Raw genomic sequence first — 119238 nt, 5'->3', positions numbered from 1 at the left:
AGCCACTTCCCAGCTGTGTGACCCTGGGCAAGTCACTTGACCCCCATTGCCCACCCTTACCAATCTTCCACCTATGAGACAATACACCGAAGTACAAGGGTTTAAAAAAATGAATATTAATAAATGATTAAAAAAAAAACACCTACTATGTGCCAAGCATGGTGCTAACTACTTTTTTACAAATGTTATTTTATTCAATCTGGAGGTGGATGGGTATGGGTGGGAGACCATGTTGTAGGTGACTTGGGGAGAGAAGAGAAGGATTGGAATAGGTATAGAACAATACTTTGGATGTAGAAGAAACTTAATAAATATTTCTTGAAAGAAAAAAAAAAAAAAGACTGCCTGCCCTTTGATCCAGATATATCACTGCTGGGTTTATACCTCAAAGAGATCATAGTGAAAAAAGACATGTACAAAAATATTTATAGTTGCCCTCTTTGTGGCAGCAAAAAAATGGAAAATGAGGGAATGTCCTACAATTGTGGAATGGCTGAATAAATTATGGTATCTGTTAGTGATGGAATACTATTGTGCTCAAAGGAATAATGAACTGGAGGAATTCCATGTGAACTGGAATGACCTCCAGAAACTGATGCAGAGTGAAAGGAGCAGAACCAGGAGAACATTGTACACAGAGACTGATACACTGTGGCACAATTGAATGTGATGGACTTCTCTACTAGCAGCAATGCAATGACCCAGGACAATTCTGAGGGACTTATGAGAAAGAACACTATCTACATCCAGAGAAAGAACTGTGGGAGCAGAAACACAGAAGAAAAACAACTGCTTGATCACATGGTTCATTGGGGACATGATTGGGGATATAGACTTTAAATGTTCACTCTACTGCAAATATTAATAATATGGAAATAGGTCTTGATCAATGACACATGTAAAACCCAGTGGAATTCCGCCTCAGCTACGGGGGAGAGGGTGGGGCTTTGGGGAAGAGGGAAAGAACATAAATCATGTAACCATGGGAAAATGTTCTAAAAAAAAAAAAGACAAAAAAAAAGTTTCCCCCATTGTTTCCCAAGAAGACCATCACCTGTGCAGGAATCATCCTTTTAGCATCTGTGGTAAGTAGGCCACTCCCTGATGCCTTAGTCTCTGGCAATGGTTCTTTCCCAAATCTGTTTACATCCTGTCTGTGTTGGGACCTCGTGTAACCATGGTAATGTCACTCAATCATACTTCTCTGTCCTTAGTTCACCAAATAGTATATAAGTTCCCCAAATTCTATTGTTCTTCAGAATTCTAGCATGGAGTAGCATCCTCTCAGATTTTTTTTGTGCATTTGACTCTGGGTGGCGGCCAAATATTGAACACTTTCTCTTTCCTGATTAAAGACTTGGTTTTTCTGACTACTTTAGTAGTTCCGTATTTTTCAAGGTTAACAGGGTTAAGTGACTTGCCCAAAGTCACACAGTTTTTAAGTGTCTGAGGTAAGATTTGAACTTTTTAGGAGATGTCTTCCTGACTCCAGCCCCAACTCTATGCATCATGGTGCCCCCTAGCTATCCATTTAGTACCCAGAAAGCGCTTAATAAATTTACTTAACTGACTGCCAGAACAGAGTTGTTTGTGTAGAGATCTCAACCACTTCAAACAGACCTCCATTTTAATCTTTACACAACCCAGCCCTTTCCTCTTCAATTTAGTAAACCCTCAACTAATCCTGCCCAGAAGAAAGCCCACAGCCTCTCCAAAGTATCTAGTCCTCATTTGGGATAGAGTAAATATAAATATTTAAGTCCCCATACCTAGTCTCCTTCTAAGAGAAAGGGAGGATAAAGCCTTTGTATTCTCAGTTCCCATGCTTTGCTGAGGATGTAGCCCTGAGCTATCACTTAACAAATGTTAATTGATTGGTTGATTGAAGATTATCTTAAGCCTAGAGGACCTTTTTGTTAGTCAATCAAACTAACTAGTGGCCAAGTACCAGCCCAGCCCTAGGAAGCAACACATTTGTCTAAAGACTGACTCCCTTGGAGGTTGGAGCATTTGGAGCTCAGCACCCAGAAGCTTAGGAGCTTTCCTTCCTTTCCCCACTGAGAAAAATGCCCCGCTTTGTTAAGGTACTAGGGGGGAAGAAACCCGGCTTCCGCAGAGAAGAGAGGAGACGAGAAAGAATGGAGGTGGAAAACAGTGGCTCTCAGCCTGCTGATAGCACCTCATCTCCCTGCCCGAGAAGCGGGAACCACTGCTGTGAGCAAGCCTGCTGCTGCCATGACTCCGACACCCGTGATGATTCCTACTGCCCTGGTGATTCTCTGAGGTCTTCCTTTAAGAGGAAGAGACTCTGTGAGGATCCAGAGCCTGAGCCTGCGCCTGCTGATAGCACCTCACCTCCATGCCCGAGAAGCGGGAACCACTGCTGTGCGCAAGCCTGCTGCTGCCGTGACTCCGACACCCGTGATGATTCCTACTGCCCTGGTGATTCTCTGAGGTCTGCCTCTAAGAGAAGGAGACTCTGTGAGGACCCAGAGCCTGAGCCTGCGCCTGCTGATAACACCTCACCTCCATGCCTGAGAAACTGGAACCACTGCTGTGCGCAAGCCTGCTGCTGCCATTACTCCGACACCTGCATCCTTCAGTTCTGCTCTTGCGGTTCTCTGAGATCCGAATGTAGGAGGAGGAGACTCTGCGGAGGCCCTGACCCTGATCCTGACCATGAAGCCCTTCAGCCCTGCAGGGATCGACGCTGCTTCCATTGCTTTGGGCCTTACCACTACTCCAGTGGCAGTGAGGACGAAAGCTACTCTGAGGAGGAGAGCTACTCTGAGGAGGAGAGCTCTTCTGAAGACAGTGGTTTTGAAGAAGTGAACTAGGAGTCCTCCAGGATTTGGAAGGTGAAGGGGGTGGAGGGGCTCCCTGCCTGGTAGGATTCTAGCCCTGTCTCAGGAGGAGGAAGATGGATTTGCCAGCATCTAGGGATGACTCCATGACCCGATTCAAGAAGAAAAGTACCAAGAAAAACTGAAGGAGGAAAGTGAGCTTTGAAAAAGGTCCCTCGTCCTTCCTTGTTTTGGTGGACTTTGTATTTGGCATCTTGATGGACTTGTGTTTAATGAATTCATCTGGGGGAGTTTACCGGGAAACTAAAAGCAAGAGCACCAACCTACGGATGATTCAATAAAGTCTGTCTTGTAATTGAATCTATGGTGTTTCCGTGCTTGAATGAAAAAGGTGTCTGGCTCCCTGAAGGTGGGATGGGAGGGCTTGGGTCTACTGGGGTCATTGCTTTGAAAAAATGTTAGCTTGTAGGGGTTGGTTATAGAGGCCCAGGATTATACTTTTGGTAACTTTTGGCACCCCAAGTTTGTATTTCCCCTTTTTTCTCTTCTTTGGATATGCCAAAGTCTCTTTCCTTATTGTATTGTTGGGGGCTGGAGATTAACCCTCGGTCCAAGGAGGGCACTCTTTCAAGAATGACAGACTCAAGTGGAAACCTTTTTTTTTTTTTTTTTTTTTTTTAATTTTAAACCCTTAACTTCTGTGTATTGACTTATAGGTGGAAGATTGGTAAGGGTAGGCAATGGGGGTCAAGTGACTTGCCCAGGGTCACACAGCTGGGAAGTGTCTGAGGCCGGATTTGAACCTAGGACCTCCCGTCTCCTCAAGTGGAAACCTTTTAAAGATAGAGAGATTTATTTAGGTTGGATTGTTGGGAGGCAGTGTGAAGGACCAACTGCCTCCCTGAACAGAGAAAAGTTCAGGATTTTTATATCCTAAATGGATAGGGTCTAAGTGACTTGGAAAGGAAAGATGGGGAAGGGGATGAACAATGGGAACAAACAAGTGGGGCAATCAAGGGAGAATAGGTAACAGAATAGGTGCCTTTGGATCTGGGGGCTTAAACATAAACATACATCCATTATGACATCCTCATCATAAAGGTGGGCAAGTTATCCATCTTGAGAAACCTAGGGATGTTTGAGATATAGGTATCATAAATGTGGATGAGTTGTCTGGAGAAACCTAGTGTTTAGGATGTAAACAAGAGGTATCCCCTCATCCTCAGACCCTTATCTTGAAGCTAGGATAAATACATCCAAAGCTTGGAGGTAGAGGATCCTATGTTTGTTCAACTGCCAGCCCTTCGAGGTGAATTCCTCATGTGATCTTTGAGCCGTGGTCTCTCTAGGAATTTGGGGTGTACTGGGAGACCCTGTTGTCCACCACATTAACATTAGTTTAAATTTTTAGTTCTTAAAATTGTTCCAAAAATGAGTTTAGGAGTGAGCAGAGCCTCTACGTAGGTAAATTCGTGCTTCAGATGGACTTTGTCCAAGAGTTATTGTGAGGAGGTCCTTACCTCGCTGTTCTTGGCTAATCTTGGATAGAGCTACTATAGGAATGGATTAGGAAGGATGAAACAAAAGATGAGGGCTATCTAAGGAATTTGCTCTATTGAGAGGAATGGGATCTTTTGGAAGATGGATATCCACAGTGTGATCACTGTGGGTCTAGGACAGGAAGCCAAACTTGAAAGGCAAGTGAAAAAATGTAATTAAATGCTTTATTTTAGTTGTTTAAAACTAAAGAGGAGGAAAAGAAAGTAGAGAAGGCTGACAGGCAAAAGGTGACAGATAGGAACTCTGATTTTCTCATTGAATTTGTACATACTGAACATCAGGAGTAAAAATCTTGCAAACGATATTCTACTCAAACCATGATAACACATGGTTTAAGTTGCAAACAGGAACATCTGCAGGGGACAGAACCTTTATACTCAGCACTTTGGATGAAAGCCCAACTCCATTTTATTCAAGCTTAATCAAAGTTTTTTAACCTCTCTTATTCTCCATGTTCTTACCTGTACAATGGGCTAGATGACCTTAAGATCACTTCTAGCTTTAAATCTGATACATTTGACTTATCAATGGGCAAATAAATAGTTGAGCATGAAAGGGAGGCTACCAGGGATTTAAAAAGAGAATTCACTTATAAAAACAGGTAGCAAAGTTAACATGAGTAATGAGCCTTGCCAGAGGCAAGCAAGGATAATAATTATGATTGAGTTTAGTGGAACCTGTGCTGGTTACCAAGTGTTTGAGAGGAAACAACCTATTTCCTTTGAGTGGAAGGTGCCTTGGAACAAGTTCTAAAGGTGGCAACTAACTCCTGGGTATCTTGTGTTTGAGTCAGGGAAGACCTTTGGCAGTTTTTGCTTATGGACATTTTTTTTTTTAAACCCATACCTTCCATCTTGGAGTCAATACTGTGTATTTGTATCTCTAGGCCTGGCTCTCGATCCACTGAGCTACCCAGCTGCCCCAACTTATGGACATTTTTTAAACAAACTAATAAACTAATCCTAAGGCTTTTAACTAAACACTGTAAAACACTTTCAATTAGTCAGATTTTAAATACATAAGAAATATTTACATAAAGAAGCCACAATTTATGAGAGGAAGTTAAAATATTATTAGGTTTCCCAACTTCAGCCTGATGAGTTTTTTATTCATCAAAGCCTAAATCCTTTTGCAATTGAGTATTAGAGGTCTAAGGAGGTCTTTCCTCATTCCTCACCCACCTACCCAATTGTCAAGTCCTCTCTGCCTTTGAAATTATTTTGTATATATCCATACTACATGAAACATATGTAATTTATATCTATGTTATATCTTTTCAGTAAACTCTTTGAGGGCTGGGACCATTTTCTTTTTGTCTTTGTCCCTCTGGAATATAGTAGGCATTTAGTAAATGTGGGTGAAATTGAACCGATCTGAATACAATCTCTGGCTTCTCAAGACTTCCATTACTTTTCTTACTGTTCTGTTGGGGATTTTAAAGACTGTAACAGTTATCTGTGTTCAAATCTTGTAGCTCCTTAATGGCAGAGACCAAGATTTTTATATACAGTTTGTGTTGTCCTTTTACCGTTCCCCCCCACTCCCATCAGTGCATACTTTGAAAACGGGTAAGCACTAAGCAAATACTTGCTTTTGTTTTTAATGAAGTACCACCGGGAATATAACAAAGTAACCAGCATACCATCTTTGCCTCCTTAGGCTTCCAATAATGACTTATTCAGCAGCTAAACAAAAATGAGGACATTTCATTTAGTGCCTACTGTCTGTACAACATGGAGTGATCTCTGGAAGGAAGGGGAGGTGTATCAAAATACATGTATAACCCAGTGGAATTGGGTTAGAGTATAAGATAAGGTACTAATGTACATTACAGTGCAGATACAACAAACATAACAAAATTGCTTTACATGAAGAACATATAACATATTATAGATCACATATCACAAATAATGTAAATAGTTGTGTAAATAGTATGTGTATATTGTAAATTGTATTATAGCGTAAGTATTATATATGTAAAGGGTGTACATATGTATATTTGATGTGCATATATTATATGCACATACATGTGTGATATGTATATCACATGTGTGTGTTATGCATGTATTGTATGTGTGTGTATGTGTATAAATGTAAATTCTGTGAATATTTTATATAATTGAGTTGCAAACATTCAAATGTAATTTGCATAAAGGAGTTTGATGTTTTGTTTTAATTTGGATGTAAAGACTTATTCAATGCTGTGTTAAAATGTATTTTTCAAAATGGTTTGCATTTATTAGTTGGTAGGATATTTCTGTATTAGAATGGGAGTTATGTTTGATTTTTATGTTGATATTTCATATTTGCTATTGATTTTGTTGGAAATTTTGCATTGTTACTTCTTTTATGCTTTGTACTATGTAACTGTTCAATGTATTTATCCTTTTACCTTTCCTTGTTGAAATCCCTAGTGTAGGGTAGAGTAGGATACTGTTAGATAGAGTTAGTATAGGTTGTTTGTTATTTGGGGTTAGAATTTTAGTTTAGTTTGTAATGCACAAATACCAAAATTTTGTTAATTTTGACTTTGTGCAAAGGGGGGAACTGTTGTGAGGAAGATTAGGTAGTTATTAATTAAGAATTAAGGTGTACCTAGCAGGAAGGAGCTGGAGCTGGGAATTCCAAGATGGAATGAAAGAGCAGGAAGAAGTGACTCGTGCTCTGAGAGGGACTCCATTAGGGGTTAGCACAAACTGTGGTTAGCCCTGGGAGATCTCAGAGTAAAAGACACCCTGCATCCTGATTTCCCTGGGATCCTGTGTGGTGGTGGCATCTAGCAAAGAGGACAAGATTTACAGTGCAGTACCTAGGGAAGAGAAGTTTGGGATCTGGTGGACAGCGTCTCAAGCACATTCTCTCAACTTGGTACCTAAGACCACCTTAGCTCTCTGCATCCAGAGATCATGGGTGGATTACAGTGAGAACCCCAAAGCCACCTCACCCTTAGCTGTGCTGCTCAAGTCTGGCAGGACCAGATCTGAGGCAGTCACCCAGAGACTCCATTACAGCTCCTTGGGCCCTGTCTGTTTAGATCACTAAGTTAGTGTAGGGAAATCCTCCCCTTTCCCTGTGCTTTTTGTCATTAGGTTTTAAGGTTTTAGAGTAGAAATCCCTATCCCACCTTTTAGTTGAATATAATTAAAACCTGTTAATCCCTTTTACCTTGCCTGCTTGTTTCTAGACTCTGGCCTAGAGGAAGCTGTGTGACAGTTAAGACCAACTGCCATTCTTGTGTGAATCCAGTAAACTCTGGTCTTTCCATCCTGGTCCAGTCTCTCCTAAACCCCAGTGTGTGTACCCACAATCACTTAGTTTTATTATAATATCCTGGTGTCCTCCATTACCTTTACTTATCATTTCTACAGAGGGAAGGGAAGGGGGGGGGGGGAGAGAGAGACAACATGAATCATGTAACCATGGAAAAACTTGTGTGTAAATTTGTTACTGGAATAAAATAAAGATAAAATAAAATGAAGGAGACTCATTTTTAAAAAATGTATAAAAATATGGTTCCTGGGGTCAAGGTACTTCATGCAGTAAGAGTAAGACTCAAAGCAGATAGCAATGATGTTTTTACAAGATGAGTCCATTAGAGATGCACAAAACAGCATCATTTTGTGATATTGGAGGGGAAAAGTTAATTACCACCCTTTATCAGGGGAATCTCTAGGAAGACTTCACAGAAGAGGTTGACATGAGTTGCTTTCAAGGATGAGCAAGAAAACAATAGTTAGGAAAAAGGGAGGATATTCTAAGTACTCTCTAGGTAGTGTGAGCTAAGACAGGTGTGAAAATGCAATCCATATTCAGAGGCAAAGCTGGGACATGTAGTATTTAGGGTATAAAAGGAGATAAAAGAAATTTAGGTTCAGAACTGCCTCTTCATTGAGATTCAAGAAAGTTTCCCCATCATCACTACATGTAAAACAAACCACTATAAATACATGAATTAATTGTATTGTTCATTTATTCAATAAATATTGAGTTCCTGGAAGTTAAAGACTAGAGATATTTATTTTTTTTAAACATTTATTAATATTCATTTTTAACATGGTTACATGATTCATGCTCCTACTTTCCCCTTCACCCCCCTGCTCTCCCCCTACCCATGGCCGATGCACATTTCCACTGGTTTTAACATGTGTCCTTGTTCAAGACCCATTTCCAAACCGTTGATAGTTGCATTGGTGTGGTTAGACTAGAGATATTTATGTGTGAAACTTATAGAATAACATAAAACCAACTCTTAAGAGGGAAGAATCAGTTTTGTAGGAATTCAGAGTAGAAAGGTCAACTAGGCTGGAATCATCAGAAAAAAGGCTTCTAGGGAGAGAATGGACTTAAGTGGATGAAGTTTGGCAGAGAAGAGGTTAGACATTCCAGGTAAGGTTGTAATTGTAGAAAGAAAGGGTTCATAGGTGGGAAAAGAACATTTGGTTGTGGGAAGAGGAGAGAATACTGGTGAAATTGCTGTTGACAGCAGTGGGGGATAATTTAAAGGTTAAGAATATAAATGGTAGTGAGACTTTAGACTCAAGAGAGCACTGGATTGAATCCAGGTCTGAATGTCGGGTTTTGTTAATTATTTTATGACCATTCACTTCTAGAATTATAGATGCCTTTTCATCTATTAAATGGCAGCTTTGCATTGTGATCCCTAAGGTCTCTTCCTAGATCCTTCTCTAATTTTATGCTATTATACTACTATGTATTGAGTATATGTAATACTGTTAATAATCATTTTAAATGTATTTGGGTGAGGGGGCAGTTGAGAGGAATTGACAGTTACTTGATGGAGGTTGAAGTGAGCAGGCACCTTGCTTACTACTCCACACTTGGGGGTTCACTTGAGAGGCCATAGTAGCATAGCCAGTGTGGTTACTACTTAAGGATTGGCCTGTTTAATAGGGTTAGTCTTTATCAACTTCATTATAACAAATATTTAGTGATCAGAGAGTAAAGATACTCATTAATAGCAAGAGAGCCAGTTTTAGTTAAGTGCCTTCATCCCCTCCTGTGAGGAGGGGGGAAGGGCAGCTTCAACCTAACAGTTCATTATCCTTTCATTATCCTAAAACCCTCATTAACCTCTCTAATTTACCTTGTTATTTCCTAATATAACCTTTACCTTCAAAATCTGTGCCTGGTAATTATTTGGGGGAATACTCACAACTCAGTCTGGATATCTAGTTTGAATCCTGTCTGCCACCAGTTTTAAGAAGATCATTTCTGACCTCAACAGTTATATAGCTAGCTTCCATTTACTCATCTATTAGACCTGTGAGAAATATAAATTAAAGAAAGGGAACATCATTGGGGTTTCAGCCATAACAGAAACTTACCAGAAGAATCTTATTCAGTCTCTATCTTCCAACTGAAACCAGCAACTGTTTAGGGGGGAGGGGTTTGAGATCCAGGAGTGTTTTACCCCTCCTTCCTCACTTAAGCCTGTCAATCTGTGGCTCTTGACTTGAAGCTCTATTTGGCCTTGACGCATTTATCTGCTTCTCCAAATTATCTGTTATTATCATCATAACACCTGTTTCCATAACAGGAAGCATTGCTATGACTTATTTGTTGTTGTTTGTCTTTTCTTTTTTGAACAGGACCAGTTCATCATGGCATGTAATGTCTGGACTTGTTTGCATGGATTTAAGTGAGGCAGAGTTCCACAGTCACAGTTACATCCTCACTCCCTCTTCTGCAGTCATCAAACTCTAGTGGCAAGACAAAAATCAGGAAGACTAGCAATAACCTTGGATGCATGGGGTGACCTTGGCTTGTTCAATGTCCAACCAAACTCCCTCTTCTGAGGCTTTCATGGCCAATGGAACAAATTGTTCTCATTTGCCCATTAGACTAGAGGAAGTCATCACCTATTTGGGATAGACAGTTTCCTAACTCACCCACAGGTTTGTGTTGCATCTGTTACCCTTAGCTTGGTATAGCTCATCTGTCCAGATGATTTACCAGGGTGGGGACAATGCCCATGTTACAGATTCTTGGAGCCATAAGTGAGAGCTGGATGGCAGGTGGAAAGCAAAGGAGGAAAACAGCCCTATAAAGTGCTCAGCAAGCCCTCACATAAGAGGTGCTAGTCTTTGCTGAACACTCTGTATACCCTTTCACTTTAGTGACCTCTTCAGTTCTCATGGTTTTAAATCTCAACCCCTTCCAGAAATCTCTCACATTTTGAATCTAGTCTCAGGCTCTCTTGAGATTTGGCGTAGCATCAACAACTGTCTAGTGGAAATTACGACAACTGGATTTCCCACAGACATTTCAAACTCAGCCTGTCTTGAAAGAAAATTCCTCATTTTCCCCTTAGACCTCAGTTTTCATTTAGACCTCTTTTTTATTTTGAAGTTTTTATTTAATTAATTTAGAACATTCTTCCATGGTTACAGGGTTCATGTTCTATCCCTCCTCTCCCCCCAACCCCCTCCCATAACCAATGCACAATTCCACTGGGTTTTACATGTGTCATTGATCAAGACCTATTTCCATATTATTGATATTTGCTCTAGGGTATTTGTTTAGAGCCCATATCCCCATCAACCCATGTGATTAGGCAATTGTTTTTCTTCTGTTTCTACTCCCAGAGTTTTTCCTCTGAATGTGGACAGCATTCTTTCTCATAAGTCCCTCAGAATTGTCCTGGATCTTTGCATTGCTGCTAGTAGAGAAGTCCATTACATTCGATTGTGCCAAGTGTCTCTGTGTATAAGGTTCTCCTGGTTCTGCTCCTTTCACTCTGCATCAATTCCTGGAGGTCTTTCCAGTTCACATGGAATTCCTCCAGTTCATTATTCCTTTGAGCACAATAGTATTCCATCACCAACAAATATGACAATTTGTTCAGCCATTCCCTAATTGAGGGGCATACCCTCATTTTCCAGTTTTTTGCCACCACAAAGAGTGTGGCTATAAATATTTTTGTACAAGTCTTTTCCCCTAATGATCTCTTTGGGGTACAAACCCAACAATGGTATGGGTGGATCAAAGGGCAGGCAATCTTTTTAGCCCTCTTTGGGCATAGTTCCAAATCGCCATCCAGAATGGTTGGATCAATTTACAACTCCACAAGCAGTGCATTAATTGGACCTCTGTTGAGAACACCATCTTTGCTATCTCCCAGTTTGAAACTTTCCTCACCTCATATATCTAAGCCAGTTGCCCAAATCTGCTTAAATTGATAGAGGTGGCAAAATGGGCCTAGACTAGGGCACTGTTTCATATATCATTTTCACTTTTCAGCCTTGATGACATTATCACTTATTCTGAGACTCCACTACCTACTCCCAGAACCAAGGATGGGAAAACAAGTAGTTTTGGGTAGGCTAGTACCCACTTCATTGTCCCTTGTTCTTGCCTCCATGAGGATATCTTGCCTGAGCTTTTATCTCTTAAGTTCTTCTGCTCTTTCATATCTTAGTGGGGGCCTATAAGTTTTTGGTGCTTCCAAAGTGGGATGATCTGTTAAGAGGTGTCTTCACTGCTCTCCTATTCTGCTCTCTTATTTACCAGGTAGAGCCCCTGCTCCCTTATATGACCATTCCTCTCTCTGCCTTGGAACTGTGATCTAGAACTGAGTAATAAGCAACAGAACTGCTAGGTGGCACCCATTGCTAGTACACGGGTCCTCAGATCTATTTCTGGCCAGATACTCAGTTTTTAAAACATCCCTGGGAGAGGGCAACTGGGTGACTCATTGGACTGAGAGCCTGGCCTAGAGATGGGAGGTACTGGGTTCAAATGTGGCCTCAAGACACTTTCTAGCTGTGTGACCCTGGGCAAGTCACTTAACCTCCATTGCCTAGCCCCTACCACTCTTCTGCCTTGGAGCCAATACACAGTATTGACTCTAAGAAGCTAAGGGTTTTAAATTAATATAAGTTAAATTAAATTAAAAAAAAATTTTTTTTAATTCCTGGGCATTGGGACTGTTCCTCATGATTGCTGCTGCTGCTGCTCCTCCCACCAAGCCACAGCTCAGTGTTGCTATCACCATTATTGGCTTTCTTTGACTAGCACTCTCCTTGCCAGCTCCCACTCCAGTGTCTATCTGACTTACTAAACTGCCTTGAACGGGAAAAAGGACTCACTTGAACTTCTAATTGGCTTTCCTACCCAGAATTTGGTTGACATGTTTTTAGGTAGTTTTGGAGGGAGGCTGTTGAGAGAGGGCAGTGAAATGTTGGTTCCAGTCTGCCATCTTGTCTTCCTCACTTGGAGACTCCTAAATGTTAATTAAGCAGGAAGTTTACTTTGAGGAGGCATTCTCAGGATTTTCTTAAGGTAATTGAAGCATTAGAGGCCTCATTGTTTGAGGTCAGATTTGAACCCAGGACTTCCCATCTCTAGGTCTGGTTCTCTCTCAATCCACTGAGCTACCCAGCTGCCCCCTTAGATAAACTGGAAATAGGCATCTATACTTGGTGCCTCTACTTTCTTTCTTCTTATCTCCCTCTGCACTTCAATATGGTTTGAGACTTCATTACTCAGCTTAAATTAATCTTTTATTGCTATTGAGGAAAAAGATAGTCCAGTCTCCTTGAATTTCAGGTCTTGTTCTCCTGAAATAGTGTAATAAAGACTTGTCCTTGATCCCATTCTGGAGTGGTAGAATGGGTTTCTTTAGAGAGAACAGTAAGAGATAGAAAAAGAAATTCCATTTAAATTAACTATAGATAACAAGTTCTGTTCATAATGGCCTGAGCCTACTACTCCAATGTGAGTTTCATCTAATTTCTGCCTTTATCCCTGTTGTTTTGTTCTTTAGAAAGAAGTCTCTTGGGTTTGTACCCCAAAGAGATAAAAAAAATGTTTGTGCAAAAATATTTATAGCTGTGCTTTTTGTGGTGGAAAAAAATTGGAAAACAAGGGGGCTGTGCCTCTATTGGATGAACAAATTGTGGTATATGATGGTGATGGAATACTATTGTGCTTTAAGGAATGATGAATTGCTTGATTTCTATATGAATTGGAAAGACCTCCATGAACTGATTGGAGTGAAATGAGCAGAACCAGGAAAACATTGTATACAGAAAGTGAAACATTGTGGAACTATCAAATGCAATAGATTCTACTACTAATAGCAATGCAACTATCAAGAACAATGCCTGGAATTTATGAAAAAGAATGCTATCCACATCTAGAGAAAGAACTATGGGAATAGAAACACAGAAGAAAACCATATGATTTATCACTTGGTTATATGGGTATAGGATTTGGGGTTGTGGTTTTAAAAAGATTACTCTGAATAATATGAAAATAGGTTTTGAATAATATGACATGTATAAACCAGTGGAATTGCCTGTCAGCTGTGGGGAGGGGAAAAAAGGGGAGGGAGAGAACATGAATCATGTAACCATGGAAAAATGTTCTAAATTAATTAAATAGAAATTTTCTAATTAAAAAAATTCTAAAAAAATAAATTAAATAATGTGGGGAAAAAAGAAAGAAGTCTCTTTCTGCCAGAGAGGAAATCTTGGTTTCTTATTAGGAATGTTCAAACAATTTTGAGCTTTCTATAGATCCATTAATTTCCAAGTTGTCCTCTGGACTTTCTCTAATATGTACCAAGTTGATAAACCTTTTCATCTCACTCCTCCAATCCTTGCCCTTTTCACCTTCACTTTATGTATTATCGTCCCACATTAGAATCTAAGATGTAGGAGTCCAGGCTTATTAATCTTGATATTATTTTAGGAGTATTCAAAAAGCTGACTTGTAATTGGTTTCTGTAACCAATTACATTGAACCATAACCTTGTCAAATTCCTAACCTTTTCCTGAGGCTACATTGCAGAAGACTGGCCAGTTATCTCTGTCTACCTGTTTTGCCAATAACAACATATGTATCAAACAAGTTTATGCCTTGGGCCATATGTACTCTTGATTGTGGGCCTCAACCTCTACCCCTGTCTTAGGATCCAGCAGTTTGTGTCTTGTGATTACCTAACCTCTGAGTCTTTCTTCCTTTGTTGTGTTTCCTCTCTCTCTCTCTCTCTCTCTCTCTCTCTCTCTCTCTCTCTCTCTCTCTCTCTCTCTGTCTCTCTCTCTCCCTCCCTTCACCCATTTTCCCTTGGTTTCTAATTTTCCTTCTCAGGTGTCCACCCATGAATATATTCATTTGTGGCTATAAGATCCTTGAAAGTAAGCACTGTCTTTCTATTCTGATTTGTATTTCCAGTACTTATACTTAGTACACAATAAACACTTAATAAATATACTTCTCTTGACTTGACTGAACAGAATTATTAACGTATTATCTCACCTATAAACTGTGAAGTCCTTTAGAACCTTTTAACCTTTCTTTGTATGTCCCAACCCCCTTAGCACAATACCTGACACACAAGGAGGTATTTAATATTAACTGTCTCAATGACCCCTTCCCTCAAAGAAGGAAAACCAGGAGAGCCCAGTGTCATGAAAATCAAGAAAGGAGTGATCAATAGTGTCAAAGGATATAGGAAAGTGAAGGAGAAAGATTATGCAAAAGCCATTAGATTGGATGTTAAAAGAATTTTTATAACTTTGGAGGAAGCAGTTTCTGTCAGAAGCTAGATTGAAAGAGTTAAGAGGACAGTATATCTCTTGGTTTAGCTTAGTACAACCAAGCAAGTAGTAGGTGATTGGATATTTGCTAATTGATTTATTTTTTAATTGATTTAGGAATGGTTAAGAACTTAAGAGGCCAAGAAGAAAAAGGACATTCTAGGCATATGGAAAAGTATTTTTTAAAAAGGGTAAACAGAGGATATGGTGGCAAAAAGCCCACAAAGTCAGAGACAAATGAAAAAAACAAAAAAGATACAAAGTCAAATGGCATGGCTTCAGGATGGGGGAATGGGATGGTGAAGAAAGGGAATGTTTTGAGAAAGACAATGGAAAGAGGAAGAGGCAAAGAATATCACTTAGGTAACCATGGATTAGAGTTAGGAGGATAGATAAGATGGACCTTGTGCTCAGGAAGCAGGAGTTTGACTTCTAATTTTACAGGTTTTTTGGGAAACTAGAGCAACTCCTTTCTGTGCTCCCTTGGGATTAGTTCTCATCTCAGAAGTTATCCATAAAACTTCATTGTCACCATCTCAGAGTTGTAACACCTCTCTGATATTCTGCTCATCTAGAATTGTGGAGGCCTGGATTTTCTGTAGAATTTACATATCACAGGGCCAGAAACCTTGACCACAGAGCCTAAATGGCTTCTCCTGATTCAGCACAAATTGTGAATTTTGGTTAATATGTGATACAATTATAAATTATGCTTCTAGGAGGCAGCTGGGTAGCTCAGTGGATTAAGAGCCAGGCCTAGAGATGGGAGGTCCTAAGTTCAAATCTGGCCTCAGACACTTCCCAGCTATGAGATCCTGGCAAGTCACTTGACCCCCATTGCCTACCCTTACCACTCTTCTGCCTTGGAGCCAATACACAGTATTGACTCCAAGAGGGAAGACAAGGGTTTTAAAACAAACAAATAAATAAATAAAGTATGCTTCTGTGGAAAATGACAAATGCTGCAGGGTATGTGGGAAAATTGAGACACTAAAGCACTGTTGGATTGTGAACTGATCCAACCATTCTGGAGAACAATTTGGAACTACACCCAAAAGGCTTTTAAACTACATATCCTTTGATCAAGCTACTACTAGGACTATATCCCAAAGAGATGAAAGCAGGAGGAGGAGAATGACCCACATATACAGAAATATGTATAGCAGTTCCTTTTGTGATGGTAAAAAAAATGGATAAATGGCTAAATGAATTGGGGCATATGATTGGGATGGAATACTATGGTGCTCTAAGAAATGATGAGCAGGATATATATCTCCCAAAAGGTTACATTCCTCTCATAGACAAAAATCCTGACAGTCCTTATCTTTCATTCATTAGTGAATTGAGCCTCAACAAAGACCCAAGATCAAGTAAATTCACAATTTGGGTTGATTTTATCCAAGAATTGTTGGGAGAAGATCCTTCCCAGCTGTTCTTGGATATAGCTAGAACAGGGAGTGGAGGAGGAAAGAAAGAACTGTTAGAGTAGAAATACATATGAAAACATATAATTTATCATGTTTATTTGGGTATATGATTTGGGATTTTGGTTTTATAAGATTACTTTCTTACAAAAATGAATAATATGGAAATAGATTTTGATTGATAATACATGTATAACTCGGTGGAATTGCTTATCAACGCCAGGATGAGGGAAGGAAAAGGGAAGGAGACAACATGAATCATGCAACCTTGGGAAACATGTATAAATTTGTTACTAGAATAAAATAAAGACAAAATTTTTTACTCTTTTTTTTTAAACCCTTAACTTCTGTGTATTGTCTCATAGGTGGAAGAGTGGTAAGGGTGGGCAATGGGGTCAAGTGACTTGCCCAGGGTCACACAGCTGGGAAGTGGCTGAGGCCGGATTTTAACCTAGGACCTCCAGTCTCTAGGCCTGACTCTCAATCCACTGAGCTACCCAACTACCCCCTAAATTTTTTTTAAAAGGATCATGTAAAGAGAGAAAATGGTGATTAAATTATTTACCTTCAAGGGAAGAAAAGAAAGGAAACTAATAGAGAAAACTGACAAACAAAATGTGACAGGAGCTCATTTTCTGATTGCACTTGTATACACTGGATATCAGAAGTAAAATCTTGCAAATGATACTCTACTCAAACCATTATGATACATGGTTTAGTGTGTAAACAGGTAGGAACATCTACAGGGGAAAGAGCCTTTATACTCAGCACTTTGGATGAAAGCCCAACTCTCCCATCTCCATCTTGTTCAATCTGGGACAAAGTTCTTTAACCTCTCTCATTTTCCATTCCTTCACCTGTACTATGGGCTAGATGACCCTAAGATCACTGCTAGCCATAAATCTGTGATACATTTGAGTTATCAATGGGCAATAAATAGTTGAGTATGAAAGGAAGGCTGCCAGGGCATTAAAGAGAATTCACATATGAAAACAGGTAGTAAAGTTATCCCCTGAGGTAGCACCTCAACTGAGCCATGAGACTTGCCAGAGGCAAGCAAGGATCATAATTTAGGACAGAGTCTGTTGGGTCAGTGGCCTTTGCTAACTATCAAGTGCTGTTATATAGTATATATACTAAAGCCCAACTAAGGACCAGATACTTTGGGGAGGGAATGGCTAATAACTAGATGGAATTAGTTGAAGATTCGAGGTAAATTGAGTTGGAAGGTGCTGGGTTGTGAACAGATTAAAATGGAGTTTATGTTTTCTGTTAGAGGAGATTTGGAAACACTGAAGCATTATATTAGAAATCTTTGTTTTTGTGGTAGGGAGCAGTTGGAATTATGGTAATCATTATATATCATAGATTGTACAGTATATATTTCTCATCCTTTGATTAGCTGAGATTACTAGTGATAGAATATAGGATTCAAAGCCCCTATTCCCCCAGCACCTGTCCAAACCGTGAGACAAAGCCCTAGTAAAATCTGGCAGGATGCCAGGATTTTCCTGTCTGGCCTGGACAAATGACTTCCTGCATTATTGACCAACAGGCCTGACAACTTCCCACCCCCCTCAGAGACTGAGGTTCCACAAACCCTCAGGACCATCCAATGAACTGGACCCAAGTAGTTCAACCTGAAACAATAGAAACAACACATTACATCATCCTAGATAGCCACCCCACATAAGAGATTGCACCCATCTCCACTCCAGTAGACTGGGCAGCCATCTTTGCTGGTGCTGATCTCCCCCACCCTCCCTATCCTTTCTTCCCTCCCCCCTCCATTCCACTGCCACTTCTACTGCCACAGGCCTTCCATCCCCTTTGCTCCCTCTCCCTCTAAATAAAACTTTGCTGTATTACTTCACTCTGACTCATTTGTCTCAAGTAGGACCCCTTCTCAGTCAGATTGACAGCTAGGTCATTCTTTTTGAAGTGAAAGTGGATCTTCCTGATAGGAACCTATAAGTAACCTGTCGGTCAAAGTTTATTCCCCTAAATCTCTCCTCACTTGTGGAGATTGATCTTTTTTAGTCTTTCAGCTTCTAGCTTCAAGAGAAAAAAAGATGAGTTCAATGTAGTCCCATAAGTGAGAAAGAATCTGGGAAGAAGCTGACATGAAGAGGAGCCAGCATCTCCATCATGTCCCTATCCCCAGAGTTCTTGGAGAGTAATGGGTGATCTTCTCCTGGGTTCACCTCTCTGGATAGCTGTGATGATTTGCCCTCAGGAGTGGAAGCCTTGAGGGAGGGAGGAAGATATGTGTGTCCCTTTACCTGGGACCAGCTTTACAAGAGAACCAGTTCTGAGGAAATAAGGATCCCTCCCAAAGCATGTTCTTTCTCAATGAGATGACCTTACCATAATAGTCACCCTTACTAGGAACTGACTACAAATGTGTAGCTCAATCCAGTACTTAGATTCTTGGCATAGAATCCATAAAAGTAATAAGTAATAATACACCCTGACACATTGACCTCTCAGCTCTAACTTTTCCTAGAGGACTTTTCCAGATAGTTCAGAGGTTCCTACCTATCTAAAAAGAGTTCTAGTAATGACATGGACATTGTGCAGAGATAGCAGGGACCCTGTACCCCTTAACTCAGATAGGCTGTGAACAGGGAAATTCCCTTCCCCCTTCCTGCCCTGGTGACTCCCTAGGCAAAGACCAACCATTGTCCTTGGAATTCCTTTAAGTTGAGATAGAGAAAGAGATTCACCTCCAGAATGCACCCGGACAGTCTAAGCCCTGAGGGTCTAGGACAGACCCTGCACCCACTGATGCTTGAGTGCAAGGAGTCATGTGCACACTACGGAAAAGGATACAAAAGGGCGAGAACTGGGGTACTCAGGAGAGCCTCCCATGGCTGCTCCACTCATGCTGTCTTGCTGGCCATTAATCCTATCTTACTAATAAATCTTTCTTTTTACTTTTAAGCTAAGCTTGGAGTCCTCTCATTCTTGAGAATGGTTTCCTTCCCGAACCCAGGGGTTGACCAATTTGCACCCCTATAACAGTAATGCTTAGTTCTGTCTGCTTAATCCCTATTTTCGGACTTTCCTTTGAGCAAACAAGGCAGGGTAGACAAGACACATAGGTTATAACTGTCATAGAAAGTTTCCTGGGTCTGCCTTTCTAACCACTGAACCACCTTACTGCCCCCAAACTAGCATTTTTCCAAAACAATGACCCAAGAGACCCAAGCCCCACCCCACCCTAGCACACCCATTTTTCATTGAAGCACAGAAATATAAGAAATATAAGAAGTCAATGAGACAGACTTTATTGAATCATCAGCCAAGAGGGAGAAACCACAATCTGTGTTTCCTGGAACACTCCACCAGATGAGTCCATCAAGTCCATCAAGATGCCAAAAGCAAGTCTACCAAACAAAGGACAAGAGGCAGTTCCCAAAGCTCGCCTTCCCTTCCCATTTCTCTGGTGCCATTCTTCTGGAATTGGGTCATGGAGTCAACCCTGGGCATTGGCATTCAGAGACCCCTGCTCAGGAGGCTAGTGTCCTACCAGGGAACATCTTGCCTCATCACAATTATGATATTTTTCCTGGGCTACTTTGTAAAAAGCACTATCTTCTTCACAGAGGCCGTTTTCACTGACAGTGGAATAGTAGTAGAGTCCCAAACAATCTTTGGAACTTCGATCCCTGCAGGGCTGAAGGGCTTCTGTGTATCCATCACTATCAGGGCCTTCATAGAGTCACCTCCTTCCGTACAGTCAGCTCTAGAGAGACAGGACAGACTAACACAGTTGTCAGAGTCATGGCAGCAGCAGGCTTGCTCACAGCAGCAATGGTCCATGCAGAGAGATGAAGCAGCAGGCTGAGAGGCATTATTCTCCAACTCTGTCTTTTCTTCTTTCTTCTCTTTGTTGAGGTCCCCAGATTTCTTCTCCATTATTAGGCTGATGTAGAGGTGTTTCTCCTCACTGGCAAAAGGAAGGGGGAGTTCTGAGCTCCAAAAGCTCCAAAAGCTCCAAAAGCTCCAAAAGCTCCAAAAGCTCCAAAAGCTCCAACCGGCAAGGGAGTTAGTCTTTTGGCAAATATGCTGCTGCCTAGGGCTGGGCTCTATAAATACTTGGTCACAGATTAGTTTAACGGAGAAAAAGGTCCTCAAAGGTTGATATAATCTTCTATCAATCAATCAACAGCCAGGCATTTATTTGTTAAGTGATGGCTCAGGGCTATACCTGCAGCTAAGCAAGGAAATTGAGGGGAATTATTATTATTATATAATATATGCATACTGTATCCCAAATGAAGACCAGATACTTTGGAGAGTAAGTAGGCTACTATCTGGGTGACAGCTGAGTTAAATTTTTTTTTTGTTATATGTAGAAACAATTTTTGACAATTTTTTTGACATTTTAAAGTTCATATTTTCTCCCTCCCTCACCTCCCCCCAAGGGTGAATAGTCTGTTATAGATTGTACCCATACTTTCATATTTCCATGATATTCATGTCATGATAAAATACACTCAGTAAAAAGCTGAAGAAAATATGAAGGAAGATGTCATGTTTTGATCTGCACTCGGATTATGATAGTTCCTTCTTTGGCTATGGATAGCATTTTCTTTATGAGTCCATTGTGATTAATGGTTTAGTCCTTCACAGTCGATCATTGTATAATATTTCTGTTACTGTGGTCTACTTTGTTAATGGAATCCCCAAGTTTGCCCTAGTCCTTTGGGAACTTGCCTTAAGGGAAGTCCCAGATTGACCTTGTTTTCCACTGAACAAATAAACTTTAAAGTACCCAATGATCTCAGCAAAGATAGAATTAGTAGATATAATCCGATCTGAAGTACCCTTTTGTCTTAGAAGTTTTTTCCCATTGTATCAAAGGCCTCTCCCAGGTAGTCCAGCCTTTGGTTGGAATCATCCTTTCCTTGTTTCCAGGGTAAAGCATCAACCTCTCCCTGGCTGGACTCTTCCTTCCCTTGCATCCATTATAAAGCCAATCTATTAAACCAGTCCTTAATTCCCCAGAAGGTATATGAGACTCTACAACTCATTAGAAAATTTCCTTTTGAGGTGCTTTTTCCCTTAGACACAATGTTCTGAGAGTCCCAGAGCTTTGTCTCTGTGTAATATCTAGCACTTGGTTCTGTGTAGTGGCCAATCAGAGCATTGTCTTCCTTGTCCTTATTAAACTCTTCTTTTTAACTACTTTAGTGGTTCTGTATTTTCCAAGGTTGACACTGTATACATTGTTCTTCTATTTCTGGTCACTTCATGCTGTATCAGTTCATATAAATCTTTCCAGGTTTTTCTGATTTTACCCTGTTTATTGTTCATTATGGCACAATGGTATTCCATTACTATCACATACCACAATTTCTTCATCTAATCCCGAAGGGATGGATGACCTGAAAGTTTTGAGGTAAATTGAGGAGGAAGAGGCTAGGTTGTGAACAGAGTAAAATGGAATTTGTGTTTTCTGTTGGAGGAGATTGGGAAACACTGAAGCATATTGAATGAGTGAATGACAAAATTAGACTTGTACTTGAGGAAAATAACATTACTGGCTTGTGGAAGATGCACTGGAACGAATAGTTTTGAAGCCAAGATGAGGGAGGCTGGTAATTGGCTGTGTGAGACAGTAATAGAAACAAGATCCTCATACTCTGAAATCTTGCATTTCTCACCAGTTAGCACTAGTTAAACAACTGCAAAACCTGTAGTTTCTGCATTAGTGAAGCATGAATTGCAGATTGACGAGTTACCTATTCTATAACATCAATCACCTGTACTAGATCCCTAATGTTCTATACAGGTTAACAGCTTTGTCTAATTTGTTTTATTAATTACTCATATTGTTCTATATTTACTTCACTCTGAACTGTTTAGACATAATTAATTATCTATAGTGGTCTTCCAATGTACAGCATTGCCCCCACCCCCATTTTCTCATTCCAGAAGGGAATTGACAAATGATGTTACAAGAAACATGGGTCATATTCTAAGTACTAGGTCCTTAAGGACTCTGGCATTTCTCAAAGAATCCCCCAAACCTGTGCATGCTTATTCCCTATGACTTACATGTCGAACTCCAAAACATACTTCCACCTAAATTTGGCCATACCCATTTTCCAGAGTTTTTGGAAAGGTGGAGACTTCCCTGGAATGAGAGGACAAGCTCCCCAACTCTCAGTAGATATGCAAACCCTGATCCATACCTCAGGTTATGATTCCACCTGGGGCTGCTACTCTTCTACCTATTGGGCTATTCCATCACCTTGAGAGCTACTACTCCATCAGCCTAGAGCTATGAAGCTGCTATTCCATCAGCTACACAGTTGCTACTCTGCATAAGAGCTATTATTCCATCCTGGGTGCTGCTACTAGCTCCAGTGAGGCTACTTTACTAGCCCCCAGGCTAATTCATCAGTCATAAGACTATCTGATTAATCTCTACGTTATTCTACCAGCTATTAGGCTATTATACCACCTTAATCCTCTTCTTCAAATAAAATTCTTTTCTTACTTCTGGACTGAATGGAGTTTGAGTCTCCTTTCTTGAGGCAAAAGACCCTGCTACAAACTTGAGTGGGTTTCTCCCACAACAAGGGACTAATGAAAAGGTTATTGCAATAGTAGAAGTTAGAAATGATGAGGACCTATGAGGCAATGGCTGAGTGACTGAGGAGGAAGGGATATATACCAGGGATGAAAAGGATGTAAAAGATAATTTAGAAATAGAAATGACAAGACAAGGAAACTGGTGTAGTCCTGGCAATGAGTGAAAGTGAGGCCTTGAGGATGATACTGAGGTTTCTAACCTCTGAACCTGGAAGGTTAATAGTACTCTCAACAGAAAGAGATAAATTGGGGGTAGTTAGGTGGCTCAGTGGATTGAGAACCAGGTCCAGAGATGGGAAGTCCTGGGTTCAAATTTGACCTCAGCTGTGTGACCCTGGGCAAGTCACTTGACCCCCCATTCCCTAGCTCTTACAGCTCTTCTGTCTTGGAACCAATACACAGTATTGATTCCAAGGCCCAAGGTAAGGGTTTTAAAAAGAGAGAGAGAAAAATTCAAGAGATGTGAATTTTGAAGAGATTATGTTGAAACAGCCAACAGTCAGTTTGTATTCTGAGACCAGAGCTCAAGACATAAAATAGGACTGGATATATTTATAGCTGCACTTTTTGTGGTGGCAAAAAACTGGAAAAGGAAGGTATGTCCTTCAATTGGGGAATGGCTGAACAAATTGTGGTATATGCTGGTGATGGAATACTATTGTGCTCAAAGGAATAATAAACTGGAGGAATTCCATGTGAACTGGACAGACCTCCAGGAACTGATGCAGAGCGAAAGGAGCAGAGCCAGAAGAACACTGTACACAGAGACTGATATATTATAGTAAAATCGAATGCAATGGATTTTTGTACCAGCAGCAATGCAATGACCCAGGACAATTCTGAGGAACTTATGGTAAAGAACGCTACCCACATTCAGAGGAAGAACTACAGGAGAGGAAACATATAAGAAAAACAACTGCTTGAACACATGGATTGAGGTGGACATGATTGGGAATGTAGACTCGAAACTACCACACCAATGCAACTAACAACAATTTGGAAATAGGTCTTGATCAAAGACACATATTAAAACCAGTGGAAATGTGCATCGGCCATGGGTGGGGGGAGTGCGGGGGGGTGAAGGGAAAAGTAGGAGCATGAATCATGTAACCATGTTAACTTTTCTAAAAAATAAATATTAATAAATGTTTTTAAAAAATAGGACTGGATAGATAAATTAATTGTAGCTCAAAATTCATTCCCATAAGTCTCTCTCTTTGGTGGAGACTTACTACATAATGCTCTTTGTTTTCATGAAGGGCTGAGTTGCTAAGAATTTGAGATCTTTTGAGGCTTTTTGCTTCTAGCTTCAAGAGAGAAAAATGGAGTTTGATATATTCCCATAAGAGAGAGAAAAATTCTGGGAAGAAGCTGACATGGAGAAGAGACAGTATCTCCATCATGTCCCTATTCCCAGCTTACTGCACTACAGACTTTGTGTGTGTGTGTATGATTTTATATTGATGTGTATTTATATCAAGGATCCAATTATTATATGAAAATAGTCATTCAACCCATGGAAGCTGATGAGGTCACCAAAGGAAAATGTATCCAGCGAAAAGAGCCAGGACAAAATTCTGGGTCATAGTCATAGAGTAAACATGTCACAGTAGAAATCATGTTAGAGCTACAATCAGAGATGATCTGAGTTCAAAACCTGGTTCTAATATTTATTTTCTATGTATCCTTGAGCAATTTATTTAACCTCTCTGGGTCTCAGTTTCCTCATCTGTAAAAAGATGGGTTGGTTTCCAAGTTTCTTCTGGGCTCTATGACTTGGATGAGAAATCAGGAAAGGAGACTAAGAAAGAGCATTTGCAAAGGTAGGAAACCCAAGAGAGAACAGTATTGTGTTAAAATTGTAACTTGTTCTCTTCCCCCTGACCTTCCCATCTTTACCTTTCTAGTCAATATAATAAGTACATTTTATAGACAGCTGATATAAAGGGACTATAGCAAGAAATAAGATTCTATAAGGGAATATGGAATTCATCTACAAACTATCCCAAAGATCTAGGGAACACAATTTTTTTCATTAGATTTAGATTTATTTCATTAAATATTTCCCAATTACATGTACATTTTAAAATATTTGTCTTAAAAATTTGAGTTCCAAATTGCCTTCCTTCCTCTTGCCCCTCCTTCCCTAAGATGACAAGCAATTTGACATTGACTTCACATATGAAGTCATGCAAAACATTCCCATATTAGACATGTTGCAAAACAAAACAGACAAAATAAATGAAGAAAATTTTAAAAATATACTTCAGTCTCATTCAGAGTTCATTAGTTCTTTCTCTGCATGTGCGTCCTGGGAAATATAAATTCTAGACAAAAATCTAGACCTCCACAGTTCTAGATAAGTCAAACATCAAAAAAATGCTTCAGACTTTGAGGTGATAACTTTGAGATAATTTAGATATGTTAACGAACTAACCCCAAGTTGGTACAGATAGGAATTGCTCTATTTCCCCCTCCAAATTCTATAAAATGAGAAGTTAAGCTACCTAGTGCTTGCAACTCTAATCTATGGTTACCTAAGTGAGATTCTCTGCCTTTCCTTTTCTCCATTGTCTTCCTCACACTGCCTTCCTTTTCCATCCTTAAGTCATACCATTTGACTGCCCTTTTTTGTATCTTGTTTTTGTGGACTTTTTGCCCCCACATCTTCTGTGTTTCCCTGCTTCCCATTGCCACTCATGGTCTTTCCCAATGAGTACCAAAAGAACTAGGTATGCTTGCCCCCATTTCATAAATTTATTATCAATTCAAGGGTCAACAAAGCCCAGAGAAGAGTATTCAGGATGAAAAAGTGGTTTATTGTCTAATGTTGTTGAGAAGTCAAAGAGAATAGAGACTGAGAAGACATCATGTTATCAAATTTGGCAATTATGGGGACATTAATAAAAGATTAATTTAAGCTGAGTAATGAAGTCTCAAACCATATTGAAGGGTAAAGGGACATGAGGAAAGAAAGTAGAGGCACCAAGTATAGATGCCTATTTCCAGAAGTTTATCTAAGGGGGGCAGCTGGGTAGCTCATTGGTTTGAAAAACAGGTCTAGAGATGGGTGGTCCTGAGTTCAAATTTGGCCTCAGACACTTCCTAGCTGGGTGACCCTGGGCAAGTCACTTAATCCCCATTGCCTAGCCCTTACTGCTCCTCTGTCTCTGAACCAATCAGAGGCAGAAGGTAAGGGTTTTTTCTTTTTTTAAAGTTTATCTAAGAAGTCTTTTGTTCCCAGTTACTTCTCCTTGCTCATGGATATATTACCTCTGATGTCCATCATCATTCTATGCCTAGTTAAATGCAATAAGTCCCAGATCTTCTGTCTATATCCTTTAGGGTTTCCATTCTAGCTCATTGGAATGTCATAAACAATTCACATTAGAATAGCATTTTATGCATATGTTTCATCTATACTGGGCTGTTCTTTGCCTGTGTCAACCTAAAATTAAGGGTACTATCAAAGTAGCAACAACAAGGGTCTTTAAGGGGTAGAGGAATTGCAGTCAAGGTTATCACACAGAAATGGGGTTAAAGAGTGCTCTCCCTGAGGGAAAAGAATGGGTTAGGTGGGGCATAAATACCTTTCAGTTGGGAAGAGTGATTTAGATGCAACCAAAAGCTCTAGATGCAATTAATGACTGATCAAGTCAAAGATTCTTGGAATGATAAGTTTCCACAGATAACTAGAGACCAGCTCCAATCTTGAGGTCAATGAGGTCAAGACAGCCTCTTCTAATAAATGCATTTAACAATTGTAAAAGACTTCTTTCTAAATGTACTGATCAACTGGGATGAAGGGAGAAATTGGGTGAAATATCACAGTGGAGTCTTAAGAATTGGGCATGAATAAGAACAGAGAGTGTTGATATTCTTATAGATGAATTAATTTTTTTTTTTGGTAAGACTAAATTACAAAATGGCCTTTCCAGTCCAGGTCTGCCCCTTAAAAGCCCTAAGTAAATGTCTTATTCTCAAAACTGATTCTATCACTCCAGAATGATATCCAGGACAAGTTTTATTACAATATTTCAGGAGAACAAGACCTGAAATTCAACTGAGACTGGACTATCTTCTCCCTCAAGCAAGGTTCTCAGCATTTTTAATACCCAACAAGAGAAAGGAGACTTGCACTTAATGAAGCCAACAGCTTCTAGAGAAAAACTAGCTATAGAATGTGAGGAAAGAAAGGGACAAGAGAGAAAAGTGCCTTAACTTCATTGAGTTACTTGTACTCTAAATAAGGTCCACTATAAGGCATTAAAACAGTGAGGCTTCTAATGCTTCAAATAACATGAGAAAATCTTGAGAATGCCTCCTCAAAGTAAACTTCCTGCTTAATTAACAATTAGGAGTCTCCAAGTGAGGAAGACAAGATGGCAGACTGGAACCAACATTTCGCTGCTCTCTCTCAATAACCTCCCTCCAAAACAACCTAAAAACATGTCAACCAAATTCTGGGTAGGAAAGCCAATTAGAAGTTCAAGTGAGTCCTTTTTCCTGCTCAAGGCAGTTTAGTAAGTCAGACAGACACTGGAGTGGGAGCTGGCAAGGAGAGTGCTAGTCAAAGAAAGCCAACAATGGTGATAGCAACACTGAGCTGTGGCTTGGTGGGAGGAGCAGCAGCAGCAATCATGAGGAACAGTCCCAATGCCCAGGGATTTTTTTTTTTTTAAATTTTAAAACCCTTAGCTTCTTGGAGTCAATACTGTGTATTGGCTCCAAGGCAGAAGAGTGGTAAGGGTAGGCTATGGGGGGTTAAGTGACTTGCCCAGGGTCACACAGCTAGGATATGTCTGAGAAAGACATAAGGGGTCTAATCATTATCCCCCAATGTCACCCTCACTCCCCCACTACAACCTGTATCCAGAGAGATTGCAAGAACTGATAACCACATAAATGGCAGTGTGGAGGCCCTATCTTGAACCAAACCCAGCTGAGATTATCCATCCCTTCCCAGTCTTCTATATTAAGGGTAAGGAAGGCTACCAGAAGAAGCTCTTCTTGCCCCTGCAGTCAGAAAGATCTGCCCTCTATATTTCAAAGTCTGTGCTGATTCTCCCCTCACTGAAGGTTCTAGGTTCTTGTTTACTCTCTCCTATTCTGTCTCTTTCTCCCTTTCTCTCTTTGTTTCTCACTCCCTCTCTCTCTGTCTCTCCCTCTCTCTCTTCAGATAGATATACTTATCTACGCATGTATATAGATATAATATATTAAATATAGATATATGTACGTACATACATGGGGCAAGTAGGTGGTTAGGTGGATAAAGCACTGACTTGGAGTTAGAAAAACCTGATTTTAGGGGGCAGCTGGGTAGCTCAGTGGATTGAGAGTCAGCCCTGGAGACGGGATGTCCTGGGTTCAAAGCAGGCCTCAGACACTTCCCAGCTGTGTGACCCTGGACAAGTCACTTGACCCCCATTGCCCACCCTTACCAGTCTTCCACCTATGAGCCAATACACAGAAGTTAAGGGTTTAAAAAAAAAAAACTGATTTTAATCTACCTTAGACACTTACTAGTTGTAAGACCCTGGGTGAGTTATTTAACTCCTCCTATTTGTCTCAGTTCCTCATCCATAAAATAAGCTGGAGAAAGGAATGGCATACATTCTAGTATCCTTGCCAAAAAAGCCCCATGGACATGTCTAAAGGTGGGGTATGACTGAACAACAAGGGTATACACATAGATGTACAGACAGACCTGTATCTTTTTGTGTGTGTATTTGCAGACAGATACACAATTTAGCAGTCACTTGCCTTCTTATATGTGACTATTGCTGGCATGGGCATTGTACCCCCAGAAACTCAGGCAAACTATTATCAGGGAAATTCCTTTGCTCCCTTACTCCAACTCAAAACATCTGACTTGGAGGATTACCTTCCTTTGATTGTCCCATTGATTTGAGATGGACAAAGAGACCCACCTAATCCATCTGTCCTCAAAATCATGATGCCTTCTGCCAAACCTTCCCCTCACCCCAGCCCCATGCTCCAGAGTCACATCCTCACAGTTGTAAAGAGTATAAAGACCCCAGAATTGATGGCATCTGGGGGACAGCTTTTCCATCCATGATGTCCCCACAAGGAACAGCTTTCCATTTATGCTATTCCCCCTAGGAGGCAGGCTTCCACCTCTGGTCCTCCTGGCCAGATTTAACATTACCTTCTAAATCAGGGGTCGGCAATGTATGGCTCTCTTGAGGGCCAGATATGGCTCTTTCTGCAGGAGCCATAAAGTTATTTTTTTTTTCAGGCGCTGTTACAGGAGCGCGCACTGTGAGTACTCTACGGCTCTCACGAAATTACATTTTAAAAAATGTGGCGTTTATGGCTCTCACGGCCAAAAAGGTTGCCGAGCCCTGTTCTAAATTAATAAATCTTTCTTTTTATTTTTAAGCTAATTTTCAGAGTCTTGCATTCTGGCCAAAGGTACCCTTCCCGAACCCCAGGGACTCGGCTTAGAACCCCACAACATTGTGACAAGTAGCTGGGGTAAATTTGTTAAAAAATTTTAAATCTATAACTCATGCCATAAATATCATCCAGAGGATTCATTGATAGATATCATCCCATCACATTCAGCTCACATCCTTGTATATATTCCTTCTAACTGCCCTAAAAAAGAAGTTCTTAGAAGCTGCAAATGGACTCACTAGGAGTACGGCTGCCAATCATACTTATCACCACACACAGACTTTTTAGTAAATTGTTTATTATATGCCAAATATAGATTATGAAATACACACAAAAAAACAATGGACCCGAAGTTCAGCAACCTAATAAAGGTTTTAGTTACATAAGCTTATTAGATCCAATGGAATTTTATAGCCAGAAGGGGAAGGTAAAGACTTATACATTAAAGATGTCAACGTGGAATCTAGAAACCCCCAAACTTGTATCCTAGAGAGATCTGATGACCCCCAGTTTAGTTAACTGGAAGGTGAAAGCCTTAAATTTGACTTTGTCACCGGAGTTTCTCCCTGAGGGAAAGTCCAGCTTCACTAGTCTCAGACTAACAATAGACCTTAAAGGAGTTTAGGTGGGTGTAAGGGAAAGGGCTACTTAGAATGGATACTAAAAGGATGGTCCCCGCCCAGCCCTTCTGTGGGTCTTCTTGGGAAAGGATCTCAGATAGGTGGGGAAGGCAAGACAAAAAGAGTATTTAGCATTTGCTTAGCCCCACCTAACTGGGATTATCATTTACTTTAAGTCTATTATTCAATCTGAAACTGCTGGCCTGAGATTCCCTTCAGGGTGGATTCTCAGAGGAACTGGGAACTAGGACAAACTTCGGGGTCTCCAATTTATTTGTTTGTTTGTTTATTTAGGTATGATTGTCATTGGGGTCTCCAATTTGGGGTTCAGTAGATCTTACTAGGCTACAAGTTTGGGAGTTTCTAGATTCCACATGGACAAAAGTATGTTCTTCCTGATGTAATCCTTGATATACACTTTGGGGTATTTATATATATATATATATATATATATATATATATATATATATTCTAGAACTGTGTCCAGTCTTCTTACTATGTGGAAAGCAAAGCAGCTAGTCAGAAATGGACATACAAAAGACTCCATTAAAGAAAACAATCTCTGTTGCTCCCTGGTTGTATTTAAATAAGGAAAACAAGTATTGTGGGTCTCTGGTGCTGCCAAGATGCCATAAGTGAATGGTGGAAGCGACTCTGTCCCTAGTCTTTCTGCTCTTAGTCTAGTCTTTCTTTCTAGTCTAGTCTTTCCTACTCTTAGACTTGAAGGAGCACCAGAGCCAGCTTACTCATGGGAGCTTCTTTGAATAAGTGAGGCACCAGAGGACTAGGAATTGAGTCCTTTTTATTTTATGATGGTAGCCCTGAAGAGCAATTTGCTAAATCCAAAGATTATACCTCCACTTAACTCAATGTCAAATAGCTTTTACAAAAGGATATTTTACTGATAAGATTTAGTAAGAACTAAAGTTACAAAGCATTTTCCTCCCAGTGAGGTATGTGTGCACTTTTCTCAGCTCCTGAAGGTAATGGGATCTAGGTGAATACAAAGCATTCACCCTTACACTCTTTTTAAAAGTGTTTTTATTAATGACTTATTTTTTACATGATCACAAATAACTTCAATATCTATCCCCTTACCCTTCCTAAAGACTTCCTAGAGAGTTGTCTCCTAACAAATAACGCTTTTTAAAGCGGAAAAAATGGGGCAGTTCTGTGGCTTAGTAGAGCCAGGTCTGGAGATGAGAGAGGTTCCGGGTTCAAATGTAACCTCAGATATTTCCTAGCTGTGTGACCCTGGACAAGTCACTTGACCTCCATTGCCTAGCCTTTACCGCTCTTCTGCCTTGGAACCAATACTTAGTATCAATTCTATGATAGAACATAAAGGTTAACACACACACACACACACACACACACACACACACACACACACACACGGAAAAATAATCACCACAATTGATCAATATGATCAAAAAGTCCAAAAAGAAATGTGGATCCACCACCTCCAAGAAGAAGTGGTTTCAGGGTGTCCTTTCACCTCCTCATTTGAATCATGCTTGATCTATATAATTCTGTAATATCCATTTATTTTTATAGTTTGCCACTTTCTTCAGCTCATTTTACAGATGAGGAAAAGGAGGCAAACAGGGTTACATGTTGTAGAATATTTTCCAACCACAGGTACAAAAATTATATGCAAAATATCCAAGCTATAAAGAGGCTTATTATGGGAGGGTCGATCCCACAACAAAGCTGAACCCCTGGTCATGATCAGAGGACCCTGAGCATTATGAGAGACCTTCCTTTATATCCCAAAGAATTAAGACAACTTTTATATCAGTACAAAATAGTCATACCCCTCAAAGAATAGACACCCAGAAGCAATATTCATTGGTTAAGTCAGCTAGGAAGTACCCCTTATTTGGTATGTTAACTTAGAAAAAAATCACAGAAAAATCACAGAACTATTAAATAGTCATAAAGCCACTCCTTAATCAAGGGAAAGGGGGAAGAGGGCTGATTAGGCCTCTTATGCAGAGCTGAGCCTTATGCAGAGTGGGAGGATTTAACACAACTTCGCTCTGCTTCCTGAGTGCTAGATGATGACTCCGAGGAACAAAAGAAATTGGGGAATTTATATACCATTTTGGAAAATCCAGGGGCTGGGAGAGATGATTGATTTTTTAGGGACTGGATACAATCAAGCTTGGGAAAGGAATCCTAGCCAAAGGCTAGGGTGTGAGGGAAAGGGCTGCAGACTGGATGGATACTAAAGGACTGTCCCTGCCTGGGTGTGTCTTCCCGGGAAAGGGTCTCTGATATATTGGGGAAGACTACCTAAGACAAAAGGGTATTTAGCATTTACCCAGGGATCCATTATTCAGTCTGCAACTGCTAGTCTGAGATTCCCTTCGGGGTGGATTCTCACCAGAACTGGGAAGCACAAGCTTTGGGGTTCTCCAACCTACAAGCTATTTCTAAACTTGGGGTTCATCAGATCTCACTAAGCCACAAGCTTGGGGTCTGCAGATTCTACATCGACAGGTAAAAGAAATCTTTTGACCATGACTTAAAAATCACTTGATGTAAAGGGGGATAGGGGGATTTTTCTCTCACACAGTGCAAGAGACCTTGCACAGGGTCATACTGCTAGTTAGTATTTGAGACTGGATTCGAACTCATGAAGGTGATTCTTTCCAATTCCAAATCCAGTGGTCTATCTACTGTGCTACCTAGTGGTACGGAAATATTCTAGCATGATTTGTTTAGCCATTCCCCAAATGATAAGTATTTACTTTGTTCACAATTCTCTATTATTCAGACAAAAAAAAAATGTACTGCTATAAATATTTTGATGTGTATGGGGAGGGTGGTTTTCTTTATCAAAAGATTCCTTGGGATACAAACCCAGTAAGGGAGTCTGGTTCAAAGAGCAAAGAAGGTTTAGTCACTTTATTTGCATAATTCCAAATGACTTCCCAAAATGGTTATCTCTTTTCACCACTCCATCAACAATATATGAATATGTCTGCCATTGAACATTGAACAGAAAACCCTCTGATAATGCCATTTTTTATCATCTTTACCAATTTGCGGGGCATGGGGTGCAATCTCAGGGTTATTCTTTTATGTGGTTGTAAATATTTTGCAATTTTTCTTCCAAGGGCTTTGTTCTCTTTGACACTATATCTTATGATCACTTTATCAATTGGAGAATAACTATTAGTCAAATAAATACTATCAGATGAAATTTTTAAAATTCCATCTTGACCACTTTTCTTATCTTAGGTCTATTAATGTCATTTATATAGACGCTTTTCAATTTCAAAGCTCTCTATTTTTCTTCTGTAATTGCCTTTACCTCTTCTTTAGTTGAGTATATATCCTACCCTTTGTTGTGAGAAGTATATCATTCATTTCTTATTTTTTTAGTATAAGCTTAAATATAAAGTTTAATATCCATTTATTTATTATGTAATGTTATTATATATGAAATATATTGTTATAATTATTATAATTAATATAAATATTGTTTACATATCTGTGTGGAGTGCCCTATGGAATATGATACAAAATGTTGGTCTAAGCTCAATTTCTGCTGTACCATTTCTGATTTTCTGAGTAGTTTTTAACCAAAAAAGGAATTTACTCCAGATGACTTATGTTTTCTACTTTATCAAAAACTGGCTGAGTTTTGTTGTCCTGATTCTCCCTTCTCTAGTCTGTTTCTAACTAATATCAGATAGATTAATGACTTCCATTTTATAATATAGTTTGAGATCTAGATGTGCTATTCTCCTTTCATCTCTATTTAATAATTTCCTTTGACATTCTAGATCTTTTGTTTTTCCAAATTAATTTTGTATTATTTTATCAAATTCTATAAAGTATCCCTGTGGCAATTTGATGGCTTGGCATTAAAAGTGTAAATTAACTTTGGTAGTATTGGCATTTTTATTATAATGTCACTACCTAGCCATGAGCACTGAATATTCCTTCTATTTAAATTGTTATTTTTTTCCTTAAGAGGGACTCTGTAAATAAATCTATAACAAGTCTTTTGGATCTTTGGTAGGTTGATCCTCAAATGTTTTATGCATTTTGTAGTTATTTGGAATTGTGGAGAAATGCAGTTGATTTTTGAGGGTTTATTTTGTAGTTTGCACCTTTACAGAAACTATTATCTCTGTGTTTTCACTGACACTCTTAAGATTTCCAAGCATATTATCATATTACCAACAAAAAAAGATAATTTTATTTCCTTTCTTTATTCTTTTAATTTCTTATCATTACTGTTGCTAGCATTTCTAGAACTATACCAAATAATAGGAGAGAGAATGGGCATCTTAATTTGTTCCCACATTTTCTAAAAAAACTTTAGCATATCCTCATTGTATCTGATCCTTGCTTTTGATTTTATGTATATGCTTTTTATAGTAAAAAAAAAGGTCCCTCTAGGAGTATACTTTGAGGTTTTTAGCATAAAAGAGTCTTGTACTTTGTCAAAGGGCTTTTCTATATCTATTGAGTTAATCATGTGGTTTTCAATGTTTCGGTTTTTAATATGATTATGTTTATTGTTTTTTAAATGTTGAAACATCCTTGCATCCCAGTTATAAATTCCACTTGGTCTTAGAAAAATCATTTCAGTCTCTCAAGGATGTTTGTACTTCTTGAGTTCATTCATTAGTGATATTAACCTATAATTTTCTTCTACATTTTTCTATTCCCTGGTTTAGGTATTAGGACTATATCTCATAAAGAGGTTCTAGTAGGATATTTTCTTTCTCAAATTAAAAAAATATGTAAAATACAGGCACTAATTTTTTTTTTAAAGTTTGATAAAAAATACTTCTGTGAATCCATCAGGACCAAGAGTTTTTTCCTTTGGTAGCTTCTTTTCATCTAAATCTATTTCCTTTTCTGAGATTGGATTTTTTTATCTGGTCTCCTGATAATTTTAGCATTTCATATTTTTTAAGCATCTTTCTATTTTTTTTATCTTAGTTTTGCTAGCATATAACTGCATATATTGATTATCATTTTTATTTCTTTTACTTTTGTTGTGATTTCAGCTTGCTCATTTCCTATTTTTGACTCCCTACCCTCTTTTAGTCAGATTAACTAAAGGTTTATCAAATTTATTAGTCTCTTCAAAGAATATTTTATTGATCATTTTAATGGCCTTTTTGTTTCCAATTTATGTATTCTTCAATTTTTAATACCTCCTCTTTAGTGCCTGTTTTGGATTTATTCATTCAAGCACCTAATTGTTGACTTTCTAGTTTTAAAAAAATGCACATTCCGTTCATTGTTACTTTTTGTCTTACTGTATATTTGTAGAAACAAGCTTTTCCTTAGAAAGTTACTTTTAATTTCATCTCAGAAATTTTGGCATTTTGTTTCATCATTATCACTTTCACATAATTAGTTTCTTGGATTTATTCTTTGACCCATTCATTTTCATTTTTGAGTCTCCATTTGATTCTGTTTGTTTTTTGTTCGTGGTTCCTGAACCAATCACTATTTATATTATGTTATATTCTGTAAAGGATGTATTTACTATTTCTGTCTTTTTTACATTTGTTTGTAATATCTATGCCTGGATACATGGTCGATTTTTGTAAAAGTTCCATGTGGTGCTGAAAAATATATATATTCTTTTACAGGCCCATTTGGGGAACACTATGTCTTTTTAGCTCTTTCTCCAGAAATTTGTTGTTTCATATTTCCTCTCTTGAGAGAGATATTGAAGTCACCTGTTATTATTGTATTACTATGTCTTTTTGTAGCTAGGTTAATGTTTACTTTATGAATTTGGATGCTAAAGCAGTTTGGAGTACATGTTTATTATTGATATTAATTGGTTGTTTGATTCCTTTTAGCATAATGTATCTTCCTTGTTTATGCTTTTTTTCTTACCTTTTGAATGTTTGTTTTTGATTTGTCAGATATTATGCTTTTTTGGATTCACTTGATGCACAGTAACTTTTTCCCCATCTCCTCAATTCCATTTTTTAAAAAAAATTATTTATTTTAGAATATTTTTCGATGGTTATGTGATTCATATTCACTCAATTCTATTCTTGTAGAGCCAGACCTATAGATTCCCTTTTTCCATTGTGTCTCACTCCTAGAACAAAACAATTCCTACAAGTGATAGAATCTGATCTATACCCTCCTCCTGGTTACTTCCCCCCATGTGCCAAGCACCCAATCCCCCAGGCCACACTCTGTACTAGGTCTCCACCTTCTTTCACAAAACATCTCTTCATCCATAGGAACATTCATCAATTGAATCCTCTCCTACCACAACAGCAAGGACTCATTTTTTGCCCTTTTCAGTTCTTTTCCCTCTCAGCCACTCCCCTGTACTTTCTTCCATAGGCATCACCTTCCCTCATTGCTAGGTCACCCTTCTGTTTGACTCAGACACATCATGCATACCCCTGAATGCCCCTGCTCCCTCTTCCCTCCTTCAAGAACCTTCCCATTGTGCAATATTGTTGTAATGTTTAAAACATTGATATGTAATGTCCCAGGATTACCTCTTCCATGTTTCCTCCACCTGATTTTGGCATTCACCCATGTCTTCTTCTATACATTAAGAAATAAGTCTCTTACTGATCTTCCTGCATTTTTCTGTTGCCTGAGAATATTTTAAATGCGTACTTATTTTTGAACATCAATCATTTTTTAAATTTATGGCTAAACTGACATTAACAGGATGTCACCCTGGGTTTCATCTTGAGCGCCACTACTCTTCAGAACACATTATTTCACTTCCTCCATTCTTTTCTGGTGGATGCAGGACAGAGTTATGTTATCTGAATTTCCTCTTCTACTTGTTCAAAAATATTTATAGCTGCACTCTTTGTAGTGGCAAAAAAATGGAAAATGAGGGGATGCCCTTCAATTGGGGAACGGCTGATCAAACTATGGTATCTGTTGGTAATGGAATACTATTGTGCTCAAAGGAATAATGAACTGGAGGAATTCCATGTGAACTGGAGAGACCTCCAGGAATTGATGCAGAGTGAAAGGAGTAAAACCAGGAGAACCTTATAAACAGAGGCAGATACACTGAGGTGGCACAATTGAATATAATGGACTTTTCTACTAGCAGAAAAGCAATGATCCAGGATAATTTTGAGGGACTTATGAGAGAAAGAAAACTAGCCACATTCAGAGGAAGAACTGTGGGAGGAGAAACACAGAAGAAAAACAACTGATTGATCACATGGGTTGATGGGGATATGATTGGGTATGTAGACTCTAAGTGATCAACCCTAATGCAAATATTAATAATATGGAAATAGGTCTTGATCAATGACACATGTAAAATCCAGTGGAATTGCTCATTGGCTATGGGAGGGGGAAGAGAAGAGCGGAGGGGAAGAACATGAATCATATAACCATGGAAAAATATTCTAAATTAAATATTTTCAAATAAAAAAAAAAGAATCATAGACAGGAGTATAGATTCAAAGCTGGGGGGGTCTTAGAAGTCTTCTAGGATATTTTTCCCTCTAGAGGTTATTCATAAATATTTTTTATTGGTATCTTGTCTTCAATGTTCAGAAATCCTGGGCAGTTTTTATTATTTCTTAAATAATCATGTTCCAGCTTTTTTGATTTGTTGTATTCTTCCCGGAGACCTGTGATCTTTAGATTGTCTCTATATCTTTGAGTTTCAGAAGTTTTACTTGGGTAATAAGCATATTTTCTTTGAATGTTCTTTTTGGTTTTGCCCTTCCTGTATTGTATTTCATTTCTATTTGCATTCCTAATCAATTGGTCTCTTTTTGTTTCTTTGATGAAACTCACCATTACTGAATCAAGTTTTTATTTATTGTCAAGTGATTTTGTTGTATAGGCCATAAATTCTGCTCTTCTGGATTCTCATTTCTCTTTTCAAACTCTCATTGTGGTTTTAAGTTCTCCTTGAATTCTTCACCAAGTGTTGGATCATTTTCTTTTGTTATGCTGTATTCTTAGATGCCTGAATTCAGACCATTATGTCATTTCCTTTTCAATGTTTTCCTTGTTGATTCACTTGCTTATGTTCAAGATCTTTGAGTTTTCTTCTTCCTGAGATCTTTGGTAATTTCAGGCTTTCCTGCCTTATTTTCTGCTGTTGCCCCTTTCTCTGTTCCCCAACTCTACTGCAGAGATTTTTTTTTGCACCCTAGAATACTGTCACAGTGCTGCTGGCTGTTGTAGCCCCAGCCAAATTCTGCATTCTGGAGTCCCCTGGAATCTCCCTTGACCTACAAAAAGGGGAATGAGAGGGTGGGGACCAGAATGTACACATGGCTCTGAAATGGTCTTAATCAGGATCTGAGGAGAAATGGGGAGAAGACATCCTGCTGCTTTAGCTACTTCAATCATAAGAAAGTTAAGCTGAGCTTTGAAGGAGGGTAGAAATTCTGAAAGGTAGAGGAGGAGTGCATTCTTGGCAAAGAAAATAGTCTATGCTACTGGAGACTTGGAGATAAGGAGGTATAATAATCTCCTAAGATGAATATGTGAAAAATAATTAAATGATCAATTTATTGACCCATGATCTAGTCATAGTTTATTATGATTTATCCTTAGTTTATTTTCAATCAATATTACTCAGTTTTATGTGATTACACAAGTGATTGTTCGATATATCCATATGCATATGTATTAAGTCAAGTTCAATCATATAGGATATTAAGATATATTTGCATTAGGTTAAAGGGATTTTTTCTTATGTCAGACATGAGGCTACATCACGAGCTGTTAGAGTGGGAAGTAGTTTTGCAGGTCAGCAATGAGAAAATATGTTCTGTGGTGAACCATCTAGACTCTCTGGGACTTGAGAGTTATAAAGTTTGTTCTCTGGAGTATGGAGAGGTCTTAAATTGTGAGGAAGGTCTGGGATCCTATTTGTTGAAGAGGGCCAGGTTCCTTTAATAAATAGCTATTGGCCCTGAGATCTGCCTCAATTGTTTTATGGCAGATTGGACAGCTTTTAATGTTACAAACAGAAAGTAAGATAGTTTGGCTGGGCCTGAGAGAGCATGAAAAGTTGTAAAGCAGAAAGAAATAGAGAACAGCCAGATCATGAAGGGGAAAGCTAGTTTTGGCAAGGAGAAAGAACTAAGAACTAATCACCTCTTCCTCAGAAGCTGGAGAATAGGAAAATAAGGATAAAAATGTGGAATGATGATTTTGAGTACAGTGCAATGAATGCCAACTTTGAAGTCTGAGCACCTGGGGACAAATCCCATCTACCTGTGACCTTAGGTAAGTTATTTAACTTTCTAGAGACTCAAATTTTCTCACTTGTAAAATGAGGGAAATGGACTATTTGGTCTCTCAGGTTCCTTCTAGCTCTAAATTTATGATTTTATAAAGAGTTGAGTAGGGGAAATAAGGCGGCTCAGGGTCTATGGCCTACATATAATACAATTAAATCCTATGATAAATACAACTAAATTGGTAAATATTGTTAGTTGGTATTTGGGACACTAGAGGGCAATCTAAGTCAATTAAGTATAAGGATGTTGAGTTCAAACAGCAAAACAGGTCATTGGACCTCAAGATATTATATTTCTGCTGGTGAAGAAGTAGAAAGTCTTTATAAGATTAAATTAGGTCTAGCCAGTGAGTGCCTATATGATATTTGCTCTCTAGGGAGACTTAGACAGATTGGGATTATAAAAAATAAAACATGACATACCTGATAACCCACATTTGTTGAAAGCTATCCAATAGGTCCAGGAATCTGATAAGGGACAGCTTAGGTGATAAAGAAAAAAGCTGGAGACAAGACATCTTGTCTGTCAGCTCATGGCTGCTTCTCCGAAGTGCCATTGAGTCACAAGTTTAATATATACAGAATTCAAACGCCATTCACCCAAAGGCACAAAGAAACTTCACAGTTGCACAGAAAATACAAATTATGTCACGTCAAAATTCAAAAGAGCCTCAGTGGCTCAAGGTGAAGATAAGTCAGGAATAGAACAAGGCCAAATTTCAGCCGCCTTATTATCAGAAAGCTAATTCCGGGATATTTTTCTCGGGTGGAAAGCCCCTGCTGAATGAGGTTTTGACTAATTTTTGACCTTGACTGTCTAGAGTCAGTTTTGAGCCCATTTGAAACTCTTTCTCTTATTGGCCTCCCACACACTTTTTTTTTTAACCCTTACCTTCCATCTTTGAGTCAATACTGTGTATTGGCTCCAAGGCAGAAGAGTGGTAAGGGTAGGCAATGGAGCTTAAGTGACTTGCCCAGGGTCACACAGCTAGGAAGTGTCTGAGGCCAGATCTGAACCTAGGACCTCCTGTCTCTAGGCCTGACTCTCAATCCACTGAGCTACCCAGCTGCCCCCACACTTTTAAAAACAATGAAAAAAAAAGGCAGCTGTGCTTGGTGAGCCACTATCATTGATCTTTGAAAAATCATAAAGAAAATTAGGTGCTTCAGAATACTAAACAAATATTGTCTTGATTTTTTAAAAAAAAAATCTTATTTTTATGCATTCCTTTTGGCTTTTTACACCATATTCATATCTGAATATATGTATGTGTGTGTGCATATATATTTCCTCTCTGCCTAGTCATCTCTTATAACAAAGTTCTAAGTAGGATTTTAAAAAATAGTTTAGCAAATAAATATATTAACCATTTCTGCCATTACATGAAGAACTGTAATTTAGTCATGTCCAATTTTTTGTGATACTATTTTGGGTCTTCTTGGCAAAGATACTGGAGTAGTTCGTAATTTCTTTCTCCAGCTCATTTACTGATGAGGAAATGAGACCAACAGGGTTAAGTGACTTACCCAAGGTCACCCTGCTAGAATCTGAAGCCAGATTTGAAATCAGGAAAAGGAGCCTTCCTGAGCAACCTAGCTGCACCATGAAGAATAGCACAATGAAAAAAGCACTGGCTATGGAGTTGGAAGGCTTAGGTTTAAATGTTGCTTCTGATGTTTACTTCCTAAATGACCTCATTCAAGTCATTTAAACTTCTTGACTTTTAGGTTTCTCTAACAAAATTAGGTAGTTGGGTTAAAGGGCCTCTGAAATCCTTTTAAGATCAATGATTCTAAATGCAATATTCCATACCTATTGTCTCCCATCTCTGCACTAAATAAGCTAGGTGCATTATATATGTGTGTATATACATGCTTACACACACATACACACATAATACACCCAAAGGTGCAAGGCAGACTAGTACCTCTGATGTGAGGATACACTTCTGGTGTGTACCTTCCACCTAACTCTCACCTGTGGCTCCAAGATGCAGTAGCATGCTCATTAGCCACACTTGTAAGGTTGGGATTTGTGCAAGGGGGATGGGACCAAAGGAGCCAGAGAAGGCAGTTGCTGAAGGTTGCTGACAGTTGAGACCAGAGAGAATTCTGGGAATTTCTTAGAGGAAGGGGGAGAAGTCTTCAGGGCAAGGGATTGTAAGGAGAGAGGAGGAGGACATCCTAGCTCAGATCCAGTCCTGAGGGCTTCCTGAGGATCTTTCTTTGGAAATTGAAACCCTGATTTCCTGATCAAAAACAATCCATCACATCTCACCCATCAAGACTTCAACCATATAGGGGCAGCTGAGTAGCTCAGTGGATTGAGAACCAGGCCTAGAGATGGGAGGTCCTAGGTTCAAATCCGGCCTCAGACACTTCCCAGCTGTGTGACCCTGGGCAAGTCACTTGACCCCCATTGCCCACCCTTACCACTCTTCCACCTGAGAGCCAATACACAGAAGTTAAGGGTTTAATAATAATAATTAAAAAAAAAAAAAAAGACTTCAACCATAGAGTCAGCGAAGTTTTTGGACTCCATTTTGGGAACGATCTCTTAGTCTCCTTCACCCTTGCTGAGAGACCCCCTTTCGGTCAAAACTTACAATTATAGAAAAGGATAGAAACAGAAAAATAGAAATAGAAACAGGAAGAGAAGGGGTGGGGAAAGAAGCTTAGGAGTGAGACCTCAAAGGTTCCCAACCAAGTGACGGACCCCATAGAAACAGAAGAGGGCACCCCAAAATCCCTCTGGCCTTCACCCCTTTCCCCATTCCATGATTTGCAAATAATAAAAGCCATTCATCAGTCAGATAGTGTTCTAGTGTGCCTGAGAGACAAGAAGGGAGAGGGGAACCACAGCTTGGTCTGGCTGCCTCCATCTTGAAGCCAGACACCCGCTGTGAATTTCACTGCCTGGGGGAGTATAGAGAACCAGCTCTATATTTTGGGGGTCCTGAGTGGGGTTTAGTGGCATCGGATTGAAAAGACCAGAAACAGAAAACTGAGAACAGCCAGACTAAATGTTTAGCTCATAGCTGCTCCAACATGCTATGAAGTCAGAGTTTATTATATACTGTTTTCACACAAAGAACACAAAGAAAGCATCACATCTGTGAAGGGGTTACAAATCATATAAAAGAAAATCCTTGGAGGCTTCAAAGTAAAGATAGAACAGAAACCAAGGCCAAATTTCAACCACCAATTAGTAGGGGGTTAATTCTGGGAGTAGAAATATATTTCATTGAGATTTTTACTAATTGAGTCCTGTCCTCTTGATTACAGGACTGCACCTGGTCAGATAAAGTCTTGTCTAGCTTTGTCTGTGTCCGGCCTTGACTATATTTTTTAGAGTTCAGGCTTCTTAATTTTCAAGGAGAAAAATGGTTAACTTTTTAACCATTTAGCTGCTGGTCTGCTAAGGACTCAAAGCTTTCCAATAAGAATATTAAGAAAAGGTGGGGATCTGAAAATGAGTCAAAAGAGGAGTCTCAGATTTTTACCTTAGATGGCCCATTCTGTCTGCATCCTGACATGCAGTGCAGAAAAAATCATACACACAGTTTTACTTGCCAATGATTTTGTAATGGGATCCAGATAAAATATCTATTACAGACTCTATTTCTCTAAATGACTCCCAATAGCCTCCTGGAGGGGCCAAGTTGTTTTTGGATTAACCAACCTGCTGGTACCAGAGCTTTCCAGGGCTCAGGTGACCAGGACCAAACACAAAGACTGCCTCAGCCTGGATTGGTCATGTAGGGAATCTAGATAACAGGCCCTATTCATGACCCTATTTCTCCAATCGGCCTTCCACAAGGGAAGTTTGTGCGAACCCCATCCTTATTTATAATTGGATTGGGGTGCCATATACCTTGACTTATAGGGAAGCCTTGCCCCCAACTCCTGTGGGGCAGCATGACCATCCAGGTCACCCAGTTTCAGGGTGACACCCCCTTAAAGTCTCCCAGTGTATATTCAGCCCCAGGGGAGAGCTGGAAGAGAGACTCACCAAACATAGACTCTCTCTCTATCTCCCTTCTATCAAACATTGATTACTGGCTCTTTTTATTCTTACACACTTCAGTAAAATTATCTGGACAGAAAGGCTTAACCAGGTTGAGGGGGAGGGTGTCTACCCCAAGCATGTAAAGACTTTTCCTGGTGGAAGGGACAGATGAGAACAATTTTTTCCAAGGGCCATAAGCTGGGGAAACAGGTGCTATGGAGTGCTTAGAGCTTGGTTAGGCATTGAAGAAGCAAAGGCCACTGACTGCTTCCTGGACTGTTGCTAGTCATCCTGATTTTCGTCCTTTTATTGACTTTAATGACTGGCAGAAAAGAGTGAGGGTGACAGCTTTGTGCAACATTGCCTCACTTAAGTCCAATTCACCCTCAAGTCAAGACATAACAGAATGATGTTGTTGGTCCTCTTTGAAACAAAGGATGAACAACACAAATACATATATATAAAACAAAGGAAACTATAATAAAATTATCAAAATATTTCTTAATAAACAAGTTCACAGATCCCAGGTTAAGAAGCCCTGGCCTAACAGAATCTTGGCATATATATTCTCTTTCTGTCATTGGAAGTGATAAAATGAATCAGCAACTCTCTCCCACAACTCTGATCCCTCAGCTAGAAGTGGAACTAGCAAAAGACAATCTCCTGGGGAATGAATGCTCTTTCTCAAACCACTTTCTCTCTACTACATTTGAACAATATGAATCATATTAAATATATAGAATTCAGATTCTTTTTCATTGTTTTTGTTCCTTCTGTTCATATTGTAGGTAATCATAGTGTATACGGCTTTCCAGCTTCTACTTACTTCATTGTATATTAGTTCATATAAGTATTCCTAAGTTTCTATTCACTGAGAGTGGCTTAGAAATCACAGCTGCCTATTTTCCATTGCTATTAAATGTTATTGTTAATTCACATTTTATTTCTTATGGAGGCAGCTGTGTGGTTTAGTGGATTGAGAGTCAGGCCTAGAGTCAGGAGGTCCTGGGTTCAAATCTGACCTCAGACACTTCCCAGCTCTGTGACCCTGGACAAGTCACTTAACCCCCATTGCCTAGCCCTTACCAATATACAGTATTGATTCTAAGGCAGAAGGTAAGGGTTTAAAAATATATATATGCATATATATTTTTTATTTGTTATAATCTTGGTCTGTCTTTTTTTTTTTTTTAAACCCTTAACTTCTGTGTATTGGCTCTCAGGTGGAAGAGTGGTTAAGGGTGGGCAATGGGGGTCAAGTGACTTGCCCAGGGTCACACAGCTGGGAAATGTCTGAGGCCAGATCTGAACCTAGGACCTCCTGTCTCTAGGTCTGACTCTCAATCCACTGAGCTACCCAACTGCCCCACTTGGTCTGTCTTTCTAAGCCTCCCTAGAGATCAAATTGTTCATATTTGCCATATCATATGATGCAGTAATAGTCCATTATATTCATGCAATACATTTGATTTAGCCATTCCCCAACTGATAGGTACCTATTTTATTTCCAGTTTTTTCCTACTGAAAAATGCTAATAATTATCTGAAAGAAATAAAATTTATTTTCTACTGTTCTTGTTCCAGTAAGAATTTAAGACCAGAAGTGGGATCACTGGGGTGAGAAGGATATGGACTTTCTGGTCAGATGTATATTTATTCTCAAATTTATAAGGAACTAAATCAATCGTACAAAATTGTACAATTATACAAAAAATCAAGCCATTCCCCAATTGATAAATGGATAAGGAATATGGATAGGCAATTTTCAGATAAAGAAATCAAAACTATCAATAAGCACATGAAAAAGTGTTCTAAATCTCTTATAATTAGAGAAATGCAAATCAAAACAACTCTGAGGTACCACGTCATACCTAGCAGGTTGGCTAATATGTTGGCAAAGGAAAGTAATAAATGTTGAAGGACATGTGGTGAAATTGGGGGTCTTTTAAAGCCCTTTGGGTGTAATACCATTCTGGAAAGCAATTTGGTATTACTTCCAAAGGGCTTTAAAAGACTGCCTGCCCTTTGATCCAGCCATACCACTGCTGGGTTTGTACCCCAAAGAGGTAATAAGGAAGAAGACCTGTACAAAAATATTCATAGCTGCACTTTATGGTGGCAAAAAATTGGAAAATAAAGGGATGCCCTTAGATTGGGGAATGGCTGAACAAACTGTGGAATCTGTTGGTGATGGAATACTATTGTGCTCAAAGGAATAATGAACTGGAGGAATTCCATGTGAACTGGAATGATCTCCAGGAACTGATGCAGAGTGAAAGGAGCAGAACCAGAAGAACATTATACACAGAGACTGTGGTAAAATTGAATGTAATGGACTTCTCTACTAGCAGCAATGCAATGACCCAGGACAATTCTGAGGGACTTATGAGAAAGAACACTATCTACATCCAGAGAAAGAACTGTGGGAGCAGAAACACAGAAGAAAAACAACTGCTTGATCACATGGTTCATTGGGGATATGATTGGGGATATAGACTTTAAATGTTCACTCTACAGCAAATATTAATAATATGGAAATAGGTCTTGATCAATGACACATGAAAAACCCAGTGGAACTGCTTGTAGGCTACAGGAAGGGAGAGGGAGGGAAGGGAAAGAATATGAATCAGGGAATCATGGAAAAATATTCTAAATTAAATACAAATTTTAAAAAAAGAAGTATATTTACTAACTTTTATTTTTTGCATGATTCCAAATTGCTTTTCAGAATGGTTGGACCAATTCACAGCTCCACTAAGTATATTAACTAGTATTGGTTCCTGGTCTTTCATAGGCCCTCCAACATTGACTGAATAATTTTCTTCTTGTCATCTTTGCCAATTTGCTGGATGTGAGTTGAAATCTCTGAGTTATTTTGATTTTCCTTTCTCTTAACAATTATAATTTGGATCAGTCTTTCATTTTTCAGGAATGAAATACACTCCAACTTATTTAGCTATTCCCAGTTGGTGGTTATCTACTTTATTTGCAATTCTTTGCTATTCCCCAAAACAGGGTTGCTATAAACATTTTGGTGTATATGGAGCTTTTTCTTTTTATTAATGATCTCCTTGGGATATCTGGAATCTCTGGGTCAAAGGAAATGAGCATTTTATTCACTTAAAAAAAACAACTTAATTCCAAATTGCTTTTCAGAATGGCCAGGTCAGTTCAAAATAACGCATTAGTGTGCCTGTTTCTTTCTTTTTTTTTTAAATAAACCCTTACTTTCCATCTTGGAGTCTCAACATTGTGTGTTGGCTCCAAGGCAGAAGAGTGGTAAGGGCTAGGCAATGGGGGTCAAGTGATTTGCCAGGGTGACACAGCTAGGAAGTGTCTCAGGCCAGATTTGAACCAAGGACCTTCCTGTCTCTGGGCCTGGGTCTCAATCCACTGAGCCACCCAGCTGCCCCCAACATGCCTATGTTTCTGCAACCCATCCAACACTATTATCAAATTCTGTCATCTTTACCAATCTGCTAAAGTGTGAGTTGAAACCTCAACAGTTATTTTGATTTGCATTTCTCTTATTATTGATGATCTGGAGTAATCTTATTATTGATAATGAACTTACACAAGGCAAATATTCAAATAGAGATCAGAAGAAGCAATACAAGGATACTCTTAAGGTTTCTTTGAAGAACATTTAATTGATTGTGAGACATGGGAGACATTAACTGGTACAGGACTACCCTGCATGGCATGCCTGCATCAAAGAAGGTTCTTTGCTCTATGAGCAAAGCAGAATTGTAGCAGCTCCAAAAACAAACAAACAACTTGTGATATACAGATTTAAAGACCCTTCCATCCCAAATGTTCTTATGGGCTATATGTGCCTGACCTGTGGCAGCTCGTATTGTTCTGATCAACCACAGTTCAGTTGGACATACTATATGTTGACCCCAATACAGCAACATTATTTTGGTCCTCTCCGAATACAGAGGATAACAACCAATAGTTTGTGATTCTTCTTTTGAGAACTTTTGTTCAAATCCTTTGATTATTAACATGTTTTTAAGTGCTTAAGTGTTTCCCCTCCCTTTTTTCATTCATTCAGAATAAAAACTTTTCAAACAGAAGAGAAATACTAAATTTTGGCCATTATTGATAATTTGTTACATATACAAAAATACAAATACATGATCATTATATTTAGTCAGTTGTAGGATATGGATGTCCAATTAAGATATACATATTCACATAAGTTATTTAAATGTATATAGACAGGCTCACATATGGCATGTTTAGATCTCTGGAATTTGACATATCTCTTAAGGTAGACTGTGATTTTTCACATTAACATGAGCAAAGGAATAGTTCCCTTACAGATCTGCAGGAAGTGTTTTACGATAGAATTATATCTGCTCTCCCACTTTCAAACACCTCTGATATCCAGGTACAATAGGTTTAGAAGCAAAGATACTTCCTTTTTTGTTCTTAAGAGATAGGGGTAGCCCCAAGCTTATACTTGCCAACTTAACTTCTAACTAAATATTAGTTGCACAAAAGACCATCATGAATGATGAATAAAGAGTTCATTATCTAAGAATAATTGTCATTCTATAGATCAGAACATGTGAGAAAAAATACAAGAGCTTTAGCTGGGAGTGAGATAAAATCTCAGCTGGAACCGAGAGAAAGCGAAAGATCTCACCAAAGGAAAAGTTTTCTTTCTCTCAAATCCATAGGGAGGCAAGCTGGAAATCAAGGACATTTTCAGAAGCTTGCTCTTCCTACCTATCTACAGCTTCCATAGTCTTTTTTCCATATTTCTCTCCTAAAGAGTCTTTTGGGACATCATGTGTATTTCTTTCGTAAGTCTGATACCATGTCCTCCTCTCACACAGGTACACAGTGTCGTCTTAGTGTTCTTTCCACCAATAAGGAGTTAAGTTGCCCTCCAAACATAGCATACAGGCAGTGATGCTCCTCCTCCAACCTGCTTGAGTGGGAGCTAGGATTACACAGATAATGAACTAACCCAAAACGATCAAATTTAAGATTAAGGTTTCATCATCTTCCTGTTCTAGAGAATGAGACATTACTCACCAGCTGTTATGGACTTAAGTTCTTCAACCATATTACTGTAATTAGCTGCCAAAAGCCACTTCTTACTCAATGTATAAAATTTGTTGAGACACTGCAATGATGCTGTATTTCTTGATTTGTTTTGTATTTGTGATCAAGTTGAAAAAGGCTCTTGAATTTACAGCATGATACAACTAAGATGGGATATATCCTTAAGGACTTGGAACAAAGAACGCAATCAAATTCCTTTATTCAATCAAAAACTCTATGATGGTATTAATAGTGCTACTTTTTTTTTGTTTGTTTTTGTTTTTAAACCCTTACCTTCCATCTTCGAGTCAATACTGTGTATTGGCTCCAAGGCAGAAGAGTGGTAAGGGCTAGGCAATGGGGGTCAAGTGACTTGCCCAGGATCACACAGCTAATAAGTGTCTGAGGCCAGATTTGAACCTAGGACCTCCTGTCTCTAGGGCTGGCTCTCAATCCACTGAGCTACCCAGCTGCCCCAATAGTGCTACTTTTAAGAAATGAGCCTCAGCAAATCTTGAGGTAATTTGATTTTGCCTTTCAATTTATTCACATTTGTTGTCATTGATTCTCTCAGAGCTCTGTATACAGGGTGTGCTACATGTGTCCTGGACACTTCAATGTCTCAAAATATTTTTTGAAATTTTATATTTCTCATTTTTTGACATCTGTATGTTTTAAGTAGAGTTTAACTGATAATTAAAATTAAGTTTTAATTTCTTTAGTTTGGTTAATAAAAAGGGGGTTAAGATTACTCAATTCAATAAACTTTGGGTATCTATCCTAATGAAATATGATGAAGGAGCCTATGTCTGATGTGTCTCATTTTTAGACATTAAAATTCATGAAGTAAGCACTGTTAAATGGAAACAAGGTTGGTGGGGAGAGTTATTCTGCACCCTGAGTGATGAAGTCTGGTCCTACCTCCTACTATTATTATAATTACTCTTCATTCCTAAAGATAAATTATCCTATCTATAGTTCTAAGTTTTCCTTATCATTCTAGGTGCTGGCCACCCTTGGTGATTCATATATCTGCTCTCCTAGAGTGGGATTCAGTGCTGGGAACTGCAATCTTTTCTCAGAGAAGGTGGTCTCTTCATGTGCAAATTCTCCCAGGTGAAACCTGGGCATATATAAAGGAATAGTTTCTCATAAAAGGAGGCACTACCTGCCTCCTAGGAAAGTTCTTAAGTGGTGCCTTTCCCTTTTCCTTCTGGAATGAGATCCTTCTATTCCCTCCTTTCTATCCCTCCCTTCCATTGTTTTTAATTCTATTCTCCCATAATCCTCACTCTCAAGAAACTAAAAAAAATTATGTTTTCACTACTTGCCTACAGATTGATATATCTGTATCTATCTGCAGCACCCCATCTCTTACTTTCTCTCCCTTTCTGTGTAGTTCCCCTTTGTGTCATATCTTCTGCCAGATTCATTGATTTACTCATGGAGGGCACATGATTTGGTTCATGTAGTATTAATACAGCCTTTCCTCCTCTTCTCCTGATTCTTTAAATTACCCCTAACCTTTAGGGTTAACCTTTACCCTTTAGGTCCTTTTTGTCCCTAGGTAATCCTCCTTTGATCTTTAATCTCCAAAGTAATTCTTTCAAAATAGCCTATAAATGAGACAATTCACTTTATTACTTAGCATTTAAAAAAAAATAAATGTACTTATTTACTTTTCTTGTGATTCTGTATTTTGGGAGTGCTTGCAAGACAAATATCTAGATCCCATATGGGTAGTTTATTTTAGGAATGCTTCAAATGCTTCTCTTTTTAGGATAGTGTAATTTTTCTAGAGATGAACTGTCTTGTATCTATAGGATATGTTTTTTGGGCTCCTTTAGAATATCCAAATTCCTCTAGTTTCCTACAGGACCTGCAGCCCCTCCCATCTGGCCTCCTTGCTGTTCTTTGAACAAAACACTCCATCTTCAGACTGGACATTTTCATTGTCTTGTCTTCCATGCCTGAAATACTCTCCCTCCTTATTTCCATCTGAAGGCTTCCCTGACTTCCTTCAAGCTCCAGTAAAAACTCCACTTTCTACAGAAAGCTATTTCTGATTACCCTTAAATCTAGTGCCTTTCCTCTGTTGAATTTATCCTATATAAATTCTATTTGCCCAGAGTCATTTGCCTCTGGTCTCCCTCATTAGACTGAGAGCTTCTTAAGAACAGAAAGGTCTTTTTTTCTTTCTTTGATTCCCTAGTCTTAGCACTCAGTACCTGGTATATAGTAAGGGGTCAATAAATGCCTCCTAAATGGACTGACAGTCTCAGATTTGATGGTGTACATAATGCTAAAAGAAGTCGTTTGTTTTGGAGTCTTTTTATTTCCTCATCTGTAAAATGTGGATAAAAAGACTTGGACTACTTAATTTATAAGAGTTGAATTTGTTTCAGACTCTTTCTTTCTGTCTTAGAATCAATGCTGTGTGTTGGAGCTGAGGCAGAGTAGGAAATACTTAGTAGAATGCCAGGCCTCCTGGCTCTCGATCCACTGAGCCACGTAGCTGCCACCTCATAGGAGCTGTTTTGTTTTTATCTTTGTATCCCTAGCATCTGGCCCAGTGCCAGCCTCACATAAAATCTTTGCTTTGGATATAACCTGAATATGTTCAAAATATATCTTCTAAGAGGTCTTAATGGTAAAATATATATTGTGATACCTATTAGTAAAATTTTAAGTTCAAAATAAGGTCCGAGAGACTACTTCCTAGGGGCATACAAATTATATTGGATATAGAAAAAAAGGATTAGATGGCTGGACAATGTAGTGGAAACCTAAAACAATTTAGCCTCTGTTTAAAATCACTTCACAATTCAAGATATTTCTTACGTTTGGTTAACTTAAGAGAACAGAAGGAAGCATAAATAAGCAGGACAGTTTTGAATGTAATACATAGAATTTTATGCTTTTAAAATAAGACAAGCAGTATGGAGATTCATTTCATTAAAAAAAATCATCTTTTTGTGTTCTGCTATGTTTATGGAAATGCTTTTTGGGTGTTTGAGTTCAGAATAAAAGAGAAATAATTTTTAAAATTTGGGAACTAGCTCATGTTGAATTATTAACTTATTATAGTAGATTACCCTGGGATGGTTTGGGAGGACTGTGGAAGAAATTTCAAATAAAGGAAAGCTCCCATATATTTTGAGTATGACATGAGCAAATCAAAAGGAGGATCTTAATTTTAATGTGGGGAAAAGGTAGTTTATAAAGATTTTTTCTTCCTTAAACACCAAATTTCTGAGAAGAATCTTGTTCTGTCTTGGTTATTTATGAGTGTATGGTTCTAGTAAGGGGAAATTGAAGATGACCGGAAAATCTTATTTCAGGTCATGCAATGAATATCAAATATCTTAAGGGCACAGTAAATAACTGTTTTTTTTTTTTTTAAATAACCCTTACCTTCCATCTTGGAGTCAATACATAGTCAGTACATTGACATAGTCAATCCCAGCTGCTCCCTAAATCACTGATTTGGAGAAGGAAAGAATCTCAGAGAATATCTAGTCCAGTCTTCTAATTTTAGATATAAGCAAACTGAGGCAAAGAAATTAAAAATGACTTGTCAAAGGTCAGACATGTAGCTGTAGCAGAGCCAGTACTCAAATCCAGGCCCCATGACTTAAGACCCCTCCTCTTTACCACTCTCTGGGTTTAGATATATTCCAAGATGGTCTCAAATTGCCCCAAACTAAACCAAAAAACCCAGTGTTGTGTCAGAATCATACTTGCTTATAAGAAAAAAGAGGTAGATTTCACAAACATAAATCCCAAGGGAGCTTAGTGTTGGACCCAATTACCACTTTAAGTACTGATGTAATACTTATCAAAAGTCTAACCTTGGTGAAGTAGTACAACAAAAGAATATTGTGTAGGTAAAAGCTTAGAAGGAGGGTCTGCTCTCTCCACCCTGGAAGCAGCAGCTCCCTACCCTGAGACCCTGATCTTGGAGCCTTTTGCCTTTTTTCCTTTCTGTCTACCTCCTAGTTTTCCCTAGACCTTTCCCTTTCTAATTAAAATAAAACCCAGCTATTCAAACCCTAAAGTTGCTTTCTGATCATTCATTTGAGGACTCTGGTCAATTTCCCCCTGCAGGGGCTGGGACCACTACCTTCCTTTCCCTTCCTCTACCTTTCTCTCTCCTTTCTCCCATCCATCCTACCTCCATCCCTTCACTTTCTCCCACACTACTATATGCTAAATACCAGTAATCCAAAAAAAGGGTCAAAAGATAGCCTCATCCCCAAGAAGCTTACAACGTGACAGAGGAGATAATGTAATATATATATGCAAGATAAAGGAAAAAATTAACCAAAGGAAGGCACTAGAATTAAGAGGGCTTGGAAAAGTTGGGATTTCAGTTGGAACTTAAAGGAAGCCAGGGAAATCAGGAGGTAGAGTTGAGATGGAAGAGTATTAAATGAATGGAAGACAGTCCAAAAAAAGCCCAGAGCTAAGAGATAGAGGGTCTTGTTCATGGAACAACCAAGAGACAGGGTGTCACTTGGGAGAAGTCTGGTGTAGAGACAGAGTAGAAGGGGCCAGGTTATACAGGGTTTTCAATGCCAAACAGAAAGAACATTTTATATTCCATATTAAGTAAGATAGGGAGCCAATAGTGTTTACTGAGTAAGGGAGTGGAACCTATACTTTAGGTTGGATGGTGGACAGGCTGGAGTGAGGAGGGACTTGAGGCCACCAGCCACATCTGCCAGCAGGCTCTTTTGATAGATAATGTGTAAAGTCATAAGGGCATTCCCTGTTCAGAAGATCATACCTATTAAGGACTTTCAAAGAACTTTGATCTTGGCCTGCCTGGATATCCTCTTGACTTTGCATTGTGAAAGAGAATTCTTTACTCTATTGTCTATCTTGAATTAACACTAACTTAAAGTACCTCACTAAAGACTGAAGACAAGATTAACTCTTCTTTGTCTACCTTTTAAATTGAATCAACAAAAGATTTAACACCCTACTTAGTGCTAGTTGAGAAGTCTGCAGGTTACTTGGAGAGCTCCTTTTTTTTAAACTCCATCCATCAGAAACCTGTGAATTCTTTTTAAGAAGTTCACACGAGTTCACACCCTCAGAAACTGTTCAGCCAGGAAACTGTGAACCCTTTTTTTGATGAGAAATAGACCTTCAGAAGGTGAGAAGTCAATCCCACAGACACTGACCCCTGGGCAGTGCTAGACAATTTGGAAACTGTGATTGGACCCTGTGAAGATTGGAGGAGACAAGAAGTCACCATAAAAGCAAGCCCTGAACTCAGTCTTGGGAAGTTGAGTCTACGGAGAGTGAACTCTAGGGAGAGAGTCACTTGAAGAAGAAAGTGCCTCAGGTGTCACCTTCAGTTCCAGTCATTGTCTTTACTTGCCTCTTAGAGGGAACTTGGGTGAGTGGATAGCTATTTTTCCTTTCTTGTCTTCTGGAGATAGTTTAATTCTGATTGAAGGTTAACAAGTCCTGGCTAAGCCAAGCACTGGAATAATATTTAGTTATATAAATTAATGTCTTCTGGATCCTTTTGTATATCTCTACTTTCACTCTTTCCACCTTTTTTATAAATAAAAAATTTATAATTTTCATATATTTAGCCAAACCATTAATTTTAACACTTATGTACTCTTACTACTGTACTCATTTGTTGAATGATTTATCAGGATTCATCACCTCCATGAGCAGCATTGGGATTATCAAAAGATCACAGTATTGAAAGGAATCTTAGTGAACATCTAAATTAGACAGATGAGGAACTAAGGGTCCAGAGAAGTCAAGTGATAATCCACTGGCAGAGTTGGGATTCAAGCCATGGTCTTCTGACTCCATATCCAAAATTCTTTCCATATTCATGTAACACTTTAAAAGTTTATGCTTATTAGAGGTTGTTCTAGCAATCAACATTGGTTAGGATATCCAGAGAACCACATATTGGTCATGGTGTAATGGAAGAGGCATTGGCCTAGCTATAAAAGGACAACTTTTAAGACTTGTTAAATCTCATATGTAAATTGCAACTAATGCCTTTGTTCAGTCATGTCCAGCTCTTCATGATCCCATTTGGAGTTTTCTTGGGAAAGATCCTGGAGTAGTTTGCTATTTCCTTTTCTAGTTCATTTTACAGATGAGGAAACTGAGGCAAAGAGGGTTAAGTGTCTTACCCAGGGTCATGAGCTAGTAAGTTTTAAGTCATATCTGAATTTAGGTCTTTCTACCTCCAGGCCCAATGCTCTAACTATTCCAACAGATTGCATAAGCATAGATACAAAATAATACAAAGTAATTTCAAGAGGAAGAGAGTGCTAATATCTGGAGTAAGGGGCCTTTGGATGGTATCTGAACTGTGTTTTGAAGACAGCTAGGGACTCTCAGTAGTGGGGATAAGGAAGTACCGGTCCAGATATAGGGGCAATAGGGACTACCTGCAGAAAGGTAATGGAGTGGAAGACAAAATGTTTTGTTTAAAGAAAAGCTAGTGAGCAAGGCTGACCAGAAGAGAGAATGTGAAAGTGAGTAAATGAAATACACCTAGAATGGCAGATGAGAGTTGGTTTGTAGAGGCCTTTAAATGCCTAGCTAAAGATTTGGATTTTTATCCTAGGGTCAACAAGGAGCCAATGAAGATTTTAGAGTGGTGAAGGATAAGGTAAATGGATGATCAGATTTCTATTTTAAGAATATCATTTTGATAGGGCACTGAGGTATGTGCCTAAAATTCCTGCTATTAAGGGAGGTCGATGGATTGAGTTTTGAAGGAGTTTCCAAGATGCAATAGATCTAAAGTCAACTTGGGTGTCTGTACTAAGTCCAATATTAGCTACCTAAGGAAAGGCAAACCATCCTAGTGCAGAAATATGGGCAAACTAAAACTTGTACCAATTGGCACTGGGATCAGATTTTTGAGTAGCTACTGCAGTTCTAGCCTGGGCAAGATAGGGAGAATTATTCTTTTTTTTTTTTTTTTTTTTTTGAGAATTAGTCTTAAAAAAAAATCAATTTGGTACCTACGTCAAGAACGGATTGAAGAGGGGATGGACTGGAAGCAAGGACACCAATTAGAAGGTTTGGCGTAACCCAGGTGAGATAAAACAAGGACCTGAACTAATTAAGTTGGGGGCTGTGAGTGGAGAGAGCAGGGCTGTTTTCCAGAGGTAAGAATAGCAAGACCTGGAACTTGGTTTGCTAGAGGGATCAATGGAAGAAAAAAAAAAAGTCAAGGATGACATCAAGGTTGCAAAAAAATAATTGAAAGAATGGTGGCACCAGAGGAAAGATTAGAGGAAGAATGGATTTTGGAAAGAATACAACTAATACAATTTTGAACATTTTGAGTTTAAGGTACCTTTGGGACCTCTATTCCCTATTCCAAATAGAGGTAGCGAACAGATGGTTGGCAACTTTAGGAAGGTATAATGGAAAGAACTCAAGATTTGGAATCAGATCTGGGTTTGAATCTCAACTCTGCCTCTTAGTCTGTGTCACTGGGCAAGTCACTTCAACCCTCTGACCTATTAGTTCTTATTGTTTAGTCATTTTTCAGTAATGACCAACTCTTCATGACCCCTTTTGGGGATCTTCTTGGTAGATACTAGAGCAGTATGCCATGTCCTTCTCTAGCTCATTTTACAGATAATGAAACTGAGGCAAACAGGGTTAAGTGACTTGCCCAGGGTCATACAGATAGTATCTCAGGCTATTTGAACTCAAGTCCTTCCCACTCCAGGGTCAACACCCTATCCACTGCACCACCCTACCTGCCCTACCCTACTTAGTTCACTCATCTATAAAATGAGATTAGAAACAATGATTTCTAAGGTTCTTTCTGATCTAAGTCCATTCTTCTATGAGATCGAAATGAGACTTTAAAATAAGATGTACAAATTTTGAGGCATCTGCAACTGAGTTGTTGACTGAACCCTTGGAAACTGATAAGATCACCAAGGGAGGGAGTCAAGAAAAAGCAGAGAGCCCTAGGCAGAGCTCTGAAGGACATCCACATTTAAAAGGCAGGAGGAACATTTAGGAAAGGAGGCAAAGATCCATCAGACATGTAGGAGGAAAATATAGTCACAGAAGTCAAGGGAGGAGTGTCCAGAAGGAAAATGGTTGGCTGTCAAAAGCTGCAGAGAAGTCAGAAAAATAGGTCCACCAATTTCAGTTGTTGACATTATTTGCGAATTCTGAGAAAGTAGTTTCAGTCAAGTAGGATAAGAAAGAAATCAGATTCATCTGATTGCAGATCAAATTCCATCCTTTATTTCCTTCATGAATTTTTTATTGTATGTGTGATATGTCTTCTGTCAAAGCATGAAGAATATGGACCTATAATAGACTATTCACTGCCTCAGGGAGGAGGGAAAATCTGAATCTCAATGTCAGAAAACAATTGTAAAAAATTATTTCTACATGTAATTGGGGAAAAAAGAGAAAGAACTCAGATTGTAAGAGACAGAAGTGAGGAAAAGAAGATAAGCAATATAGAAGGCTTCTTCTTCTTCTTTTTTTTTTTAAATCCCTAACTTCTGTGTATTGGCTTCTTGGTGGAAGAGTGGTAAGGGTGGGCAATGTCAAGTGACTTGCCCAGGGTCACACAGCTGGGAAGTGTATCATGCCTGATTTGAACCTAGGACCTCCCATCTCTAGGCCTGACTCTCAATCCACTGAGCTTTACCCAGCTGCCCCCTAGAAGGCTTCTTCTTAAGAGTTTAGCTTCAAAAGGGAGGAAAAATAAAATTTAGTGGAATGGCTATTGTGATAATTAGATTAAGTCTACACTGCCCATCTTTAGATTTAATCACAAAAGGTGAGAACACCTCCAATTTTGGGAGGTTTGTAACCCATGTGTGCTAGAGGACAACCAGTGAGAAGATTTGGTGTAGAGATGAATGTCTTGTTCAGAAAAGAGAGAGAAAGTAGGCCCAGTGCCATTGGATTGTAGAACATGTGGAGGGGAGTAAAGTGAAAAGATTGAAAGGGTAGGAAAGAGTCAGGTTGTAAAGGCCCTTAAAAAGTCAAATATGGGATTTTATATCATGGAAGTAACAGGGAGCCACTGGAGGTTACTGAGTAGGGGCTAGTGTGGGAAATCTAAGATTGAGGTTTGGTAAGGTATGACTTGGTAAAACAAAGATTAAAGGAAAGGTGATAGCATAAGCCTGAACTGGTCAAGCCTGTGAAAAGAGAAAAAGAAGCCCTAAAGAAGGGGAGACTTAAGTAAGGTGGAGGAGGTTCTGCACGTTGGAGGGGTTATGTGGCTGAAGGTCATAGTAAAGATAAAGAAATAGTTTACAAGGCAGAAGAGATTGAATGATAGGCTGTGTTCCAAGAGTGCAGATTTCAGAGTTCTGGATTATGAAGTTGGAACAATTATGGGTGATATAATCAAGTCAAGGAGTGTTGTCATCTGTCAGTGGGATGGAAAAACATGTACGTTTAAGAAGTTAAATTGGAAGGCCAGGTGTTCAAGTGGACATCAACATACATATGGAAGTCTACATGTAGGAGGAAAGAGATTGGATGGAGAAGACCAGCAGGAGCTTTCAGATACAGAACTACTCCAAAAATGGAGAACAGATAATCTAGAGGTTGGCAAATAGTTATAACAAGATTTGGCTCAGGTGATAAAGATGGATGGTGTCAACCTCAAAGGAAGATGTTGAATGATGGGAGCAAAGGGACATTGGAAGTAGGAATGAAGAATGATACATATTGCTATTTCTCCTACTGGCCCCTGTGCCTCCAAGGACATAAAAGACTACCCAGTAACTGACAGGTTGCCTAGGGATGGAGTGTGTGTCTTCTAAGCAAGAATCAGTTTTTTTAGAGTTCAGAGTAAAGACAACTAGGATAAATGGGGAAGCAAGGATTCCAGCCAATGCAGTGAAATGTGAGGGCAGAACATAATATGAACCCTGGAGAAATAGGTAGCTCAATATTGAGAGTACAGAGAAATACAGAAGGGGGAAAGAATTTTCACCTTAGCAGTGATTCTAAACCACAAGAATAAAGGGGAGTTGGGGTCCAGAATAGCACACATCCTATGGGACAGGAGTTTTAAATTAAAAAAAACTTATATGCAGTTTATAATCTGACTTTTCTATTATACCTAAGAGGAAGAAAGAACCTAACTCATAAACATGCAAAATCTCCAAGCACTAATTTACTGTATCTTTTTTGGTGTATTAAAATTTTCTTTACAATCAAGAGACCCTCATATACTACTACAGAACTTTTAAATTAAATTAACATTAAATACCACAACCTGGGCATTGCACTAGGTTTTGGGAAAGATGTTTAGAATGACACATTTTGCCTTTTTTTTAAATGAGGTTTTAATGTGTTTGAAAGTTAAGAGATATGAAAAGGTGCCCCAGTGAGTTCTCTGGTGGGGGAGTGAGAATGGGAGAGAGAATCCTACTTGTGCTTTTCACTTCTTAGGTCACTTGCCATTTTGCCTGGCATTGCAGGATTCTTCTAGTTTCTTCTAACTAGGGGTTAACTCCTTGAGGATAAAGGCCTATTCTTTTCCTTTGTTCAGGCACTGAGAAAATACTCAACAATCATTTGTTGAGTTGAACTGTAAAGAATGAATGGATGAGTCGACGGGTTTGCTCTTATTATTGTGGTCTTAGGAGAGACTTGGGACGGGTTCCTTAAATGGATTAGGTGGATACAGCAGTCCAGGTTGGGGAAAGAGACCCAGCAAAAGAATGTTTCCTCAAGCAATCAGACCATTCAGAGCTTGAAGCCTAGGCGAAGAGAGCCCCAGGTGGCAGGAACGTGCTCGCCCTCTTTGCCACTATCAGTGAGTGGTGCTAGTTCCGGGCTTCTGCAGCTCGTGGGTGTGGGTGAGTTGGACACAAGCGTGTCACTGGATTAAGTGGGAGAACAGGTGCGGCTTAGGGGCGAGAGGAGAGGGCACAAGCCCAAGTCTTAGGTGCGGGTTAAAGTACTGGGGGCTGTTGGGAAGGGAAGAAGTGGGGGTAAGTCCTAGGAGGAGAAAGGTAAGTTAGTTTAGAGGGAGAAGAAAGGGGAGAGAGAGAGGTAAGTCGGGGTGGGGTGGGGGCCCGAGATAGTCTTGGGAATGAGAGGGAGTTGTCAGTCTTGGGAATGATGGGGGAAGGAAGGAGTTAAGTTTTGGGAGGAATGGGGAAGGTAAGAGAAGCTCTTGAGGTCTTGGGGGGCAACCCTGGAGGTTTCGACTGGAGGAGCGGGGAGCTTTGCCTTGGGCGGGGGAGGTACTAGTATCCAGGACGGCAGACTCCTGAGGGGCTCAGCTTACTAGGGCGCTGAGTGAGTGGACGCAGGGCGCGCTGCAGCTTCGGCTAGACCGTCCTTGGCTTCCACGTGTCCTTTGAAGCTGGGGGTACTAGAAGATCCGGGAAGGAGGAAACTCCCTCGCGGAGCCGAGCGAAATAGACCCCCGAACGCTTGGTCCTTTTAGGTGTCTGCTGTTCTAGGGACGGGTTTACTCTAGCCTCCATGGAAGCCCCGCATCAAGCACGTGGGACCTGTGCCCCGCCCCGCCCTGCGTAGGCATCCCTGAGGGCTCCCTTCCCCTCCCTTCCCCTCCCCCCTTCCGGGTCCGGGCCTAGAGGCCAGCGCCAGCTCCTTCCGGGGGGCAGAAGGGGGCGTGGTCTATCTCACCCCACCTCCCCCACCCCCGCCTTCTCACCGCCTGTCCCAGCCACCATTCCGAGGACGTCGCCGTCCGACGTGCCGACGTAGGCACGTTGACGTAAGTGACGTTCAGGCCCATCCCGCTCCTCCTTCCCTGTGTAAGCGCCGGCCCGGTCGGGGCGGGGGAGGAGGGGGAGGAGACCCAGGAGTCGTTGTGGGCCGCGGGCCGGACCGGGTCCCCGGCGGGCGCGACGGGAGCCCCGGGGCCTGGCGGATAGGGCTTGGCGAGCCGTTAGCGGCTCGCCCGGGGCCCTCCGCTGCCGTCCCGGAATTGCTCTGTGGGGGACCCACGAGCCTCCCGGTCCCCGGCCGCCCCGCCGCCCGCCCGCCCAGGAGGGCTCCAATTAGGTCAGGCTGGGAGTTCTGAGCGGGGTCCCCCGAGCTCCTGCCGCTCTTCTTCCCCGGCCCAGGGGAGCCCCGGGCCCGCCGCCCCCCGCCCTGCTTTCCCCGCAGCTGCGCCTTCCCGCCCCGTGGTTGATTTCCGTGCTGGGGGTGGGGGTCGGGGTCTACGGGTACGGGGCTGCCATGGTGGGGGGGTGGTGTGTGTGTGTGTGAAGGTTCTCTTGCCCCTGTCTTGCAGAGCATCTCGCCTGGCCATGGAGGCTGAGGAAACGATGGAATGCATTCAAGAGTTTCCTGAACATCATAAAATGATTCTGGACCGATTGAATGAGCAGCGGGAGCAGGACCAGTTTACTGACATCACTCTGATAGTGGATGGTAGGTCCTGGCTGTTGCGTGCAGACTTTTGGGCAGAGTCTTTTCCTTTCCATCTGTTACTATCCACCCCCCAAGAAAAATTACCCCATTTGAAATTAGCCTTTTTTTCCTCTTCCCCCCTCACTCCAGTCCCCTCCCCCCCCCAAATTTTAATTGATGTGAATTGGACCTCTAGGTCCCTTGCAATGTCAGACAGCCTGATGCTGTAAACTATTCTCTTGTTACAGTTTTCTAGGTAACGTTTTACTTTCTGCTCTCCTCTGGGGAGTTTGTCAAAGGGTGCATTTGAATGTAGGAAAGCTAGAAGATTGATAAATTGCCCAAATCCTTTTTTTTGGTGGGGCTGTACCTCAGTTTTTAAGCTGCTCTAAGAGAAGCAGCACTTGAAGGAATCTCTTCAGTCCTTTTTGGGAAATGGTATTACATCTAGCTTAATGATCTCCCCCCTCCCTCCAAAAAAGTGGGGGAGAAGTTTTTTAGGCAGCATTTAAATTCTCACTTTGAGGACCTACAGGGCCCACATTCCCTTTTAGGTCCATTCGAATAAAAGGAAACTAAGAGCCAGCTTGTGCATTCTGTGTATGAGTGAAAAGTAAACGGACTTTAAAAGTAGACTCCTTATGGCAAATGAAACTTGATTGCTTTTATATTTGGAGGGACCATTCTTTGTCAAAACATTTTGGCTGCCAAAATCTTTAAGTGTGATTTCCTGAGAAGTGTAGATGCTTCTTGGTGCAAAGGCATGGCATTACCTAGCCAAATAATGCTTCTTTCCAAAGCTTATTCTCCAACCTCTCTCACAAAATGAAACTATACACTTTTAAGGTTGAACTTTTCTTTCTCTTCAACAGTTTCAACTTTGCTGCTTAATCAGGAATGTTGAAGGCAACTAAACAGCTGTCAGGCTTCCTTTCAGAAGTGGTTTCATTTAAATGATCAACAGCTTTGTAGCTCAGAGAAAATGACCTTTATAAATCTCTTAAAAGTCTTTTGAAATAAAGACTTTGCTTGTTCTCCATTCCAGCTGCAATTGTTTGCTAGGTAAAAAGGATAGTGACCTGACTTAGATAACAAATTAAAGGTTCTTTTTATTTCACAGAATTATTTTTCAAACTAGATTGTATTTTATGTTTTTATCACCTTTAGGTCACCATTTTAAAGCCCACAAAGCTGTTTTGGCTGCTTGCAGTCAGTTCTTCTACAAATTCTTTCAAGACTTTACTCAGGAACCTTTGGTGGAAATAGAAGGTAAATTCTTGTTTCAGTTCAGTATTTGCAATAAATGCACTAAAAAGTGTTGAAGAGATTGCAAATTTTTTCTTAAACACCTAGTAGTTTTCTGAGAGTAGTTTTACTTTCATAGTGTTTGGTAAAAGTGGTCAGTGAGTAGAAACTGTTGCATTGTTTATAATAATAGATACTTAAGGAACAATAATAAGTGTTAGATTGTGTTCTAACCTTGGTTGAAACTAAATCAACATCTTTTTGTGGTGGTGTGATTGAAAATTTGTATAAAAATGTTAGTCACTGCAGTATTTACTAGTCATCAATGCGAAATATATTATGAAATGAAAGGTTCTTCAACCATGGGAGGGAATTATTTCTTTCTCACAATTGTGGTAATGCTCCTAGTCATTGCCTCAGGCGCATTGAGTAACTAGTTTTTTTTTAAACTAGCAAATATAGCAATGAATGCTTAGAAAATATACATAATCCTAATACTGCTTGGGTGTCTACTATAGGATTACTTAGAAGACTACCCATGTATTAGGCCTAGGAAAATGAGTTGGCTACAGAAAGTCCAAGGTGATAGAGCTCAGACAGCATCCAAGTTCTCACTTAAAAGAAAAATAGTTGGGGGCTGCTGGGTGGCTCAGTGGATTGAGAGCCAGGCATATAGACAGGAGGTCCTAGGTTCAAATATGACCTCAGACACTTCCCAGCTGTGTGACCCTGGGCAAGTCACTTGACCCCCATTGCCTACCCTTACCACTCTTCTGCCTTGGAGCCAATACACAGTATTGACTCTTCAGATGGAAGAGTTATTAAAAAAAAAAAAAATAGTTCTATCTGCATGTCTTTGCTTCTGCATCTATCAATTAACAAGCACTTACTGTATACCCTAAATTGTGCTTGGTGTTGAGGATACAAAGAGAAAAAAGTTAACAGCCACTATTCCCAGAAAGCTAAGATTCTATCAAAGAAAATGACATACACACACGTGTATATGTCATATATGTTACATCATGTATATGACATACACATGTCACAAATATTTACAAAGTTAATAGAAGATAATTTGAGGGGGATCAGTAAAGGTCTTATAAGGGAACTGGCACCTGAGCTCAGTGTAGAATGAAATAGCAGTTCTAAGAGGCCTAGGTCCAAGGAGGGAGTGCAAAAAAAAAAAAACCACAGGAGATGAACTGTTGCATGTCAAGAATAGCAAGACCACTTTGGACTGTAATATATAATAACCTGGAAAGGTAGGTTGGAGGCAGGTTTTGAAAGGCTTTATATGCCAAACAGTATTTAATCCTAGAGACATGGGGAACTAATAAGAGTTTAATGAACAGAAAGTGAAATTTTCAGGAATACTTTAAGGAAATCATTTTGGCAGTTTTATAAAGTGTGGACTGTAAAAGGAAAAGATTTGAAGTGGGGGGATCAATTAAAGGGCTGTTGGGATAATCCAGATAAGAATTGATAAGAGCCTGAACTAGACTGATGGCCATAAGAGTGGACAGAAGGGGAGAGATGCAAGAAATGCAGAGAAAACTAGCAAGACTAGCATACCTATATGTAGGATGAGGAAGAGTGAGGAATTGAAGGTGATCCTCCAGAAATAAAATCGTTGTGAAGATGATTGGGTTTGGGAGGGGAAATAAGTTTGGTTTTGAACATAATGATCCTAACAGACATCCATTTTGAATGGTCCAAAAAGTAATCAGTGATGAAAGGCTGGCACATTAGTAGAGTTTTATGCTCAATATTTGTGAGTCTTCTTTATAGAGAGGATAATCTAACCCATGGGAGTTGAGGTCATTGAGAGATCATAGGGAAGAGAGTCTAGGCCAGACCTTTGGGGCATATCCATAGTTAAGTGGTGGAATGATCTGGAAAAGAAAACTAAGGAGTGGTCAGACCAGGTAGGAGGTAGAAAAAATCTAGGAAGAAGGGAGTATCTAGGAGGAGAGACTAGACAGCAGTGTAAAATGCACAGAACTTGAGAAAGAAGAAAATAGTAAATATAGCTTCTAGAAACGGCTTTGGGGGAGTGTTAAAGTTATTTTCAACCATACTTTAGACTGAAAACAGGTGGTTAGCTATTTTGATTTGGAATTTTCTTTTATTCTCAATGTTTTTCTGTCTATAAGAATGGATTATCTAGAAACATTAACTCACTCCCAAGTTTTGGAGGCAAAGGGAAAAAAAGGTTAAAGATTAAATATCTATGATTAGACAAGTATGCACTTCCACATTAGTCTAGTTTAGCAGTTCTCAAATTTTGGTCTCAGGATCCCTGTATTCTTTTTTTTTTTAAACCTTCCCCTTCAAGGTAGAAGAGCCATAAATGCTAGGCAATGGGGATTAAGTGATTTGCCCAGGGTCATACAGCTAGAAAGTGTTTGAGGCCAGATTTGAACCCTGGAACTACTGTCTCTAGGCCTGGCTCTCATTCCACTGAACCACCCAGCTCCACCTCCCCCCACCCCCACCACCTTTATATACTCTTAGAAGTTACTGAGGACCACAAAGAGCTTTGTTTTGGTCAACTATATAAATAATTTCTTATTGGGAAAATAATTTTGACTTTGGAGACCTTTTGAGAGTATTTCAGGGACCCTATAGGATTTACAAGTCCACACTTTGAAACAAGCTTACAATCCTCATGGTCTCAAGGAGTTTGCAGTGGAGGAAATTAGACTATTGTAGATGTTCACTTGAACTAAAAGAAGGGTAGTATAATCTTATAGTTTGTCAATTTTTCATGGTGGACTGAGTAGCAAAAGCTGGGCAGCTCTGATTTATAAGCTTTGGTAAAATTGATGGAAGAGTGAGACCAGGATTCAAAAGTGTCAAGTACTCTGTTTACTCTAACTGCTGGTGGTGTCTTTATTATGTTGGATTTTTCTCAGTTTATTTTTGTTATTTTTGAGACTGACTTCCCTAGCTCAGGTTAGAAAGGTTAGTATTCACTCATTGGCCCATTCCCACCACTGATTGGCATAGAGCTTTGACTTGTTCCCTTTCTGACCAGGGCTAGTTCACTTCAACTTAAGCAAGCTGTTTTCCCTCCCTCCTCTAACCTCACTCCTGAAGGCTCACTGTATTGGTTCCAGATACCCAATCAGCTTAGCCATTTGTAGCTTAGAATAAATACTTGTCCTCTAGTGATTTACCAGCCTCAAAGCCTCCTTGGTAGTTGGGATTATAGGCATGCTACACTACCATGCCTGGTTTCCTAGTTTTAGGTTTTTTTTTGTTTTTTTGTTTTTTTTTTTTTAAATTTTAAACCCTTAACTTCTGTGTATTGACTTATAGGTGGAAGATTGGTAAGGGTAGGCAATGGGGGTCAAGTGACTTGCCCAGGGTCACACAGCTGGGAAGTGTCTGAGGCCGGATTTGAACCTAGGACCTCCTGTCTCTAGGCCTGGCTCTCAATCCACTGAGCTACCCAGCTGCCCCCTTTTAGGTTGTTTTTTACAATTATTATGGGTGTAGAATTTAGTGTTAAGAGACCTTCATAGTCATCTAATCCAAACTTATCATCTTAAAGATGATGAAATATAGGCCTAGTGAAGTTAAATGATCTGCTTAAGGTCACTTGTTGGTCACTTGTATCCAATTCTACATAACTCTATGGACTGCATCCATGGATTTTTCTTGGCAAAGATATTGAAATGGTCTGCCATTTTCTTTTCCAGTGTGTTCACTTTTCTTAGATGAAGCGCTAAGGTGAATAGGGGTTAAGTGATATGCCCAGGGTCACACAATTAGGAAATGTCTGAGACTGGATTTGAATTCAGCTCTTTCTGACTTCAGGCCCTGGTATTCTATCCACTGCACCACCTATCTGTCCTCAAGGTCAGAGCTGGGATTCAAATTCAGGTTGAATAACTCAAAATTCATCTCTTGCCAAAAAAAGTTATTATTGGTCAACTCCTGCATCAAGCACTGGAATTTACTTTGGTAACTGCACAGTCAATTTAGCTAATATATTTTAGATACTCTTGCCTATCTATAATAATATGACTAAGAAAAACACATAGCTGAATTCCACAGAGCTTCATTACTAGTTTCTGGTCCCTCAGGACAGCTTTCAAACAGAAGATTCTTCAGCTGGATTGCTACTACTGCTTCTTTGGGTAGTTTCCATCCATGGGGACTATTTTTTTTTTAAATTTAGAATATTTTTCCATGGTTACATGATTCACAATCCACCCCTCCCCTGCCCTCAAACCCCCAAAAGCCTACAAGACATTCCACTGGGTTATACATGTATCATTACAAACATTTCTATGTTATTCATATTTGCAGTAGTGTGATCCTTTAACATCAAAATCCTAATCACATCCCTATTGCACTACGTGATCGAGCAAATATTTTTCTAATGCATTTCTGGTTCCACAGTTCTTTCTCTAGATGTGGATATCGTTCTATCTCACAAGTTCCTCTGGATTGTCCTGGGTCACTGCATTGCTGCTGGCAGAAAAGTTTATTACATTTGATTGTGCTATAATGTATCAGTCTCTGTATATAATGTTCTCCTGGTTTTGCTCCTTTCACTCTGCATCAATTCCTGGAGGTCATTTCAGTTCACATGGAATTCCTCCAATTCATTCCTTTCAGCACAATAGTATCCCATCACCATCAGATACCACAATTTGTTCAGCCATTCCCCAATCGATGTCTACCCCATTATTTTCCAGTTTTTTTGCCACCATAAAGAGCGCAGCTATTAATATTATTGTACAAGTCTTTTTCCTTATTATCTTTTGGGGTACAAACCCAGAAGTGGTATGACTGAGTCAGAGGGAAGGCAGTCTTTTAAAGCCCTTTGCGCTAGGTTCCAAATTGCCCTCTAGAATGGTTGGATCAATTCACAACTCCACCAGCAGTGTATTAGTGTCTCAATTTTGCCACATTCCCTCCAGCATTTATCAGTTTCCTTTACTGTCATATTTGCCAATCTGCTAGGTGTGAGGTGGTACCTCAGAGTTGTTTTAATTTGCATTTCTCTAATCAGGAGGGATTTAGAACACTTTTTCATGTGCTTATTGATAGTTTTGATTTCATCATGTGAAAACTGCCTGTTCATGTCCCTTGAACATTCGTCATTAGGGAATGGCTTGATTTTATGTAAATTTGACTTAGTTCCTTATATATTTGGGAAATTAAACCTTTTTCAGAGTTTTGTTATAAAAATGTTTTCCCAGTTTGTTGCTTTCCTTCTAATTTTGGATGCATTGATTTTGTTTGTACAAAACCTTTTTAATTTGATATAATTAGTCATTCATTTTACATTTTGCAATGTTCTCTGTCTCTTGCTTTGTCTTAAATTACTTCTTTTCCCATAGATGTGACAGGCATACTAATTTATGTTCACCTAATTTAGTTACGATTTCACTCTTTACATTTCAGTCATTTACCCATTTTGATATCCATGGAGACTATTGCATTATCTTTCAAAAACTGATTCTTCCTTGAATTCTCAGCCTTTCTAAAAGCTTTTCTCCAGTTTTATTCCTCCTTTCTAAATCTAAGGAAATTTAAAGAAAAAAGAGTCACTTTGGATTAAGTATAGTAGAACACACAGTCTTCCAGTGTGTAAATTATTTGAATTGTAGTTTGAGGAACTCTTATGGTATGAATTAGTCAGAAATATTATCCAATTCTGTTTGTGTCCTAGGTTTAAAACAAATATAATGTATTTTCTTTGGTGTCTATTTCATTCCTTTTCCGTTCCTTCCTTTTGGGCCATTCTCCTTTTTTTGCAAGGGCTAGTCTCAGACTATACTGTGTTTGTGGGGCAGTTGGTGACCCAGTGGGTAGAGTGCCTGACCTAGAATCAGGAAGATTTGAATTCAAATTCTAACCTCAGACACTAGCTGTATGACCTTGGGCAAGTCACTTAGCTTCTGTTTGAGTTAGTTCCTCATCTGTAAAATTATGATAATAGCACCTATTCCAGGATTATCATGAGGATAAAATGAGAAAGTGATTATAAAGTGCTTAGCCCAGTACTAGACACGTAGTAATATGAATATTAGCTATCATCACCATCAGTATGGTCCAGGGAGAAATGGTCTTTTTTAGTTCAGATGGTCTACTTTCATCTTGAGGTCATGACTGTTATACTATTTTTGACACCTTGTATTGGTGGCTTATCCCCCAGATGACAATAACCTTTGTGAGGTAAATGAATATATCTTATTTAAATGTTGACTCTTCTCCAGATGAACACAATGTTCTCTCCACAACAGGTATTTAATAATTTGTAGAATTACTATGCTGGAAATCCCTCAAGTCAGCATATATACCTTGCACTCTACCTAACTAGTTTTTTCTAATTCTGACCTCTGGCCTCCAGTGGAAATAATTACTATCCTGGCTTCTAGCCTCAAGGAGCACTCATTTGAGCATATTAACCTAAAGAAAGATTACATATTTTCTAGTTGATGAGTCTATAGTAATTCTCTTTAATAGATAAATATATGAAAATGCTTCTCTATGTTTTCTTTTCTTCCAGGAGATTCCCCTAGAAATTCATTGTTTTCTTTCCAAAAACTAGATTGGATTATAGAATTTGGAAACTTACATGCCATTCCTAGTTAAACTAGTGTTTTAACTATTACGATTAAAAATGATAAAGACTGATAGTATAAGAGAAATTAATATTTTAATAGCTGTGGCCTTATTGGTGAAATATCTATGACCGTGCTTGACTACCGCTGGTGCCCATCTTCTTTCTCTGGTACGCCAGCCAGCTAACCAGGAAACCCAAGAGCTTTTCTCTAGGCCCTCCTCTGAATTTAAACTGCCCTGTGTGTGGGGACGTCCCCATGCCCAAAAAACCGGAAATCAGAAATCCATTGGAATCATGGGAAATGTAGTCTCAGTCCCCACGTGTCCATAGGAAATTTGTAACATACTTTTAAAAGGCATCTCCCCAATTCCAAACATACATAACTCAATGACTAAGAAGCAAACATCACACTTCACAGCATAATCTACTGGTTTTCCTTTGCTGTTGCCTCTGTAACATATTTGGGTTGATGTTGCATTAAATATTCAAACCACCCAAGTAGGGTAACATTCATATTTGAAATTAAACTTGGGGCTGTTGGCATATAGCCCACTTTTTGTTTTAATTTCCCTTGCTCTGTGGGGGTTTCCTATTAGTCTACAGGGAGAGAAGTCATTTTGTTACATTTCACAGCAGAGCCTTTTCCCAACGTGGCTAAATAGTAGCAAAAAGACAGTTGTTCTTCTAGCTCAGTGTCTGCTCACTAGCAGCAAAACAACTGAAAGGCAATAACGAGAGAGAAAGAAGTTCAGACCAGGGCTTTTGGTAATCCATTTCTTAATCAAGTTGTCTGCAACTTACTCGTCCTATAGGATTTAATAGTGTTTATATAATTGTTAGCCCTATTAATTCAATGGTCCCTAATTTATGGCTTCAGACCCTGGGCCAGGGGATGAGTTGGAGGGAAGAAGGGGAATAGAAAAATTATTGCAAAGGTCTTCAAATTCTTATGCACAATATGCAGCATGATTTGGCTAATAAATGTTTTTTGTAGACTGAACAAAATGTCTTGTACATAAGCATTGCTAATTTAATTGCATGTGGATGCCATTGTGATAAACTACAAATTCAAAGCATTATTGAATTCATAGTAGATTTTTGCTATCATGCATTTTCTTAATCAGTAGATAATAGAAAATTCCAGGATTTCTTAAATTTTTATTTATTTATTTATTTGTTTTTTGAGGATCCCAGAAATTTTTTGATAGATTCAAACCACTTCTTTAACTGGGTTTAGTCAGTGACTCCTATGAGGGTTTTCCTCAGATCACATCCAAGGGTATTAAAAAGAGTTAAGATACCACACAATTTCTTTTGTAATTTGCCATCTGAGGTACATAGACCTGCAAAGAATGTTCAATCCATTCTAGGCTAGTCTTTTGAGTTGAAATTCTGTTGTTAATCTGAAAAGTTTAACTTTCTTCCTCATCTGTTCTTTTTTTTTTTTTTTTTTTAAACCTTACCTTCTGTCTTAAAATTAATATTAGGTATTGGTTCCAAGGCCAAAGAGTGGTAAGAGTGAAGCAGTGAAGGTTAAGTGACTTGCCTAGGGTCACACAGCTAGGAAGTGTCTGAAGTCATATTTGAACCCAGGACCTCCCATCTCTGGGCCTAGCTTTCAATCCACTGAGCCACCTAGCTGCCTCTTTCCCCATTCATTCTTTTTTATTTTATTTTATTTTAAACCCTTAACTTCTGCATATTGACTTATAGGTGAAAGAGTGGTAAGGGTAGGCAATGGGGGTCAAGTGACTTGCCCAGGGTCACACAGCTGGGAAGTGTCTGAGGCCGGATTTGAACCTAGGACCTCCTGTCTCTAGGCCTGGTTCTCAATCCACTGAGCTACCCAGCTGCCCCCCATCCATTCTTTATCAACCATCCTTTTCGATGTGTGTCTTCTAGAGTATTTAGTACTCCACATGTAAAGTACATTTACACATAAAACAGAAATGGTTGTGATATATTAGTAAAGAAAAAGGCTTTTATGGCGTAAGTTGGAACATAAATTAGAGTAAGAATTTGAAGAATTGAAAGGGACTTGAGGTCATCTAGTTCAACTTCCATATGCTATGCAATGTCATTGATATATGATCTTTCATCTGTTAGGTTTTGATTATGAGCTATCTGCCCTTCAATTAGGAGAGTTAGGTAATCTTTATGAAACTTCTTTAAAAAGCACTTTTGGCATTGTGTTCCTTTGAAAGCATCTTCAGAAGTCATAATTAATGGTAATAAATTATAAGTTTTTAGCACTGAGTCTTTTTGCTCAACAGTTTCTGAGACATAAGCACTTGTTAATTCAAGTTTCCTTACAGGTGTAAGTAACATGGCTTTTCGTCATTTGATTGAGTTCACATACACAGCAAAACTAATGATACAAGGTGAAGAAGAAGCAAATGATGTATGGAAAGCAGCAGAATTTCTTCAGATGCTGGAAGCCATCAAAGCACTCGAAGTTAGGTAATTATATTTCTATAGCAAGGTACATTACTATATTAAGTGATATTTTAGATGTGCAGTATTAAATAGTATTCAAACATGTTATGTTTTATGCTGTAAAGAAAACTTACATGAAAAAAATTCTGGATTTGCATCATACTTTTGTATTTAGGCACTTATATTCTCGGGACCGGAAAAGTCTTTATTCATCTCCCTCATCCTTTTTTTTTTTCTTTTTTCATCTCCCTCATTCTATAGATGTAGAAACTGAGACCCGGATAGGAGATTTGATTTGTTCACACTTACCCAGGTAGCATGTCTGAGCCAGAAATTTACTCTAGGCCCTCTAACTCCAAATCTAATAATCTTTTCCACCATGCCACTCATTATCCATTCTCTTTCCAATTTTTGGTTCCTGCCTAAAGCTATATCAGGAGGATGAGTTGAGTTGTACCTTATGTTTTTGTTTTTTTTAAACCATTGTACTTCGGTGTATTGTCTCATAGGTGGAAGATTGGTAAGGGTGGGCAATGGGGCTCAAGTGACTTGCCCTGGGTCACACAGCTGGAAGTGGCTGAGGCCGGGTTTGAACCTAGGACCTCCTGTCTCTAGGCCTGACTCTCACTCCACTGAGCTACCCAGCTGCCCCCTGTACCTTATGTTTTTATGAAATCCTTTAGAAGGACTGACTGGAATCTTTGTGCTCTTCATGGATCTTTTGGGCTAACTAAAACATGTAGTCCCCATTTAAAAGGTTCATTATCATAAAATGTGTGTGTGTGTTTATGTTAAAGAATGTTAAGTCTCTTCCAGGATTTAGGGAAAATTGTTTGCTCTATGTTTCAGGAGTGTGTTTGTTTATAAATAGGCAAAAAAAGCCAAATTTGAAAGCTTAAACCCAGATCTCAAGAATAGTAACACTTTGAGCTACCCATGAACTTGTGTTTGGGACATCCTCTCTGAACCATTTATATGGTTTAGTTAAATAAAAAGATCTGTAAAACATAGCATTATTAGATTAATAGTAAAACCTGGAAGTAAGGCAATTACTGACTCTAAGACTCCTTATTAGTCAGGAAATTAAGCGGACGTTTGCCCCAAATACAAATGACCCAAATGCTAGTATTTGGGATGGCATTAGAGGTGACCTTTGGGGATATTTGTTGAGAAAGTTTTGGGACATGGGCTGAGAAAGGAGAATATATATGTGTATTGGTGCAATGAATGTAGGGGAGCTGGAAGCAGAGAATGAAAAGAAAGTTATATATATTGTCAAGCCCCTTTAGGACACTAAATCACTGGTGTCAAACTCAAATAGAACTAGATCCTCATGGTAGCATTATCTTTGTTGTGTTGTATTTTTATTTTGTTAAACATTTCCATTTTATTGGGACTGGTCAAGGCTGCAAGTTTACACTTCTGCTGTAAATGATAAGTTCCTTCAGGGCTCATCAGAAGAAAGATTATAAACTCAATCTCAAATAATGTCATAGTAGTTAAATATAATCAGAATATTAACTTGTCTTTTAGAGCACATGCACTAAATGCCCAGATAAAATTTATTTTTAGTAATTTACAATTCTGAATGTACCCCCCCAAAAAACATTACCACACACATGGCAAAACATGGCAAAAGAATTATGTGACTATCCATTTCATACCATTACTTGGGTTTTTTTTTTTTTTTGTCATTACCATTACTTTTTTTTAAACTCTCATATTCTGTCTCTTAGAATTAATACTAAGTATTGATTCAAAGGCAGAAGAGCAGTAAGGGTTAGGCTAACTGACTTGCCCAGGGTCATACAGCTAGGAAGTGTCCACTTTGCTGTCCCCATACCATTACTTTTTTTTTTTTTTTTAGACCCTTAACTTCTGTTTATTAGTTCCTTGATGGAAGAGTGGTAAGGGTAGGCAATGGGGGTCAAGTGACTTGCCCAAGGTCACACAGCTGGGAAGTGTCTGAGGCCAGATTTGAACCTAGGACCTCCTGTCTCTAGGCCTGGCTCTCAATCCACTGAGGTACCCAGCTGCCCCCCCCCCCCCCATACCATTACTTTTTATTGATGTTTCCAAACTTTTCCCCTGTATACTTTTCCCTCATAGAGAACTTTTCTATATAACATATATATAAAACCCTTACCTTACATATTAGAATCAATATTATGTATTGGCTCCAAGGCAAAAGAGTGGTAAGGGCTAGGCAATCAAGTGACTTGCCCAGGGTCACACAGCTAGGAAGTGTCTGAAGCCAGATTAGAACCTAGGACCTCCTTTTCTAGGCCTGGCTCTCAGTCCACTGAGCTACCCAGCTGCCCCCATAACAAATATTTTTAAAGAAAAAAAGGACCCCTTTCCCCCCTTAACAAAATTGATTAGTACATCAAAAAAATCTGAAACTTTTTTCAGAGGTGGGGTGGGATGTTTTCTTAATAGTTCTTTTAAGCCACGGGTTATACTTATTCTTTGAAATTTTGCAACATTGACTTTTGATTATTTTGAGTTTCATTTTGTATACATTGTTTTAGTCATTATATATACTTTTCTTGATTCTGCTTATATCAGTTCATATAAATCTTTCTATGCTTCTGTCATCATATTTGTCATTTCTTATAGCAAAGAAATACTCTATTACTTTCGTGCTTCACAATTTATTTAGCCATTTCCCCAATTGAGGGCATCTACTTTGTTTCCAACTCTTTGCTATCTCAAAAAATACTGATAGAAATATTTCACAGGCCTCCTTGGTGTATAAGCCTGGTAGTGGAATCTCTGGATCAGAGGATATGGACATTTTGGTTACTTTAATTTGCATGATTGCAGATTGCTTTCCTGAGTGGTGGTTTTGATTTACAATTCCAGCAACAGTACATAACCTGATGTATCTACCCTCCCACAATATCCTACTTGATATTGACTATTCCCATTTTTACCCCTCATTGCAGATTTACAGTATGTAAGGGAATCCTCAAGATTTTAACATTTTTCATGTCTCAGCAGTCTAGAATATTTTTTTAAGTTTTTAATCGGCAATATTTCTTTTTTGAGATTTGTTGATATCTTTTGTCTGCTTATGTGTTAGAGAATAGAATAGCTTTTGGTCATACGTGTTTTTAAATTATTTATACACTTTGGATATTACAAAGATTTTTTTCCTATTCAACCTCTTCACTTCTTATCTTACCTTGCTTTTTAAAAAAAGTATCTAATTCAACACATTACTTTAAAAAGCTGTTCTTGTTTGTTATTCCTTCTATATTCTTTCTTACATTTAAACCTGGTCTCTTTTCAATTTTTCTTGACATCACTATTGCTACCCTTACCCCTTTTCCTTCAATTTGCCAAAAGTCAGAGGAACAGAGCCCATTGTCACATATAAACACAGTTAAGCAAAATGAAGCCACGAAGTGGCCGTATCCAAAAATGTCTGCCTCTCTACCTTGTATGTATTACATCTCCGTGAGGGTGTGGGCAGCATAATTCCAGCTTTGTGGACACATGGTTGGTCATTGCTTTGATCAGAGTTCTTAAGTCTTTCAGAAATTTTCTTCATGTTTTTTGTTTTTGTGCATATTATTCACCTGGTTCTGCTTGTTTCACTTTGCAGCAGTTCATACTACCCATTTCTGAAATATTTCTTTTTTCATGGTATATTAATATTTTATTACATTCACATACCACATTTGTTCAACTGTTTCCCAGTTGTTGAAGAGGTTGTTTTGCTTGTGACTATTCCTTCCCTGTATTCCCTTTCTTTTTATTGACCCCAATCCCCTCATTTATTTACCTGTTGAGTTTTGTTATTTCCACATTCTCTGTTGTCCATTTCATATAAATGAGGTTGATCTGCCCATTCCCTCTACTTTCTTCTTGTTTATATGTTCTCATGTACTCAGTTATGAGAATTAGCAAGTTATACCCCCTTGCTTACTCCTTTCTCTACAAGTGTCTTCCTTCTCTTATCCTCTTCTCTTTCTCCTCTTCAAAACCCTCAAGATACTCCTTCCAGGGCTTATGTTTTTCTTATTTAGCCCTCTCAATACCTTTTAAAGACATTAAGGGTGGGATATAACAAAGGGACATTTGTTTCTTCTGCCCCCATTAGAATGTTAACATGTCATCCTTGTTCAATAGTTTCTAATTCCTCAAATAAACTTAACTTTCTAGATTTCCCTGGACTTACGTGTTTGAATTGAAAGTTCCTACTCATTCTGATCTTTTATTAGAAATGTTTGAGAGGGCAGCTGGGTAGCTCAATGGATTGAGAACCAGGCCTAGGAAGGCACTCTTCAGGAAGTATTTGATGGATTCTTTCTATATCTTGTACTCAGAATCCAATAGATTTTGGTAATTTTCATTTGTGATTCTTTAAAATGTAATGTCTAAGCTTTTTATCATGTTTTTCAGAGAATCCAATGATCTGTAATCTATTTTCCGGGTCAGTTTTTTTTTTTTTAAACCCTTGTACTTTCGGTGTATTGTCTCATAGGTGGAAGAGTGGTAAGGGTGGGCAATGGGGGTCAAGTGACCTGCCCAGGGTCACACAGCTGGGAAGTGGCCGAGAGGCTGGGTTTGAACCTAGGACCTCCTGTCTTTAGGCCTGACTCTCACTCCACTGAGCTACCCAGCTGCCTCCTCAGGTCAGTTTTTTATATCAGATGTTTTACCTTTTCTTCCCTTGTTTCAATCTTTAGATTTTGTTCTAATAGTCTTTGCTATCTTATGAAGTCATTATTTTCTGTTTGTTCTTGTTTTTAGAGTGCTTAATTCTTTTTTTCTTGAAACTCTTACCTTCCATCTTAGAATGAATACTTTGTATTGGTTCTAAGGCAGCAGAGTGGTAAGGGCTAGGCAATGGGGTTTAAGTGACTTGCTCAGGGTCACACAGCTAGGAAATGTCTTGAGGACAGATTTGAACCTAGGACCTCCCATCTCTAGGCCTAGCTCTCAATCCACTGAGCCACCCAGCTGCTCCCTAGTGTGTTTAATTTGTGAGTAAGGGTTGCTGCTACTTTCTCTTTCAAGTTAGTTAATCTCCTTCCAATTCTTTTTCTCTGTAACTTTTCATTTCATTTTTACAAATTCATTTCTTCTAGGTAGGTATTTGTAGAATAGTTCAAGTAGTACTAATTCTAGGGAGTACTCCTAGAAAATAACTTTTTTTTTCTCTAAACCTGTTTACAGTGTTTATAGAATTGGTTGGGTTTGCAAAAAAAAAATTTATATTGATTAGTTAATGTTTTCTTTGATTTGTTCACTGTTGATTTGTCCACCTTAAGTCCTAAATTAGGGTTTTGTGTCAGGACTGGGGTCTGCCCATTGTTGCACTTTTGGGTGGAGTGGTCCTCCTGTTTATTATTACTATGCATACCTGGCTTCTTGTACTGACCTCTACTTCCGGGTTATATTGCCCCTGTATCTGTGAGGTTCAGAGTACTGTATCTTTAGGCCCTCTCAGGAGAAGAGAGTATTAGGGACCTCAGAGCCCTAAACCTAGTACTGGAACAACCCACGGTTTACTGTTTGCTGCTGTACTCCAGAGCTTTTTGACCATCCTGGGGCTTTCTCAGGAGAGCCCTCTATGGTTTGCCGTCTCTGGATACAGACCTCCTCTAGTCAACATACATCCTGTCTCTGGATGTTCTAGCACTTTGCTTTGCTTGTGAAGCCCCCTTTCCTATCACTCATGGGCTTCTGGGTGATTTTTTTTGTGTGCAGTTGTCGCATTTTCTATATGTAAAGTTCTTAATTGTATTTTTTTTTTTAACTCTTAACTTTCATCTTAGAATCAATACCGTGTATTGGTTCCAAGGCAAAAGAGTGGTAAGGGCTAGGCTATGATAGTTAAGTGACTTGCCCAAGGTCATACAGCTAGGAAGTATCTGGGGCCAGATTTTGAACCCTGGACTTCCTATCTCTAGACTTGGCTCTCAATCCACTGAGCCACCCAGCTGCCCTGCTAATTGTATTTTTTGATCATTATTTGGTTTGCTGTGAATTTCAGTATTTTCTGGAGTAAATATGGGAAAATTGGGCAGCCTGTTTCTAATATAGGCAGCCATCTTAGCCTGCAGTTTACTACTTAACACAAGTACTTGTTGGAATCTTCTTTGACTTTTTCTTTTTTTTTTAAACTCTTACCTTTAATCTTAGAATCAATATTGTGTATTGGTTCCAAGGTAGAAGAGACTGGTAAGGACTAGGCAATGAAGGTTAAATGACTTGCCCAGGGTCACACAGCTAGGAAGTGTCTGAGGCCAGATTTGAATTAAGGATCTTGCTTTTCTAGGTCTGGCTCTCAATCCACCGAACCACCTAGCTGCCCCCGAATAGCAACAATATTTTAAAGGTAATAAACTGTAAAAGACCTTGTAGTTTTGATCAAAACAATGACTAACCACAATTCCAAAAAAGTAACAGTAAAATATGCTACCCACCTCTAGATAGAGAACTGATCAACTCAGAATACAAATTGAATATTTTCTTTTTTCTTTCTTTCTCTTTTTTTGTACATAGGTAATTTGGGAATTTGTTTTGCATGAATGTGTGTGTGTGTGTGTGTGTGTGTGTGTGTGTGTGATATTTGTAATAGGATTTGTTTTTCTCCCCCTCTCAATGACTAGGGGAGGAGGGGAAAGGAGAAGAGAGACAATTTGGAATTGGGAATTTTTTTAAAAATTGAATTAAAAAAAACCTAAAGATGATGTATAAATGATATATCGCTAAAAGTATCTGAGACCAGATTTCAACCCAGGACCTCCTGTTTCTGGATCTGGCTCTCATTCCACTGTACCCTTCTCTTGACTTTCAGATATGATACCAAGTGGAGCACAATGCAACAATCAGTTTGGTGATATCCCTTCAGTTTTTTATAAATTCAGCTGATTTTTAACTCAATAATAATTGGATGTTATCCCAAAGGTTACATGTTAAAATGTTATCAAATAGACATTTCAATTTAGAAGTATACTTCATGGTAAGATAGTCTTATTTTCAAAAGTGTAGTATCTGGATAAAAGGTTACATAGGTAATAAATAGCAGAGTAAGAGTTGAACCTAGGATTTCTCATCATCTTAGCTTTATTACACTTCCCACCTGGAGTTTTATTATTAATAGAACCTATTAATTTTGACAGTGATTGCAGCTTGAGTTGAATATTGTAGCTGTTGTTTTTGTAGGATGTAGGACACCTTTTTTTGTTTATTTGTGGGACTTTGATGTTCTTCAGGAAACCAATCTCAGATATTCCCAAGGATTTAACTTATTTTTGTCCTCAGAAGATAGTCCTTTTATTAGTTTTAGTACATTTTTATGTAAATATTGAGATTTCAGTGTTATATGACAATTTTCATTTAAATTGACATGTATCTTCAAACTTTTTTCTAACAATTTTAGCCCCTTTTCATTTCCAAAATTATTTCACTGCCATCATAGTGCTATCAATTAAAAGACTATGTGATATATCCACATTGTAAGCAGTTATACCTTCTTAGCATATTACTTTGATGGAACAAGTTGACAAAGATAGCTATATAAATAAAAAGTAATATGAAGCACATTCTTTTTGTCGTATGTTAAATGACTATCTTTTTGTTTGTTTCTAGTATGTCAGGTTACAGTCTTAGTGGAACAGTTTACTTGGTAAAAGGTAGTGTATGTACCAATAGATTCATCAGCTATTAAAAGTAGAAGTTACTTTAGACAAAGAGGTATTTAATGCAACACTTGTATTTTATCGATGATAAAATTTAGGCCCAAAGGAGTAAAGTGACCAATTTTGAAAATCTTTCATGTATCAAGATAATAGTACTTGTCATAATTTTTGAGATTTTTACAGTGATGGGTTTATATTCACCTTTGGTATAGCAAACAGAATTTACTATCTTCCAGGTCCTTGGATACTATTTTTTGTTTCATTTTTTTAGGTATTATATTTAGCTATTATAGCTGACATTCCTAGTGTGTCTTTGAAGATGATGTGAAAATTGTGCAGTTGGCTAAAGAATCTGAGACCATCTTAATAGGTGATTTGAATAATTTAGGCAATAGATGACATAAAGACATATTTCTTTTTTTTCTTTAATTTTTTTTTAATTTACCATGGTTACATGATTCATGTTTTTACTTTCCCCTTCACCCCCTACCCCCAATAGCCAATGCACATTTCCACTGGTTTAAAGACATATTTCTGCCAGTAATATCTGATATTAATGTTTTTTAGTTTCAGTTTTAGATGAAAGTTCTAGAATTCTTCTCCATGCTTTGGCAGGAGACAGTAAAGTGAAACAGGAAACTCTTTATTGTATAGGTTTTTAGTCCATACATCGTAGGAAAGAGGATAAATATTTATATAGTATCTACAATGTGTCAGATACTGTGCTGTGCTTTTTAAAAATATCTTTTGATCCTCACAGCAACCCTGTTAAGGTAGGTGCTATTATGTTCTTTTTACAGCTGAACAAACTGATGAGACAGCAGTTAAGTTACCTACCCCCAAGGTCACACAGCTAAGTGCTGAGGCCTGATTGCAATTTGGGTATCCTTGTATCCAGGCCTGGCACTCTATTCACTGTACCACCATCTGACTCTGTATACAGTATATAGTATATGGTGTATATTATTATATAGTATAGATCTTTGGGTCAGGATACTTTTATAAACACTTCACAATTGGTCATAACATGTGTAGAGTAGTCTAATGACTGTAAAAATCAAAAAGCTTGTGGTTTTTTTGTACTGGGTATTACATCATTGCTTTTTCCAATATATTCTCTATAGGAAAGCTCATGGTATTTATTTTGCAAGAGGCAAAGGTTGTCATATAAGTTAATGATCCATACACTGTCATTGTTCATGCATCTTAGGAACAAAGAAAATTCCTCACCACTAGAGGAAAATACAACTGCAGGAAAAAATGAAGCAAAAAAGAGGAAGATTGCTGAAACTTCCAATGTTATCACTGAATCGTTACCCTCTGCAGAGTCAGAGCCTGTGGAAATTGAGGTGGAGATTACTGAAGGGACAATTGAAGTAGAAGATGGCCTAGAAACTCTAGAAGAAGTAGCTTCTGCAGAACAGTCTATAAAATACATACAGAGCACTGGTTCCTCTGATGATTCTGCTTTGGCTTTGTTGGCTGATATTACCAGCAAGTACCGTCAGGGTGATAGAAAAGGGCAGATTCAAGAAGAAGATGGCTGTGCATCTGATCCCACAAGCAAACAGGTAGAAGGTATTGAAATTGTGGAACTTCAGCTGTCACATGTGAACAACTTGTTCCATTGTGAAAAATGTAACCGTTCATTTAAATTGTTTTACCATTTTAAGGAACACATGAAATCACACTCCACTGAGAGTTTCAAGTGTGACATATGCAATAAAAGGTATCTTCGGGAAAGCGCATGGAAACAGCACCTCACCTGTTACCACCTTGAGGAAGGTGGAGCCAGCAAGAAACAACGTCCAGGGAAAAAAATTCACGTATGCCAGTACTGTGACAAACAGTTCGACCATTTTGGGCATTTTAAAGAGCACCTTCGCAAACATACAGGTAATTTTTCTTGTTTTTTTTGTTTTGTTTTTTGTTTTTTGTCCTCCTCTGTAGTTTTATATAACAGAAGATATCTCTTCCCCTCCCCTCCCCCCCATACCTTGAATACCTTGGGCCAAATGGTTGCTCTTTCAAAAGAGGATGGGTCTAGTATATTTAAAAAAAAAAAAAACAAACCACATTTTCTACTTTCCACCTCCCTTAGTATTGGCAAAGATTTTTTTATTGTTAACCTCCAAGCTATTCTAGAAAATTACTTGGTAAATACATGGAGGTTTGTGGAAATCAGAGTCATTATCAACCTACTAAGTTAATTACAAATTTTATATCTAATGTCTTTTTCAATGTGCTTTAGAAAATCCTAATTGCAACGAAATTTTACTGGCTATTCCCTTGCATGTTTTCTATAATGTCTACTCCAACCATCTGTTAACATCTGGTATGTGTTTTGGGAATTTCTTAGAATATATTGAAATAATTCCCTCCTTTGTCTCAGTAATTGGAGATAGTAATCTGGGTATTTTGACCTAGTGTGACTGAAGAAACAAAAAAATATGCCCTTTGCCTATTAATAGATGTGCAGTTTAGAATAAAATGTCCTTGGAAAGGCTAGACTACCTTAAGACTATTCAAATATCTTTCTACCTTTCATCCATTTGAAGATGGCATCAGTGATAATGCTCTCTTGAAACTACTCACTGGCCTGGTATTGTGGAGATTTTCCTGGTCACCTTGTGGAACTAATTAAGTTAGGCTTACTCTATGTAGCATGAAAGGCTTTTAATTTTATTTTTCTCTCCTTGTACCTTTATATACTCCCCCACCCCCCCATCCCCCAAGAGATTAGCTCTTTCAAAGTAATGATGCCTATTGACAATCTACAAAGTTATTCTGTTCATAGGCTAGCCTTTTATATGAAGCAAACTCAACTTTATTAACTTAGTAAAATTGTGCTTAAGTTTTAGTAAAGAGATAGGGCTCTTTTTCTATTCTAAGTTAAAAGGTTAAAGGTAAGTAGGTGATTCTAGCATTATCTTTCCTTTCCACCAAATGTTTGGCATGTGCAGTCAGTTCTGCTATACCTGGACATAATAATACACATCTGAAAGATTGCACTATGCAAAATTGCACAATAAAAATCACAGGGTTGATAAGGGGGAAAGATGTTGGGACATAGTACTCAAAAATTTCACCAGATACACACAAATAAAAGCAATCTCATAAAATGTTAGCACTGTTATATAATGGTTAAGAAATACATAAACACCATAATAAATAATAGCATCCACAATATTGAGCTGTCCGTGGCCTTGGGCCTGCACTCCTTAGTTTGGGTCAGCAAAGTCTTATACAAAGTTGGGCAGGCCACAGCTCTGAACCAGGAGCTGGGTAAGAGGACATGGTGGAAGTGGGGAGCAGGAGTGAAAGGTTCTTGGCTCCTACCGAGTCACCAGAAGATAAACAATAAATCTGTCACTCTACCTTGATGAGGACACCTTGATGATGTAGAAATGGGCATTGAAAGGTTTCAACTTGTGCATTTTGTGAGGTGGTGTGGTTTTCTTCACTCCTGAAAGAAATCGGGCATGTGCAAAGTCAAAATTCAAGTTATGCTCCAAATGTTCCCTAATTATCAATCTCATTAGAACACATTCTTGAAACAGACATTATAGCAGAAATGACTGTACTTTTCATTAGTTTCTATTGTTTTTTATTTCATATTTTTTGTGAAAATTTTTCGGAAACTTTGAAGACTTTTAGGAAACAGTTATGGAATCATCCATATCCCAAGTGTTTGGGTAAATTTTAATTGCTATATAAATGAGAGTTTTTATATATTGGTTAGAAGTAGCATGGATAGATTGCTAGTCTTGGAGTCTAGAAAACTTGGATTCAAATCTTGCCTCCTGGAACTTAATGTTCCTGGGCAAATCACTTAACCCAATGGGATCTAGGGAATTCCCATATCATCAATCCTTTAAAACCTCTGAATTTATAGAGCCCTCTGTATTCATTCACACATTATACTAAGGAATTCAGCAGAATATTTTCCCTTTCCCATTTGTATTAGGGTTAGATAGCATAGTTTTATTTTTAATTTTTTAATTTTTTAGATAGCACAGTTTTAGAATTATTATGCCTTTATTGTGGAAAGTCCTGAGAGCAAAGAGCTCTGTTTTTAAGATTTTTTTCAAACTGCTAGTAGGGCAAAATGAAATTTTCAAATCTTCCCTTTCTTACTTAAGTAAACAGTAATTCAAATCTGGGTTAATCATTCAATTATGAATTATTTGGACCCGGTGCTCCTTTGCCCTAAATATCTTTTTTTTTTTTTTTTTTTTTTTACCCTTGTACTTTCGGTGTATTGTCTCATAGGTGGAAGAGTGGTAAGGGTGGGCAATGGGGGTCAAGTGACCTGCCCAGGGTCACACAGCTGGGAAGTGTCTGAGGCCGGGTTTGAACGTAGGACCTCCTGTCTCTAGGCCTGACTCTCACTCCACTGAGCTACCCAGCTGCCCTCCTAAATATCTTTTTGATTATTTTACTGTTTCACCAGAAGATGGCAGAAGAAAGAAATAAGAGAAATTAAACTCAAATCAATTTGAGTTTCTTAGAAGCTCTGATTTTTAAAATCCACCATTAGGGAGGTATGTAAAATATAGACTGATTTTTTTTGTGGGTTTTAATTATCCATCTGTCACCAACACTGCTAAAAGTGGATTGTAACAAAAGTGTCAAAGTATATTTACTCAAGTAACTCTTAGCAAACTAGAAAATCTGAGTGATAAAGGACCTTATATATATATGTGTGTGTGTGTGTGTGTGTGTGTGTGTATTTATGTAAGTATATATGTATCCATGTACAATATTTTTTTTCCTTTGGATCTCTAGATTTTAGAAAAATGTTATATTTTCTTTCTTTTTTTTTAACCATCAATTATTTTTATTCCTCCCACCAATTTAGAGAAGAAACTAAAGAAAAAAAGTTTTTTTAATTGTATCTATTGAAATAATAGCTATTGTGTCAGCAAAAGATTTTTTTTAACTATATATTATTTCCTTGATGTAGACAATGATATATTAAAGAAGCCAATAGTACTTGGATATTTGTCTCGAAAGAACATAGATAAGATGAGGGAACAAGTCAACAATTTACCTTTGCAGTTTCTCATCCTCCTTTCTCAGTCCTATATTTTCTTGCCTTTCTTGATTTCCCCATTTGCTTTCAGTTTTTCTTCATCTTCTAGCATTACAAATATACATCAGCTTCCAGACCTGAACTAAAGATTGGGTGGTGGGAAAAAACTATGCCAGTAAGTATTATAGACCAAATGATTTGAAGTTGATTGTATATAAAAATTGAATGGTTCCTAAGGTCGAACATCCCCAGAGACACTTAAGTATATATCCCTTAGTCATTAATATTGGACCTATCTGAGGGAGAAGGAAAAAAAGTCACAGTTCACTTGAGTGAATCCATAAAACACATGAATTGATGGTTTGTAAAATTTGTAGCATTTTAAATGTATTCAAAGAAGTTGTGGTTATCAGCCCTTCTTATGATTGCTGAAGTGAAGTAGAATGCATTCCTCCTCACTGGAGGTTTTAAAACAAAGGCTGGACATCCAAAGGCTGGTTATATTGTAGAGGGAATTCCTGTTTTGAGTACTGCTTTGATTAAATGGCTTTTCAGGTCCCTTCCAGCTCAGATAGTTTGCCTATGATGAGTTCAGAAGACTTTTTTAAGAAAGAAACTTTTTAGTAGTATCTATAGAAAGAAAAGAATATTATAAACTTTAAGGAAAGAATCTGCCTTTTCCAAATAAGGAACATTTTTTTCCTACTGGTCTCTACCAAGAAATGTTGGTGGGCTTTTTTTGATCTAATGGTGAAAAAAAGTGTAAGAGTCAGGGTATTTGGGGAATAGGGTTCCAGTTTTTAGCTTCTGTTGCCTTGGTTTTATAGAAACATGAAGGTCATTTGTTCTCTATGTACTTTAGAGGCTATATGTGTAAAACAGGATGATAATGCTTGTATATACCACCTATTACATGTTAAGAACAAGCATGGTGACAAATTTCTGATTTAGTAGACCACATTTTGAAGAAAATTATCTATGTATTTGTAGTGCATGCCTGCTGTTTACATATATATTAGATTCTGAGGATATAAACATAATATACATATACAAAATACTTTAGGTGCTGGGGATATAAAAATAAAAAAGTTTCTTACCTCATGGTTCTTTGGTTCTGCTTGGCAGATGACAAGATATATACAGAGTAATAAGCCCAATTAATTTGAGGAAGGAGAGAACACTTAACTGGAAAGATAAGGGAAGACTTTACAAAGAGACATTACCTGAGTTGAGTCTTGAAGGAAGATAGAGTCTGAAAGGGAGAAATGGGCATGTGTATCCTAGGCATGGGTAAATAACTTGTACAAAGGTGGGAGATTGAATACTAAGTTCAGGTAATAGTTTTCAATTTGACTAGAATACAGAATGTGGGAAAGGGAATAGTATGAAATGTACCTAGAAAAAGGCAGCTAGAAGCCAAACTCCAGAGAGTTAAATGCTATTTCAAGTTGGTATTTTATCTTTGAGTCAATAGGCTACCATTCAAAGTTTTTGAACCAGGACAATGGGTGTCATACCCATCCCTTAGGAAGATTATTTTTATACTTAATGGGACGATAAATTGGAGAAGAGCGAGACTAGAAGCAAGGAGACCAATCAAAAGACCGGAATAGTATATGTAGGTGAGAGATAATGAAATCTTGAAACAGGGTCTAGGCCATGTGGTTGGAGAGAAAGGGAATAGGATAGAAGAGATGTGTAGGTAGAATCAATAGAATTCAACTAGTGATTGGATATGAGGGGTACAAAAGTAGAACCTTTCAGGCTAAATTTGTCCTATTGCATAAAATTTTTTTAAAGTCAATAAGAAAAAAGACAAAGTGGACGTTTGTAGTCTCTTTACCTCATATGTATATGTATATGCAACTGTACTTGCATATATATATATATATATATGCATATACACACACATATATATATAGCTGTACTTATAGATCTTTTGTAACAAATCATATGTGAAAGTTTGTATCTCCTCATGTTTTTGGTTTTTTTCAGGGCTGCCCTAGATCCATAGATAGCTTATCATTATAAAAATATTATAGAACTGAGAATGTGAGTTGTACTAGCTGCTGGGTTCTTAGTTGCCCTGTTGGGGGATAATTGCAGTCTTTGACCTCTTCTGTACTTTAAAAAATTTTTTTTCCTTTGAGATCTAGAAAATCAACTCTTAAGTGCCTTTAATATTGTGTTGCCTCCAGCATGAATTGCTTCCATGTGTATTTGATTAGTTCCAGGTGTTCTTCCCAATTTCTTTAAATGGCATTGCTGCTTCCTTTCATAGCACATCTGATACTGAGGTTTCATCATCCTTTCCTGTCCTAACTTTGCACTGATGTGAGTCTAAAAGTACTGGTTTCACTACCTATGTGGATGACAGTAAGTCATTGTATATAATCTATTCCATTCTAATCCTCCTCCTATTTTAATCTACACGTAGTATTATTTTTTTATATTAAACCCCTAACCTTTCCATCTTAGAATTCAGAATAAGTATCAGTAAGAGCTAGGCAGTTGAGGTTAAGTGACTTGCATAGGGTCACACAGCTAAGAAGTTTCTAAGGCCAGATTTGAACCAGGTTCTCCCAACTCTAGGTGTGGCTCTCTATCCACTGAGCCACCTAGCCAGCCCCTTTCTACTACCTGTATTCTTGAGATAATTTGAATCTCATACCTAGATCTTTGTAGACTTTTTTTTTCCTCATCTGCTTTTCACTGTTTTATGAAATATTTATGTGGCCAGTAGGCTTCGTTTTATCTCAAGGGTTTTAGTTGTGTTTTTTTTTTTTGTTTTTTTTTTTTTTTTTTTTTTTTTATCATAGACCCTTTTGGCAGTTTGGTGAAAAATGTGTGGATTTTTTCTTAGAAAAATGCTTTTTAATGAAAATAAAATTAAATGACTGCTACATCTATAATGAATTGTTTCCTATGTGTTAAATGATAATCTTATTATGGAGAGCATTATAGATCTAGTAAGCATCATAAAACTCATTTTCCTCCAGTTTTTGGCTACATTTTTATGTTTCCCTCCCTTTTCACTCTCCCTTAAATGATTTTTTTTTTTTTTATGACATGGATACAGTAAAGCCAAACAAATTAGCTATGTCTGACAGTGAACATGTGTTTCCTTCCACATCTTATAGCCCATTACCATTCTGACTAGAGGCAGTATATATACTTCATAGCCCTCAAATCTGTAAAAGACATAGCTGATCACTACATTTATTAAAGAGTGCTAAAATCTTGAAATTTTTTTTTTTTTAACTGTGGACATATATACAACTTTTCTTGAAGAAAATGTGATGAACAGGTGTGAATGTTCAGCTTGATCTCCTGACCTCTTCATCCTCTTGATTTTGAATTATGCATTCCAAATGTAGGTTTTCATCATCCTTTCCTGTCCTAACTTTGCACTGATGTGAGTTTAAGATCTTTGTAGAATTTCTCTACTTTTTCTTCTGCAAAACTTATGTACCAGCTGCAGATATTCTTAATAAAGTCCTGTTTGCTTAGCTCATATGAGCACTGTAAGAATTTATTATTCAGTTCTATTAAACAGCTACTACATGCAAGGTACTGGGCATATAAAGTAAACAACAGTCACTTCCCTCAAAGAGCTTACATTCTACTAAGGGAATACATTCTGTATATAAATAGTGTAATACAAAGTAAATTAGGTGAGAGGGTAGTTACAGCTAGGGGAAGTAAGGAAAGATTTCAGGGCACTTGATCCAAGCCTGAAAAAGAAAAGAAAGATTTTAAAAAGTAAAGATGGAATGGGTACATTCAGAGGAAACTAATCTGTGTGAATACATGGAGGTTGGAGATGGTTCACTAAATTTGGGGGACAATTTATAGGATTTTGACTGGAATATTGAATGCATTCCCATGATTACTGTCAAATAAAACCTGAACTATATTGAGGAGCAAGTTTATGGAAGACCTTTAATGTCAGAGGTTTTAGGGAACCATTGAAGGAGTGACACAGTCAGACCTGTACTTCAGGAATATTATTTTACCATGGAGGGTGGATTAGAGAGAGAAGAGACTGACCCTAGGGAAACCAATTAGGAGACTGTGCAATAGTTTAAATAGAGGAAGTGATGAGGACCAGAATTAGGACAATGGTCATATGAGTAAAGAAAAGATATTATGGAGTGGTAGAGCCAATACTTGAGAACTGATTGGATTTAGAAGGGAGAAGAAGGCATCTAGGACAGTGATTCCCAAAGTGGGCGCTAACGCCCCCTGGGTGCTGCAGCAATCCAGGGAGGCGGTGATGGCCACAGATGCATTTATCTTTCCTTTTATTGGCATTAAAGTTTAAAAAAAAGTAATTTCCAGGGGGCTAAGTAATATTTTTTCTGGAAAGGGGGCGGTAGGCCAAAAAAGTTTGGGAACCACTGATCTAGGATGACCTTTAAGGTCATATTTATAGGGAATAGTGAGTAAACTGGTATAAAGTATAGTTTTTTTAGTGGTAGGTGCAAGTTTAAGTGGAAGGGATATTTTGTTCTATTTTGACATTGTTGGAGGCACCTACAAGATGTTCAAGAGCTGCCTAACAAACAAAAAAAATTTTTTTTGATAATGTGCGACTGGGGTTCTGCTGAGAAAGTGACCTATGTCGAGAGGACAGTTGAACCAGTTGGATGGCCAGTGAGGAGAGAGAAGAAGGAAGGGGGGAAAAGGAAGAGGAACAAGAGAGAGAGCAGGATAGAATCTTTAGTGTTATCCATCAAAGGTGACTAAAAAGAAGCCATTGCAACCCTGGGAGCTGAACAGTTTCATGGAGGCTAAGAAAGGAAGAAGAAATTCAAGAGGAGGGGCAGAAAAGTGCCTTAAAGAGAACAATTTAAAAAGTTTTATCCTGAACTTCACAGAGATGTTTGAATTTTAAAACAGAACTTTCAACTGCCTCTTCCATTTTTTAGCTCCTGAAAATCCAAATAGGATTCGTAATTGTCTGAAGCAGCATAGCAATAGAAATCATAATGAAGAACAATGATACATAGTTTTTCTTTTTCATTTTAAAATAAAGAAAATTCAGAATTCTAATTCCAGTTAGGTTTTAGAATCCATGTGAAACTGAAAGCCCTGGTAAGTGGATATTTAATTCATATATGATTTCATTTGGCCAGAAAGGTAGATCATGATAAACAATATTATAATATTTTTCTTCCTCTTGTATACAAGAACAACCAGAACTTGGCATAATTATTCACAAGATGTTTGCCTCTAATAATAAGGTCATAGCAAAGTCTATTCAGGAAATGTAGGGAACTAGCGTAGTTTGTAATTGACTAGCCAGTGGATCTTAACCCTGCCTCAGACAAAGGCTTGTTCCATTCACACTGATTTATGTATCCTTCAGAGGGCATGCTGTATTTTATTGGTTTGTAGAGTGCTGCAGATTATTTTAAAATAAACACTGGTATGTTCTTCTAGATTTCACTGCAAGTAATTTAGTGAGAAATCAGAGCTGACTATTACAGGGTGACTCAAGGTAGGATCAACACAAGAATTTAGAGCACTTAACTAAGATCAGTTTGATCCTCTGTCTTCTGCCCATTCCCTGAAAATCACTTCACTTCTATTCAGATTGTTCAAGTGCAAAGTGAACTAACACTAAATTCAGTAAGATAGAGGGCATTTTTTTTCCCAAGCCAAAAAGAAATAGGTTTATTTAGAGAGGGCAGGTCATACAATAAAGCCAGGCTCCAGTCTTCAACAGAAGACCCCAAGCCTTTGTGAGTGGCCTCCTTATATACCCAAAAACTTATATAAAAGACAAAAATTTTCAGATATATTCGTAATTACCCAAGAATGAATCAAGTAAAATAAAAATAAAGCCTAGATAAAAGGAGATGGAAAAATCAGATAATGTTTGAACCACAATTTCATTTAATAGAGCATATGGTGGAGAAGTGTCAGAAAAGTTTGGATGGCATTTTTTAGAAGAAAATATTTGACTTTAATAAATTACAGTTATTGTAGGATACATATTAAAATGAAAATAATAAAGTAAAAAATATCAGAATGCTGGAGATACTAAAGCTTTATTAGTTGGGGAAGTTTCTTTTTTAATAACTTTAAAGAAAGTATAGTAATACAGTTATTTTTAAAGAGTCAAAAATTCAATTATTGTTTTTAAAGTTTAAGACAAAATTAGCAACAATGGAACTATTGTAATTTTTGCAATCCAGGCTGAGATTCCCTGCTCTAACTTGGACTTAGCACAATGCAAGAGGTAGTCTAAAATGCTAGGAAGAGCATTGGCTTTAGAGTCAAATGGCTCTGGTTTCAAGTTTCTTTTCTAAAAGGATTTTTGACATCTCTCTTCTTCCATTTCCTCATTTACAAAATGTGGACAATCCCTGCCCTTTTATATGATGTTGAGAATCAAGTACAATAATCATAGTTCACATTTATATGGTATTTTACCTGCATGATCCCATTTGAAATCATGGATGTGAAAGTGTTTTATGAAACATAAAACTGCTGTACAAATGTAACTGGGCATATAGGTGAAAAAACTAGAAACACACATGCTTGTCTCTTGTAACTAAATAATTGCCTTAAGTACCATGACTTATCCTAAACATCATTTATGTCCCCTTCCCAAATACAGTGGGTTTTTGTTGTTGTTGTTGTTTTAAACCCTTACCTTCTGTCTTGGAGTCAAGGGTAGGCAATGGGGGTCAAGTGACTTGCCCAGGGTCACACAGCTGGGAAGTGTCTGAGGTCAGATTTGGACCAGGGACCTCCAATCTCTAGGCCTGGCTCTCAATCCACTGAGCTACCCAGCTGCCCCCTGTTTTTTTGTTTTTTTTAATTCCAATAACTTACTGGGTGAACAGATTGTCTTATGTTTGGCTGTTTACCTGAGTCTAATGGTTTATGGATAATGGAAAGTCATTTAGTGGTAGTGTGTGGTATGGTGGAAAGAGTTGGAGTTAAACACCCAGGTTTAAATCTTGTTTCTTGGAAAAGGCTCTTAATCTTTATGTACTTCAGATTTCTTGTCTATAAAGTGGGAATACTAGTATCGGTATTATATTCTTATAGAGTCGTTATAAGGTCCTGGCCATCCATCCATCCATTCATTCCATCCATCCATTCATTCATTCGTTTGTTTGTTTTCTTTTTTTTAAACCCTTACCTTTACGTCTTGGAGTCAATACTGTGTGTTGGCTCCAAGGCAGAAGAGCGGTAAGGGCTAGGCAATGGGGGTCAAGTGACTTGCCCAGGGTCACACAGCTGGGGGAGGGTCTGAGGACAGATTTGAACCTAGGACCTCCAGTCTCTAGGCTTGGCTCTCAATCCACTGAGCTACCCAGCTGTGTCCACCCTTTCCCTACCACCCCCCCAAATATATTTAAAGCTCTTTATAAACCTTAAAGTGCTAGATGAATAGCAACTTTTGTTAAATGCATTCAGTTTTTTCTGTTAACGATCTAAATGACTTTAAATTATTTAAGCGGTAAGGTATAATTTAGCAATAAAGCTACTCATTTAAAAGAAAATTTAAATGACTTAAAAAGTGCATATTAAATTTAATAATATAACAATATCATTCCTTGATTGTGTTCTTTTCTCATTTTTTGTTTTCTGCATATTTTAAAATATTGGTTGGTTCTTTTTTTTCTTTTGTGGTATCTCTTTTGTCTACTAACTGAAGACCCCCCTCTTTGTAATAGTATTGTCAAGTAAAAAAAAAGTCAGCATATTTATTGTCCAAGTCTGAAAAAATATTTAGCATTCTGCACGCCAAATTTGTCACCTCTCTGCCAAGAGACAGGCATTCTTCAATGTTATCTTCTAAAGTCATGATTAGTGACTGGTTTGGTCAGAGTCCTGAAGCCTTCCTTCCTTCTTTCCTAGATCAATTCCAAGGCAGAAGAGCTATAAGGGCTGGGCAATGGAGGTAAAGTGACTTGCCCAGGGTCACACAGCTAGGGAGTGTTTGAGGCCAAATTTGAACTCAGGACCTCTCATCTCCAGGATTGACTCTTTATCCACTAAGCCATCTAACTGCCCCTAGTACTGTTCAAAGTTGCTTCCTTTTATGTTGTTATGGCCCTTAAATATACATTGTTCTTTTGTTTCTGCCCATTTTATTCTGTTCATAAAAGCTTTGCCAGATTTCTCTTAATTCCTTTATATTGGTCAGTTTTCAGTGTAATAATATTTCATTTCATTCATATACTACAGTTTGGTTGTTTCTAGTTAGTGGCAAGCCCCTGAGACTTCTCTTCACTCTGAAATATAGGACTTCATAAATAATATACAGGATATCATAAAAGTGTTAGTACATTTTTAAGTCATACATACATTTTTCTCAGTGGTGACAATTATTCAGCCAACAGAGTAATCAGAAAGCATTTTCCCCCTAAACCTGGGCATATTGTCCTAGAAATATATGGAGTACCTATAAGGAAGAGTAGTACCAGGGCACATGTGTTGATAATAGAAGTGACCTGAGCAACTCAACCCTGGAACTGCAGGACCTCCCTGACCTCTTTTTCTGTAGAGTCCCCTCACAAAGTTTTGTGTGGCACAGGATATCCATGATGGAAGAATTGTACTATTGCCCATCTGGGCCAGTGGGATCCCAGTTGGATAGGCTAATCTTTGACTACATAGACTATAGAAATTTTTTTTAAGCCCTTATTTTGATATATTGATAAGGATCAATTCTAAGGCAGAAGAGAGTCAAGGGCTAGTCAATTAGATTTAAGTGACTTGTCCAGGGTCACACTGCTAGGAAGTTCTGAACCCACGGTCTGTAGGTCTTTTATCTACTGAATCTATTTAGCTATTCCTACCCATAGAGATTTGAACTTAAACTAGTCTAGAAAGTGTTTCAAAGCCTTTTAAATTTTTTAAAAAATAAAATCCTTACCTCCTTTCTTAGTAACAACTCTTAAGACAAGATAGCAAGAGCTAGGTAAATGGGGTTAAGTGACTTGCCTGGAGTTATACAACTAGGAAGTATCTGAGGCCAGATTTGAACCCTGGCTCTCCCATCTCTAGGTGTGACTCACTCCACTGAGCCACCTGGCTGTCCCACAAGAATCCTTTCTACAGCAATTTGGAAGTATGTCCAAAGGGCTTTAAAGATCACCTGCCCTTTGACCCAGCCATACATACCACTGCTGGTTTTGTACCCCAAAGAGATAATAGGGAAAAACACATTTACAAAAATATTTATAGCTGCACTCTTTGTGGTGGCAAAAAATTGGAAAATGAGGAGGGGATGCCTTTCGATTGGGGAATGGCTGAACAAATTATATATGATGGTGATGGAATACTATTGTGCCGAAAGGAATAATGGACTGGAGGAATTCCATGTGAACTGGAAAGACCTCTAGAAATTGATGCAGAGTGAAAGGAGCAGAACCAGGAGAACACTGTACACAGAGACTGATACACTGTGGTAAAATCGAATGTAATGGACTTCTCTACTAGCAGCAATGCAATGATCCAGGACAATTCTGAGGGATCTATAAGAAAGAACATTATCCACATCCAGAGAAAGAACTGTGGGAGCAAAAATGCAGAAGGAAAACATGGTTGATCACATGGTTCAATGGGGATATGATTGGGGATTTGGCATTAAAAGATCACTTTATTGCAAATATTAATAATAATGGAAATAGGTTTTGAATAATGATACATGTATAACCCAGTAGAACTGCTTGTCAGCTCCAGGAGCAGGGAGGGAAGAGGAGGGATGAGAAAAATCATGAATCATGGAACCATGGAAAAATATTCTAAATAAATTAATTGAAAAAAATAATCCCTTCTACAGCAACCCTAAGAAATGGTCAACCTTGCCTCCTTTTGTAAACTACTAGTGAATGTACTCACTGATTCCTAAACTCATTCTCTTCCTACACCTCTAGTTAGAAATATTCACCTCATTGAATTAGAATTTGCCTCTCCTAGTTTTTTCCTCATAAAGGAAGCAAAATAAGTTTTAATTCCTTTTCCACATGAACAGTCTATGTCGGTGGGTTTGTCTGTATGTGAGTGGTTGGGTGGGTCTCCTTCCCTGCCAGTCCTTTCTTTAAATAATAGTTAAAGATAAATATTAGTAAACTATCATGTTAGACTATTTATCCTGTGTGTGTGTGTGGGGGGGGAAGGGGGGTGCCAGAGACACCGAATCACAAAATGTTGGAAAAATAATTGTCAAGAATTGTTTCTACATGTGATTGAAAATAATAATAAAAGAGGGGGCAGCTGGGTAGCTCAGTGGATTGAGAACCAGGCCTAGAGATGGGAGGTCCTAGGTTCAAATCTGGCCTTAGACACTTCCCAGCTGTTTGACCCTGGGCAAGTCACTTGACACACACCCCACCCCACCCCCCACCCCCCATTGCCCACCCTTACCACTCTTCTACCTTGGAGCCAATACACAGTATTGACTCCAAGACAGGAAGGTAAAAGTTTTAAAAAAAAGAAAAAATATAATAAAAGAAAGTTTTTTAAAAAGCCATCATGTTAATTGAACCATAACTTGATCTGTAATGTGAAGACTTTGGTCTAGATGATTTTAGATCATTTCTTGCTCTAAAATTCTGTGATTCTCTGATTTCAGGATTAAGTTATCTCCTGGTAGAAGTTACACACTAGTGATACATGTAACACTCTGCCTCCCTGCTCCCACCTCCCAAAGAATTACAGACAGAGCTTATTTAGTTGGTACTTTTACTTAAGAAAAAAATTGCATCATTAAATGAAACTGGGTTCAAATTATTTAGTATGTTTCATCAATGATATCTTTGTAATGATACTCTTAAAAACTTCATATCCTGACAAATACTATTTTTTACCTCTTTCAGATTCTGTCAGAACTTCTTATCCATGAACACTAAATATCTCCTGTCCCCAAACTCCAGTGCATTTTTAACATCCAGCTATAAAGAAGGCCAAAATAAAGTGATTTTGTTATTTCTGTCTCATTTAATTTACACATTTATTTCTCTGTCTCTTTTAATAGGTGAAAAGCCTTTTGAATGTCCAAATTGCCATGAACGTTTTGCTAGGAATAGCACACTCAAATGTCATCTGACTGCATGCCAATCTGGTGTGGGGGCTAAAAAAGGAAGAAAGAAGCTTTATGAATGTCAGGTATGTAGAGTTTGCTCTCTTACCTCCTCTCCCCCCCCCTCTTTACATAGTGGTCAATATTTGAAAGTGTAGACCTCCCCACTCCCCACTCTTAATTAACTCCTAGGAGTCAGAACTCAAGGAGAAAGTTTAAATTAAAGTTGTAGGTTTGGAAATTGATAAGAAAGACCGCTTTTTTGTCTCTTGGTGGCAACCCCAGGATGCAAAGATCTTTATTCCCTAAATTTCCAAAGCCATTACAAAAGTTCTCTAATTCCAAATACTAACAGCTGCTGAAATGGTACTTTTTATGGATAAATCCACTAACTTCATCATGTTTACTTAAGTCGTTTCATTAGCTCTGTGATAGCTAGGATATTGGTTTATAAGGGTTACAATCTACATTTGTCCCAAGTATTCTGTGGGGCTTGATCTTGTTATCTTAGAGAGATCTATTACTGTTACTTTCTGTTCTTAGCTTTAGAAGATTGTAGAGTCACTGAATATACAATAGTTGTAAATACGTAAAATATTGTAGTAGATCTCTTGAGTGAATCTATACATTTAAAGTGAAAGAACAAAACTACAAATGTAAAGCAAAACTTTACTTCTTGTCACCAAAACAGGACAAGAACTGACACCTTTTAAAAATTCAGGATGGGAAAAAAAATTTCAGGGTGAGAGAGGCAGGTAGGTCCTCAGTGAATTGAGGGCCAGGAACACAGCAAATCCTTGGTTCAAGTCTGGTCTCAGACATTTCTTAGATGTGTGACCCTGGGCAAGTCATTTAATCTGCAATACCTGGCCATTCTCCCCACTCTTTTGCCTTAGAACCAATACATACTATTGATCCTAAGACAGAAGGCAAGGGTTTTAGAATATAATTATTATTATTCAGGAAGGAAAAGGAAAGAGCTGATTATAAATATTGGAATTTTAAGTCAGATACTGTAAATATAGTCTCCTTTGTTTTTTATTTGGAAGTTAAAGGAGATTTTCAGTAACTTAAAACTTTGTAACTACTTCTAAGTTAATTTTAAATTTAATTTAGAAAACCATTTCCTATTACACAAATCAAAAAGAATGACTGCTATGTTGACTTGAAAATGCCTCTCATCTCTAAAAAGATCACAGTATTTTTCAGCCCTGAATATATAGATTCTTTATTCCATATGGAGCAGTTAAAGAGTTGTTAGACTAAGTCTTTTCATAATTATAACGGTTTAATTTTTGGCAAGCAAATTTTCTTCATGTCGTCAATTTATGATTGTGAGTTCCCTGTCCATCAGCACCCCAACACCTTTGTTGACTTAAATTTTCAACTTTTAATGAACAAAGAAATATATAGAAAAACAGAAATATATATTTGGAAGCAAATTTAGAGAACACATGAATTCCTGTTATTAGGAATTACTTCATGGAGGAAGAGATATGAGCCCATACAGTAAAGGGAAGGTAGGTGTGTTTGAGAAACAAATAGTCCAATTTGGAGCTGAAGGCTCCAGTGTAGATGAAGCTGGAAAGGTAGGTCGACACCCTATCAAGGATCTTAAATACTTAAGCCAAGGAATTTGTGCCTTATTCAGTATTTGTGATCTTCAGGATGGGGAACAAGTTAGAGTAATTTTGTCTTAACACTATCAGCAGACTGATAACATGATTGTTTATTGATTCAAGAAATAGTCTCAAAAAATTCTCTTCACTTCTATTTTCCTAAATTAAATTTCCTGTTTTAACTAAGAAATGATGGGTCAGGATATTTTTTGCTGCCATATTTTGCAATTATATTGTTAAATTATATATCTTTCATCAAAAATAAACTCAGAAATTTACCCTGTGAAAGAGAAAATCCCTCTTTCCCATCTCAATTTATGTGGGTTGGGAACTGGGGAGGTAGTTTCTAAAATTTTTTTAAAAGATATTTTGGGGGGCAGCTGGGTGGCTCGCTAGATAGAGAGCCAGGCCTAAAGATGGGAAGTACTGGGTTCAAATTTGACCTCAGACCCTCTAGCTGTGTGACCTTGGGCAAATCTCTTAACCACCATTGCTTAGCCTTTCCTGCTCTTTTGTTTTGGAACCAATACATAATATTGATTCTAAGGCAGAAGATAAAGGTTAAAAAAAATGTTTTGTGTACATGTGGAAAATGTCTCCTCCAAATGCAGGCAAGAAAAATTTCATTTTAATTCTTTTATAGTTCATCACATTCCTAATTTATCAGAATTTGTTTTGAGGACTATTCTTCTAAATGAAATGCATATCAGTTTGAAAGTTTGTCCTGTGCTTGATCATTTCAGGTCTGTAACAGTGTATTTAACAGCTGGGACCAGTTCAAAGATCACTTGGTAATACACACAGGAGATAAACCCAACCATTGTACCTTATGTGACTTGTGGTTTATGCAAGGAAATGAGCTGAGGAGGCATCTCAAGGAAATACACAACATTTCAGAACGAATAGTGACGGAGGAGCTCCTTTCTGTAGAGACGGTGGAAACTGAGCCCGTGACATCAATGACTATCATAGAACAAGTGGGGAAGGTTCATGTGTTGCCACTGCTTCAGGTCCAAGTGGATTCAGCCCAAGTGACTGTGGAGCAGGTCCACACAGATCTGTTAGAGGACAATCAGGTGCAAGGCACGCAGGTGGAGGAGCTACCGGAGCAGGTCCAAGTGAGCTATTTAGAAGTGGGTCGAATCCATACGGAAGAAGGGACCGAAGTACATGTGGAGGAGCTGCATGTTGAACGTGTAAATCAAATGCAAATGGAGGCACAGGATGATCTTCTAGAAGATGCCAATCTAGAGCAAGGGGACCCTGAAATCATGGACCAGGGAGAATTAGAAGAGAGTAAAGAGAGCCAAGCAGATGCTGCTGGGGCCAGTAAGGAAGATCACGGGCAAGGTGAAGATTTAAAGACTGAACCCATGGTAGATGGACAGACTTTAAAAACACAAACCTAGGACAGAACAGCTGTGCCAGTTTTAGGATGAAATACCAAATGAATATATATTTTTTTTAATTTACATTTTGGGTTTTTTTTTTTTTTTTACACTAAGGGCAGTGTGACTATCCTTAGGAAAACAGGTGGACCAAAGCTAGAATATTTCCTATACTGCTGAACCGCTCATATTATCCAGATCTGATTTTTTTTCATTTTCATTTTCTTTTTTTCACTTTTGCCACAGAAGAGAGAATTTCCCAGAAATGGGTAGTTTTGAAAAGTTGATTAGTGGAATCTTAACTGAATTGCAACTTTATTATACTGTTTGGTATGAATGTAGCTACTTTCATTGTGATAAAGTTTCTTCTTCCCCAGGTCAATGCCCTTCCTGAAACATTTTGCATATTATAAAATCACATTGTGAAATCATTAGAATACATATACATGTTCATGCATTCTAATGCATGTTAGAATATATAGAAAACAAGTCTGCATGAACAAAAACACATTTGTCACTGGGCAGTAAATTTTAGCTTTTGGCTTTCTTTTTCCACCCAATGTTCAGTGAGGCCAGCTCTGCGGCAGGGACAGAGAAATGGTGTCAAGTTTCAGAATGCAAAAAATAATAATAAAAAAAACCCACACCCATGTGCCTTTTTCAAAACTGACTAAACTTCTACAAAGCTTCTCTAGCTCTTAAAGGTTTGTGTGGTAAAGAGCAATGTAGATAATGCTATAGTGCTTTATATTTTGCTTATAATTGTCAGCTACCAATTTTTTTTTCATTTTAAGTTTGATTTCAGACTGTGGCAGTTTTTAAAAGGGCCATTTACAATTGGGAGATTTGGCAGCATCTGTGGTGAATTTTATTTGGATAAAAAGTTGCACTAGTATTTTACCACCAGATGGAAAAAAAAAGATTAAAGAAAAGCATCACTTAAAATTAATGTATTTAAAAGCAAGTACAGAGAAAATATGTATATAATATATCAGGCTTTGGTTTTGAAATGGAACCTTCCCCCCCTCATCCTTAATGTAAAGATCTTGTGCTAAATCTTTTAAAGCCATATATATGAGTGCTAAACTGTGGATTTAAAAGTAGGAGTGTAAATATTTTTAATCAGTATTACTTGGAAAATAAAATATAACCAACCACACAAAATAAACCAATGTGATATTATTTCCTTGATATGTTGAAAAATTCAGGAGATATTTTAATCTTTTAAAGTATACTTTAAAATATATTTGTGGTTCTAATTTTTAGTACTTGTGTGCATGCATGTATCTGTTCTTTTTTTAATGTATCCGGTGCATAAAGGGTTAAGTGGATGACTACAAGTATAAGCCCAGCTTCACAATTCTTAGTAGGAAGGAGCAAATCAAGCTCAATAAATGATTTTTATTCTTTTGGTTTTATTCTTTTTAAATTTGGGATTTTATTTGAGATTGTTATTGTTTCAGGTTGGAATTCTTTATCAATCTGACAGAGAGAGGAAAGTGGAGTTCTAAGTTAGGTAACTAACGATTGGTTCCCACATAGGTTTCAAAGTGTTGGATAGGAAAGACCATCTGCTAAAATTATTTAAGGTGATTGTAACGTCAGTGGTACCTCATTTGGAAAGCACAGAAGCAAATTACCTACTTAGCTCTTGATAGAGCAGAAGGCGATTAAAAACAGTTAAATTTTATAAATATATTTTATGTAGATTCTACTAGCCATTATGTAAGTATTCCATTGAATGTGTTCAATTAAGAGTGAACTTTCAGTGAGTGCACATTCAATGAGACCTTGGAGGGCTGAATTATCTGTAATCAAAGCTTTGCCAGATAGGGGTCCTCGCAGACATTATGTAAAAGACTTAGTCATAATCTAGTGAGTCTGAAACTGAAAATAGCTCTGGTTGCACCAATAGGGAAGGCCAAAGTATGAAACGGATTTATTTTTAAACATAATCTCCTTTACTTGTAAGATCTCTGCTCATAAGATGGAGATCAACTGCAAAGGCACATTGAAGGGGTCAGATGTTTCCACTGAATTTTCAAATTAATAAAGGATTCTAATCCTGGTTAAAGTTCTTACCAGAAGAGCTGTTTAAACATAAAACAAAATATATATCACACATATACATATCATATGTATGTATAATTTCTCTTCTTCCCTACACTCATCCCACCCACCATCCTACACACACATCCTCAAGAGTAATATTCAGGGTGAAGACAGCTCTTCTATGGCTCCAAATAATTGTGAATTGTGTTTCTTTTGGAGTTAGCTGTTCACGAAGGAAAATGTAAGTCATTTCACGTTGCCAAAAAGTCAGCCCAACTCCGTCCCCCCTGTACTGGGATACAAAGTCAGGTAAATCTACATTGGAATCCTTAGTACACGTTTAAAGTTATGAGAAACTATCTTCAGAAATGTTCCCTTTTTACTCCCTAATGCCTAATGTAAGGATCACGTGCTATCTTTTAAAACTATGCACACAAGAGGCTCATATTGGTTTGCACATACTTGTTCCCAGACACTCTGACATATTTATTGTATGTAACCTTTAAAACGGAACAAGACTTTAGATTTATTGAGTTAAGTAGTGAAGTGGGATGTTGTGCAAAGAGACCCCAAGTTCAAATTCTGACCGATAGTAGTTAGGGAAGTCCCTAAGCCTCAACTTCTGTTTTCATAAAATGAGGATACTGTTTGTACAACCTGTCTCTCTGGGATGCTGTGAGGAAATGTTGAAACACATATAGAATTATTGATAAAGTTCCCTCCAGCAATTTTCCAGGACTCTGCTTTCCTAATACTTTTGAAGAAATCTTAAAAGAAACTTCCCCACTCCCCTTTCCTTAATGTAGTAAATAACTTAGGCTAAAACTCAGCACCTTTACATACAAGAGTGGTAAACTGTTATGTTAAATGGAGATGGCTTGAGCTCATGGCAGGACTAAGGCAATCTGGGTTCAAAACCCCACTTTGCTTACCTGTGCTTACCTAGAACCCCCTTCTTCACTTTCCCAATTTGTAAAATGAGGACTTGACTTCTGTAAGGATCTCTCCAGCTCAAAGTTCAGACTTTAAGATCTAAGTCACACACAGGATCCTGTACCAAAGCAGAAGAGCAATATGGACTAGGGCAGTCAGGGTTAGTTGACTTACCATGGTCACGAAGCTAGGAAGTGTCTGAATTCAAATTTGAACCCAGGTCCTCCCTACTCTGGACCTGACTCCGTACACTGAGTGACCAAGCTACCCCTCTATTGAACCATCAAGGCATATTTGGATCCACTTTAGCACACAAAGAAGGGGCTATAAGACAGTATTTAGCCACAACCCCTGGCATTATTTGTAAAATGTTTACCTAGCATGTTACTGTAAAAAAAAAAAAATAATTGCTCATTGCATGTGACTAAGTTAAAATATTTTTGGTTATTTCGGGATGCTTTATTAGGCATTGGTGGATAGAAAGTCACCTACCCTCTGTGAGGGGCAGTGTGTATATTACATCCATGCAAATAAATATAAAGCAAATAAGTCATTTCAAGATAAATCGAATACCTGTGGGAGCAGCAATGGGGAAATCCTTGTACCAGAAGTAGCACCTAAGGCTAGCTTAGAAAGAAGCTGGATCAGATCCGGCCTCAGCTGTGTGACCCTGGGCAAGTCACTTGACCCCCATTGCCCCCCCTTACCACTCTTCCACCAAGGAGCCAATACACAGAAGTTAAGGGTTAAAAAAAAAAAAAAAAAAAAAAGAAGGAAGTTAGATTCTTAGGGCAGACAGAGGGAGTCCAGTGAAGATTTGGGATTTTATCCTGGGAGCTGCAGAATGGGCAAAAGGAGGGAACTTGGTCAGTCTGACAGTTGTATGGAGGCTGCATCAAATGTGGTGAAACCCGAGTCAGGAAGATGAATGAAGCCATTACAGGAATCCACTTGGCTCTAGAAAGTAATGAGAACTTCAGTTGTTACATTATTAAGGTTCTTTCCCCTCCAGAATTAAAAGCCACCCTGTGACTAGAGTTTACTCCTGGTGCATAGGCTATTTTCAGAGGACAAGACAGATAATATGTAATTGGGAACTGGGTAAATTTTCATCTTAATTCAGCTGTTGATTTTAGAATGGTGCAGATATATCACAGAATTGAGATATCCCTCTTTGAACTGTCAGTAAATGCATTTATCCGCAAAATTAAAATGTCAAGTTCATATTGGCTCAAAGTTGAGTATCCTAGGACCTAAGAGTTGGAAGGCACCTTGGAGGTCATCTGGTCCAACTCTTTCATTTTACAAATGAGGAAACTGAGGTGCCAGGGTGGAAATGACTTGCAGAAATTGATATAGGTAGTAGGCAGCAGAACCGGGGACACTTTTTTTTTTTAAACCTTTGCCTTTCATCTCAGTAAGAGTGGTAAAGCCTGGGCAATTGGGATTAAGTGACTTTCCAAGGATCACATAGCTTGGAAGTACCAGTGAGCATATTTCAACCCAGGACCTCCTGTCTCCAGGCCTAACTTCATCCACTGAACTTTGCTGCCTCTGCTAGGGATACTCTGTTAACTCATTTTGAGCTTCTCATTTCAAGTGTAATAGTCATTGTTTTTCAGTCAAGTAGGCCAAAATTAAGTTCTAATTTGAACCTGACAGAAAATGCAAGAATCCAAAAAAAGAAAAAGAAAGATACAAAAAACAATGAGAGGGTAACTGCTTTACTTTCATATATAATAAAAAAATATTAGACTAATGCTGGCACTGGGATGCTCTATTAAGGATTCAAGTGAAAAATTAAGGGAGCAGTTGGGAGATTCGCTTCCCCAGTCTGCCATGTCAAATAAATAACCAGGCTTTCGTGTATTCCTGTAATTTCACACGGCACAGTAATGAATGGCACTTACAACTGTACAACCAAAGGTATAATCATTCTGAAATCTGAACTAGAAAGAATTGACACAGATAATAAATGTTACCCATTTATATATTTTAGAAAAGAAAGTGTGTGCAAAGTGTTACTCATGTGGAGAACACTATCGAGAACATCTAGGGAGACCAAGGAAGCTCATCCTATGTGTAGGAAATGACCATATTTGTTTATAAGAAACTCATCTGGATCAGCCTTGTCCGTGAGCCATTGACTGTGGCCTTGGACAAGTCACTTCTCTGTCAATTTCCTTATCTATAAAGTGATGTCATTTGACTCTGTGACCTCTTAAGCTTCTTCCAACTTCAAAAAAATTCTGAAAAATTCCACCAATTTTTATTAAGTAATAGCTTGTCCATCTAAGTCGCAGAGAAGAGTTCATTTTCAGTGATAGAAGGAGTTTCCTCCCCTGGAATTTGAAATACTAGTGATGTCCCAGGTCTAGTCCAAAAATAGAAATAAAAATTTTTCTACATTTTTGAAATAAAAAGCTACCACTTAAACCTGGAAGGAATAATCAATAAGAAATAATCAAGAAACCTTGAAAGAAAATCAGAATTTGCTCCTCTTGAAGAATTCAAGTTGACTAGTTAATTGTCAGCCAGGAAATAAATGCCAGTTTGTGAATTCACCTGAAATAAGGTTCTCCAATGATGTCTAGTCCCTTCTTTCCAGTAGAATGTAAGCTCCGTGAGGATGAGGGGCTGTCCCTTTTTGTCCTGGTATCCACAGTGCCTGTCACATCAGCAAGCTGGATAAATTCTTGCTGAATTGGATTCCAGATTCAGAGGACCACTGAGATGCTGATATGAACTAGGTACCAAATTTGGTACAAATAAATACCTACACCAGATTTTCAATAGTGGCTGTGGAGTTGTGTTATTTCAGGGGAACTGATAAAATGTTACATAGAAATAGCTAGAAAAATATAAATATTTGTGAGTAAACTACATATGACACATAATATAGGTGCTATTGATATTTTTCAGGATGCTTGGCAGAATCTGTTGGGGCCACTAACTAATATTAAGCATCAAGAACAAACAGAATCAAAGCTAATGACATCTCATTTTTAAAGATACTTATAGGGGCAGAGTTGGCAACTCAGAGAACAAAAAGCCAGGTCTAGAGACGGGAGGTCCTATGTTCAAATCTGGCACTTCCTAGCTGTTTGCCCCTGGACAAGTCACTTAGCCACAGTTGGCCTAACCCATACCTTTCTTCTGCCTTGAAACCAATATTTAATATTGATTCTAAGACGGAAGGTAAGGATTAAAAAAAAGATAACTTATAGACATGTTTGACAATCAGCTGTCTACAGAGAAAAGCACATCACACTTTTAAGTTTAATCTGCATGAACATTTTCTCCACTTTTTTAAGACTAGGCAAACGAGAAGACAATAAATCAAGCTCAGGTGTGTAGCATTTGCTAATTTTCCATGGTGTAAAAGCACCCACTGAAAATTTAATAACTAGCTCTGTAAAAGCAGGATCCAGGACACTGCTACTTATAGAATAAAAGATGGCATAATTTGCAATAATACAAATAGTCCCAGAGCATACATCCATTCTCAGCTTTCCATAGTTAAGATCTCTTGTAAATAACCCTCAGATATCACCTTTGATGCTATTTATACTTTGTCTAAAATTTAAGTTGATTAGTATGCAATTGTGAAAATATTCTCAAGGACTTGAAGTGGTCTTCAAAAGGGATGATGGTTTTAAAATGTTTCGTTTATTTCCACTAGTAATTCTTTTTAATTTGGGATAAAAGATCTAGATTTTAACAAACTTGTTACTTTTTGGAGGAGACAGAGCTTAAAAATTGGTTTTATTATTATTTCTTAACCCATGAAGGTCATGTACTAGTTTGTATAATAAGCAACAAGAGGCAATTATTCAGGACTAAGTACCTAGCTATAGTTTGGTTACATTGGATATGAAACACTTTACCAACTAAGTTGCAGAAAAGATATATGTCACGGTGGATATTGTATTAGATTTGTACTCTGATGATCTAGATTCAAATCCCATCTGTCACTAGCTATGTGACCTTGGGCAAGTGACTTTCTGAGCTTCAGTTTCCTCATCACTTCAGTGAGGGGTTGGACTATATGGCTTCAAAGATCTCTTCCAGCTTTAAGCCTATCCCTAAGAAATTTATGACAGTTATATGCCACTACACTCAGTAATGCTATAAGTATATGTTTGGTTTGAGTGGCAAAAGATACTGCTTATATAGAAAATTTTCAGGCAAATCTCTTTCAGTTCCTTAAGGAAATACTAGTTAATAAATAGAATTGAGGTATTGAGAGAGGAAGCATGGGAATTCCCCCAAAATTAATGAGATTCTTTTCAGAATATCTAGGTGAAGTTCAGGGTACATAAGACAGGATGGTGCTGGCTGATGGATGAGGCAATGGTCTATCAATTGAAAGGATGGATTTGCCCTTTGCCGAGGTTTGTAACCTTAGGGTTATAGAGCCAAAATTTGATTCCGTTGCCTCATTTGAGGGTTGTGAACTTGTGGAACGTATAGAAGTTAAAAGGAGGCAAAGTTTGATCTAACATGAGGAAAAACATTTCTGAAAATTGGAGCCATCCAATAATAAAATGGTTAGGCATGAAGGAGAGTCTTTCCCATCTGTAGAAGTCATGGAGCAGAAGTTAGATATCAGAGATAAATATTTAAGTTAACTTCCCTTGTTTTCCCCATAAGATCGCCAAAAGCTAGCTGAAGCTCTGTTTCTGAACTGGGTGGTAATTCAGCCTAAATGGCCTCTAAGGTCTCTTCCAACTCTTAACAATCACTGAATTGCATCAACTTTGAAAAGACTTTTTAAAAATTTTTTTATAAAATTGAATATAGCCGATCATGAACATTTCAATATGCAAAGAACTGAAAAGAAGATTGTGTGTGAAACTGTTTTTATATTGTTTGCTTTTTAAAATATCTGTTACATTTAGTATGATAATAATAAAATTGCCCTGTTTCTTTGTCCACATCTGAATTTCCTTTTGCTCTGTTTTTTAATGTTTCCTTGATGCTTTTCTCTCTTCCTTTCATGCCCTCCTTCCTTTTCTTTCCTTCTTTCTGTTTTTCTTTCCTTCCCTCCTTCCTTCTCTTCCTTTCTTCCTTTCTTCCTCTCTGTCTCTCTGTCTCTGCCCCCCTTTATCACAATCACTACCTACTCTGCTCTACTCTTTGTTCCTCCAATTTGAAGTTTTCCTCTGTAGCTAAAAAGTATTGTTAAGGAAAATAAACCAACATATTGGCTATTTCAAGGTATGCTCTTTCTGCATTCCCAAGATATGACCTCTCTGCCAAAAGATGGAAGGCATGCTGCATCATTAGTCTTCTGAAATCGTGATTGGTCACGAAGTCTTTAGAAATTGTCTTCCCTTGTTCACGTGGTCATATTAATTATTTCTTACAATGAAATAATAGATGTTTTTTTTTCAGTTTCAGAAACAGTAAAGTCATCTGTGCTTTTCTAAAATTATAGGTACATTACTGCAATGCATTTAATCAATCACCAATCAGTAAGCATTTATTAAGTGCCTTCTGCATGTCAAGCACTATACTTATAGATGAAAATTGATAGCACTGCTCTTTGTAATCTGTTAAACATTTAAATTTATCCAGAAAAACCTAGACATAAAGCCCTTCCAGAGGTTTTAGCTTATACAAAGCACAGCGGTTCAACTGCTTATAGATGACTGAGTCAATTACTCTGGCCTGTAGGATCTGTGATATATTTCAATTTGATTCTAAAGAGTTAATTAAAAAAAAGCCCCTTGCTTCTTTCTTAGAATCAGTAGTGTGCATTGGTTCCAAGGCAGAATAGGAATAAAGGATAGGCAGAGGGGGTGAAAGTGACTAGACCAGGGTCACACAACTAGGAAGCGTCTGAGGCCAATTTAGAACCCAGGAACTCCTAACTCCAGACCTGATTCTCTATTCACTGTGCCACCTACCTGCCCCTGTCCCTCTCTTTTCTGATACGAATGCTTTCTTTATACTCTGTCAATTTTTCTGTGTATGTTACTGATATCTCATAAATGTGTATTGCCATGTAGGGCTCATTTCTATCATGGTTCAAGAGAACCTGAATTCATCGGTATTTAGATAAGAATGTAAATATAAAATCCAGAGGTACCAAATTATTTGGAGTTATTGCCTTGCCTTAGCCTATCAGTTGTTATCAACAAATTAGTAGGAAATTTGAAATTCTCCTGTTACTGTAATTAGTAGATTGTACTATGGACCCTACATATACACTAAAACGTTTGAGAACAGGCTTAACACATTTCCTGTCCAACTTCCACTGGAAATGGGAATCCTTTCTACAATACCACCAACAGGTAACTTAGTTCTGTTTGAACTCCTCCAATCATGGGGAACTTACTTATTTTTTTTTGGAAGTTCATTTTGGATAGCTTTAATCTTCTACTGAAATAAAATCTGACACTGCAATTTTTGATGATAGTCTGGACTTCCGGAGGTCCACAGAAAATTTAAAAAACCCTTACCTTCTGTCTTAGTATCACTTCTAAGACAGAAGAGCAGCAAGAGCTAGGCAATTGAGATCAAGTGACTTGACCAAGGTCACATAGCCAGGAAGTGTCTCAGATCACATTTAAATCCAAGTCTTGACTCCAGGCATGACTCTCTTTTCAACTACCTAGCTGCCCCCTAATTATCATTCTTTAAATTTAAAGAGTTGAGTAATACAAAGGGTTCTACCTACAAGGTGAAATTAGACTATAATCTTTGACCGATGATGCACACTGTAGGGCTGTGCAACTGTTAAAAATATCCCAGAAGGAGCTTGGAAATCCAAGATTAGATTGCATTGCTTTCCATCAATGCCAAAGGAAAGAATTAGCATGCCCTGTGTAATTTCTGAGAAAGAACAAATAAGCAAAATAGTAGAGCAGAGAGGCAGGTAGGTGGCTTAGTGGATAGAGTGCCCTGGATTCAAATCTAACCTTAAGCATTTCCTAGCTGTGTGACCCTGGGCAAGTCATTTAATTCCAATTGCCTAGCCCTTACTGATCTTCTTAGAACAGATAATTAAGCCAGAAGGTAAAGGTTTTTTTTTTTTAATGACATAGCAATCCTCAGAATTAAGTGCTTCTATTTCTAATCCATCTTTGCAAATCAGTCAAGAGAACAACAACAAATAATATAACTTTAGAGCTAGAAAGGACCTTAGAGTTAATTTAATCTAAACCCATTATTTTTGCAATTGAAAAAATATATTAATTAATTAATTTAGAATATTTTTTCCATGGTTACACAATTCATGTTCTTTCCCTCCTCTCCTTCCACCCCCTCCCATAGCCAATGCACAATCCCACTGGGTTTTACATGTGTCATTAATCAAGACCTATTTCCATATTATTGATATTTGCACTAGAGTGATCGTTTAGTCTACATCCCCAATTATATTCCCATTGAACCATATAATCAAGCAGTTGCTTTTCTTCTGTGTTTCTGCTCCCACAGTTCTTTCTCTGGGTGTGGATAGCATTCTTTCTCATAAGTCCCTCAGAATTGTCCTGGATCATTGCTTTGCTGCTAGTAGAGAAGTCCTTTACATTCAATTTTGCCACAGTATATTCCTCTTTGTGTATAACGTTCTCCTGGTACTGCTCCTTTCTGCATCAGTTCCTGGAGGTCTTTCCAGTTCACATGGAATTCCTCCAGTTTATTATTCCTTTGAGCACAATAGTATTTCATCACCAACAGATAACCACAATTTGTTCAACCATTCTCCAATCGAAGGACATTCCCTCATTTTCCAATTTTTTGCCACCACAAAGAGCACGGATATAAATATTTTTGTACAGGTCTTTTTCCTTATTATCTCTTTGGGTAAACCCATTATTTTAAGGAAACTGAGTCCCACAAAAGTTAAGTAATTTGCCCAAGGTCATAGCTAGCTAATGAAAGAGCTGCAGTAAAAGTTCAGGCCTGGAAACCAAAAGTTCATCTGGGGTGGGAGTGAAGGGAACCTTTTGGATATTCAAAAAAATCTTTACCTTCTATCTTAGTATCAAGGTCTAGGCAAACAGAGTTTAGTGACTTGCCCAGGGTTCCACTGCTAGGAAATATCTGAGTTCAGATTTGAAGAACCCAGTTCCTTCCAACTCCAGGCCTAGAGCTCTCCATTGTGCTATGTAAGCTAAAAGCTCAATGTAAGTTCCATTAACAAAGTCATGCAATTTTAGGGCTAATATTAAGACAAGCATAGTATCCAGAACTAAGAGAGTCCTAACCTCCTGAATTCTGCTGTGCTCAGACCACCTTTGTAGAATTGTGTTCAATTCTGTGCACCATAGATGATTAGGAAAGACACTGATAAACTGCAGTGTCTAGAAAAGAGAAGCCAGGATGGTAAATGGCCTAAAATTTATGTTGTATGAAGTTGGGTTGAGAGAGCTGGGATGTTTAACCTAGAGAAAAAGAGATTTAGAAAGGGAACATGATAGCTCTATTTAAGAATTTCTTAAGTCTGTTCTATGGAAGAGATTTCACTTGCCCTGCTTGGCCTCAAATGACAGAATTAGGAACAACAAGAGGAAATTTCAAAGTCAAATTTAGGTAGAGTGATCCAAAAGTTGAATGAGTAACCTTGGAAGTTAATGGGCTCTTCACTGGAGCAAGACTAAACAATCCCCTTTTAGGAATTTTTTAGGGGGAATCCAAGCAAGTACTGGATACCCCATTTTGCAAAATATTATAGAGGGGGTATTTGTTCAGGTATGAACAAGATGGTCTGTAAAGTCTCATCTAACTTGGATTCCTGACTTTTACCCCAGTGTCCATTCCACTAACATATCCTCAGAGTATCTTTTTTATTAAACTTACTGAGCTATCTGTGATTCTTGATTTCTTCTGACTGATTAGCAGTTATCTAACTGATATTTATCTAAATGAATTTTCCTTTCATGAAGTTTTCCATGTAATATGTTTATCCTGAGGCAGTTAAATGGTGTAGTAGGTTGAGCACTGGTCCTGGATATAGGACACTGAGTTAAAATCTAGCTTAAGATATTTCCTAGCTGTGTGACCTTAGGCAAGTCACTAAATCTCTTTTGCCTCAGTTTCCTCACCTGTAAAATGGGGATAACAATAGTACTACATCATAATAATGTAATAATAGCATTTAAAAGCACCTACATTTGAGCTAACACTGTGTTAAGAGCTTTACAAATATTATCTCATTTGATTCTCATAACACCCTTCCAAGGTAGAGGCTATTTTCCCAAGGTTGTTGTGAAGTGCTTAGCACAGTGCTAAGAAAAGGAGAGGTCATTAATACATGCTTGTTCCCTCTCCCTTTGGTGATTTATCCTGGTTTCCAGGAATGGATATTCCATGCACATTGAAAAGTAACCACGACTTCTTAACATCCTTCAACAGACTTGTGGAGAGATGACTAAATCCTGCTATAATTAAGGTGATTTAGAGTTATAAGTATGATAGAGATTCATTGTCACCTCTTCTTTCTGTGAGTGGCTTTGGCTAAAAAAAAAAAAATAGTCCATTGGAGCTGTCCAAGGTTTTAATTTACTTCCTGATGATCCTGATGTCCCAAAATTGTGTCCTAAAATAAAAATATCCCCTTATTTTTGTCTCTTATGTCTGGTATAAGAGTTATATTCTAAATTTAGCAAGTTGTTTTTTAAATCTGCTGGGTACAAAATGCTTTCTAAATATTAATCCTGCAGTGGCAGCAATCAGATGCTGTTTTTCCTGTATTCTCTATGAAATCAGGAACTTTGGTTTTCCTATCCTTCCATAAGACAGGGTCATCAAAATTATATTAATCTTATCAACGTTTTTAAAATTTAGTCCTAAAGTTGTATTTGATTACAAATCAAGTTGTTATGAACATTAACTGCATTTCAGCCCTGATTTGATATTGGATTATTAGTTGGCATTTGCCTGTTTGCAAAATGGGGAAATAAGAGGAGAGATGGCATAGTGGATAGAGATTTGGGCACCGTCAGGAAGACATGAGTTCAAGTCCCGTATCTGTTACATATGGATTGGCAAATCAGTGTTCCAGACAAATTTCAAAGATATTGCTAATCTTTGGTTGGAGTACCCTCAACGTGTAACAATAAAATCATAGGTAAGAGCAAAAAAAAAATAATAATAAAGGAGGAAGGAATATTATCTGGCATCTTCCGTTAAATGGAGAATGATAATATCCCTCAAGGGGAAGTAAAACGAGTGGCTATTTTCTCGGAATCCAGTAGATCAAAGAACTCAGCTTTAGTTATGAAGAAAAGATGTTGGAAGGTGAGGAAGCACCTTGAGGAGAAACTCTCCTAGAGGAATATGCAAAGTGGGTGCAATGAACCGTCCTCTCCCCTTTGGTATGCAATGCCCTGATTCCTGGAGAGAACGTGTTGGGGTAGTTTTCCCTCTTTGATTCTTGTTGAAATCCTGGACTCCCAAGCACTTGCGAGTATTTACAGTTTTGCACACACGGGAGTAAGTTTTTTCTTTTCTTTTTTTTTTTTTTAATCACGCCTGAAAAAAATGTTTTCTTTAGGCCATTCCTGGATCATTAAACTTTTAAAGAACGTCTTACCTACGTCTATGCCACCAGCCTGACCTCCTCCTTTTCTTCTGGGCCCCGTTCTGTGTTCCCCCTCCCATTCCCGCCACCAATTTCTGTTTAGCTGATATCTCTCCCTGCCCAATGCTATGGAAACCAACCCACCCAGTGCCCAGCCAAAGTGTGCCCTCCCTTTCTGTCAGGAGTTTCCCCCCTTCCCTGTCCTGAAGATCCCTCCTCTCCTGCACTTCTCTCCAGGGCCCGGCCCCCAGCACGGGATTGGTTCTTCCACAAAAGCTGCCTCAGGACTCCGTCCCCGAGCCGGGCCCCGGGAGCAGGGGAAGGAAGAGGGTAGGCAGGCGAGCTTGGACCTGGGCTTCTGCCTGACTCTGTCCGGTGCTTTAGTGTCTGGTCCTCTTCGAGCTCGTTGCTGCTTGACAGCCCCCTTGTTTACCTTCCCCCTCAACCCCTCTGTCCCGGGTGTCTCTCAGTCCGGGACACACGCCCGCCAGCCTTAGGGCAACTCTGGAATACCCGATCTCGGTGGGCTAGAGTGGAAGATCAGCCCCGAGGGACAGGAGGACCGCCTCTCCTGGGACCCTCCTCCTTCTCGAGAGGTGGGGAGCGGGGGAGGCACCAATGCTCTGGGCCTCCCCTGCCTCGGCCCCGGTTCCTTTCTTGCCCAAACTCTCCCCTTAGGCACGGGAGACTGGATCTGAGGCCAGTGGATGAGTGTTCGCTGTTCTCCACTGCCCAAGCCCGCAGGACAGAGGTGACTCCAGAATCTTGCCGGGTGGAGGGGAAGGGCAGGTAAGGACTTTCCTGGAGAAACGAAGTGTCCCTCGGCTCCGCCGGCCCTCCAACTTTGTGGGCTCAGCTTAGCTGGAGGGAGCGCGGGAGGCTGAGCCAAAGGAGGCTGTGGAGCTGAAAGACCGCGGAGACATGCACCCTCGGGAGACTCCAAGTGTCCCCTCAGTGGGGCAGGATGGTGGCTGGGAAGGAGATATAAGCCTTGGAGGGTTTGCAAAGAGAAGGATGCATTCTGAGCGAACCATCCTTCCTGGGTTCTAGGGGTGGGGGTGGGGCTCACGTGAGTGGTGGGTTTAGCCGTGGAGGGGCATCTTCTAGCAAAGGGATGCAGTTGGCACAAACACCACTCAGAAGCGTTATTTCTGGTGATCGTTCGAGAGATGGCAGCCTCCTGGCAATCTGTATGTGTGTGGGAGGTTGGGTGTAGGAATGGTCTCCGGTGGTCTTCTTTGCTGTCTCAGTAAAAGGTCATAAGCGCTTTAAAGGTGACTCCCTCTGAGCTCCTGCGTAGTTGTCACTTCTTTTGGGGGGCGGGGCGGAGAGAGGCAAAGGGTACCAGCTAGCCGGGAAGGGAAAGTGTGGGCACCGAGGCATGCTGAGGACCCCGCGTTCTGAGCCTTTCTGCCTTCAGCTCTGGGGTGGGTCGCCTTTCCCACCCTGTGGCGTTTTTGTCCTCTAGATCTGAGCAGACAACAGATCTCTGGGAGACTTCCTGGTCCCCTGAGCACCCCCATCCCCATCTCGGGATAAGAATAAATCACATTCTAGGTACTCACTCGTGTTATGCAGACCTTGCAGATAAATTAAGAAATTATTCAAAACGTATTTGTAGTTCGCCAACCAGCCTATACTACAAAAGCGTTCCCAGTCCTGCTAGGGTTTGAAAGTCCGTAAAGTGCAGTCCTGCTTCAGGCTCCTAAGATAAGTGGTGGGATGGGTGGATATTGGATTTTTTTTTTTTAAAGAAAAACTTAAAAAGAAAAATTTCCCCATGTTTACATGATTCATATTGTTTTCCTCCCCTCTTCCCTCCCCCTCCCAGAGTTGAATTTCACTGGATTATACATATATTATCACTCAAAACCCATTTCCACATTATTCATTTTTGTAATAAAGTAATTAAAGAAAAACTTTTTTTGAAAATACGCCTCCCTCAAGTTTTCATCGTCAGAATCTAATATGATTCATATAACAGCTACAAAAAGTATGTCCTTGGGTAGTTTTGCAACAGCCCTGCTAATTTAAGTTGCCATAGTAACTTTAAAAATTGTTCCTGAAGACTCCTTGGCTGAAACTATAACCTGTTCCTGACGAGATCCTTTATCCACGGGAATAGATTCACCTTTAAAAAAAAGACAGCTCCCCCTACAAAAATGCTAAGAAGCTCCATGCTGCTGCTGCTGCTGCTGGCAGTGTATATATGTTTTGCCTATGTGTACTTACACCTCTCTTTGGGCTCGCAGTTTGCACTATGGATGTTTTCTCTGGGCCAAATGAGAATAAACACAGAAACAAATAAAAAGGACTGAAATAGCGCTGCCTCCCCCATCTCCCTTCCCACCATTCTCTCTACTCTTCTAAGAGAGTGTTTGATGTGCGAAGAAATGTGGCCTGGGGCCAGATTGTCCCATTTAGCTGTTTAATTTTGGAATCCTAATTAGCTTTCTAATTTGGTTAGGAATGGGGGAAGCCAAAGGGAGTGGGGCATGCTGGAAGCAGCATATAACTTGGGGTTTGGGATGTTGTTTGAACTTTGGTTAGTGCAAGATTTGAGGATTTTATTTTTGGCTCTGCCACAGGCTAGCGGTGAGCCTGGACAAACCTAAACAGAATATTTTCCCTGTGTCTGGAAGCATGGATTGGGAACTCAGTTTGAAGTTTGTCGTGAAATGTCTACATTTTTAATTTTCTATGTAGCTTTTTATATATGTAGTTTGGGCAGAATCAAAATTTCCTGTTATTTTGCAAACCCAAGTCTACAAGGCAGTCTTCATATGTCAGCTAAAAGACTCCTTGTGTTCTTATTTGGGTCTGGGGAACCAACTACTATTTCAAAATACCACTTTTCATCTTTTTTTTTTAAATCAGAACCTCCTAAGACACATAGTTATTTATACTTATGAATCCTTTGGGCTGATATACATCTGTGGAACATAGAAGGATTTTTTTTCAGAGTTCCAGAACTCTCTTGATGATATGTTTTTCAAGAGGGAAAATCTTATTATGTGTCCAGCAAAGCAATCAATCAACCAATAAAACATTTATTCAGCACTTTCTAGATGTCAGGCACTGTGCTATCTGCTGCTGGGGAGATAATAAAGGGAAGGGAGCTTGTGGGAGCTAACATTTTAACAGGAGAGACAACATGTAAATAAATAACTGGGAACATACAAGATCTATAGAGAAGTGTTCTGTTTAGGTGTTTAAAAATGAATTCATAGGGGAAGCAGCTGGGTAGCTCAGAGGATTGAGAGCCAGGCCTAGAGACGGGAGGTCTTAGGTTCAAATCTGGCCTCAGACACTTCCCAACTGTGTGACCCTGGGCAAGTCACTTGACCTCCATTGCCCACCCTTACCACTCTTCTATGTCGTACACAGAAGTTAAGGATTTAAAAAAAAGGATAAAAAATAATGAATTCATATCAATCTTAATCCAGAGTTCATTTTAATCTGGTTGCAGTTTAGCATATAATATATAATAATATAATATGCCTTAATTCATTTGCTAAAGAATTTATAAAAGTAGTTTTGCTTTAAGCCTTGTCATTTTTCTAGTGTCATTCAAAGAGTACTTTTTTGTTTTTTAACATTGTGGTTTATGTTTTGCCATCAATTTATCTTAAAAAAAAAAGGCAAACTATTCAATTAATTTTGGAGACAATAGTCTTCAGTTTTCAGCCATTAGATTAGTGGAGTATATACAACCATATTTACAAGCAAGCCATTGTTAGTTCACTCATTCAGTTAGTTTACTCACAAAATTAAATAAATCAGCCAAGTGTCAAAGTGGATAGATGCCCAGCCTGGAACCAGCAAGATCTGAGTTCAAATCTGCTCTCATATTAGCTGTGTGAACTGGGTAAGTCACTTAACTTTGTTTGCCTCAGTCTTCTCATCTGTAAAATGAACTGGAGAAGACAATGGCAAACCACTCCAGTATCTTTGCCAAGAAAACTCCAAATGGAGTCTCCAACACCCCACCACACTCCCAACTCTTACTTTCTAATTTAGAATGGATACTAAGTATTAGAGCCATGGTTAATGCTAGGCATTTGGGGTTAAGTGACTTGCCTAGGGTCATATAGTTAGGAAGCATCAAATTTGAACCCAGATCCTCCTGACTCTAGACCTGGCTCTCTATTCACTGTGCTACCTAGCTGCCCCACCCCCCATAAAGTCTTGAAGAGGGGAACTGGATTGAGGAACAAAAACAACCTCCCTCACTCTTCTTCAAAAAGCCCAGCCTCTTTTTTAAATTATATTTTTATTTTGAATATTTTCCCAAAGTTACATGTTTTATGTTCTTTCCCTCTCCCACAAGTCCCCCTAACTCCCCTTAGCCAATGCACAATTCCACTGGGTTTTACATGTATCACTGATTAAGACCTAATTCCATATTATTGATGGTCGGACTAGAGTTATCGTTTAGTGTCTTCATCCCCAATAATATCCCCATCAGCCCATATGTTCAAGCAGTTGTTTTTCTCTGTGTTTCTCCTCCCACAGTTCTTCCTCTGAATGTGGCTAGTTTTCTTTCTCATAAGTCCCTCAGCCTTGCTCTGGATCATTGCATTGCTGCTAGTAGAGAAGTCCGTTTTATTCAATTGTACCACAATTTATCAGTCTCTCTGTACAATTTTCTCCTGGATCTGCTCCTTTCACTCTGCATCAATTCCTGGAGGTCTTTCCACTTCACATGGAATTCCTCCAGTCCATCATTCCTTTCAGCACAATAGTATTCCATCACCATCAGATACCACAATTTGTTCAGCCATTCCCCAATCTACGGGCATTCTCTCATTTTCCAATTTTTTGCAACCACAAAGAGTGTGGAAAAAGCCCAACCTCTTAAGGGTATGGGCAGGAGTTTAAAAGTCTGGAGGGGACTGGCCTGACACTGTAGGTGTACCTGGGGCAGATATACAACCCAAGGCTAATAGAACCACAGCTATCTAGCCCTGAAACCAACAGAGCATTCTCTCTGCCCTTGTAGACTTGGCTGATAATTGGCTTAAAATTGCTGCCTTCCTTTTTAAATCCGTTACAGTTATTGTGAACCAGCTTGGCAGAGTGTGAAAGAGCCCTGAATTTGGAGGGGACCCACCTGGGCTAAAGCCTGCCTTTTCCCCAATTACTCACTGTATTCTTGGATCAAGTCGTTTCACTCAGCTAGTCTACAGTTTCCCCATTATTAATGCATGTTTCAGCCTCAATGACCTCTAAAATCCCTTCTGGTTCTCATTCTTTGATTTCTACAGTACAACGAGCATCGTTTTATTCACTAAGTGCTTCATGTGTATTGTTGAATGTGGTGTTCTAGTGGCTTGGAAAGGTGTGCCATCTACTTCTTTTGGAAAGGTCTCTCTTCCCTTTCTGCCTACTCCTCCAGCAGAGGACCAGGCACACTGTATATGGCCATTAGCTATTAGATGATTTAGACAGAATTGAGGGAACCTGAGAAGGGTTCTAAGAGCAAGTGTTTCAATCCTTCCAGCTGCCACCGATTCCCAATGGGGCAGCCATGACTCCCAGATGCACTAATGGGACATTGACAAAAGCCTTTATCTTCTTATACCACTTCCGAGATTCCACTTTTACTAGCCCATCTGCTAAATTGATTATTTATCTCATGTAATGGACCCCAGGAATGTAATTAATCTTTAATGCAGATTCTGCAGAAAACCTATATGAAATAATGACTCTCAACCTAATTAAGAATTTCACTTGATTAAACTGAGATGATAGGTGATACAAGTTGCTTAGAGTAGTTGGGACTTTATTTATTTTTAAGACCCTTACCTTCTGTCTTAGAATCAATACTGTGTATTGATTGGTTTTAAGGCAGAAGAGTGGTAAGGGATAGGCAATGGGGGTCACACAAGTAGGAAGTGTCTGAAGTCAGATTTTTAACTTAGGACCTCTCGTCTCTGGACCTGGCTCTCAATCCACTGAACCATCCAGCTGCCCCCACGAGTTGGAGTTTTTAATTTTTTTATAAAAATCCTTACCTTCTATCTTGGAATCAATATTAGGTGTTGGTTTTAAAGGAGAAGAACTGTAAGGGTTAGGCAATTGGATGTGACTTGCACAAGTGATGGGCAACCTTTTGAGCTTGGTGTGTCAAAATCCGCCAAAAAACTGAGCATAACTCAGGTGGTGTGTCACTTCGAGAAAAAAACCATAATTTCATGATATTTATAGTTTAAATAACATACTTCTCTGTATGCAGCTGCATGCAGCGGCGTGTCATCAAAAATAGCTACACATACGCATGTCATATGTTTGCCATCAGGGATATAAGGTCAAATTTGAATCTAGGACTTCTTATTTCCAGGTCTGGCTCTCTATCCACTAAGCCATCTAGCTGCTCCTTGGTGTAGTTTGTTTTTGTTTTAGCTCTGCAAGTCTGTGTAACAAGCCATGATGACTTTGTCTTAATTTTTATACTTTTATATGTATTTTTTACCAATTACATGTAATAATTTCACATAAAATTTCCCAAGTTTTGTGATTGAACTTATCTTCTTCCCTCCCTCCCCTTCCTGACCCCTGCCCCCCACCCCAGTGCTGGCTGGCAATTTGATCTGGTTTATAAATGTATTATCACACAAAACATATTTCCATATTGTTCATTTTTGTAAGAGAATAATCATAAAAACCAAGAACCCAAATAAGCTTAAGTGAAAAATCATATGCTTTGACTCCCACAGTTCTTTCTCTGGTGGTAGATGACATTCTTTATCCTAAGTCCTTCGGAGTAATTTGGGATAGAAGGGAGCCATGACGAGGCGGACCTCACATAGAAGGAGGCACTTGAACTAATCCTGGCGTGAAACCAAGGATCCTAAGAGACAGAGGGGAAGGTAGAAAATATTCCAGGCACTGGAATAAACATTATAAAGGCACCACGAAGTGAGACGGAGAAAGGAGATGGAGGTGATAGGTGAGGGGCAGCAAAAAAGGCCAGTTTGGCAAGACCACAATGTTAATGGATAAGTGAAAAGGATGATGAAAATGGAAATATAGTTTGGGCCGGACTGAACAATTTTAAGTGCTAAATTCAGAAAGTAATATTTGATTTAAAGTTTAAATTACTCTTAGAGGCATAACATATGGTTCCTCAATAAGGCAGTTTTCATTTATTTATTTTAAACCCTTACCTTCTGTCTTAGAATTGATATTAAAGTAGAAGAGTGTGTAGTAAGGGATAGGCAGTTGGGGTTAAGTGACTTGCCCTGTGTCTAGGAAGTATCTAAGACTAGATTTGGACCCAAGTCCTCCTGTCTCCAAGCCTGGCTACCTATCCACTGTACTACCTACCTGCTCCTTCTATTTATTTTTTAAAAAAAGATTTTATGATGTCTTTTGTCTAACATGAAAATTTCCCCCAATATTCTTCCTCTCCCCCTTTAAGAGAATTATGTCCTATAACAATACATTAAAAAAAAACAACCTTACCTTTTGTCATGAAATCAATATTATGTATTGATTCCAAGGCAGAAGAGTAGTAAGGGCTAGGCAATGGGGGTCAAGTGACTTGCATAGGGTCACACAGCTAGAAAGTATCTGAGGACAGATTTGAACCCAGGACCTCCCATCTCTAGGTATGACTCTTAATCCACTGAGCCACCCAGCTGCCCAATGAGATATTTTTTTTAACCCTTACCTTCTATCTTGGAATCAATACTAAATATTGCTTTCAAGGGCAGTAAGGGCTAGACAATGGGGGTTAAGTGACTTGCCTAGAGTCACACAGCTGGAAGTGTATGAGGCCAGATCCCAGCATTCTAATTGCTGAGCCACCTGCCCTGATATATATATATATATATATATATGTATATATATATATATATACACACACATTTAAAATAGGCAATGGGGGTCAAGTGACAGCCCAGGGTCACACAGCTGGGAAGTGTCTGAGGCCAGATTTGAACTTAGGACCTCCAGTCTCTAGGCCTGGCTCTCAATCCACTGAGCTACCCAGC

The 119238-nt window shown here is 38.6% G+C and overlaps 1 protein-coding gene across 3 annotated transcripts; it reads left to right on the top strand.

Annotated features, from left to right (window-relative positions):
• The first annotated feature begins 60270 nt into the window (after nucleotides 1-60270).
• ZNF131 (zinc finger protein 131) lies at nucleotides 60271-99097 on the top strand. Of its 3 annotated transcripts, XM_044664084.1 has the most exons (8): nucleotides 60271-60354; nucleotides 60587-60726; nucleotides 61873-61974; nucleotides 70852-70996; nucleotides 79841-80201; nucleotides 80304-80526; nucleotides 94671-94801; nucleotides 97078-99097. In XM_044664084.1, exons 2-8 carry the CDS (start codon nucleotides 60603-60605, stop codon nucleotides 97741-97743), a joined length of 1752 nt encoding a protein of 583 aa, XP_044520019.1. In that variant the 5' UTR covers nucleotides 60271-60354; nucleotides 60587-60602; the 3' UTR covers nucleotides 97744-99097. The 3 variants fall into 3 exon arrangements, with proteins under 3 accessions (XP_044520019.1, XP_044520009.1, XP_044520028.1); XM_044664074.1 differs by having other exon boundaries at nucleotides 79841-80526; XM_044664093.1 differs by lacking the exons at nucleotides 60271-60354; nucleotides 60587-60726; nucleotides 61873-61974; nucleotides 70852-70996 and having other exon boundaries at nucleotides 80145-80208.
• Nucleotides 99098-119238: the final 20141 nt, after the last annotated feature.

Source organism: Gracilinanus agilis, chromosome 1 (genome assembly GCF_016433145.1).
Source record: "Gracilinanus agilis isolate LMUSP501 chromosome 1, AgileGrace, whole genome shotgun sequence".
NCBI lineage: Eukaryota > Metazoa > Chordata > Mammalia > Didelphimorphia > Didelphidae > Gracilinanus > Gracilinanus agilis.
The sequence above is the reverse complement of the archived record's forward strand: the minus strand, read 5'-3'. Positions and strand labels throughout refer to the sequence as shown.

Bases quoted from the DNA above. Each gene is read 5' to 3' on its own strand.
- ZNF131 (XM_044664074.1), top strand. From the start codon at position 60,603: ATGGAGGCTGAGGAAACGATGGAATGCATTCAAGAGTTTCCTGAACAT. The intron at 60,727-61,872 runs GTAGGTCCTGGC...TATCACCTTTAG, and splicing joins CATCACTCTGATAGTGGATG to GTCACCATTTTAAAGCCCAC. The intron at 61,975-70,851 runs GTAAATTCTTGT...GTTTCCTTACAG, and splicing joins ACCTTTGGTGGAAATAGAAG to GTGTAAGTAACATGGCTTTT.